The sequence below is a fragment of the Helianthus annuus genome, chromosome 15 (genome assembly GCF_002127325.2).
Source record: "Helianthus annuus cultivar XRQ/B chromosome 15, HanXRQr2.0-SUNRISE, whole genome shotgun sequence".
NCBI classification, from domain to species: Eukaryota; Viridiplantae; Streptophyta; class Magnoliopsida; order Asterales; family Asteraceae; genus Helianthus; species Helianthus annuus.
The window spans coordinates 162,574,448-162,718,626 of record NC_035447.2 but is presented as its reverse complement, the minus strand read 5'-3'; the positions used below and the strand labels follow the sequence as shown (position 1 = coordinate 162,718,626).

Below are 144,179 nucleotides of genomic sequence, written 5' to 3'. Positions count from 1 at the left end.
GAACTCAACAAGGTGACTGTGAAGAATCGTTATCCTCTACCGCGTATTGACGACTTGTTCGACCAGTTGCAGGGGTCGAGCTACTATTCAAAGATTGATCTGAGATCGGGATATCACCAGCTGAGAGTTAGGGAAAAGGATGTCTCTAAGACGGCCTTTAGGACTCGATATGGGCACTATGAGTTTCTGGTCATGCCGTTTGGGCTGACAAACGCACCGGCAGTTTTTATGGATTTGATGAATCGAGTGTGCAAGCCGTACCTGGACAAGTTTGTTATAGTCTTCATCGACGACATCCTGATCTATTCTAAGAGCAAGGAAGAGCATGAACAGCATCTACGACTTATTTTGGAACTCCTCCGGAAGGAACAGCTTTACGCAAAGTTCTCGAAGTGCGACTTCTGGCTTCGTGAAGTCCATTTCCTAGGGCATGTGGTGAACAAGGATGGGATTCACGTTGATCCATCCAAAGTGGAATCTATTAAGAACTGGCCTGCGCCCCGCACACCAAAGGAAATTCGCCAATTTATGGGATTGGCAGGTTACTACAGGAGATTCATTAAGGATTTTTCTAAGATTGCGCAGCCTCTGACCTTGTTAACACAGAAAGGCGTTGTTTATCATTGGGGAAATGCACAAGAGTTAGCTTTTCAGCATCTAAAGGATAGACTCTGTAGTGCACCTATCCTTTCACTGCCAGAGGGCACAGAGGATTTTGTGGTTTACTGTGATGCATCAATTCAAGGTCTTGGTTGCGTATTGATGCAACGAGATAAAGTCATAGCCTACGCCTCACGACAACTCAAAGTTCACGAGAAGAACTACACGACACATGATTTAGAGCTGGGAGCTGTTGTTTTCGCACTTAAGTTATGGCGGCATTACCTATACGGAACCAAGTGCGCCATCTACACTGACCACAGGAGTTTAGAGCACATATTCAAGCAGAAGGAACTGAATATGCGGCAGCGACGATGGGTCGAGCTGCTGAATGATTACGAGTGCTCTATCAGGTATCACCCGGGCAAGGCCAATGTAGTGGCGGACGCCCTCAGTCGGAAGGACACTACGCCTAAGCGCGTAAGAGCTTTACAACTCACGATCCATTCTAGTCTACCTTCGCAGATACGAGCTGCTCAGATAGAAGCACTGAAACCAGAGAACATTAGAGCCGAAGCTCTACGCGGGTCAAGACAACGCTTAGAACAGAAGGAAGACGGCGCTTATTATGTAACAGGACGCATTTGGGTCCCACACTATGGCGATTTACGAGAACTTGTGATGGATGAAGCGCACAAATCTCGCTACTCGGTACACCCTGGTTCGGACAAGATGTACCACGATATTAAAACCACGTATTGGTGGCCTAGCATGAAGGCCCACATAGCAACTTACGTCAGCAAGTGTTTGACTTGTGCGCGAGTCAAGACAGAATATCAGAAACCTTCAGGCCTACTTCAGCAACCAGAGATACCACAATGGAAATGGGAGCAAATTTCCATGGATTTTGTTACTGGCCTACCTAGATCACGGCGCGGAAACGATACTATATGGGTGATCGTAGATCGACTCACGAAATCCGCACACTTTTTGGCAATCAAGGAAACGGATAAGTTCTCCACTCTGGCGGAAATATACCTCAAGGAAGTTGTTTCGAGGCACGGGGTGCCCACCTCTATTATCTCTGATCGAGATGCACGTTTCACTTCAGAACTGTGGCAAGCAATGCACAAGTCTTTTGGCTCACGTCTAGATATGAGCACAGCATATCACCCACAGACGGACGGGCAGTCCGAGCGAACTATTCAGACCTTAGAAGACATGCTTCGCGCTTGTGTAATCGACTTTGGCAACAGCTGGGAAAGGCATCTGCCACTCGTAGAATTCTCGTACAATAACAGCTACCACACCAGCATTAAAGCTGCTCCGTTTGAGGCATTGTACGGACGTAAATGCCGGTCACCCCTCTGTTGGGCAGAGGTGGGGGATAGTCAGATCACTGGTCCAGAACATGTGGTAGATACTACTGAGCGGATTGCTCAAATACGACAACGCATGGCGGCCGCTCGTGACCGTCAGAAGGCCTACGCCGATAAGGGCAGGAAACCACTTGAGCTCCAGGTTGGGGAGCGGGTATTACTCAAAGTTTCACCCTGGAAGGGTGTGGTTCGTTTTGATAAACGCGGCAAACTCAACCCACGATACGTTGGACCTTTTGAAATCCTTGAGAAAATAGGCAAGGTGGCCTACAGACTGAAATTACCAGCAGAACTCGGTGCAGTTCACAACGTTTTCCATGTGTCAAATCTGAAGAAGTGTCTGTCAGATGAGACGCACGTAGTTCCTCTGAAGGAACTCACGATCGACGAACAGTTGAAATTCGTCGAAGAACCTGTCGAGATCACGGACCGGGATGTTAAGGTCCTCAAGAGCACTAGAATACCTCTTGTTCGAGTTCGTTGGAACTCACGTCGCGGCCCAGAGTTCACCTGGGAGCGCGAAGATCGGATGAAACAAAAGTATCCCCAACTGTTTGAGAACAGTACAAACGCTACTGAGGCTGAAGCTACGGAATTTCGGGACGAAATTCCAGATCAACGGGGGGTGGATGTGACACCCCAGGATAACCGGGAAAACCTTACAACTTGACTAGCTTCCTCAGTGAGTGCCATCAAATTTCGGGACGAAATTTCTTTCAACTTGGGGATGATGTGACAACTCGAAATTTAGAACCTTTCGTTGTAACTTACTTGTACGTTATGTGATTAGTTGAATGGTTAAACTTAATGATAACGTGAACCTTTTTATGTGATAAGTGCTTTGTTATGTGTGTATTGTATATATATGTGTACGTGTTTTATGTGAACCGAGAACCCGACACGAAACAACAAAGAACCCGACTCGAGACCATGAGGTCTCGAGTGGACTTGGGCCGAGAACCTTTGGCCGGTTGGGCCTTTGGGCCGTGAACCCCACTCGAAACCCACTAAGGGTGCACACACTTGGAACTTGGCTATAAATACACCACCCCTAGTTACTTGTTACCACTTTGTTGAACATTACAACACACACTCTCCTACTTCTCTCTCTCACCTAAACTCTAGAACACAAACACACTCCATCATTCTTGGATCTTTGGACTTGGATCGGCTCACACACACACCCGGTTGGAAGCTTTTCACACACCCTCGAAACCCATAACCGGTTAGTGTTCTTGATGTTTTGTTGAATGTTAGTGTGTTCATGTTATGTTTGTATGAGATTATGTGACAATATGTTAAGTTGTTGAGTTATACATAGAAATCGGTTCATGAATGTTCTTGTTATGTGTTGAAATTTGCATAAAGGCTTGATGTTGAAAATGGATTCATTGTATGTTAAAAAGGGTGAATGATGATATTGGTTGCACTTGGATTAGATCCGAAAAGTTTGGGTGTTTATACTATGAAAATCGGCTAATGAATATGTTTGTCAAGTAGGATGCATGCTAGTAAAATTGTATCTTGATAGTTGTTCATGATTTTGGGTGAATAAGTGGTTAATATGTTATGAACTTGTTGAATATATGTGTTTGAATATGTGAAGAACACTTTGAATGATAGTTAAGAATATGAAAACCCTTGTGATTTTGATCCATCTTTGACTAGTAACCTGATTAGGAAAACTGTTAGTGGAATGCTATTGGTAGTTTCCTGATTTGGGCCTGATTACATTGTACTAATGGGACTGATACACCTGCATCAACACGTGAACTTGAAAACGACAGCTTACCGACTCGCAATCACCCGTTGCGACTCGCAACCACAGCGTGATGACTCGAGACCACGCGGTTGCGACTCGCAACCATAACAGGACAAGCCGAAACCACAGGTTACGAGTCCCGTTGCGACTCGAGACCTTAGCATGATGAACCGAGACTACGGTTGCGACACCGGTTGCGACTCGCAACCATCCATGATCAACACACAGCATGACTCGAGACCATGCTTGCGAGTCCGGTTGCGACTCGAGACCACACTTTTGGGCCTTAGTTAATGGGCCAGACTGTTGGGCTTCTGTGTTAACTGCTTTTACGTGTTTGGGCCTAAGTAGTTGGGCTGAACATGTGAACCTTATGTGCTACTGTTGATACTGTTACTGTTAAACAATGTTTGCCATACGTGTTGAACATTTGTGCACTACTTGGTTCGAATCTGATTATAAGCGATATCCGTGATAGGACGTAACTGACTACTTGCGACTTGATTGACTTTCTGTGATTAACTGCCGAGCAAACCAAGGTGAGTTCACACCCTTTACAAAGCATGGGATTCCCTGGGTTGGGAACGGGGTTAAGGAACGTGGTTCCTCGTCTACCTTGGGTAAGACGTCAGTGGTTCAGGAATGTAATTCCTCGTCCGGATGGACGGATAAACGCACTAGACTAAAACTCTATCACGAAGTCCCTCCTTTTTGTATCGACTAATCGCCGGGCCAATGGCGAGCGGGTCATTAGTTAGATAGCGCTATTTAGGTCTGACAAGCCTCACACCGTGCCGCAGAGGACGGGCGTGAACTAATGGATCTGGGGCACGTCAATGATGATAGACATTGATGTTTTCAGGGCACATAAACATGACTACAGTCAGCAATCGATACGGTAACGAGTCTAGTATACACATGGGGTAGCCCCCACGGCCGAAATGCCTGATAACTACATGGGGTAGCCCCCACGGCCGGAGTGCCGGAGTAACTGGGAACGAACTGGTCACGTTTTTTTACAACTATGGGGTAACCCCCACGGCAGGATGCCAGATAAAGTAAACTGTTTTCGAAACAACTAAAACGAACGCCCACCCGTGAACTCACTCAACTAGTTTGTTGACTCGTTACTACATGCTTTGCAGGACTATAGGTACTCAGTGGGAGCTTGCATGGAGGAGGATCGTTGTGGGACACGGATTGCTACGTGTTATGTTAACTTGAAACTTTTGGACTTATGTTATAACTTTAAACCTATGCTTCCGCTTGCAACTTAAACTTTATTGTTTTGATACACCAATCGTATTAGTTAAACTTTTATAATCATTATATGCTTGTTCAGTATGATTGGTGGCTGGATCCTGGTCAGTCACGCCTCCAAGCGGTAGTACTCCGCAGGTGGGATTTTGGGGGTGTGACAACTTTGATTTTGAACAACAACTTTTGGTTTCCAAAACTGTTGGGGTTTTATCATATCAACTGTTGTTTTCCAACTCTGTGTTGTTCTGAATCTGGGTGTGTGAGAATTCCAGGTCTTTCTTGAATCAAACCTGTTCGGGTTTGATTTCCAATTTTGATTTGAAGCAAACTTGTTTGTATTGTACCTCCAAGTTTGTTTCGAATCAAATCTGGTTAACCTTTGTCTCACATTCTCAGATTTTTGTTTCTCAGCATCAATCTTCTTTTTGTCAACATCCACAAGTTTTAGATTTGGACACTTGCGTGCAAGATGTCCTTTTTGATTGCATTTGAAACATGTTCTCATGGACACATCTTTGACCTGTGGTTGTTGCTTTTTTCTTTTTAGCAAAGAACTCATCATTGGACTGTCTCATTTTGAGTTCTTTTTCTTCTGCTAAACTGTTTCCCTGAACAAAACTCATTTTTGCCTGATAATTTGGTGTTTCATTTTTGTTTCGATTCTGTTTCTTCTTATAACCCAACCCAGCCTTCATGTTCTTCTTTTTGAAACCAGGTTTGTTATACGAACCTTTACGACTCTTACCAACAAACTTTGAAATCTCAGACTTCTCAATCTCAACCATTTTGAAAACTTTGTCAACCTTTTCTGAAATCACATTCTGAATCGGGAATACAACATCTAAGAATAATTTGTCTGATCCAATCATGGTATAAACCAATCCCTTTGAATCATCATTCAAATTTTTCTCGGATTTTGTGTTTTTCAGATATCCATCATGAAGATTTCCTTCCTCTTCATCCTGTGATTCAGATTTACCTGTAACAATCGACTCTTCTTTCAACACACTTTCAACAACTTTACCTACCACCTCTGAATCATGAGAATCATCAGATTTGGAATAGGTTATGTCAATGTTGTCTGGCAATTGGTCTACCATGTTGAAAGCTTTTTCGACCTTTTCCTCATCATAAAATGCAAACTTTTCCGGTGGTAGAACTTGATGAAACTCTGAGCCAATCCCTTTCTTGTTTTGCTCAGACTCACCATCACCCGGTTTTATATTGAAAATTCGTTCAAGCACATATGACGACACGTGATAACTTTTTAACTTGTTATCCTGTTCTAGATTAGCAATCTGTCGCTTTAGCTTAGCAACATCCTCAATATAGGAATTAACAACATCTTGTTTTATAGCATACATTCGTTTAAGCTCTTTAGTTGTTTCAGAAAGATAATTCATTCTTGATTGAGCATATTTCATTTCATCTTTCACTTTCTCATATGACTCTTTTGTAATATGATATGCTAATTTCATAGAGTCATATTCCTTTTTCATTTCTTGACAAGCAATTTCTTTTTGAGAACACTCTTCTGTCATTTTAGAAACATTTTCTTTCAAAACTTCATTTTCTTTTTCTATCTTTTTACATTTTTCAGAAAATTTTTCATCATTTTCTTTAAAAACTTTTTCTATTTCTAGCATTTCTTTGAATTTTTCTTTGAAAATGTTTTCAATTTTAGTGAATTCAAGATCTCTTGTTCTGAATTGCTCATCTTTTTCAGTACAAGCTCTGCACGGTTCCATGTATTTCTTGCACTGTTCAATCAGTTTCAAGTTTTCAGAATCAGAATTTACCTCAGTGATTGGCACCTCGGTGTTTTCAGCAGCTTCTGTCTACTTCATCTCAGCATCATCTTGCTTCTTTTCAATACTGACTTCATTACCAGCATCAACAGCTTTCAAATTCTCATTCTTCTTTTCTTCTTCTTCTTTCTTCACCTCTTCTTCAGTCTGTTGTTCTTCAGTAACAACTTTCTTTACTTTTTCATTTCTGATTTCCTTCACAACCTCCACTTCAACAACTTCTGTGTTAACCTCTTCAGCAACCTTCTTCAGATCGTTCACCATCTCTTCAACATTTTTCTTCATTCTCTCTTCATACCTTTTTCTTAGACATGATGTCATTGCATACCTGATCTCCTTTTCATGCCTTTTAGCATATGTGTCATCTTTCATCACATGACTATAGTATTCGGCTCTCAAAGGAATTATGAGAAGAACATCATCAAAGATTATGTCTTTCTTTGGAACAACCGGTTCTCCTTCTCTGTTGTAGTAACACTCTCTCTTCTTATCCCATCTTCTGTTGCTGACAGCACTTTCATACTCTTCCTGCATGTCATCCATTCTGTTGTAAACAACATTTCTTTCTCTGTAAGTCTTCTCACTTAAAATCTCTTCTTGAGTTTTCTCTTTGACCTTCTCTTCATGGATTTCAGCAGTGTCTTTATCTTTGTTTTCATCTTGAATCTCAGCAACAAAAACAAACTTTCTTTCCTCTGTCATAGCTCTCCCATGAGCTGTTTTTCGAACATTCTCCAAATGATCTTCTTCTGGACAAATTTCGGACCAATCAAAACCTTCATCATCGTGAATTACAGCATAAGCTCTTGATTTTTCTCTTGGTTTATCTTCAATCAACTTTGGTTCTTCTCTGCTTCGGTGGTAGATCGCCTTTCGATAATAGTCATCGTTGAAAGGACGTTCATTTCCTTCAGCAACTTCAGAGTTTCTGCATTCTCTTTTGAAATGACCCTTTTGCTTGCATCTGAAGCAGGTCACTTTAGATTTGTCGAATCCAAGCTTCGTTGAAGCTCCTCCAAGAGATTGTTTCCCAGTAATTTCCATATACCTCTGTGCTCTTCGGATGCAACTAGCTAAACACCAATGAATGTCTATGAGCTCCATCTCTTCCAGATCAATCTGGTCATAGTCTTCTTTGGTCAATTCGGAGTTTCCAATTTTGCCAGCTACAAGACCTTCATATGATTCCAGAACAGCTGCAAGAAAACTCATTTGCTGCTTAGCTGCATTAATGCTCATTGCAGGAGAATTCTTCAGTTTGAGAGCAATGTTGCACAATATCTCCTCTGCATCTTCAGAACTAGCTTTTGAAGCCGATGAATGATAACCCGGATCATAACTTGATGAGCTCTTTTCAGGTTCTTTTGTTCTCTCACCACTGAATGCTGTCTTGGGTGAACCGACACCTTTCTCTGAAGGTAAATTTCCTTTGTAGTACAAGCCAACATTTTGTTGATGTGAAGAACTGCTCATCTTGTTCTGTTTCTGCAATTCAAACTCGTGAGTTTCAATCTTTTCAAACAATTTATCAAGAGAGATCGTATCATATAAAGCATCATTTTTCAAAATAAAAACAGACGTTTGCCACTATCAGCTCGTGGAAATGCTTCAATCACTTTGTCTATAAGTTCCTCTCTTGTTTTTACTATCTCAAATCTCTCAAGTTCAATTTTAAGATGACAGAATCTCTCAATCATTTGTCTCACTGTCTCTCCTTTTAGACTATCAAACAGATCAAATTCTTTTTTAAGTAAAGCAATTTTGTTCTTTCTAATCTGTTTACCCCCTTCAGCTTTAACTTGTAAAGCTTCCCAGACTGATTTTGACGACCCATCATGAGTAAGCAGGGCAAATATATCATTTCTGATTGTTGTCTGGATCAAAGCAATCATTCTCTGTTCAGCTGCGTACTCTGCTTTGTCATCTTTTGGTAACTTCTTGAATGGAAGTTCTTCGCCTTTATCATTTTTTGGTCGTTCGTAACCAAACTCTAAACAGAACCAGCTTTCATGGGCATACGCTTTCGCCCAGTTGATAAACCGTTCTTTCCACCATGTATAATCCTCAATGCTCTTCAGAGTTGGTGGCTTTGAGTGTGTTCCGTAAAAATTATCATGCTTGATGTTCTCATTGATCGCCTTCGTGATGGTCTTTGGTGTGACATTTGTAATCTCGGACGATTCAGATGTGAATGCTTGAAAAACGTGTTGTAGAATTCCTCAGCCATGATGTAAACCTGAACAGACAATCAAACAAACACAATCAGTATAGACAATATCAAATAAACTGAAACAGACCGAAACTCGGTGAACGTGAAATGATCTCGACACGAAATTTCACTTTTGGAGCGAAATTAGAAATTTGAGCAAAATCACTTTTGGAGCGAAATTAGTCTTTTGCAAATAGGAGCGAAATCAAACTTTGCTACTTGGAGCAAAATCAGGATTTGATTTACGAGCGAAATTAGAACTTGATGTTTAGGAGCGAAATCAGGTTAATTCTCGAGCGGAATCAGATGTCAATCCTTTGGAGCGAAATCAGATGATTGACAATTCGAGCGAAATCAGACATGTATTTCGAGCGAAATCACTGTTTCGAGCGGAATTAAAACCATGTTCGTTCGAGCGAAATCAGGTTTCTGTCCAATTTTTGTCAATTTTAGTCCTTATTTTGGTCCCAAACTTTCAAGGCTTTGTTATTACACTGTTATACACGTTCGGTGAAGGTTTCATTCCATTTTGACCGTAGGAACTTGTCCAGATTGAAAAAGAAGGTGTAGAAGTCAGAATAAAGATGCTATCAAGCTAAACTCTTCTTCCTGAGCTCTGATACCACTAGTAGGATCGTTGTTTGACCCGACTGAGTCGATCAGAAGAGCTTTATATCCGTATCAAAGGCGGAATCAGTGAAACGGACGTGGAAACAGCTTGATACTATAATATCTGTCACATATGTTGATTATAACACTGTTTACAACCTAAACAGATATTGGCAGCACTTCGTTACAGATCCGGAAGTTGTTACCAAATGAAATGAACAGTGCACTATATATAGGTTGGTGATTTCGCTCCAAATGACCCAAGGGACACTTTCGGGCGAAATCAGAACTTTCTGATTTTGCTCCAAATGAACCTAAGTCATTTCGGGCGGAATCAGGAGTTTCTGATTTCGCTCCAAATGGTCTTGGCCCATTTCATGCGGAATCAACTTCTTAAACTCTAAGCTTCGATTCTCGAACCTCGTGCACTGGAAATCCTATCCTATCCTATTACATGATACAAGACAAAGTCAATAGACGTGATGCACTAACATATACACTCCCGCCTGTAGCGCACGAAAATTTGGGATTTTCCCCAAGATACTAAGGGTTTATCCCCAGTACATTAAGGGTTTATCCCTAGTAAAACTAAAGTTTTTAACAAGATTGCAAAGATATGACAAGCTATGATTACACACGTTCTCTTGTGGATAAGAAGCTATGAAGTTTAATCACTAAGTGAAGAAATACTCAAGTATGTCATGCACTGATGCAATATCCTGCACAGACAGGGGACATCCATGCCGGGGACATTGCAAAGGATTCAAAGGTTGAGGATGGAAATTATTGCCTAAGTGTTTCTGGTATGATTTATTCCAATCTTGAAAACCTTATCTAAATGATCTAAGTTTTCTAAAAAGTCGTATTCAACCAAGCTTTGTCTAAGATTTTGATAACAAAAGTATTGAACATTACATCAGTATCCTGACCAGGATATTTGATCAGGATATTCAAAGCATACCTTTCAAAATAAAAACATAACAACAACAAATAAGGCTGAAAGGTTAGTTTATTATTATTGGTCCAAAAAGATTGTATTCTTGGTTTCATCTCAAAAAGAGACCCATCCACCAAGAACACAATTAAGTTTTTAAAGTATATTTACATAAACAGTTGAAGGCTTCGTCCTGAAAATACAGGATCCCTCCACCTTCAACTGTCAAACTATTCTACTTGCAGGAAATTAAAATTGTTCTAAGTGCAGGACGACTAGACGATTTGGACCCTACAAAATACAGGTATCAATAAAGACAAACTAACCAGGATACAGGTTCGGTATATGTGTACGGGATACAGGATCTGGATATTTACCTTATTAGGGAAGGAGGTCATGGGCTCGATAGATTCCATGAATCCAAGGTCATCATAAGAGAAACCTTCGGCAACAGCAACAGATGGCTCCTTTTTCACCAGGACAGGCTTGGGATAGCTGTCAAGCTTCTCAAGATCGAAGAAAACATATATCCTTACCAGACATGTTGGAATGACTAAAAAATATATCCGTTGGAATCATGATATCCAACAGTTATATTTTTGGGGACAATTGTTATGGGTGAAATTCTGAGCCCATATCCTGACCTTGTATCTTGATTTTTTATTAGTTGTATATGATCAAGATACCGGATCAGGATACCGGACCAGGATATTGGTAACATCCTGAGGCAGTATCCTGACTATTACTAACAATTTGCTTGTAAACGTTGGCTACAAGGGACTAACGTTCATGAAGACCAAGTCATCCTGAAGACCCGCTCAAATTGGTTAGGATAAGGACGTTGATGGCGGAAAAATAGCTCTTGTATCGGTCAGCATTGAAGATTGGTGTGTTTTATGGAAAGTTACGAAGATTGGTCAAAGATATTAATGTTGTAACGGTTATGGAAGCTTAAATCCCGGAGTTATAGTTAGTAAGCGCGTGGAAAACGAGTGGAAACAACCTGGCAACGTTCAGAAAGGAAATAATCTCAGTATCCCGGATTTTTAGCATAATATCCCGGATTTTTAGCATAGTTAGTTATTTCCTTTTACTATATAAAGGAATGCATGGATCATAGGAAGACACGACTTTCACACACACAATTTCTCGTACACTCTTGCTCTCTACCACCTGTAACCACTCACAAACACAAACACTTGTACTCGAATCGCATTGTAACAATTAGTTAATCCGTGTCATATCCTACATTGTATCCTGTTATTCAAGCAATAAGAAGAATAAGGCAGCCGGCGATTGTCAGCTCCCGAGGTTTTATACCGGAGATCTAGATTGATCAAGGGCTTTCCTCGTACATCACATGTCAACCTTTACATTTTTGCTCATTGTTTGATTATAGATACAGCTCGATATCCTAAGCCGTATCCTGAAACTGTTTTCGCAAACTATCAAACCAACATATTTTTTACAAAGTATTACTAGCACACTACCTCACAAAACTAATTTGATCACTTAATTGCTTAGGTAATTTTTGACCAAAACAACTTCAATATCGTTATTCCGCTTGAGATTTTCAAGCGAAATCAGTAATTTCGCTTGAAATAGCCTGATTCCGCTTGAAAAAGTTATTTCGCTTGGATAATTCCGCTTGAAATAGCCTGATTCCATTTCAAAGTTGTTATTCCGCTTGAAAATTCAAGCGAAATCAGTGATTCCGCTCCAAATTGTACTGATTTCGTTTCAAATTGGTGATTTCGCTTCAAGAGGGTATTCCGCTTGAAAAGGGATTTTGTTTGATAGTCTGATTCCGCTTGAATACGGTATTCCGCTTGAGTTGTATTTTAGTTTGAAAGTGTTTGTTTGTGAAACTTGTTACCGAATCATGGACGAGGAATTCTATAATGCGTTTGCTACATCTTCAACTACTCCGGCTGCCATTGCTCAAAACATGAACTTGGAAAATGAAACTGGAACTTTACAAAAACCCCCGAAGCTTATAGGAATTGAAGAGTATCATGGCTGGAAAAATCGTTTTGAGAACTGGGTTCAGGCAAACCATTTGAGAGCTTGGGAAAGCATTGAAACAAAGTATGTTAGACCACAGACTGCTTTGAGAGTTGATAAAATCATTTCAGAATTTACAGACCAAGAGAGAGACAGTTATAAAGGAGAGAAAATGATGATTAGTCTTCTACAACAAGCTGTCAAAGAAGACATCTTTATTTTGCTTCAGCATGATGGGAGTGCGTTTTCGATCTGGGAAGCACTTGAGAAGAAATTTGAAGGAAGTACAAAAATGCTCAAGAGTAAAGCATCTTTGCTGAAAAAGGAGTTTGAGTTGTTTACTAGTATGCCTGGTGAGACTACAAAGACTCTCATTGAAAGATACTGTCATCTTGTGCGTACCATGTCTCAGTTAAAGATTACTAAAACTCCAGCAGAATGGGTGGAAAAGTTAGCTGATGCTTTGCCACAGAAAGAATGGGGTACTTATCTCATGATCTTAAAGAATTCTGGAGAGTTTAGCAGATTGTCAATTGGACAGTTCATTGAAAAGCTTGAGGCATAGGATCTTGAACAAAAAAAGATTGCCAGAATGAACAGCTCAAGCAATCAACAAGACATCAAATTGTACTATAAAGGAAATGTTCAAACTGTTGAAGCAAGTCCAAAGATCCAAACTGCGTTCAGTGCAGGAAATTCATCTGGATCAGTCAGTCAAAGTTCAATCAACACTAGTGGTTTTTCAAATGTTAATCCTCCAAGTGTTCAAAGTTCAAATGTTGGTAATGGACATATGATTCAGTGCAATGTTGCATTGCATCTGCAAAATGGTCAGAATTTTTCTAATGAAGTGGTTAAAAATCATATGGCATTACTGGTTACTGCTTTGGAATCTTATGAAGGATTGATTCTTGGTAAAATTGGTAATCCTATGCTAACCAAGGAAGATTACGATCAGATCGATGCAGAGGAATTGGAACTCATGGATATAAAGTGGTGTTAGCTAGTGTCTTGAGAAGAGCTAAAAAGTTCAAAATGATTACAGGAAGAAATGATTTTTCGGATGCTCATCTTTCAGCTTTAGGTTTTGATAAATCTAAAGTTACTTGTTTTAAATGCAGTGAGAAATATCATTTCAAAAGAGAGTACAAAAATCAGGAGACTAGTGGAGCAAAGAATCCTTTTGGAAAAGATGATTACGATAGAAAGGCTATATATCAACAAATCACTAATCAACCGCATCAACAAAAGGATTCACAAACTGCACATGGAAATATGATCGAAGATGCAAATAAGAAAGCTTATTATGGCATTACTGATCAAGATGATGAGAAAGTGGTTGAAGGTTTTAGCTGGGACAAGTACATTCCAGCTGATACCAATCTTAAAGCTTTTATTGCTCAAATTGTTCAAAAACCAGATTTGATGAAAGAATGGATAGCAGTGTTATCTGATGAAGAGAAAAGAGAAGATGAAGAATCTGTTTCTTCAGAAAATAGTTCAACAGAAAGCAGTGATGATGATGAAGAAATTGAACAGATAAATGTTGGAAAAACTCATTTATCTTCTGACAGTTTTGAATTTTATTTTGCAGATAAACTGAAGAAACTCAAAGAGAGAAAAGTTGCAAAAGAAATGAAAGAAGTCAAGATTGTTGAGAAGATAGTTGAAGTTGAGAAGATTGTGGAGATTGAAAAGATTGTTGAAGTTACTAAACCTTGTCTTATTTGTTTGGAATCTTGCAAGCAATGTGAAGATAAAGATGAAAGGTTTATTGAGCTTGAAAAGTTGAAAGAAAAGTTGCCATTTGATGTCAAGAATTTGAAAGAGTCATACGATATATTGAACAAAACTGTAAATAGTTTGCAGAAAACAAATTCAGAGAGAGAAGATGCTTTGAATATGATGAATGCAACAATGATGTCGAAGCAGAAAGAGATAAATTTTTACATCGAAGAATGTGCAAAATGGAAGCAAGAGTTGGAAACTGAGAAAGCTGAAAATGAAAGAATCAGACGGTTACTAAGAAGTTATTCTAGTTCTAATTATTGGATTGACCGAATATATCCAACTGTTGCAGGTTTCGAAGCGTTTAAAGATGATCAAAAGAAGCCAAAGAAGAAAAAGGATACTGGTAAGAAACAGAGTGTTAATTATAACAAGTGTCCGCCTCCGATTTGGGAAGGGTATTCGCCTAGAAAACCAAATGAGGAACAAGTAAAAAAGGCAGTCAATATAAAGTTAGAGCCCGAGATAATTGATGAGTTGCCAGACAATATTGATATCACGTTCACAGCGTCCGACACAGATCATGAGTCCGAATTAATAAAAAGGGTGGTCGATCAGGTGTTGGATAAGGATGAGGAGTCAGAGTCAAAGTCCGAGTCCGAAAGTTCTTGTTTGTCAGTCGGGAGTTCGAGTTCGTCCAAAAAGAATTCAAAATTGTCGGGAAAACGGGTTTATAGTAAAGAAGTTTTGTTGTCAAAATCTAATTTGAATGACGAAACATTTGAAGTCGCATATACTTTGAATGATTCTCACAAATTATATTTTGATAAAGAGTTTCCAATAAGAGGTGTTAAAACCAAAATGATAAAAAAAGGTTTTCAAACTAATAGAAATTAATATTTCGGAAGTAAAAGATGAAATTCTTTCTGCAAAACCTAAATCTTACACCTCAAGAGTAAAACAAAGGATAAACAAGAAAATGGGTTACAATTATGGTTTAGAGTTTCGAAAGAAACCCAACCATAATGGTAATTTCAAAAAGAAAGGTCTCGGTTTTATTTCACCTGAAAATTATAAAAATGAGAAAATTTCTAAAAATACAAAATTTGTTTCAGGACTATCTGCTGAGGAAGAAAAGAAGAGCTCATTTTGGAGACAGTCAAATCAAGAATTTCTTGCTGAAAAGAAGAAAAATGAAGTTCATCAGAGAAAAGAGACAATAACTTGTTTTAGATGCAATGAAATTGGTCACATTGCATGGAATTGTCCATTGGCAACAAAGACAAAGCAGGGAGTCTCAGAAAAACTGAAAGATATTGTTATTGATAACACCGAACCACCAACTGAAAGGTTTAAAGTGTTTAAAAACTCAACATATGAAGTTGCTGAGTGTTCGAAAAGGTTTTACAGGAGAAGTGTGAAACTTGACAACCAAAAGTGGGTTGTTAAGAAATCTGAGGCAAAATCTGGCAAAGAATCTGATTCCACAAAATCAGAGGAGTCACATGTTGTTAAAAAGAGTGAAAACTCAGTTCATCCAATGGATGATGAGAACTTTCCACCATTGAGGACTGAGAATTTTAAACAAAAGATTGGGAAAGTTCATATCTCGAATCAATTTTATTCTGAAAAGAATAAATTTGATGTTGAGAAAACTTTTAATGGAAATGTGAAGAAATTTTTGGAAAGATGATTGATGGGAAGGTTAAAGGGGTAAAAGACTTTTATGCTACAAAGAAAGCAACCTACACTCCAACTAAAGAGGACTTGGTTATCACCCAAGGCTGGTCAGGCTTGGGTGGACATTTTCTTTCATTAAAAAACCGGACTTGCCGAAGCTCCCAAGTTGGTAATCGTGGAGCATGAATCGGCATCTTTATTGAAATATTTTTAAAATGGTTAAGTGTGACTTGCCGGAGTTCCCAGGTTGGTAAGAGTGGAAGAGGAATCGACATCATTCTTTGTATTTGGTTGATAAACTTTCAAGTGGTAAATCAAGGGCATTAAGTTGTACTTGATTTTTTGAAAAGTATTAATTTGAACTTGATGTAATCCTCATACAAGTGGTTGAAAAGCAAGATGATGAACCCCAAATCTACAAGTGGTTTTAACAAAACTAATTTTCCGGAAAAACCATTTTGATTAAAACAAACTTAGGTGTTTTGAAATCTTAATGGGAAAATAGTTTGTTGTAAGGGGGAGTTCTGATTGTTTATGCCAAGTGGATGGCGAATTGAAGTGATTCACACAGTTTTCATTTTACTTGTATAGTTTGTTTTCAAATTTTTCTTTAAATGTCTTTGCATTTTAGGGGGAGTAAATTTTCAGAAAATCCAAAAACATTAGAAAATTTGAAAAGCCAAAAACATGATAAAATGAAAAATGAGTTTTGTTGTGAACAAGAGGAAATGATAGTATATCAGTGAACTGTCACAGCATGCTAAAGAAATGGAAAATAAAAAATGTGATAAGCAATCTCACTGCGGATGAGCCATTAGGTTTTTGCACATTTAGTAGATTGTGACAAGATATAAATCTAAATTTCAAACTTGCTTATCTCGTGGGTAACATTTCTTGGATATATGGGTAACCCCCGAAATCTTGTTTGAAAGGTCCCTCTTTCTGAGATACTAGGTCTTTATACTCAGTGATATCTGGGGTATTATCCGGGACTTCTGATTTTGCGGAAGCAATGGCCTAGTCCCCGTATAATACTTTCTGCAAATGCTTGAAATATAGCGCCGCCCTCGGCATAAAAAAGGATGAAACATTGAAAAATGCTAATCATGTGCTGTTGAAGAAAAGATCCTCTAAAGGGGACACACCTTAAGTCGAACCGTCATCTCTCTGCTAAACGGAAGTTCTGACCTGAGCTCTCACGGTTTCGCATTTAACCTTTTTAAAGATATCATCTAGGTATACTCACCTGTAAGACTGAATATTGGGATCTGGATACAGGAGTATATTCAATACATGAATAAGTTTAAGTGCTTAAAACATTAATTTCGTATCTCGAAACAGTTGAACTTTGTGTGAAAATTTAAATGGACCAGAATACTGACAATCCAAGTGAATTGTTTAGAACTTTAAAATGTCTAAAGCTTAACGGTGTTGGTGATTTGTCTCATAACTGATATGATCCTCTTACACAAAACTCACAAAAATATTGTTTGTAAATTTTTGTTTACTGCATTTCGTTTTATTCAAAAACTCCAAAAAGATTTTGAGTGTGTTTTAGCATAAATTTTTGGAAAATTCAAAAAGATTTTCGACAACTGGTGTTGAAGAGCTGATTTTCAAAATTCCAAGTGCTAAACATGATGATCACTTCGTGAGATGGAGTTGGTTTATTTTGAGTAAAAGTTTTTGAAGGATTGTTTTCAACTGGTTCATCAGATTCTTTAATTGTATAATCTTTCTGATTGATTTTGAGGGAGAGTCTTGGTAGATAAATTTTGTTAAATTGTTAAATTTGTGAAATTTATTGTGTGGTAGAGGATGTGCAGAATAGTCTGGTTTCTGAAGCTGAGTGTTAGAGACACAGGTTCCGATACCTGAGGACTCTGAATCTAAGAATAGAGCCAGAGCATGATCCTGATCCTGTGAAAGCCAGGCTATGATCCCAGTTCATCGAAAGGGGGAGTCTGAAGACATTCAAGTAGAAGTTTTGTTCGAAGGGAGTGTGTTGATGCTGATAAAAGAATAGAGGATTTGAAAGAAGCCCAAAGACTGATAAAGATTAAAGACGTCAAAGACTCGACACTTAAGACTCGTCAACATTTGAGGGGGAGTCTGTTGGTGCATGCGTCTGTCGACTTCGTCTTGTATCGAGTCTTACATTAGAATTGTTAGATCAGGGCATGTAGTTCGAGATAGTAGATTTAAAGGTGATTTCGCTTGAAGGAAGTAATTCCGCTTATTTGTCACTTTCAAGCGAAATCAACAAACCTTATTCCGCTTGAAGTGGACAGTATCATGTTCAAGCGGAATCACTTCACCTATAAATATCATCTCAAGCGAAATCATTTGTAAGAATCTTTCCGGTTTTGTAACGAAGTGCTGCCGAAGTGTCGTCTCGCTGTAAATCATTGTGAAATCAATATAACGACAGTTTAAAGTGATACTCTTACTGAATTGACCTCAATACGTTTGTTTCCGCTTTTCGTATTGAGTAAAACTCTTCTGATCGACTCGTTCGGGTCTGAAAACGATTCTACAATCTTTCAGGGTATCTGACCATTTATGGGCCAAAACGTAAAATTCGCAATGATGAAAAACTGACGTTTTGGGGAATATTGTCATATTTTCGGCGTAGTCGAGTTTTTCACAGATAAAAGAGGACTAAATTGCTCAGTTTGAGGGGGAATTCAGTGATAGAGACGTCAGAATTTACAAAAATGAGGGGGAATAAAAATTTCAACGTCATATGATTGAAATTCAAGCATTCTTGAAATTCATGACACTGCAACAGTATTCGGGTAGTTTCGACTTCAGATTGTCAGGGGGAATGTAAATCTGATCATGGGTGTAAGCTTCTGAGATCAAGATGATCCGAGGTGTTGATATCTGATCGTGGACGAATGCTTCAGAGATCTGAGAGTGATCGTGGGTGAAAGCTTCCAAGATCTAGATTATCCGAGGAGATGAATCTGATTGTGGACGAATGCTTCGGAGATCAGATTACATTACCAAATGATTTGTTTTTCCGATGAAGATTTGTTGATTATGGAGAATACTGTTTACATGGATCTGTCATTCTTAGGGTGCGTTAACATGGATCACGGTAAACGGATATCAGATCTTCAGGGGGAATCACGGATTTGAAGTTAACTAGTGGGGTATTTGAAGTTTATATCAATTGTCGGTTGAGTTTTTGTACATTCTTAGATCGAGCAGGCGTAATGCGAGATCATGGTGCTTACAGGTCATATAAAAAACTGAGCTCGGATGCGCTTAAAGTTGAAATAGAGGATGCTGCATTGATTAGTTTCAAGTTAATGATTGTTCGTGAAGGTTGCAGTTTAGCAAATCAGAGGAGAGTCATGAACTGTGCAAAAGACCTGAAGATTCATTCCAGGGGGAATTAGTGCTCTATACTGACAAAAGCAAACACGAATCATCAATCGAGGGGGAATCTATTATAAGATTTCAAGATGCCTGATTGAAGTTGCAGAAAAGTTGAAGATTACAGAATATTCAAACACGGCTCAAGGTTCTCAAAGTGATAAAGACGATTCGACAGTGACAGCCGAGGGGGAATCTGTTGGTGCATATTTCGTACGTCTGTCACTGTGCGAATTGTAACGCCCTACGTCCCTAAACTTTAGGCTTTTGGCAAGTTTAGTCCCTATACTTTGTCTAAATGTCAGTTTTAGTCCCTAATCTATGTAATGTTGATACTTTTGATACTTTGAGTCTTAAATACTATGATCCATGATCCTTGATTCTTGAATCTTGATTCTTGATAGTTAATACTATGAGACTTGACACTTAAATCTAGATACTTGATACTTGGATTCTTGATACTTGATACTTGGGAAACTAGACTCTTGACTCTTGATACTTATTTGGTGCTTGACTCTTGAGACTCGTGAAATTTGATTCTTGGTTGAACGAGAGACTGGAGTCTTGTCACTGGCGGAGTCTATGAAACTTGGAAACTTTTGGTGTTTATAATGTAATCTAGTTATGTGATGTTTTTACCAAATAATACCCAACACAACACTTAATCTAACTCGCAAACGAATCAAAGGTGGGAACGCAGAAATGATAGGATTGACCAAGTGGCAATCCGATCGGACGACCATCCGATCGGATAACCATCCGATCGAATGACCACCCGATCGGATGGCCACTCGATCGACCCGCCATCCGATGCGAGTGCACACCGCCTTAATCTCCTCTCACACTATAAATAGGCCTATCACATCACCATTCTCATTGATTTGACAGTCTCACTCGAACCATACGCACGCTCTCCCTCTCTTTCGCACTTTTCTTCATTTCTCGGTGATTTCGGTACGTTTTACACTAGATTCTTGTACATTCTTGATCTACACTTCACTCTCTATGAGATTCTCCTTTGAAATCTCACTTTTCACCATGAAATCTCTAAGATTTGAGCTCTTGAAGGTGATGTCTTCATGATGGTTTGTACCAAACTGTTGTGTGATGTCATTCTAGACAAGATCTAGCACAGATCTAAGGAATTTCATGCGTTTTACACTAAATCTATGCTAGATCTAAACTTTTCAAACTAAAACTTGTGTTTATCTTCATCTTCTCTTGAACTTTTACATAAAACGGTGAGATCCGGACCTAAACGGACTGTAGACTTGGTTATTAGTCTGGAGTCGGCTTGGAAACGGGTTATTGCCGGAAAAGATGGCCGGAATGCGGTATCCGACATAAACTCGTTAGGAACAGACGACTGATCGGGCAGGGGTGATTCCCATCCGATCAGAACGGCTGTATGTTGATGAGTTTACCGTTGTCTCAATACGTACCGTGTCATCATCGCTAAACCAAAAACTTAGAAACTTTACAAAGTTATAAACGGGACAAGACCACTCGATCAGGTGACACCTGTCTCCTAATCTTTCAAACACTTACAAAATTTTTTTTCTGAGACTTGAAGCTTTGGAACCTTGGTTGAATGGCGACCCGATCGGATAGCCACCCGATCGAACAGCCATCCGATCAAGGCAACCAGGACACTTATCAACACTTGACACTTGGATCGAGTGGCAAACCGATCAGATAGCCATCCGATCGAGCAGCCACCCGTCCCACTCACACATTAGTCACCCGATCGAATGGCAATCCGATCGGATAGCCATCCGATCGGACAGCCATCCGATCAAGTGACTGATCTGACACTTGCCAATCTCGTTATTCTTCTCGACTCTTATCTGTTGTAATCTAATCAGGCTAATTCTAAAAGAGCTCCTTTTGATCCAATAACGGTCTTAACTGTTAAGCAATCACTGTGAGTATACTCGATCCCTTTTTGTTTTAAACTTTGGGATGTAACATGTATTCTATTAAACTACGATACTTGAGACTTTGCAAACTAAACTCTATCCTATGTGTACATGAAACTTGTGATTCTTGATTCTTGATTATTTATGCTATGTGACGTTTAATCCATGGTGTGTAGTTCCGCCTTAACAATAGTAGCGCTATAGGAGATGCACCTTCCCATTATTCTCGGGGGTATTGTTAGGAGGATTCTAGTTTACCTTGAGACTTGGTAAACACTAAAGCATCGGGATACTTGGGCTATCACTGGTTGGACTGCGACACTAGCACGACTGAAACTATTTTATTTCTTACATTGTGGATATGAGTTGTTTTAATCTATTATTCTATATACTCAAACTTGTATACTCGCCGGTACATTTTTGTACTGACCCTATTTTAATACATGTTGCAGGCTGATAGGATGCTAGATACTGAAATCAAGTTAGCATGATGCCTAGAAATGTCACTTAGCTAATCTAGAGTTTTTGAACAATATTTTAAGCGATTATGTAATCTTGATACTTGTGATTGATGTTTGACGTTTAGACAATTTATGATATGAAATCTAATTAATCTATATGGAAACAAATAGTGTTATGGAAATCTATTGAGCAATCTGAACGCTTAGTGCTCGCACCCCGATGTTTCCGCCATCGGTTGGGGTGTGACATATTGGTATCAGAGCCATAACTATAGTGAAATTAGGATAAGTAGGAATACTTGCCCTAGTCTATAGTTCTAGGAATCTTGACTCTTATTTGTTGTTTAAGACTTATGCATTCTACCGTACTTGCTTCCTAGCAGCATACTTCCTGTTAAACTTACATGCCTTTCCTAAGGCTGATACAATATACACTTGAAACTTTGAAAACACGAACCAGTGTTTGTATTTTGCATGAGATTTGCCCTCAAGTCAGGAGTGACGTCCGAACCTTGATGGAAAATCTCCACATTATTCTCGTTGGTCTTGTCTGTGGATAAGTACCAATGCTATTAGGGTATGATGTTGTCAAGTTAGAGGTGAAACTCAGACCTTGATAACTAGTCCCACTCTTTGATGATTTTTATGTCTCGCCAAAGTCTCGCAACTTCCATTCAATTAGGAACGTGAAATGACTAAAAGGACAAATATCGTAGGCCTAATATCGATAACGTATTTGTCTAAGTAAGTCAAGACACGTTATCTCAATTCGAAGGGGGTTCGAATCACTTTGGTTAGTCACCGTTCCTCTACACGGAACACTATGTTTTTATGAGTCTACCATTTATGCTATCTCGATTTTTCATATGGTTTTAAACTTGATTCTTCGTTATTCGTTTACTTTGAATCTTTTTTACACGAATCGCACGTTTGTCCGCAATCTAAAACATTAACTCTAATCTCAGGATCAAACTAAATTTATGAAGCTTTATTCAATCTATGTGGGAATCATGATCGACTGTGATACTATGTGAATCTACCTGATGAATCTATGCATTGTTATGGTTGTGAAACGCTAAATGTAACATGGCATGAAATACGAGACAAAAGTGACGTGTCTGAAACATGGTGGATACGCCGCTGGTACTTCCTATATATAAGTGTTTCTAGCATGTTACCAACTTTCGTACCAAGTGCCATGCGAAACTTAGTGTTTTGCAGACTGGTAATGAGATTGTTGAACTCTAAACTACTTGGATAATCTATGTGTAATCCATGAACGTGTTATTTTGAGTAACAAAATATGAAACGTAGCCTAGCGCTGAAGACGAGGAGGAAGTGGCATGTCTGAAACGTGGTGGATACGCCGCTGGTACTTCCTATATATAAGCGTTTCTGGCATGCTATCGAACCTTCGTTTCACGCGCTAAGTGAAGTTCATAGTTTTGTAGACTCGGGTTGAAGCTGTGGAAATCTATTTGGTGAAAGTTGTGGTGAAAACTAATGTTGTGGTTTACGAAGCATGACACCGACGACGAGGGAGGCGTGGCATGATTGAAGCATGGTGGATACGCCGCTGGTACTTCCTATATATAAGTGCTTTCGTCATGTTGCCGAACTTTCGTAGCACGTGCCATGTGGGATTTTGTTGTTTTAGACTAAGATGAGGTTGTTAACACTAAACTCTGCGAATCTATTGGGTAATCTATGTGAACTGGTTGGGATAATCTATGTTGCTGAATCTATTTGGTTAATCTAATGGTGTGGTTAGCAAATCATAACACCGACGACGAGGGGGAAGTGGCATGATTGAAGCATGGTGGATACGCCACTGGTACTTCCTATATATAAGTGCTTCCGTCATGTTGCCGAACTTTCGTAGCACGTGCCATGTGGGATTGCGTTGACGTTAACACTAATCTAAGTGAAACTATTGAATCTATGGAAATCTATTGAATCTATTGAATCTGTTGGAATCTATTGGAATCTATCGAATCTATTGGAATCTATGTGAATCTATGATGATGATGATGATGAGTGCATTTACAACATGTAACATGACACCGAGTACGAGGCAGAAACGATGTGTCCGAAGCGTGGTGGATACGCCGCTGGTACTTCCTATATATAAGCGTTTCTGACATGTGGACAAACTTCGTACAACGTGCCATGCGAAGGTCATGGGTTTCTATTGTTGGATCTATTAAAATCTATCGGGTCAATCTATGTGTGTGATATTATGAATGGAAATTGGGACATGTAACATGACACTGAGTACGGGGCAGAAGCGATGCGCCCGAAGCGTGGTGGATACGCCGCTGGTACTTCCTATATATAAGCACTTCTGACATGTTGCTAAACTTCGTACAACGTGCCATGCGAAGGTCGTAGGTTTGCAGTATCTATGTGAATCTTGTGAATCTTGTTGAGTCTTTAATCTATCATGTGTGAATCTATATTGTGAGACTTCGTGAATCTAGACTTATACAATCCTTTTGTTGGATCTTTAGGATATCTTCTCGAAAGCTATCTGACACTCTCAAGAGATCCAGGGAGAAGTCTCAGAAAAAGATGATGTCTTTCATGGCCGACCAGATCACTCGAGTCGTGCCAAAGATCGTCTCTGAGATCCAGGGATCAAACACTCCTCCATCCTCTGTAGACTCAAAGGCCGAGAAGAAAAAGTCTACTAAGTTCAGCTACAAACATTTCGTCTCTTGCAACCCTAAGCCTTTCACGGGCAGTGATGGGGTGACTGCTATGCTCGAGTGGTTCGACAGCATCGAAGTTACCTTCATTAACAGCGAGTGCCCAGATCATCTAAAGACTAGGAGTGCAACTGGAATGTTTCAAGGCAGAGCATTGGAGTGGTGGTCGAATGAGAGAAACATCCGTTCGAATGAAGAAGCCTATGCTCTTCCATGGACTGAGGTGCGTGAACTAATGATGCTTGAGTTCTGCCCTCCCCATGAACAATTGAAGCTTGAAGAAGAGTTTTAGCACTTGAAGCAGATGGGTGATGATAATCTCGCTTATACTACCCATTTTAAGCAGCTTAGTTTGATCGTTCCTCACTTGGTTTCTACTCCCAAGCGGATGATAACCAAGTACATTAATGGTCTACCTCCTGCCATGCGTGATTCTATTGAAGCAGCTCAACTTGACACTATTGAGGAAGTCTACCGTCTCGCAGCTAGTCTCAACAACAACCGTGTGCGTGATATGCAGTTTGCTAACTCCGCTCCAACTAAGTCTGCACATCAAGTTACCCAGCAGCCAAGTGGCAGCAAGAACAAGAGGCGAAAGTCTCAGGGTCCAGGATGCAATGCTATTGTTCCTTCTGCAAACCCTGCGGCTAAACCTGCTCCTACTGCTGCTGCTCCAATCACTGTTGCTGCCGAAGTTAAGAAACAGTACACTGGTTCTCACCCCAAGTGTGCGACTTGCAACTTTCATCATCTGCTAATTCTGCATGTCGTCTGTGCACCAACTGCAATCGCTATGGTCACACGACTCAGTATTGCCGTCAGACTAACCCGGCCCAGCAAGCTCAACAAGCCCCAGCTCAGGCAGCTTTACAAGCACCTCCAGCTCCCCTGCAGAATCCAAGGCCAATCAATGCTGTTCGTGCATGCTACAAGTGTGGAGATACTACTCACCTCCGTAACCAGTGTCCTCAGTTGAACCAGCACCAGAAGCCAGCAGCCAGCCGCTCGTGGACGAGCGTTCAACCTCAATGCTAATCAGGCTTGTAATGACAACGATGTTGTCAACGGTACGTTTCTTGTGAATAACCTTTACGCTTCGATCCTATTTGATACTGGTGCTGATAGAAGTTTTGTGTCCGTGGAATTTGAGTCTTTGATAAACTGTACACGCTCCAAGTTACCTGAGTCGTTCTCTGTTGAGGTCACTAACGGCAAGTCTTTTCTTGTTGATTCTATTTTACGTGATTGTTCCCTGACTCTTAACGATCACGTCTTTTCGATTGATCTAATACCCATGCAATTGGGTAGTTTTGATGTCATTATCGGTATGGATTGGTTGCGTAAGAATTATGCCGAGATTGCTTGTCATGAGAAGTTTGTTTGTTTACCTCTCCCATCCGGTGATATTTTGCACGTTTATGGAGACCGACCTTTGAAAGGACTAAGGATGATGTTATGCACTCAAGCGAATAGATGCCTACGTAAACAGAACTTTGCCTTCTTGGCCCACATAGTGGAACAAAAGGGTAAAGGGAAGAACATAAGCGATGTTCCAGTAGTGTGCGATTTCCCTGATGTCTTTCCTGAAGATCTACCCAGTCTTCCTCCTCCTAGATCCGTTGACTTTCGTATTGATCTTGTACCTGGTGCGACTCCTGTCGCCAGGGCTCCTTACTGTCTTGCACCTTCCGAGATGCAAGAATTATCCAGTCAACTTCAAGAATTGCTCGACAAGGGATTCATTCGTCCAAGTACCTCCCCGTGGGGTGCTCCTGTGTTGTTCGTCAAAAAGAAAGATGGTTCGTTTCGTATGTATATCGACTACCGTGAACTTAATAAGCTTACCGTTAAGAATCGTTACCCTTTACCTCATATTGATGATCTATTTGACCAACTACAAGGCGCGTCCTGCTTCTCTAAAATAGATCTTCGTTCTGGTTATCATCAGCTTCGTGTACTCGAAGATGATGTACCGAAAACCGCATTTCGTACTCGTTATGGACACTACGAGTTTGTAGTCATGCCTTTTGGACTGACCAACGCACCCACTGTGTTCATGGACCTTATGAATCGTGTGTGTAAACCCTATTTGGATCGTTTTGTGATAGTCTTTATCGATGATATTCTCATTTATTCTAAATCTAAGGCTGATCATGCCCGTCATTTACGTCTTATGCTTGAACTCTTACGTGGTGAACGTTTGTATGCTAAATTTTCTAAGTGTGAGTTTTGGATTGATGAAATGCAATTTCTTGGTCATGTCGTTAGTAAGCAAGGTATTCATGTTGACCCATCTAAAATCGAAGCTATGAAGAATTGGTGTCACGGCCCCCGAACCGGTTTGACCCGTTTCAGGAGCCGCGGGACAGAAATCCCGTGGTATTTAATTTAGGCGACAGCGGAAGTCTTTTAAAACAGGATCTTTCAATATTTAAAACTGACCGTTTACATAATTTAGGGATAAAACCCCGGTAATTTACAATCATTTGATTTCACTGGGAAATCTTTTATTTTACAAAACATGTTTCTTTATTTTATCCTGAGCCACTTTCTTAAGCTTGTAGTGCTTCACGGCACTTTTCCTGGATCATAATAGATCACCTGAAACATGTTTGAAAAAGGTTTTGTCAGCGGGAAATATTGAGTGAGTTCATTTAGGTTTTATAAAATGACCCTTAGTTATAAAATTACAGCATAAGAGCAATTACAATGGCTTATATCTTATTTTTTTTATCTGGCGCCGTGTCACAATGGTGACATGTCACAATGGTGACGATGGTCATACCACTATTAGGTCAATGAACCCAAATAGTGATGATTATCCCTAGTAGGTCAATGAACCTAACTGGGAGAAAATTAGTAATGTGCACAATACCCCACTAGCCAGTGATTCAAGATATCCACGACTTAGTCCCTGTAATTATAACTTTTGAAAATAATTTGGAGTATTGTAAAACAGTTGATAAAAACAGAATGACTCACATTGCAGATTTAACAAGCAGTGCATAAGCCTACTGATTTAGCCTTGGTTAACCTAATTTAAATAATAGTGCACACAAACTGGGTTAGTAACTAATACAGCAGTTACGACAATTCACGAGATTAAATCTTCACAACGATTAACAAAGTGCAATACTTAAATATTCAGCGAATTCACAACGAATAACAGAGCATAGTCCAGATGTGGATAATACTCAAATATTCAAGTTGAAATCATGATGAATGATAAGGTATAAACCCAATTTGGGCAGCACTTAAACAATCGTTGGATAGTTTCAATCGATCGGACGTTGAATCGTAATAGCGATCGAGTTATTACCCTGATTGCGGCAGCGATTTGTGAATCGTGTGTTAATTGTGGTAAACAGAAGTAACTCAGTGCCTAAAACAAATTTCTTCGTCGAACATACGCAGAATATCAAGTGCCAATGTCTGCTATTTATACACTGATTTTGACATGCTTATGGACCGTAAGACTTTTTTTCCTTACGGTCCGTAAAGGACACCTAATGGTCATAGGTGTCACACCCCCAAAACCCACCCGCGGAGTACCACCGCTTGGGAGCGTGACTGACCAGGATCAAGCCATCAATCATATTGAACATAGCATAATATAAATAAGATAGTTCGTAAAACCCAATTCAATATAATTGATGTTCTAAACCAAACATAGTATCAATAGCGGAAGCATAATAATGTGAACCCAAAGTAAATCATAAGTTCGAATATTCGAAACGTTAAACATAGTGTTCATGATCTGTGCTCCACAACGACCCGCTCCTCCTTGTGCAAGCTCCATATGATACCTAAGGTCCTGCAAGGCATGCAGCAGAGAGTCAACAACTAGTTGAGCGAGTTCACAGAAAATAAGTTCGTAATAGTAATGAGTATGTTCATCTAGTTGGGGGCTTCCCATGCATGTATGTACCAATGGTGGGGGTTTCTCATTGCCTTGTATATAAATATTACTAGTGGGGGATTCCCACGTTTATCTTTACTAATGGGGGTTTCCCATTATGGTACTTACTAGACTATTTGCAACCATGTGTTCTTCTTAAACCGAGAACAGGAATACGTACAAGGTCACGTAGGATTTACGTGAGTGCCCTTCCCCGAGGACAGTGGTACGCGTGGGGTTTACGTAGGATTTACGTAAGTGTCCTTCCGACCCGGAAGACAGTAGTGGGTATTAGGTTACGTAGGATTTACGTAAGTGTTCTCCCGACCCGGGAGACAATGGTAGATACTAGTTTACGTAGGTTTTACGTAAGTGTCCTGACTATCCTGAGGACGATGGTCTATAGTCTAGCAATAGCGTAAGTACGAGTAATCATCCATTCCAAATAATCTAACCCAATCCCCAACCCGGGAATCCCATGCCTTGGCTGTGTGAACTCACCTTGGTTTGCTCGGTATGCTAAGTATGTGCTCAAAGTAAATCAATCACGTCCTAGAGTATGCACGTACACAATCAGTTTGAATTCATACAGTTCACGTATAAGCATAATCAATGATCACCAACTAGTACTCATCACTAAGCAACATCACACAAGTCATGCATAGTGTTTAACATCAGTTAGTTAACTCAGTTAACTCTTAACAGAATTAAATCAGTTTACTATGCAGGTTATCCAAGTTGGCGAAACAGAAGTTGGCGAATCACATACTTGGCGAAACACATGTTTGACGAAACACTTGTGTTTCGTCAACTACCCTTTGGCGAAATAGGGGTTCTATTTCGTTAAAGACCTTTGGAGAAATACATTTTCTAATTCGTCGACATCCTTGGCGAAACACATTCTGTTTCGCCAAGACTTCCAATTCGTCAAACATTCACATTCGTTAAGCAGCAGTTACGTCAACATGTCAGTTACCGAAAATCATGCAGTCAATTACAGAACTTATCACAGAAACCCTAATCATGGTTAATAGCCGTCATCATCATCGTCATCATACAGTAAATCATATAACACAGAAATCATCATCAAATCAATACACGAATTCATTGATACTACTAAGGCTAATACATGCATCCAATTCAACTATTATCAGTTAAGTTAATCATCTACATTACTATCATCGGGATGGCAATATGATTCATCGATATCAACAAGATATACAATTTCATTCATGAAATCAAAGCAATCATGCAAAACCATACCTAGCATTAAAGAACATGAACTCAATTCGCAGACATCATCAACAAAGATTTTTGAACAATATACAAACATATATCGAGAAATCAACCAATCATGAAACCGATATAACAAACACGCACTAACCGAGATATAGCAAGGATGATTTGGGTCGTTCGAGAGAGCCTGGGAAATACAAATTGCCGTCACACAGGAGGGGTTTCTAGGGTTTACAGACTGATAAAAATGTGAAACTAAAACCGTTTCACGCAATAATACACAAAACAGTGCATTGGGCCCTAAGCGGGCTTCGGCGAATTTAGGCTTGGCGAAACACCTTGTTTCGTCAAGGTTGGGTTGACGAATTAAGCTCCCATTTCGTCAAGCTTTGGGTTGGCGAGATACATGTGATTCGTCGGGTCGTTCTTGGCGAATCACAACACTGATTCGGTAAAAGTCTAAGTGTTCTGTATTAATCTATGTTATAGGGTTTCAACAACAATAACTCACGTATATACATAATCATAACACATTTCATTAACACATAACATGCTTGGTTACAAGCCAAACAAATCAACAACTACCAGTCAAAGTCAATGGTCAAGGTCAACGTGCATTAAATACAAAGTGAAAATCAAAAGTTCGAGTTGTCACATTATCCCCAACTTGAAAGAAATTTCGTCCCGAAATTTGGTACGTGTACTTACTGAGGAAGCTAGATAGGTTGCATCGTTCACTGGTTTTCCTGGGGTGTCACATCCTCCCCCCGTTGATCTGGAATTTCGTCCCGAAATTCCGTGGTAGTAGCTTCAGCCTCAGTAGTGGTTGTATTGGTTCCGAATAACTGGGGGTATTTTTCTGTCATCTGGTCTTCGCGTTCCCAGGTGTACTCTGGGCCACGACGGGAGTTCCAACGAACTCGAACAAGAGGGATTCTCTTGTTTTTGAGGACCTTAACATCCCGGTCCGTGATTTAAACTGGCTCCTCGACGAACTGCAACCGCTCATCGATAGTGAGTTCCTTGAAAGGAACTATGAGGGTCTCATCTGACAGGCACTTCTTCAGATTCGACACGTGAAATACATTGTGAACTGCACCGAGTTCAGCTGGTAGGTTTAGCTTGTAGGCCACTTTGCCTATTTTCTCAATGATCTCGAACGGTCCGACATATCGCGGATTTAATTTGCCCCGTTTGCCAAAACGAACCACACCCTTCCAGGGTGAAACTTTAAGTAATACCCGGTCCCCAACCTGAAATTCCAAAGGCTTTCTACGCTTGTCCGCGTAGGCTTTCTGACGGTCGCGTGCTGCCGCCATGCGTTGTCGTATTTGCGCAATCTTTTCCGTGGCGTCCACTACAATCTCTGGACCCGTAATCTGACTATCCCCCACCTCTGCCCAACAGAGAGATGACCGGCATTTACGCCCGTACAATGCCTCGAATGGAGCGGCTTGTATGCTGGTGTGATAACTGTTATTGTATGAGAACTCCACCAAAGGGAGATGCTTTTCCCAGCCGTTGCCGAAATCAATAACACATGCCCGAAGCATGTCTTCAAGAGTTTGGATCGTTCGCTCAGACTGCCCATCCGTCTGAGGGTGATACGCTGTGCTCATGTCTAACCGTGAGCCGAAAGATTTGTGCATCGCTTGCCATAGCTCTGACGTGAATCGTGCATCCCGATCCGAAATGATGGATGTGGGCACCCCGTGCCTCGAAACAACTTCTTTAAGATAGACGTCTGCGAGAGTGGAGAACTTATCCGTTTCCTTTATAGCCAGAAAGTGTGCAGACTTGGTGAGTCGATCCACGATCACCATATGGTATCATTCCCCCGCTGGGATCTAGGTAAGCCCGTAACGAAATCCATGGAAATTTCTTCCCATTTCCATTGCGGTATCTTAGGTTGCTGAAGTAGGCCCGCTGGTTTCTGATACTCCACTTTGACCTTTGCACATGTCAAACACTTGCCGACGTAAGTAGCGATGTGGGCCTTCATACTAGGCCACCAGTATGTAGTTCTGATGTCGTGGTACATTTTATCCGACCCTAGGTGTACCGAGTAGCGAGACTTGTGTGCTTCATCCATTACAAGCTCTCGTAAACCGCCATAGAGTGGGACCCAAATACGCCCCGTTACATAGTAGGCGCCGTCTTCCTTTTGTTCCATTCGTTGCCTTGAGCCGCGTAAGGCTTCAGCCTTGACGTTTTCGGGTTTTAATGCTTCGATCTGAGCAGTTCGTATCTGTGCAGGAAGACTAGACTGAATCGTAAGCTGCAAAGCTCGTACACCCCTAGGTAAAGTGTCTTTCCGACTGAGGGCATCAGCCACAACATTGGCCTTGCCTGGATGGTACTTGATGGCGCATTCGTAATCGTTCAGAAGTTCAACCCATCTTCGTTGACGCATGTTCAAATCCTTTTGCTTAAGGATATGCTCGAGACACCTGTGATCGGTGTAAATCGTGCACCTGGTACCGTACAGGTAGTGTCGCCATATCTTAAGCGCGAAAACAACAGCTCCCAGCTCTAAATCGTGCGTCGTGTAGTTCCGTTCGTGAACCTTGAGTTGACGAGAAGCGTAGGCAATAACCTTATCCCGTTGCATCAATACACACCCAAGTCCCTGTATCGATGCGTCACAATAAACCACGAAGTCATCTGTGCCCTCTGGCAATGAGAGAATAGGCGCGCTGCAAAGCCTATCCTTTAGGTACTGAAAGGCGGTTTCCTGGGGCTCTCCCCAGCGATAGGTGACACCCTTCTGTGTCAGTAGCGTAAGCGGCTGTGCGATCTTGGAAAAGTCTTTTATGAATCGTCTGTAGTAACCCGCCAAACCCAAGAATTGGCGTATTTCTGTTGGTGTACGCGGTGCAGGCCAGTTCCTGATCGAATCTACCTTGGATGGATCGACATGAATCCCCTCCCTGTTCACCACATGGCCTAAGAAGTGGACTTCATGAAGCCAGAAGTCGCATTTGGAAAACTTGGCGTACAATTGTTCCTTTCGAAGAAGTTCCAAGATCAATCGCAGATGATGTTCGTGCTCCTCCTGACTCTTGGAGTAAATCAGTATGTCATCGATGAAGACAATCACAAACTTGTCTAAGTACGGCTTGCACACCCTGTTCATCAGGTCCATAATACGGCAGGCGCGTTCGTTAGCCCGAATGGCATGACTAGAAACTCGTAGTGACCGTAGCGAGTTCTGAAAGCGGTTTTGGAGACGTCCTCATCCCGGACTCTCAGCTGATGATACCCTGACCTCAAGTCTATCTTGGAGTAGTAACTCGACCCCTGCAACTGGTCGAATAAGTCGTCTATACGCGGAAGAGGATAACGGTTCTTCACCGTCACCTTGTTCAGTTCACGGTAGTCGATGCACATCCTGAAAGTGCCATCCTTCTTTTTCACGAAAAGTACTGGAGCTCCCCAAGGCGATGAGCTTGGACGAATAAAGCCCTTTTCCAAGAGCTCGTGTAGCTGCTTTGACAACTCTTCCAGTTCGGTTGGAGCTAAACGATACGGTGCGCGGGCTATAGGTGCAGCTCCAGGAGCTAACTCAATCTGGAACTCGACTTGGCGATGAGGCGGTAAACCGGGTAAATCCTCAGGAAACACCTGAGGGAAGTCACGTCCCAGGGTACAGGCACCCACCCTTCCAGTTTGCACGTGTTCACAGTATTTAGACCCAAACTTTGACGAGATTTTGAAAACTTTGAAGGTTCAAAACCTAGTAATCAATCATCCTAGAACAGATGATTGGTTTTCAAAGCGGAATCAAAATTTGTGTTCTCGTTGTGGTTGTCACCTAAGGATAAGTGACGGTATTGTTTTAAAACTAAACACAAGATAACTTGTGTTAGGATCCTAGGAAGATTATAGTCTAGGTCAAAGCATTACCAATAACCTAATTCCCTATAACCATTGGCTCTGATACCAACTTTTCTGTAACACCACGACCACGTAAAACAACAAATCGTGGCGGAAACGTCGGGGAGTGTCGTAACAGAATCATTGTTTCATAACCATGGATTAAATAATTTCATTTTATTGAATTATTGAACCCATTGTTTTATTACAAATCAGATAAATACAAATATTATATTTCAAGTTTTAAAGTCGCGAAGGCACGAGTCCATCCTATGTATAGCATGCATCAACAATCATCACTTAACAGCACCCGAAACATGTGTAAAAATAGGTACGTCAGCATAAAAATGCCTTTGAGATACACAGGTTTTATTATAATTAGGATTCATGACTTGTAAGTTTAGAGAAAAATATTTAATCAAAAATAGTCATGAACCTTAAAATATTTTCTTTTATAAATCATATAAAAAGTAATAAGAAAATCAGATGATATAAATAAATAATTAAGTAAAATGAGTTTGTATAAAATATATTGTTTGTAAACCAATATTTTGATAAAAAGGTTTACAGTATATATATAAAAATATACTTTGGTTTTTAGAAAGTCGAATAAGTAATATATTAAAATATATTTCAGTTCCAAAATCGTTAAACAAATAGTATATTAAATATACTTTAATCGTCAAAATAATAATTTTCAGTAGTATATCAAAAGTATACTTACTATGCTTTGGTTTTATAAATAACATATCAAACTATGTTTTAATAATTAACAAAATATATGTTGGTTTTGTACAATATCACCCATGAGAGCATATCAAGCTATACTTTTGGGAGTATAACAAAGTATACAACAAATATGTGATTTAAGAATTCAGCCAAACCTTAGTGCATCAAACTACACCAATTAAGACTATAGAAATACCACAAAGGCAATCTATATTTGGATAAAAATAACGGTTTCTGACATTCCATGACAATAGGAATGGGGTGTCTAATCCTATAGCGCTATATCATACTACCAACCGGTCTGATGAACATAAAATAAGTACTATCCAACAATTTAATTTTATAATATTTGGAAAAATTAGAGTTTAAACCATAAATAATCATTCAGTTTATTAAAAGATAAGTACTAAAATGTATAATCAATTATACTTTTGAACTCATGAACATAACAATTAAGTACACATGCTTCACCCCAAAACATTGAAAACAGTAAAAGAGGGGACTATGTACTCACTTGAGGATGCTTAGAAGTCTTGAATAACAACCAAGCAAAGCTAGAGGGATCACGGAATCAAACGGCGCCTAATATAGGTAACTATGTAAATAAACCAGACCTAAATCGGAAGATCGGATAGAATAGGTTTCGTAAACCAAATGAGTATTGGAACTCATATGACATGGTTTAACAAAGCCTACATACTAAATCGAAACCTAACCTAAGTGCTCACGGGCCATTACGACCCGTTTAGGTAGCTTATGCTACTTTAACGCGTCGTTCGCGTAAAACGCGTTCGGAACGCCTAAATAGTCCTATGATAAGTATTATATGCCTAAACATGTTTAATTATGTTGAATAATCAATTAAGTGACAAAAGGTTGGGTTACGTATGCTTAAATATCAATTATGCATAAAAAGGGCATTTTAGTCATTTACCTAAGGCATATAAACTACCTATCATACAACTACTTAAACGAAGTGACCATAAGATATAACCTCGGAAGGTTATTCCCTATACAACTATGGTCACTAAACATGTTTGGTCGGATCCTAATAATCGACCAAACGGGTCTAGTTCGAAAGTCTAAGCGGTTGTTTAGACCGCTTGACTTACGACTCTAAATAAGCACTAAACCTAAAAGTGACGAGCTAAACATGTTTAACAAGGTTTGAAAACAAGTTTGATATCAAGACAAAGGGTCTTGATACCCAAAAGTAGTTTGGTTACAAAATACGATTAAATACGCATTTTGGCCGACACTACGACTCGTCACTACACCTAATCAACATGGTAATCAGTAGGTATAGTCACTTGGGAATATTGTCACACCCCTCCAAAACCCCACCCCGCCTTGGAGGCGTGACATGCCCAGGATCATAGCCACCAATCACATTGAACAAGCATGTAATTTATTTATAAAATCCAACACAATACAATTGGTGTCAAAACATAGTTTAAGTTTACAGCGGAAGCAAAACATAAGTTTAATATAAGTTTTCCCACAACGACCACGCCTCCTTGTGCAACCTCCTTAAGCTGGGGACCTAACGACCTGCAAGGCATGTAACAACGAGTCAACAACAAAGTTGAGTGAATTCACAGTTAGTACACTGGCTTACAAGCCCGTATCGCGGTCTCCCAGACATGTGTGCGAAGGTTAGTATTCGTATCGCATCGTATCGTATCGTATCGTGTCGCGCTCTACAGGCATGTGTGCGAAGATTAGTGGAGTGGCATCCTACCTCTGGAGGATGGTTGTGCCTTGTAGAAAGTTTGTGAACTCACCTTTGCTTTTGCTTTGCTCGGTTTGCTTATCTTCTTTGATTGTAAGGGTATGGGATAGAGTTTAGCCTACTGATAAGCCTAATAATCTAACGCACACGAAATTAGGTAAGTAACCAATACAGCATTTACGACAATTCACGAGATTAAACCCTCACAATGATTAACAAATGCAATACTTAACAATTCAGCGGATTCACAACGAATAACAGAGCATAGTCCGAAATTGGATAATACTCAAATATTCAAGTCGAAATCACGACGAATAACAAAGTATAAACTCAATTTGAGTAGCACTTTAACAATCGTTGGATAGTTTCAATCGATCGGACGTTGAATCGTAATAGCGATCGAATTAATACCCTGAATCGTAGCAGCGTTTCGGGATTGGTGTGTGTTTGTAGTATTTTTGCTATAACTCAGCGTAGAATTGGAATTTCTACGTCGAACGAACAACAGAATGCAAGTGCCAGGCCCTTCTATTTATACACAAAAACTGCACCTCCTGCTAGTCGCGGAAGAATCCGTGTCTCGTGCCGCGTGTCGCCTGTGGTGACATTTTTAGGGTAGGGTAGGTACGTGTCCAACTAGCTCAGGTGAGTCGACAATTCGTTAAAATTCAATTTCCACGTAAATCTGTAAAGATAATATCAACTAGGTTTTACCCCCCGAGTTTTAGGGGCCCTAATCCTGATTCTGATTGTTCTGGAAATCTTAGGGTTTCTGCAGAATCACTTGGGTTTCTCAATTTGGGTTTCCTATTAGACTAATAATAAATAGGACTTTTAGTGAGAGTTGCTACATTCTCCCCTCCTTATAGAAATCTCGTCCTCGAGATTTACTCGAATAAGTAAGGATACTAGTACTAATCTTTTATGCTCGAGAAACTTAACCGTTCTGTCTTCTATCTAAAGTGATTTCTCAACAATTCTTTGAATTTTTCATTCACTTATATGTCTTGAAGAGGTACTACCAGCTATTCGTCAGATAGATATTTCTTAAAGTTGGATACATGAAATACTTAGGGAGGACTTAACCTTAGCCGTAACACTTAAAATAAATAACACAGTAAAGTATTGAGTCTTGCACTTTGGAGCGAAGCATCGTTGTGGATTACTGTACAGGTTATAGTCTGGTTTTATCAAAAACTTTTCCCTTTTTAAAACCAAGTTCACTATAACCAATGGCTCTGATACCACTCTGTCACACCCCTCCAAAACCCCACCCCGCCTTGGAGGCGTGACATGCCCAGGATCATAGCCACCAATCATATTGAACAAGCATGTAATTTATTTATAAAATCCAACACAATACAATTGGTGTCAAAACATAGTTTAAGTTTACAGCGGAAGCAAAACATAAGTTTAATATAAGTTTTCCCACAACGACCACGCCTCCTTGTGCAACCTCCTTAAGCTGGGGACCTAACGACCTGCAAGGCATGTAACAACGAGTCAACAACAAAGTTGAGTGAATTCACAGTTGGTTCACTGGCTTACTAGCCCGTATCGCGGTCTCCCAGACATGTGTGCGAAGGTTAGTATTCGTATCGCATCGTATCGTATCGTATCGTATCGTATCGTGTCGCGGCCCTACAGGCATGTGTGCGAAGATTAGTGGAGTGGCATCCTACCTCTGGAGGATGGTTGTGCCTTGTAGAAAGTTTGTGAACTCACCTTTGCTTTTGCTTTGCTCGATTTGCTTATCTTCTTTGATTGTAAGGGTATGGGATAGAGTTTAGCCTACTGATAAGCCTAATAATCTAACGCACACGAAATTAGGTAAGTAACCAATACAGCATTTACGACAATTCACGAGATTAAACCCTCACAACGATTAACAATTGCAATACTTAACAATTCAGCGGATTCACAACGAATAACAGAGCATAGTCCGAAATTGGATAATACTCAAATATTCAAGTCGAAATCACGACGAATAACAAAGTATAAACTCAATTTGAGTAGCACTTAAACAATCGTTGGATAGTTTCAATCGATCGGACGTTGAATCGTAATAGCGATCGAATTAATACCCTGAATCGTAGCAGCGTTTCGGGATTGGTGTGTGTTTGTAGTATTTTTGCTATAACTCAGCGTAGAATTGGAATTTCTACGTCGAACGAACAACAGAATGCAAGTGCCAGGCCCTTCTATTTATACACAAAAACTGCACCTCCTGCTAGTCGCGGAAGAATCCGTGTCTCGTGCCGCGTGTCGCCTGTGGTGACATTTTTAGGGTAGGGTAGGTATGTGTCCAACTAGCTCAGGTGATTCGACAATTCGTTAAAATTCAATTTCCACGTAAATCTGTAAAGATAATATCAACTAGGTTTTACCCCCCCTGAGTTTTAGGGGCCCTAATCCTGATTCTGATTGTTCTGGAAATCTTAGGGTTTCTGCAGAATCACTTGGGTTTCTCAATTTGGGTTTCCTATTAGACTAATAATAAATAGGAATTTTAGTGAGAGTTGCTACAAATATAACAATCGTGATTACGCTCACGTTGCGAAGTTCAAACGAACTTCGTGTTGACCATAAACTGGTCAATGCAGAAAGTCATACACCGTTTGACTTTCAAGCTTGAAAACGCATAAAAGAACGAAAGAATACTTACAACGGGTCCAAGAAATGGAGGAATGATCTATAAATTCTCAGGTATGAAGCATTTGATCTTCAACTTAGAGAATTATTCAGATCATGAGGGAACTAAAATGAAGTGGGGTGGGGTTTATATAGTTTTCATAGAACCATTAGGATCGTTTCTCGTTAACTGAGCTTGAATCATGGCCTTCCATGTGGGCACATGGTTTTTAAAACCATGGGAATGTTAAAAACCATCAAATAACAGCCCATAGCATCCAAAATCAGCCATTGAAACCCATCAAAACTTCAAATGGACCAGATTCAATGAATCTGAACTGAGTTTCCAGAAATGTCACTTTTGGTCCCTGCAATGCATAAACTCATTTTTCGGCACATTTAAGCCCCGTTAGCCCCATTTCAAGGCTCTAAAATGAATTTAAAGTATAGGAAACATGAAACATGCTCAAAAGTATCTCGGGTGTCTGTTCGTTTGGTCGTACGGTTGCGTTGTTCGGTTAATTACGACGAAACACGAACGGACGCGAAAAACGATCCAAATTACGCGACGAATGGAATTTTATCATGCCAAACACTAAAATAAAATATTTTAATGCTTACATAAATTTTTGGATGTCCGGATATATTCAGAATGTAAGATATGCGCGAAAATGCAAACTTATGCACTTTTTGACGCTTTTAGTCCCTATTGATCAATAAAGTTTATTTTAGCATACCGAACCCCTCAAAGCCTATTTCTAAGCTATGTAAAGGATATTTATGGTATGTTTAGCTTATGATCAAGTTCTGGAATGTTCGTTACCACACGAATCGGCATACTTTCGTAGTTTGACACAAATAGTCCCTGTGATCGAATAAACTTGATTTCAACACACCAAACCATCCAAAAATTATTTCTAAGTTATGTAAAGGTTATTTAAGGTATGTTAAGCCTATGTCACTATTCCAGAGTGTTTGTCCGTTAAACTGACTACGTTTACGCATCAGTTCGCGTATAACTTTCCAGAAAGCGATTTAGAGCTCGAAATCGAACAAGAATTGATATGTGTAAACGATACACATATTTATACAAATCCCAAGTATGAAATACAATATTTCATTGGTTTGGTATTTGTTTGATGGTTGAAGTGACACAGTATAACAACCCTCGGTAAAACCGACATCCTCATAATAATTCTGATGCCCTAATATATTAAAAATATCTAGGTGTCTTTATATGTACCCGTATGTGAAAACCGAGCCCCTGAACTAGATTATATTATATAAAATAAATAAAAAACAATAAAAGTTAAGTTGAGGCGGGCCGCATGGGCCTCACCTCAAACTTAACGCGGGCCGCGCGAGTAGTAACCAGAATTCACCAAAACCTTAAGCCCAAGCGGGCCGCGTACATGATGGGTTAAGTCAATGCGGGCCGCGAGTGTCCGGATTTGTGGCGTGACCCGGAGCGGCCACGTGTCCAAGTCGTGTCGAACCTATAGGATGACCCGGATCAGCTAAAGCCTAGGCCCTAGGCCAGGCGGGCCGCGTAGACCCAGGCCAAACTTCACGCGGGCCGCGTGAAAGTCCAATTTCAGCACTATAAAGAGGAGGCATCGGGCCTTCAGTCTGATCGTTCAATTTTCGTTCTTTCTCTCTCAATTTTAGTTAGTGGGCATTATACCCGAGTCCAATACCCCCTAAAATAGCGAGGTTCTGCTACGATGTAAGTATTATAACCCCTGGAGACGTATTAGATACGCTGCCCGATTGATCTAGGGTTCCGTAACGGCTGTCGTGGTTCTGCCCGACGTAGTCGTTGGAATGCCGTCTCGGGGAGAGTATTACTAATGTTAAAATGGGTTATTATACTAACACACGTGCATTTGTGTAATTTATAGATTATCTCCAGGAAACCCTTACGAAAAACCTAAAACAGCAATGTGAGTTGATCCTTCTTTTTATGAACTCATTTTAGTGAGTTGATCCACTTTTTGTTACTGTTTTTACAAAACCTTAAATACCTTTCCATGCGAATGACAGTTATTGAGTATTTGTAAAGAATACAATTATAGTGGGTATGTTGGGGTTTTGTATACAAAATTGGTTACTGGCGTGGTAACATCCCATAAGTTGAGTATGACCGTACCACTGATGTTAATTGTGATGTCTTGGATACAAATGTAATTGCGGATGTGCCCTCAATACTGCAAATTGGTTTTTACTCAAACTTGATTAAACTGGGATTCACTCACCAGTATTTTCCACTGACAAAATGTTTTTAAAACGCGTTTCAGGTAACAAAATGTGAAAGCCAAATAGAAGCCAGCTGGACAGCACTGAAGGCTTGGAAAAGTGGCAATAAAGTTACCTAAGAATAAAATGGATGTTTTTATAAATAGGATGTATTCCTATGAAACGTGTGTATTGAAAACTTGGGTTTTTACCCATATGTTTAATGTTATAAACATGGTGGTTTACTCTGATTAAAATATTTCCTAACTACGATCCTGATGAAAATTTCCGCTGCCAAATTGGATAAATAAATGTGATACCACCGAAACTGGCTCACGACCGCCCGTTCCCGGGAGATAGGGATCGGGGGTTGTGACAGGAGGTGGTATCAGAGCTATGCCACTGATTCAGCCACAGAAGTGTTCTGCTGACATCAAAATTCAAAGTGTTAGGAAATAAATTATGGAAATACGTGTATAAATTGTATTTCTTGCTATGTGTTATCTGACTATTTGTTAGTTTACAGTATGAGTGACCAAGGACCTTCTGACGCCTATCGTCAACTGTCTGGTTGCCTAGGAGCGAAGGCACCTCCTCTTCTCAGCCTGCCCTCTCAGGGTATTCTGCTGACACAGAAGAAGGGATCTTTGTGTTTAAGGCTCAGTCTGAAGAGCCATTTCCTCAGAAAAAGAGGGGATGGTTCAGTAGGGGAGCGCACGAGCGTAGAAAAAGAATGAAAAAGTTGCAGGAACAGCGAGTGTTAGCCGCAGCAAAAAGAGAAACTGATGCTTATAATCAGGATATGCTCAATAGGGGTATCGCTAATATCCATATTTTAGCAACCACTGCTGCTGACCCAAACCTGGAACAAATGCTAGCACCCCAACCCCAAAATCCTGATCAACCCATGGAAATAGAAAATCAGATAGAAATGCCTGATTTCAACCCGGAGGAAATACCTAGGGTACCTGCACCTGATCCTTTAGACCCAAACAATTACGACCCCTGGTGGGACGATGTTAGGGACTACGTGCAACAAAACCCAATTCAGGAAAATGTGCCAATGCCAAATCTAGGAGCTTACCCAGGGTTAGATCCACAGGATCCCTATAATATTACTGATGCTTATGTTAGGGAAATCCTAGAAAATCCATACCCTTACCAGTTCCCGTATCAAGCACCCGCACCACAAATTCCAAACCCAGTCCTAGAACCTGCACCCCCAATGAGTGCAGAAAATGTCCAGGAACTTAGGACTTTTGGGGAGGAAATTTTAGAAAGCAGTGATCGTATGCGACAGGTGGGAGAACGCCTCGTATGGAAATACGATGAGCGTAATATGGATTTTTGGATGAATCCATATCAGTGAAAGTGATGGTAGAACCAGTAATAATAATAATAATAAAATAATATATGTGTGTATGTGTTAGAAAAAAAAAAAAAAAAAAAAAAAACTACGGATGCATACTATTAGTATTGTAGCTTTACATTTCAGTCGGTACTGTAATTTTTATTTCTGTACTGGTGTGTATTGATGCATACTATATAAATAGAGTAAAAGTCGCAATGCTCGACGTTTTTGGGTAAACGTGCGTGTTATGTGATTGGATATATTCAAATATTAATTGTGATATTAATATTTGGTAAATGTTTAAAATTCAGATGGCCGACGCAGGAAATCAAGAAAATCTGAATAACGATAACCAGAGTAACATTAACGTGGTTAATGAGAATTCGGACAATAATAACAACGGAAACCAAATGGATAATAGTGCCGTTCAGCATATTGTGGCACAGGGAATTATAGATGCGATGCCATTTATTATTCAAACAGTTCAGGAAGCGAATAATAAAAGTAAGCATAGCAGTAAGCGACCAACTGAACCAGAAAACAGCGTGAACAATGGACCCATATTTCAAGCGCCCGTTCCCAAAAGAAGAAGAACCATGCCACATGGTTGTTCTTACAAGGAATTCTGGTCCTGCAAACCAATAGAATTCTCGGGCAATGAAGGACCCATTGCAGCTTTACGCTGGATAGAGAAAACTGAGGCAGTTCTGAAAATAAGCAAGTGTGCTGAAGAAGATAAAATACTGTTTGCTTCAAATCTGTTTAAAAATGCAGCCTTAGAATGGTGGAACACTATCCTCCAATCCAGAGGAAGTGATAGGATTTATAATATGGAATGGGAGGAATTTAGGAATATGGTAGAAAGGAAATTCTGCCCTCCCAATGAAAAAGAACAGATAGCAAATAAGTTTCTGAATCTTAGAATGACCGGGGTAGACAGTAAGGGTTACACTACCACATTCTTTGAATATGCTAGGATAGTACCTACCCTTGCATCACCTGAACCAGTGTTAATCTCCCGTTACATCTGGGGATTAATTGGAGAAATTAGACATGTAGTCAAGGCAGCTAGACCCCAAACTATAGAGGAAGCTGTAGAACTAGCTAATACCTTGACAGATGAGTTAATCCGTACTAGAGAAGAAGACCAGAGGAGAAACCTAACCCAAAGGCTTACTCAAGAATTCCGTTCTGGGAATTCCAATCGTAGGAATGTAGGTTCTACCTCTGCACCCTACTGCAAAGCCTGCAGAAAGAAGCATTCTGGAAGATGCTCTACTTACTGTAATTTTTGCAAGGCCCCAGGACACAAGGAAGAGAATTGCAAGAAGAAATCCAGTAATGGAATGTGTTTCAATTGTGGGGAAAAAGGTCACATTAGGACAAACTGTCCGAAATTGGCTCCAACTGCAACCAACAAAAATCCTAAGAATGCCAGAGCATTCGTGCTAACTACAGAGGAAGCCAGGATGATTCCAGACGTCATTGCTGGTACGTTTTTAGTTAATGATATTTTTGCTAAAGTATTATTTGACTCTGGTGCAAACCAAAGTTTTATTAATACTTCGTTTTGCAAACTCCTAAATCAATCATTAACTAAACTACCACAAGAATGTCTAGTGGAAACCGCAAATGGAGAAACTGTTAAAATTTCTGAAATCTTGCAGGGAGCAAGAATAGAAATTTTTAATCAACAATTTAGGGCAAATCTTTACCCAATGAATCTGGTAGGATTTGATGTAGTGTTAGGAATGGATTGGTTAATAGCCAATAAAGCCAGTATTTTATGTGATCAAAAGACAATTCAATTAAAATCACCAAGAGGTGAAAAGATCTCAATTAAAGGAGATAAACCTTTTAGATCCACTAAATTCATCTCTGTGATGAAAACTGCAAGTTGTATAAGAAAAGGATCTATAGTGTATTTGATTTCTATAATCACTAACACTAAAGGAAAAGAATCAAAAGATATCCCAGTGGTATCCCAATTTTCAGATGTCTTTCCAGAAGAATTGCCAGGACTACCGCCAGACAGGGAAGTGGAATTCAGAATTCATCTGTTACCCGGAACAGCACCGATTGCTAAAGCACCTTACCGTTTAGCACCCGCTGAAATGCAAGAACTGAAGAAACAACTAGACGAGTTGTTGGAAAAAGGATTTATACAGCCAAGTTCATCGCCATGGGGAGCACCGATATTATTTGTCAAAAAGAAGGACGGATCAATGCGTATGTGCATTGACTACCGTGAATTGAACAAAGTCACGATTAAGAATCGGTACCCATTACCAAGGATCGATGATTTGTTTGATCAACTTCAAGGAGCTCGATTTTTCTCTAAAATCGATTTAAGATCAGGATATCATCAATTAAAGGTACAGGAAGAGGATATTCCTAAAACCGCATTCAGAACAAGGTATGGTCATTATGAATTTACTGTCATGCCATTTGGTTTAACCAATGCCCCAGCCGCATTTATGGACATGATGAACCGAATATGTAAGCCATATTTGGATAAATTCATAATTGTCTTCATAGATGATATTCTCATTTACTCTAAAAGTAAAGAAGAGCATGCAAAGCACTTGCACTTACTTTTAAGCCTGTTAAGAAAAGAAAAGCTTTATGCTAAGTTTTCAAAGTGTGAATTTTGGTTAGAACAGGTACAATTTCTCGGACATTTAGTGAATCATGAAGGAATTCATGTAGATCCAACGAAAATCGAGGCAATTACTAAATGGAAAACCCCAGAATCACCAACTGAAGTTAGAAGTTTCTTAGGATTGGCCGGTTATTATAGAAGATTTATTCGAGATTTTTCTAGAATAGCCATTCCTTTGACTAAACTAACCTGTAAATCTGTTAAGTTCGAATGGGGACCAAAACAAGAAGAAGCCTTTAGAATTCTTAAGCAAAGATTAACCCATGCACCCATACTAGCATTACCAGAAGGAACTGAAGACTTTGTAGTCTTTTGTGACGCTTCTAAATTAGGTTATGGATGCGTATTGATGCAACGTCAAAAAGTTATAGCTTATGCATCCAGACAGCTTAAAAGTCATGAAGAAAATTATTCAACCCATGATTTGGAATTAGGAGCTATAATTTTTGCCCTTAAAATTTGGAGACATTATCTTTATGGTAGTAAGTTTACCATATTCACAGATCATAAAAGTTTAAGATATGTTTTCGGGCAAAAAGAGTTGAATATGAGACAGAGACGCTGGATGGAATTGCTTAGTGATTATGATTGTGATATCCAGTACCATGCAGGAAAAGCAAATGTGGTGGCTGATGCTTTAAGTCGAAAATATCACGAAAAACCAAAAAGGGTACGTTCTCTTAAATTAAATCTACAAGTAGATTTAAACAATCAAATTAGAAAAGCACAAGAAACAGTAATCAAGGAGGATACTGAAAAATTAAAAGGAATGATTAAGGAATTAGAAAAAGGAACAGATGGAATTTGGAGATTCCATAAAAAGAGAATGTGGATACCTAAATTAGGAAATTTACGTCACCGTATATTAGAAGAAGCCCATAAGTCTAAATATACGATGCACCCAGGAAGTGATAAAATGTACCAGGATTTAAGGAAAAATTTCTGGTGGATAGGAATGAAAAAGGATGTAGCAGCTTATGTTTCTAAATGTTTAACTTGCTCACAAGTTAAAGCTGAACATCAGAAACCCTCAGGTTTATTACAACAATTAGAAATACCAGTTTGGAAATGGGAATGGATAACAATGGATTTTGTTACCAAATTGCCTAAAACAAGGAAAGGTAATGATACAATCTGGGTGATTGTGGATAGATTAACCAAGTCAGCTCATTTCTTACCAATGAAAGAAACCTTTAGTATGGAACAATTAGCCAAGTTATATGTAAATAAAATCGTTTCATTACATGGCATTCCTTTATCAATTGTTTCCGATAGAGATAGCCGTTTTACTTCTCATTTTTGGTCAAGTTTCCAAAGAGCAATGGGAACCAGGGTAAACCTAAGCACCGCTTATCATCCTCAAACAGACGGACAAAGTGAAAGGACAATTCAGACGATGGAAGATATGCTTAGAGCTTGTGTAATTGACTTTGGAGGTAATTGGGACGAACACTTACCTTTGATAGAATTTTCTTATAATAATAGTTATCACACAAGTATCAATGCTGCACCATTCGAAGCACTTTATGGACGAAAGTGCAGAACCCCAGTCTGTTGGGCAGAAATTGGGGAAAAACAATTATCTGGACCTGAGATAGTACAAGAAACAACTGATAAAATCATTCAAGTCAAGGAACGACTGAAAACAGCACGTGATCGTCAAAAGAGTTATGCTGATAACAGACGCAAACCATTAGAATTTCAAGTGGGAGATAAAGTGTTACTGAAAGTCTCTCCCTGGAAAGGAGTGGTAAGATTCATCAAAAGAGGAAAGCTAAGCCCCGGGTATATTGGACCTTTTGAAATTATTAGAAGAATAGGACCTGTAGCTTATCAGCTACGACTGCCAGAGGAAATGGCAGGAATACATGATGTGTTTCATGTATCCAATCTTAAAAAGTGTCTAGCTGATGAATCACTCGTAGTACCTCTTAAGGATATAGAGGTTAATGAGCAACTCAAGTTTGTAGAAAAGCCACTGCAAATTGAAGATAGGAAAATTAAGAATCTCAAGCATAAAAGACTAGTTTTGGTCAAAGTGAGATGGGACTCCAAAAGAGGACCCGAGTATACATGGGAGCTTGAATCAGAAATGAAAAAGAAATATCCACACTTGTTCCAGTAGATCTCGAGGACGAGCTCTAAAACAAGGTGGGGAGGATATAACAACCCTCGGTAAAACCGACATCCTCATAATAATTCTGATGCCCTAATATATTAAAAATATCTAGGTGTCTTTATATGTACCCGTATGTGAAAACCGAGCCCCTGAACTAGATTATATTATATAAAATAAATAAAAAACAATAAAAGTTAAGTTGAGGCGGGCCGCATGGGCCTCACCTCAAACTTAACGCGGGCCGCGCGAGTAGTAACCAGAATTCACCAAAACCTTAAGCCCAAGCGGGCCGCGTACATGATGGGTTAAGTCAATGCGGGCCGCGAGTGTCCGGATTTGTGGCGTGACCCGGAGCGGCCACGTGTCCAAGTCGTGTCGAACCTATAGGATGACCCGGATCAGCTAAAGCCTAGGCCCTAGGCCAGGCGGGCCGCGTAGACCCAGGCCAAACTTCACGCGGGCCGCGTGAAAGTCCAATTTCAGCACTATAAAGAGGAGGCATCGGGCCTTCAGTCTGATCGTTCAATTTTCGTTCTTTCTCTCTCAATTTTAGTTAGTGGGCATTATACCCGAGTCCAATACCCCCTAAAATAGCGAGGTTCTGCTACGATGTAAGTATTATAACCCCTGGAGACGTATTAGATACGCTGCCCGATTGATCTAGGGTTCCGTAACGGCTGTCGTGGTTCTGCCCGACGTAGTCGTTGGAATGCCGTCTCGGGGAGAGTATTACTAATGTTAAAATGGGTTATTATACTAACACACGTGCATTTGTGTAATTTATAGATTATCTCCAGGAAACCCTTACGAAAAACCTAAAACAGCAATGTGAGTTGATCCTTCTTTTTATGAACTCATTTTAGTGAGTTGATCCACTTTTTGTTACTGTTTTTACAAAACCTTAAATACCTTTCCATGCGAATGACAGTTATTGAGTATTTGTAAAGAATACAATTATAGTGGGTATGTTGGGGTTTTGTATACAAAATTGGTTACTGGCGTGGTAACATCCCATAAGTTGAGTATGACCGTACCACTGATGTTAATTGTGATGTCTTGGATACAAATGTAATTGCGGATGTGCCCTCAATACTGCAAATTGGTTTTTACTCAAACTTGATTAAACTGGGATTCACTCACCAGTATTTTCCACTGACAAAATGTTTTTAAAACGCGTTTCAGGTAACAAAATGTGAAAGCCAAATAGAAGCCAGCTGGACAGCACTGAAGGCTTGGAAAAGTGGCAATAAAGTTACCTAAGAATAAAATGGATGTTTTTATAAATAGGATGTATTCCTATGAAACGTGTGTATTGAAAACTTGGGTTTTTACCCATATGTTTAATGTTATAAACATGGTGGTTTACTCTGATTAAAATATTTCCTAACTACGATCCTGATGAAAATTTCCGCTGCCAAATTGGATAAATAAATGTGATACCACCGAAACTGGCTCACGGCCGCCCGTTCCCGGGAGATAGGGATCGGGGGTTGTGACACACAGGTGTCACAGTCTCCCCTCCTTTAGGAATTTCGTCCCGAAATTTAATTTTAGAGGAAACTTGTGAAGACAACTGTGATAAAGTTAACCCAGTGGACTAAAATGGCACGGATGAAACATTTTTGGACCTACAGGCGAAAAATGAAACCTTTGGACTAAATTGACAAAATCGCCCAAACCAGAGGGACTAAAATGGCATTTAACTCTTATATATATGTGTGTGTGTGTGTGTGTGTGTGTGTGTGTGTGTGTGAAATTGACTTCACAAGGGAATCAGATTATAAAAAGACAAAATTGCACAAATCAACTTTTATGTTATACCTAAGCTGAACTTCATACCTTTCACAATGAAATCGGCCAAACCCAACCTTTAAGTTGATGTTTTGTTACGAGGGTCAACCTTTAACACTAACTCTTTTAATATCGTGGTTAAGTTACCTCACATACAAAGCATGTGACGGTATTATGGTCTTTTCTCAGGTCTTTTATTTAATATATGTTTTTAAAGCAAAGTGAACCCCTTTTAATATCGTGGTTAAGTTACCTCACATACAAAGCATGTGACAGTTGCATCACCATCTACGTCCAAAAAGGATCCCTTCGGTGGAGAGGATGGTGTACAGCGGTAGTTGCAGGCGGTTTATCGATGAGAGGTTGACAGTAATAGTGGTGTTCGGTGGTAGTGACCAGAGATGAGTGGTGGAGTATGATGAAGGACGGTGGACGATGACGGAGGTGAGTAGTGGGGTGACCGACGACAAGAGGGTTTAGCTTGCTACTAGCAATAATCATAATGGGTTGTTTTTATATTTCCCTTTCTTGTTCTCTGTACAATCTTGATGAAAACCTCAAGAAAAAGCAACAATTATTTATCTGAATCTTGAAAATTAAAGATTTTGTTTAAAAGGTTTTCTAGTATAATTCCAAGATGTTGGGATTCAAGTTTGAATCATGTGGAAGACTGAAGTATAAGGTATTTGACGGAACTGGTGTGTCGCTATGGTGGTCTAAAAGTGTTTGTGGTTTTATTTATAAAATATATATTAAATAAGGTTATAAAGGATAAGACCATAATACCCAAACATGTTTTGCATGTGAGGTAACTTAACCAAGAAATTAAGTAGAGTTAGTGTTAAAGGTTGACCCCCGTAAGAAAACATGAACATAAAGTTTGAGTTTGGCCAATTTCATAGTAAAAGGTATGAAGTGCAGTTTAACTCTAACATAAAAGTTAATTTGTGCAATTTTATCTTATAAAAAAGAGAGCCGATATAACTCATTAATGCTTATATTGCTTTAGTAAGATAACAAGATATTGCAAAAGAATTGTTAGTTTAGTCTTAAGTACCTAGCTCTTTAATAACTTTTTTCTTTATCAGTAAACAGTAGAATTGTAGGTGTCAAGAGGATTAAAATGATGGTCTCCATTTGGTAGTGTAGGATCTGAGTTTGTTATATTTGTGAGCTTAAACAATGGAGAAACAAACAATTTGTAAATTGTAAAGTAAATAAGATAAACACACAAGTTGGAAGTTATATCAAAATTGTTTTATATTGAATTTCAATGATTTCAATCGCAGTACAATGATTATACAAACTCCCCTCAGACTGATCACTCACTTTGTTGTTCGTACAAAAGGAATCTTTATAATCAAATAGATCTCTAACAAATGAGATCTATTTATACAAGTACAAAAACTCTGCTTGCAATCAGCCTACGTCACCCTGATAGTGACATCTAACATTTCAAACAAAAAAGATTCCACAGATGTTACCAAAGATCTATGGGAATCTAACATCTGATCTATTACATTAAACATTTGTTCTAAGTTAAGTATTGTTACATTGAATAAACCTCTGTTCTTCAAATTGTTGTTGGCTTGTATCAAAAATCTGTTTGGCCATAACAGATGTTTTGTCTTCATGATCAGTGTTTTGCTTAAACAGAGCTTTGGCCTTGAACAATGATTTATTTTTCTTCAATTGTGTTACCAAAGCTTCAAACTGATCTTTGAATGTCTTCAACAAATGTTCTGATTAGTGTTCAAGATTCACTATCTTTAGGAGGAGAATGCATCATCAACGATTTATTTCTTGATCAGGAGGTCATGTTTGGCTTTTGAATATCATCTGTTCTTTTGAAGGTCCAACAATCTCCCTCTAGAATAGATGATGCCAAAACAAATGTTTCTTAAATCAACCTTTACTTATCATCAAATTCTCTCTGATCTGACCCTTGAATTGGTACTCAAATTTCATTGAGAGATAGTTATCTGGATCCTTTTCAAGTTCAAGCCTTGAAGGACTTGTAGATCTTCATTCTTGAGCCCATAAGCCCTGTTCATAGAGATCTTTTCAACTTGTCAATTAGCTCTGACTATTGTCAATTCATGGCTTGTCCTATCAGATATCCATTTGAGAATTTTGGAGCTGGATAGATTTCTTGGGGCATATGTTATTTGATGAGTTGGGGGAATTGTTTTACCAGGACTTAACCAAGCAAATCTTCTGGTTTTTGTAGGATCGGATTCTGACCCGAACGAGTCAATCAGAGGAGTTTGATCAGATACAGGTGCGGAAAACAAGTACCTGACGTAGAAACAGCTAGATATACTCTTAATTCTCTTTTCTGATTAATTTGACAGCTTTTACATGCAATTCTCACACCGGCAGCACCTCGGTATGGAATTCTAGATGTTACAAATGAGGTCCTCTCTTATGGTATTTATAGGTGAGTAGGTCCTCTTTTATGGACGTGACGAATAAGGGGACCTACTATGTACGAATAAGTGGACCTACTTTGTACGAATAAGAGGACCTACTATGTTCGAATAAGAGGACCTCCTCGTACCTCGTAAAAAGCGCCCTAATCTATACATTATAATGAAAGACTCGATCTAAGACGAAATCAACAGATGTAGTGCACCAACAGACTCCCCCTCGGATGTTGATGGAGTCGACTATCGAGTCACAACAATGCTGTGTCTTCATATCTTCAGTCTTGATCAGTCTTTGGGCTTCTCTCTCTCTATCTTCTTCTCTTTCTCTTTTATCATCAACAGACTCCCTCACTTTGAAGTTTGACATCTTTTGAGTTTATCAAGTCCAACATGCGCTCCCCCTCAAATATTGACTTTTCCTGCATAAAACTCTACCACAAACATAAGATTTATGATAAACGTTTAAGCATAAGATCATCACTTTTTACAATCCAATCAATCAATCAGATACTGATGAACCACTTGGAATTTTGACGTTTTTCTTTATCAAAACAAACACAAACACCCCAAACCAATTGTTCATCATGTTTAGCACTTAAAATTTTGAAAATCAGCTTTTCAATACCAGTCGTCGAAAATCTTTTTGACTTTTCAAAACTTTATGCTAAAACACACCAAAAATCTTTTTGGATTTTTCTGAAAGAAAATAAAATGCAGAAATAAACTATTTACAGACAATATTTTTGTGAGTTTGTGCAAGAGGATCATATCAATATATGAAACATATCACTAACACCGTTAAGCTTTAAACATTCTCAGTTCTAAACAATTTACCTAGATTGTCAGTATGTTTGTCCACTTAAATTTTCACACAGACTTCAAATGATTCGAGATACAATATTAATGTTTTAGAGACTTAAACTTAATTGTGTATCACTCCACTTGAATATACTCCTGTATCCAGATCCCAAATATTCAGTCTTACAGGTGAGTATACCACAGATGATATCTGTAAAGGGGTTATGTGCGAGGGCCGTGAGAGCTCAGGTCGATACTTCCGTATATGCAGAGAGATGACGGCTTCGACTTTTGGTGGGTCCCCTTTAGAGGGTCTTTTTTACAACAGCAATGACTATCAATTTTATTGTTTCATCGATTTGCTGAGGGCGGCGCTATGTTTCAAGCATTTTGCGAAAAGCATTATCCGGGGACTAGGTCAGTACTTCCATACAGCAGAAGTCCCGGGATAATACCCCAGATATCACTGAGTATAAAGACCTAGTATCTCAGAATACAGGACCTTTCAAACAAGATTTCGGGGGTTACCCATATATCCAAGAATAGTTACCCACAAATCAAGCAAGTTTGATTTAGGTTTATATCTCGTTTCAATTTACTAAATGTGCGAAAATCTACTGACACATCCGCAGTAAGATTGTTTATCACTTTTAAACTTTCCAATTCTTTAGCGTGTCGTGATAGTCCACTGATGTACTATCATTTCCTCTTTTACACAACAAAACTCATTTTTGATTTTATCATGTTTTTGGCTTTTTCAAATTTTCTAATGTTTTTGGATTTTCTGAAATTTTCTTACTCCCCCTAAAATGCAAACACATTAACAAAAATATGAAAACAAACTGTACAGAAACATGACAACCGATATCAAATCACCTCAAATCGCCATTCACTAGGCATAAACAATCAGAACTCCCCCTATCAACAAACTATTTTCCCATTTAGATTTCAAAACACTTAAGTTTGTTTTAATCAAAATGGTTTTTCCGGAAAATAAGTTTGATTGATTTTACCACTTGTAGATTTATCAAACAAATGTTCGGGGATGAGGTTCATCATCTTGTCTTCCAACCAAAAGTAGGAAAATACAAGTACAACTTAATGTCCTTGATTTACCATATGCAATCAAATCATCTAACCACTTGTAATTATAATCAACAAACATAAACAAACTTCTTTACCGTTTGTATGATTGACGTTACCGAATTAAATTCAAGAAAGATGCCGATTCATGCTCCACGCTTACCAACCTGGGAGCTCCGGCAAGTCCTGAGACTTACTGTTCATAATATGTACCATCCCAGTCACAAACCAGGGATGGTTCAACCTTTTCTTTCGTTGTTTTCTTCTCATAAAATTCCTTAACCCCTTTGACTTTTCGATCAATCATCTTGCCAAAGATGTGTTTTACCTTAGAGTTAAAGACCTTCTCAGCATCAAATTCCTGTTCATCATGATAAAATTGGTTAGAAATTTCAATTTTACCAATTTTCTTTTTATAATTCTCAGCCCGAAGTAATGGAAACTCCTCATCATTAACAATCGGAACTGATTTTTCAACTTTTACATCAGCTTCACATTTTGAAACAACTTGTGGCTCAACTGACTTTGTGGAATCAGTTTCATCGCTCGAAGATAGCTCCTCTGATTTTGATCCATCAGAATCATCGCTAGAGCTTTCACCAACCTTCTTAACAACCCATTTCTGATTGTCAAATTTGGCTTTCTTCTTGTAAAACTTGTTCGAACTCTCACCAATTTCAAAAATAGAATCTTTAAACAGTTTTGTTCTATCAAGTGGTGATTCGAACGCAAACACTTTCTCTTTGATTTTACGAAATACTCCCTGTTTTGATTGTATTGCATTCGAACAATCTTTTGCAATGTGTCCAACAGTGTTGCATCGGTAACAGGTTCTTGTATCCCGTTTCTGTTCGTCTTGCTTCTTTGCAAGGAACTCTTTATTTGATTCTCTCCAGAAACTTGTCTTTTCTTCTTCATCAGTTGATGTGCCTGAAACAAATGACATTTTGGATTTAAAGTCACGAACATATTTTTCATTTTTCTGTTTTTCTGTAGGAATAAAGCCTAAACCTTTCTTTTTGAAATTACCGTTATGGTTTGATTTCTTATGGAAACCTGAACCAGAACTGTAATTCTTTTTCTTGTGTAATCTTTGTTGTACTCTTGAGGTGTATTTTTTAGGTTTTTCATTAAGACATAAGTCTTTTATTTCAGAAATATTGATTTCTGTGAGTTTGAAAACCTTGTTTATCAATTCAGTTTTGACACCTCTTATTGGAAATTCTTCATCAGAATATAATTTGTCAGAATCATTCAAAGTATAAGCAACTTTAAACAATCCATAATCCAAATTAGATTTTGACAATAGAAATTTTCTATCATAAACTAATTTGTCCTGTTTTTCTGTTTGATACTGTGTGCTTGACCCAGACTTTGACTCTTCAATATCATCACTCTCTAACACATGATCCATGACTTTCTTCATCAATTGAGACTGTTGATCAGTGTCAGATGATGTAAACACAACATCAATACTTTCTGGAAGATTGACTGATGACTCTGACTCCCACTGTAAATTTGTGGCCTTTTTGACTCTTTCATCGTTTGGATATCTTGCCAAATATCCATTTTCCAGCGGGGGTGGACACTTGTTATAACTGACACCTTGCTTCTTACCAGATGTTGTCTTTACAGTGTCTTTTTTCTTGTCATTCTTCTTCTTGTCAGCAATCTTTTCCTCAACACTAACTTCAGCTGCTTTCTCTTCATTTACCTCATCGTCTTCCCATACCTTCATGCTCTCAACCGTCGGATAAATCCTGTCAATAACATAGGAAGTACATGAGTAACTTTTTAATAAATGATTAACTATCTCCGTTTCAATTCTTTGCAGCTCAAGCTTTTGTTCTAAAGCAGCACACTTCTCAATGTAGTTGTTTACAACTTTCTGCTTCGTCATAAACGCTCCCTGAAGAGTCTTCATTGCTACAGCTTGTTCTTCACTCGTTTGATTGTACTGATTCATCGTCTTATTCAGCACATCATAAGACTCCTTCAAACTGTTCAAGTTGTAAATCAAAGTGCTGTTCTGCTTCTTTACAGCTTCACAGTTTTCACACTTCACCGGAATCTTTTTCGCATCAACTTCTTCCTCAACCTTGAATTTAGGCACTTCTTTCACCTTTTGTCTTCTCACCACCGGCACCTCTTCATCATCACTGCTCACCGGTGTCTTGATCTTTTTCTTTTTCTTCTTGGCTTTTTCAGCTTCACTATCACTTTCAGCAAGCAACTTCATATCTTCTTTGTATTTTCTTGCCCAATATTCCGTATCATCATCACTATCATCTACAATCTTTGCTGTAAAAGCAGTGTAAGCTGTAGTTTGATCAGGAATATAATCATCCCAAGTGAAATTTGCCCAGCTAAAACCCTCTGGTAATCTCTCATCATCTTGATCAATCAAACAAGCTTTTCCATTATCTGGAATGTATTTATCCCAGTTAAACGACTGCTTTTGATTTGGATTAACCACACATGCTCTCTTTCCAGTATCTTCAATCACATCTCTTCCATGCGTAGTCTGAGCTTGATGTTTTTGTTGTTGAGATGATTGACCAACTTGGTGATAGATGGCTTTGCGATAGTAATCGTTGTTGTTGTTGAACGGATTTTGAGCTCCACTTGCTTCTCGGTTAGTGCACTCCCTCTTGAAGTGTCCTTTTTCCCTGCACCGAAAACAAGTGACTTTAGATTTGTCGAAACCTAAAGTAGAAACATTCGCATCACGAAGATCATCTCTCCCCGTGATTTGTTTGAATTTCTCAGCTCTCCGTAACACGCTAGCCAGACACCACTTTATGTCCATCAGCTCCATTTCTTCAGCATCTATCTGGTCGTAATCTTCTTTGGTTAACATTGGATTCCCGATACGACCTGCAACAAAACAAGTGTAAGATTCCAAAACCATTCCTAACAATGACATTTGATTTTTAGCAACTTCCTCAGAATAATCTTGATCATTTTCAAGATTTAATACAATGTTGCACTGTAATTTTCTCCCGTTTTTAGTTGCAGAAATGTTTGGATCAAAAGATGAAAATGACGTGAAACTGGTTTTGCTGTTGGACCTAGATGATGGACTTCCAGATGAATTTTTGGCACTATAGGCAGTCTCAACCTTCGGAGATAGATTTGAAGATTTCTTCTCATTTACCCCAGCCTTATAATATAACCCTATGTCCTGTTCACCATCGAAATCTTTCATTCTGGATCACTTTCCGTTGTTCCATTTCTTGAGCCTCTATTTTTTCAATGAACTTACTGAGCGTCAGATTACTAAAACCCTTCTTGTTTCTTAGCATCATAAGGTATGTGCCCCAAGTCTCATAGGGCAACGCATCAGCAAGTTTCTCTATCAACTCATCAGTGCTCTTCTCAATACTCAACCTTTTCATGTTGGCAAGCAAATTACAGTATCGTTCAATGATCTCTCTAGTACTCTCATTTTTTAACCCACGGAACAGATCGAACTCTTTCTTTAAAAGCGACTTCTTACTCTTAACCATTTCTTCACTTCCCCTAAACTTCGACCGCAAAGCTTTCCAAATCGAATACGATGTTCCATTGTGTTGTAAAAGAACCATGATATCCTCTTTCACTGCCTGTTGAAGAAGACTTAGCATCATTTTCTCATCTTTGTACTTCTTCCTAGCATCAGCAGTAAGATCTTTTATCGGAACGAGTTCTTCATCATCATTCAAAGGTCTAACATACTTTGTCTCAACACATTCCCAAGCATCAAGATAGTTTGCTTGCACCCAATTCTCAAACCGACCTTCCCAACCTTTAAATTCTTCGATGTTCATTAGTTTGGGAGGCTTTTGCATCGTCCCTGTTTCGTTTTCGAGCATTGTGGTTTGAACAGCAGTGATTGGGGTACTCGGAGTAGCGAATGCGTTGTAAAAATCTTCGTCCATTTTTCTTCGAATTTTCAAATGAGCTTTATCACTTCTTAAAAATTCCTGATTATCTTGAATTTACCTGACGATCTTGAAATACCTGACGTAACACAAACAAACACAACACAATCAGTTTAAAAATTTGTCAAATAAATAACAGTATAATACTGATACTCGAACCGATGAATATTCTGTGCGGACCGAATGTTGACAAACTGTACAGACTGAAATTGATGCGAACTGAGATCTAACTTGTCAAAACACGCGAACAACTGTGACCCGGATTAAACTCAAACGACCAGATGTACTACGAACGAACTGATAGACTTTCAAATGAACTTGCCCGACTTCCAACTGAACTGATGAACTTTCAGACCTGACGAGATTCAAACGAACTGAGCCTTTGAATGATCAAACCGGGTGAATTGGTTTTTCGATTTAGTCACACTACACAAATTCTTGGACGATCCCTTTAGCTAGTTGACTTTTTGACCACAACTACTCAAAATTCTAGGCTGATTACTTTCTCAACTCAAGACCAAAAAAATGTTCCCAAAACATTTACAATATTGCCGTTAACTAAACAAATGATTTATCTTTTATTGGACCTCAATTTTTAGACACATGGGCCATTATCATTATGGGCGGCAAACATTACAACAACACTTAAACCTCACAAATTCATTGATTGGGCCAATAGTACCACTAAACCAAAACTTTTAAAAACCAACAACTATTATTTATTTTTTTACTAATATCCGATTGGCTCCTTCCACTTAACAATTTTTTTTATTGTATAATACCACAATCACATGGGTTGGCAATAATACCACAATCACACGGGTCGGCAATATGATTGTATAACGTAATCTGACAACATCAAATCACAATATACAATTTTTAATGAACTGACACAAGCAGAAATTAAAATGAACTGACATCCTTTTTAATGAACCGACCACTTTATTAACCTGGGATTGAACCGACATTCAATGAAACTAGCAGCTGTCACGTGAAATATTCTGTCATACACTAATAGTAGCAGCTGTCACTTTATTAACCTGGGATTGAACCTGGTGCAATTGTCACGTGATAGTTTTAATTGGTAGGGCACATGTAATTAAAAAATTTTCATTGGACCTACCATTCAATTTTCATTATACTAACAAGTGATTGGGCCAAAAATTTATAATGACTTGATATTCTAATGCTTATAATTGACTTTTGATTTTTATTTAATAGGGCCGCAACTACTTTCTAAAGTGGACGGATGTCACGTGATTGGGCCGACTTCGTTAGACACATGCAACCTTTTGTATGATTTGACCAAAAACTGTTAGACTTTATTTAAGTGGCCTTTTGAGCGGATCAATGATGTCATATAAGCGAGTCTTTGAGTCATAAAAGCGAAACATGTGTAAGTGAGTCATAAAAGCGAACCTATGTTGAACTTTGAGCGGACCTCACATGACAGAAAAGCGAACCATGTGTAAGTGAGTCATATGAGCGGACCTATGAATTTTTTCCCTATAAGCGAACCACACCAATGTTTATACGAGCGGACCTTAATATTGACTAATAAGCAGATCAAAAATGTGACAATTTGAGCGAACCACAATGTTATTTGGAGCGGACCTGTCAATAAGTGACCGAACAAGCGAACCAAGTGTCTAATTATTGAACTTTTGGAGCGAATCTACCAGAAACATGTCCTAAAAGCGAACCAAATCAACTTTTTTTTAGAGCGAACCTTGTTTATGCCGTAAAAGCGGACCTGTACGTTTGACGCGAAAACGAACCGAAAAACCTCGATTTCTCCTAAACGACTAGGAGTTTCGATCTGAAACTTGATAGGGTTGTAGATCAGGTATACACGCACAACATATCCAAAAATCAGCTAAAACGGACCGTGAAATCTCGGTCTGACGAAGAAAGAAGGTGTAGAAGAAAGAATACGTGACGAAATCCAGCAAATTTCAATAGAACTCCTCCTCCTGAAGCTCTGATACCACTTGTAGGATCGGATTCTGACCCGAACGAGTCAATCAGAGGAGTTTGATCAGATACAGGTGCGGAAAACAAGTACCTGACGTAGAAACAGCTAGATATACTCGTAATTCTCTTTTCTGATTAATTTGACAGCTTTTACATGCAATTCTCACACCGGCAGCACCTCGGTATGGAATTCTAGATGTTACAAATGAGGTCCTCTCTTATGGTATTTATAGGTGAGTAGGTCCTCTTTTATGGACGTGACGAATAAGGGGACCTACTATGTACGAATAAGTGGACCTACTTTGTACGAATAAGAGGACCTACTATGTTCGAATAAGAGGACCTCCTCGTACCTCGTAAAAAGCGCCCTAATCTATACATTATAATGAAAGACTCGATGTAAGACGAAATCAACAGATGTAGTGCACCAACAGTTTTGCAACTGGATGCCCATATATCAATTCATTCCTAATCCTTTCTTTTCTCAATTCATCTTCATATATCTTTATATCTTCTGCATATACCTTTTTTGCCTTTTGAGGTAGCTTTTCACAGCTGAAGAGATATTCTTTCCAGTAGGAAGTTCAGAGGGATCAACCAGTGATCTGATGGGAAAGTCTACTTCTTCATAGTTTGGCTTTCTTGTGACTGGGGGATCCTTTGCTCTTAAAGCTTCTAAGTTCTTGTATTCTTCTTGGGTTGTTGGCTCATCCTATCAAGCCATTGACTGCATGGAGCCAAATTTTGCAGCTACTATCTCCTCCTTCATTCTTTTCAATTGGAATGCCTTTTTGCCAACTGCCTTTTTGCCTGCTTTCCAGTTGGGAGAAGTAGATTTGATCTCAAGATTGAGCTTTAGCTTTTCAATCCTCATAATTTCATATAGAAGGGCTTCTGTAGACCATCCGGTGAATGGAGCTCTTGTTGCTTTGTAAGGCTTGTTCTTCATTATGTACTCCATGTAATCTTCTCTTAATGCTCTTTTGAGATCAGGTTCACTTACAGGGCCTTGTGAAGCATTTTTGCTAACATCTTTAGCAAAATCTTTTAATCTGTTCACTTTAGTGTACTCTTTAGAAAAAAAATTGTTGAAGAAAAACACAAGATTAAAGAATGTTTAAATAAGTTTTCTTCCAAAACAGAAAGTTGGGCCTCAATATGGTGATGTTCCACCTTGGTTTTCTATGGAAAACCTTGTGGAAACTATAACAACCCTCGGTAAAACCGACACCTATCATAATAATTCCGACACCTTAATATATATATATATATATATATATATATATATATATATCAATATGTCTTTATATGTACCCCGTATGTGAAAACCGAGCCCCAAACTAGATTATACTAGGTAAAACAAATAAAAACAATAAAAGTTAAGTTGAGGCGGGCCGCGTAGGGCCTCACCTCAAGCTTAAGCGGGCCGCGCGAGTATGTACCAGGAGATCGCCAAAACCATAAGCCCAAGCGGGCCGCGTACATGTTCGGTTTAGTTGATGCGGGCCGCGAGCGAGCAAGATAGTGGCGCAGCCCGGTGATGACACGTGTCGTCATCGTGGCGAGTCTAGGGGGTGAATCGGACAAGCTAGTCCGTTGACCAGGATCAACGCGGGCCGCGTAGACCCGGCCTATCTTTCACGCGGACCGCGAGGGGACTCAATTACAGCCCTATAAATGGAGGCCATCGGCCTTCAGTCCATTTCGTTCAATTTTCTTTCTGTCTCTCTACACTTTTAAATAGTGGGCATTATACCCGAGTCCAATACCCCCTAAAATAGCGAGGTTCTGCTACGATGTAAGTATTATAACCCCTGGAGACGTATTAGATACGCTGCCCGATTGATCTAGGGTTCCGTAACGGCTGTCGTGGTTCTGCCCGACGTAGTCGTTGGAATGCCGTCTCGGGGAGGGTATTACTAATGTTAAAATGGGTTATTATACTAACACACGTGCATTTGTGTAAATTATAGATATTCACCAAGAAATCATAAAGGAAAACCCTAAAATAGCAATGTGAGTAATCTCCTTTTTGTTAACAGTTTTTACAAAACCTTAACCTTTTTACAATGCAATTTAGCAGTGATTGAGTCTTTGTAATTCTACAATTACTGTCGGTATGTTGGGGTTTTGTATACAAAATGTGAGTAACGTTACCATTGGACGAAGAGTTAGCCAATGTGTAATATGACCCTCAGTCAGACTTGACACTACTGAATGAGTAATTGGGTAGATATAAACATTGTAATCGCCCTCAATACTGTTTAAAGTTAAATTAATAATTCTTGATTAAACTGAGATTATTCACCAGTATTTTCCACTGACAAAACCTTTTTAAAACGCGTTTCAGGTAACAAAATGTGAAGGCCAAATAGAAGCCAGCTGGACAGCACTGAAGGCTTGGAAAAGTGGCTATAAAAGTTACCTAAATAAAAGAAAGCGTTTTATTTCAATAAAGTGGGATTTATCCCTGTAATGCAGTTTGTAATAAAAACTTAGGTTTTACCCATTTGTTTAATATTATAAAACGAGGTGGTTTACTCTGATTTAAATATTTCCTAACTACGGTCCTGATGAAAAATTCCGCTGCCAAATAAATTAATAACGTGATACCACCGCATCTGGTCACGGCCGCCCGTTCCCGGGATCTAGGGATCGGGGGTTGTGACAGGAGGTGGTATCAGAGCTATGCCACTGATTCAGCCACAGAAGTGTTCTGCTGACATCAAAATTCAAAGTGTTAGGAAATAAATTATGGAAATACGTGTATAATTGTATTTCTTGCTATGTGTTATCTGACTATTTGTTAGTTTATAGTATGAGTGACCAAGGACCTTCTGACGCCTATCGTCAACTGTCTGGTTCGCCTAGGAGCGAAGGCACCTCCTCTTCTCAGCCTGCCCTCTCAGGGTATTCTGCTGACACAGAAGAAGGGATCTTTGTGTTTAAGGCTCAATCTGAAGAGCCATTTCCTCAGAAAAAGAGGGGATGGTTCAGTAGGGGAGCGCACGAGCGTAGAAAAAGAATGAAAAAGTTGCAGGAACAGCGAGTGTTAGCCGCAGCAAAAAGAGAAACTGATGCTTATAATCAGGATATGCTCAATAGGGGTATCGCTAATATCCATATTTTAGCAACCACTGCTGCTGACCCAAACCTGGAACAAATGCTAGCACCACAACCACAAAATCCTGATCAACCCATGGAAATAGAAGACCAGATAGAAATGCCTGATTACAACCCGGAAGAGATACCTAGGGTACCTGCACCTGATCCACTAGACCCAAACAATTACGACCCCTGGTGGGACAATGTTAGGGACTACGTGCAACAAAACCCAATACAGGAAAATGTGCCAATACCCAACTTAGGAGCTTATCCAGGGTTAGATCCTCAAGATCCCTACAACATTAGTGATGCATATGTTAGGGAAATTTTAGAGAATCCATACCCGTACCAGGCCCCTATGCCTCCGTATCAGGAACCCATACCTCAGTTTCCAAACCCAGTCCTAGAACCTGCACCCCCAATGAGTGCAGAAAACGTCCAGGAACTTAGGACTTTTGGGGAGGAAATTTTAGAAAGCAGTGATCGTATGCGACAGGTGGGAGAGCGTCTCGTCTGGAAGTATGACGAGCGCAATATGGATTTTTGGATGAATCCATATCAGTGAAGGTGATAGTAGAAACAGTAATAATAATAATAATAAAATAATATATGTGTGTGTATGTGTTAAAAAAAAAAACTACGGATGCATACTATTAGTATTGTAGCTTTACATTTCAGTCGGTACTGTAATTTTAATTTCTGTACTAGTGTGTGATGATGCATACTATATAAATAGAGTAAAAGTCGCAATGCTCGACGTTTTTGGTTAAACGTGTGTATCATGTGATTGGCTATATTCAAATATTAATTGTGATATTAATATTTGGTAAATGTTTAAAATTCAGATGGCCGACGAAGGAAATCAAGATAATCTGAATAACGATAACCAGAGTAACATTAACGTGGTTAACGAGAATCCGGACAACAATAACAATGGAAACCAAATGGATAATAGTGTCGTTCAACATATAGTGGCACAAGGAATTATAGATGCAATGCCATTTATTATTCAAACAGTTCAAGAAGCGAATAATAAAAGTAAGCATAGCAGTAAACGGCCCAGTGAACTGGAAAACAGCGTGAACAATGGACCCGTACTTCAAGCGCCCATTCCCAAAAGAAGAAGAACCATGCCATATGGTTGTTCTTACAAAGAATTCTGGTCCTGTAAACCAATAGAATTCTCGGGCAATGAAGGACCCATTGCGGCCCTACGCTGGATAGAGAAAACTGAGGCTGTTTTAAAAATAAGCAAATGTGCTGAAGAAGATAAAATAATGTTTGCTTCAAATCTGTTTAAAAATGCAGCCCTAGAATGGTGGAACACCATCCTCCAAACCAGAGGAAGTGATAGGGTTTATAACATGGAGTGGGAGGAATTTAAGAACATGGTAGAAAGGAAATTCTGCCCTCCCAATGAAAAGGAACAAATAGCAAATAAGTTTCTGAATCTAAGAATGACCGGGGTAGACAGTAAGGGTTACACTACCACATTCTTTTAATATGCTAGGATAGTACCTACCCTTGCATCACCTGAACCAATATTAATCTCCCGTTATATCTGGGGATTAATTGGAGAGATTAGACATGTAGTCAAGGCAGCTAGACCCCAAACCATAGAGGAAGCTGTAGAACTAGCCAATACCTTGACAGATGAGTTAATCCGTACTAGAGAAGAAGACCAGAGGAGAAACCTAACCCAAAGGCTTACTCAAGAATTCCGTTCTGGGAATTCCAATCGTAGGAATGTAGGTTCTACCTCTGCACCCTACTGCAAAGCCTGCAGAAAGAAGCATTCTGGAAGATGCTCTACTTACTGTAATTTTTGTAAGGCCCCAGGACACAAGGAAGAGAATTGCAAGAAGAAATCCAGTAATGGAATGTGTTTCAATTGTGGAGAAAAAGGTCACATTAGAACAAATTGTCCGAAATTGGCTCCAGCTGCAACCAACAAAAATCCTAAAAATGCTAGAGCATTCGTGCTAACTGCAGACGAAGCTAGACTAATTCCGGACGTCATTGCTGGTACGTTTTTAGTTAATGATATTTTTGCTAAAGTATTATTTGACTCTGGTGCAAACCAAAGTTTTATTAATACTTCATTTTGCAAACTCCTAAATCAATCATTACCTAAACTACCACAAGAATGTCTAGTAGAAACTGCAAATGGAGAAACTGTTAGGATTTCTGAAATCTTGCAGGGGGCAAGAATAGAAATTTTTAATCAAAAATTTATGGCAAACCTTTACCCAATGAATCTGGTAGGATTTGATGTCGTATTAGGAATGGATTGGTTAATAGCCAATAAAGCCAATATCCTATGTGATCAAAAGACAATTCAATTAAAATCACCAAGAGGTGAAAAGATCTCAATTAAAGGAGATAAACCCTTTAGATCCACTAAATTCATCTTTGTGATGAAAACTGCGAATTGTATAAGAAAAGGATCTATAGTGTATTTGATTTCGATAATCACTAACACTAAAGGAAAAGAATTAAAAGATATTCCAGTAGTATCCCAATTTTCAGATGTTTTTCCAGAAGAATTGCCAGGATTACCGCCAGACAGGGAAGTCGAATTTAGAATCCATCTGCTACCTGGAACAGCACCAATTGCTAAAGCACCTTACCGATTGGCACCCGCAGAAATGCAAGAACTGAAGAAACAATTAGACGAATTGTTGGAGAAAGGATTTATACAGCCAAGTTCATCGCCATGGGGAGCACCAATATTATTTGTCAAAAAGAAGGACGGATCAATGCGTATGTGCATTGACTACCGTGAATTGAACAAAGTCACAATTAAGAATCGGTACCCATTACCGAGGATCGATGATTTGTTTGATCAACTTCAAGGAGCTCGATTTTTCTCTAAAATCGATTTAAGATCAGGATATCATCAATTAAAGGTACAGGAAGAGGATATTCCTAAAACCGCATTCAGAACAAGGTATAGTCATTATGAATTTACTGTCATGCCATTTGGTTTAACCAATGCCCCAGCCGCATTTATGGACATGATGAACCGAATATGTAAGCCATATTTGGATAAATTCATAATTGTCTTCATAGATGATATTCTAATTTACTCTAAAAGTAAAGATGAGCATGCAAAGCACTTGCACTTACTTTTAAGTTTATTGAGAAAAGAGAAGCTTTATGCTAAGTTTTCAAAGTGTGAGTTTTGGTTAGAACAAGTGCAATTTCTCGGACATTTAGTGAACCATGAAGGAATTCATGTAGATCCAACAAAAATTGAGGCAATCACTAAATGGAAAACCCCTGAGTCACCAACCGAGGTTAGAAGTTTCTTAGGATTGGCCGGTTATTATAGAAGATTTATTCGAGATTTTTCTAGAATAGCCATTCCTTTGACTAAGTTAACCTGTAAATCTGTTAAGTTTGAATGGGGACCAAAACAAGAAGAAGCTTTTAGAATCCTTAAGCAAAGATTAACCCATGCACCCATATTAGCATTACCAGAAGGAAATGAAGACTTTGTAATTTACTGTGATGCTTCGAAATTAGGTTATGGATGCGTATTAATGCAACGTCAAAAGGTTATAGCTTACGCCTCTAGACAGCTTAAGAGTCATGAAGGAAATTATTCGACCCATGATTTGGAATTAGGAGCCATAATTTTTGCCCTTAAGATTTGGAGACATTATCTTTATGGTAGTAAGTTTACCATATTTACAGATCATAAGAGTTTAAGATATGTCTTCGAGCAAAAAGAATTGAATATGAGACAGAGACGCTGGATGGAATTACTTAGTGATTATGATTGTGATATCCAGTATCATGCAGGAAAAGCCAATGTGGTGGCTGATGCTTTAAGTCGAAAATATCACGAAAAGCCAAGAAGGGTACATTCTCTTAAATTAAATCTACAAGTAGATTTAAACAATCAAATTAGAAAAGTGCAAGAATCAGTAATCAAGGAGGATACTGAAAAATTAAAAGGAATGATTAAAGAATTAGAACAAGGAACAGATGGAATTTGGAGGTTCCATCAAAAGAGAATGTGGATACCTAAATTAGGAAATTTACGTCACCGTATATTAGAAGAAGCCCATAAGTCTAAATATACCATGCATCCAGGAAGTGATAAAATGTACCAGGATTTAAGGAAAAATTTCTGGTGGATAGGAATGAAAAAGGATGTAGCAGCCTATGTTTCTAAATGTCTAACTTGCTCACAAGTTAAAGCTGAACATCAGAAACCCTCAGGATTGTTACAACAATTAGAAATACCAGTTTGGAAATGGGAATTGATAACAATGGATTTTGTTACCAAATTGCCTAAAACAAGGAAAGGTAATGATACAATCTGGGTGATTGTAGATAGATTAACCAAGTCAGCTCATTTCTTACCAATGAAGGAAACCTTTAGTATGGAACAATTAGCCAAATTATATGTAAATGAAATTGTTTCATTACATGGCATTCCTTTATCAATTGTTTCTGATAGGGATAGCCGTTTTACTTCTCATTTTTGGTCAAGTTTCCAAAAAGCAATGGAACCAGGTTAAATCTAAGCACAGCTTATCATCCTCAAACGGACGGACAAAGTGAAAGGACAATTCAGACAATGGAGGACATGCTTAGAGCTTGTGTAATTGATTTTGGAGGTAATTGGGACGAACACTTACCTTTAATAGAATTTTCTTATAATAACAGTTATCACACAAGTATCAATGCTGCACCATTCGAAGCACTTTATGGACGAAAGTGCAGAACCCTAGTCTGTTGGGCAGAAATTGGGGAAAAACAATTATCTGGACCTGAAGTAGTACAAGAAACAACTGACAAAATCATTCAAGTCAAGGAACGACTAAAAGCAGCACGTGATCGACAAAAGAGTTATGCCGATAACAGACGCAAACCATTAGAATTTCAAGTAGGAGATAAAGTATTATTGAAAGTCTCTCCCTGGAAAGGAGTGGTAAGATTCATCAAGAGAGGAAAGCTAAGTCCTAGGTATATTGGACCTTTCAAAATTCTTAAAAGAATAGGACCTGTAGCCTATCAGCTACAACTGCCAGAGGAAATGGCAGGAATACATGATGTATTTCATGTATCTAATCTCAAAAAGTGTTTAGCTGATGAATCACTCGTAGTACCTCTCAAGGATATAGAGGTAAATGAGCAACTCAAGTTTGTGGAGAAGCCTCTACAGATTGAAGATAGAAAAATTAAAAATCTCAAGCATAAAAGATTAGTTCTGGTCAAAGTAAAATGGGACTCCAAAAGAGGACCTGAATACACGTGGGAACTAGAATCAGAAATGCAAAAGAAATATCCACACTTGTTCCAGTAGATCTCGAGGACGAGCTCTGAAACAAGGTGGGGAGGATATAACAACCCTCGGTAAAACCGACACCTATCATAATAATTCCGACACCTTAATATATATATATATATATCAATATGTCTTTATATGTACCCCGTATGTGAAAACCGAGCCCCAAACTAGATTATACTAGGTAAAACAAATAAAAACAATAAAAGTTAAGTTGAGGCGGGCCGCGTAGGGCCTCACCTCAAGCTTAAGCGGGCCGCGCGAGTATGTACCAGGAGATCGCCAAAACCATAAGCCCAAGCGGGCCGCGTACATGTTCGGTTTAGTTGATGCGGGCCGCGAGCGAGCAAGATAGTGGCACAGCCCGGTGATGACACGTGTCGTCATCGTGGCGAGTCTAGGTGTAACACCTGAGGAAAATCCGCAACAACCCTGACAACAATCTTGAATTGTCACTTCACTCTCTCGTACCTATTTGCTAAATTTCGGGACGAAATTTCTTTCAAGTTGGGGATGATGTGACAACCCGACTTCTTGAGGTTAGTATTATTCTATTTCCCGACTCCTTTGTTGTATTTACATATCCTAGACTTGTATGTTAGTGGGTATATGTTACAAACTTGTACTTGTTAATGAGTAACGTATTCGAATAATGGATTTTCACTAGGACATCTTTCAAGTTGGGATCCTTCGACCGTAAGGTCTAACCTTCGAAGGATCATTCAACCTTCAAAGGATCACGAAACATATCCTTCGACCTAGGAAGGATCCTTCGAGACAATAATCGATCCTTCGATCGATCCTTCGATGGGGGGGCCTTAACTTTCGGCCCAACTAGTCACCGGCCCAAAACCTTACCTATATTAACAGCAGTTACGTAGTATGACTGCACAGAATCATTCGAACATCCCAAATCCTAGAAACCTTTTTGGGCGACGGCAGAACTCAGGAAACTCCCTGTCGTGATCATCAACATCGTATCATCATCCATCATTCGGTTAGTATGATTCTTTGCATATTGTTTCTATGTGACACTCTCGATTACATGATCTTATTCGATGGAGAATTCATGCATAAACTAGGGTTCAACTGATAGGTGATTGATTGACGATTCTGTGTTATGATGTTGATTGGTGTTATTGTTTGATAAATAATTCATGCATAGAACTAGGGTTCAACCGATTAGGGTTAATGGATGAATGGTTTCGGGTTGGGGAATCGGACTAGGGTTAATCGGTTACATTCTAGTCAATCGGATAGGCTATTAATCATTGTTGTTCGATTATCATGATCTGTTTGAACGTTACAGCACCTATATGCATTCACTCACACACTTTCACAGACTGATTCCTGGTGAAAACACAAAACGTGATTGCTGATCGTATGATTAGGGTTTCTGTTTCTGTTGACCGAAAGATAGTGTGTTGACCGAAAGATAGTTGTGTTGACCGAAAGATAGTGTGTTGACCGAAAGATAGTTGTGTTGACCGAAACATAATCTGTGTGTCGAAAGATAACTATGTCGAAACATAGCTGATGTGTCGAAAGATAACCATGAATCGAAAGATGATAACTGTGTATCGAAAGATGTGTCGAAACATAATTGTGATAATTGTGATAATTGTTAGACCGAAAGATGAGCAATGTATCGAAGGATGTGTAATGTGAATCGAAAGATAGTTGATGATTAAATGTGAAAGAATATGTGGTGTGCTTGTATGCAAACTGACTGTTAAATGTGAATATCATAGGGCTTGGTAAATCACTGTGGTTAAACGAATAATTAATTCTACCGAGCAATCCCAGGTGAGTTCACTACATTCGAGCATGCGTCCCAGTGGTTGGGGACAGTCAGTGGGTATCCCATGGGAGGGGATGAGTCTTTGGGTAAAAACGGGTATATTGGTTAATGATCTCACCTATCATCTTTTGTAAGTCCCTCATCGGGTATTAGTTAGTAGCGCTACTTAGGTTTGGCACCCTCACCCCGTGCCTGTAGAGGACGGAGGTGAACTAATGACCCAGTCTGGCCCAGTACTAGATAGGAGTACGTGGGAAGGGCAGTCCGTGAGCCGTCCGTGTTTGGAAATGAGATATTAACAATATTACTGGCATTGGGTATTAAACTGTTTTACATACACCGGGTAACAAACGTTTTCTAAAACTGTGAACTCGCCAGCTTTGTCTGATACGTGTGTTACATGCTCGCAGGTCCTTAGGTGCGTTGAAAGCAGGAACTTGCTGGCTGGAGGGCGCGAGTGGTCATGGTTGCTTGATGGATTTATTATTAGACATTTATTTACTATGATTGATTGGATAACATTTATATTACGATACATTAACGCTTCCGCAAACTTATGGTTTTTGAATAACTTATGTTGGGATTTCAGTATCTTTAAATAATGAAGTTTTATTTCAAACTTGTGTTTCAATGTAATTGGTGGCTCATTGCTAGTCGTCACACGCCTAGCAGGGACACTCCCTAGGTGGTAATTTTGGGGGTGTGACACTAGGGGGTGAATCGGACAAGCTAGTCCGTTGACCAGGATCAACGCGGGCCGCGTAGACCCGGCCTATCTTTCACGCGGGCCGCGAGGGGACTCAATTACAGCCCTATAAATGGAGGCCATCGGCCTTCAGTCCATTTCGTTCAATTTTCTTTCTGTCTCTCTACACTTTTAAATAGTGGGCATTATACCCGAGTCCAATACCCCCTAAAATAGCGAGGTTCTGCTACGATGTAAGTATTATAACCCCTGGAGACGTATTAGATACGCTGCCCGATTGATCTAGGGTTCCGTAACGGCTGTCGTGGTTCTGCCCGACGTAGTCGTTGGAATGCCGTCTCGGGGAGGGTATTACTAATGTTAAAATGGGTTATTATACTAACACACGTGCATTTGTGTAAATTATAGATATTCACCAAGAAATCATAAAGGAAAACCCTAAAATAGCAATGTGAGTAATCTCCTTTTTGTTAACAGTTTTTACAAAACCTTAACCTTTTTACAATGCAATTTAGCAGTGATTGAGTCTTTGTAATTCTACAATTACTGCCGGTATGTTGGGGGTTTGTATACAAAATGTGAGTAACGTTACCATTGGACGAAGAGTTAGCCAATGTGTAATATGACCCTCAGTCAGACTTGACACTACTGAATGAGTAATTGGGTAGATATAAACATTGTAATCGCCCTCAATACTGTTTAAAGTTAAATTAATAATTCTTGATTAAACTGAGATTATTCACCAGTATTTTCCACTGACAAAACCTTTTTAAAACGCGTTTCAGGTAACAAAATGTGAAGGCCAAATAGAAGCCAGCTGGACAGCACTGAAGGCTTGGAAAAGTGGCTATAAAAGTTACCTAAATAAAAGAAAGCGTTTTATTTCAATAAAGTGGGATTTATCCCTGTAATGCAGTTTGTAATAAAAACTTGGGTTTTACCCATTTGTTTAATATTATAAAACGAGGTGGTTTACTCTGATTTAAATATTTCCTAACTACGGTCCTGATGAAAAATTCCGCTGCCAAATAAATTAATAACGTGATACCACCGCATCTGGTCACGGCCGCCCGTTCCCGGGATCTAGGGATCGGGGGTTGTGACAGAAACACTCCTAGAGGTGTTCCATACTTTGTTGAGGAAGAAGAAGTGAAGAAAGGTAGAAGAAAGGTGAGTTTTGACTCACTTTTGCAACTTAGATGCTTCTACCTTGATTCTGATTTCTCAGCTGATTTAGAGTGTTTAGAGAGTGAGATTGGTGTGTTTACAAAGTGGAAAAGTGTGGGAGTGAAGTGAGTTATATAGGAGAGGTTTAGGGTTAGGTTAGGTGGTACTAAATGTGTGACAACCCTCACTAAACCAGGTATCCGTACGTTTTAATTAATAATTAATTGCTGCTTAATTACTGTGCTTAACTGAAATTGCTGACGAACTGCTACTTGATTTCTAGTACTTGTATATTCCTGCATCATACTTTGATTTCCGTCACTACATTATTTACAAGTTGAACCTTAGTGACAAACATGATGCACTAAAGCACAGTAGCATTAGAACGGATAACCTATTGAACATGCTGATAAAGCCAGCATCAGGCAGACACTGCCTCTAAGGCCTGTATGAGCCAGAATTATTTTACTACACCCATAGTGAGTGTAGGGATACAAGGGTTGTATAACTGCGTCTCTAGGAATAAGATATAATGATTGGATGTGCCTAAAACGTACTCTAAGCACAAAACACAGCACTTTTATTAACATACCAGCTTCTAGCTAACTAATAAAGTGCCAAAACATGAGGAAATATTCCTGACACTTTGCAGAATAAATTGTGTCGCTAAAAATATTATTTACGACGCTTAAAAGATTACTTAAGCACTTTAACAGATTACTATCCAACCGAACAACCGGACTATACCCGGAACATGAAAATATTGCCATAAATATTGTTAGTCTTTTTCTGAGCCAGTTAGGGTCCCTGATTACCCTAACACCCGCAATATAACGCATCACACCACTAACCGAGTTAACCCCTAAAGTTAACCTACTTAACGTAACTAAGTCCTAACTACACATTTGAAATCGAACTGGATACCCCCCCCCCCCAATGAGATCGGCCAACTAAAGGGAACCAAGGGAGTACACTTTTGATTATTATATTAACATGTGCCTAATATCTAGGTGACATAAAATCCGTTGGACGATGAACATGATTTTGCCTATAAATACTACCCTTAAACACATAAGGTTATCACTTACCACAAATCACTCAACACAACTCTTTCTCTCTTGCTCTCCCCTCTCTCGGCCGAAACCCCCACCACCTACACACCCATTGTTCGATCTTGATCTCTCCATTCCTACATCATACAAGCTTCACGGGTCACGTATTAGGAAGCTTGGAGCAAACGGAAGCGGAAGGACCTCGTTACTTCGCTTTTATCCACCTCATTTTCGCCTAGATTCTTCCCTAGCCCCGAGCTAGAGGTATAATGTTTAAAACTCATTCTCGAACATATCTAAAGTGGTTAATATGATTTATAACGGTTAAAATGCGGAAACCCATCTTTTGAATCTTTAAAGTTTACTAAAACTTGAATTTTGTTGGATAAAAGATCATAACTTGTGTAAAAGTTGTAGTGTTTGAATATGTTGATTATTTAGGCCCGATCTACGATGTGGTGGCTCGGATCATCGTTTAACCCGACTTTGTTAAGATCATAGATCTTGACATAAGCTTGTTTATATCGGTACAAGGGTTAAAGGGTGAAACTCTACCACATCAAAAGACATGAACTTGTGTAAAAGTAATTTTACTAGTAAAATGGTGTTTAAAACTAGCGGATCTACGGATCTGCAAGTGGTATTTTCGTAAGACCAAGTGTCGAGAAAATCATGTTTTATAAAAGTCGTATGACACACTAACAAATATGATTTTTACAAACTACAAGTGTATAAACACTTGTGAAACGAAAGATCCGACAAAGTAACAATTTTTATAAAAGTTGTCGAGAAGTTGTAAAGAATGATTTGTTCTAAAAACAGGGTTTTTACAAGATTAAACTATCTTACACATAGATCCACCAAATATAAGGAGATCTACACTATAGTTTTCGGAAAAACTACAAGTTCATGTAATAATGCGATTTACATACTAGTCGGCAAGTTTGGTGTGTTGAAATTAGTTTGACGTGTCGGAAATTGATTGATTGATTAAAGAAGTGTTGAAATGTTTTTGTAAAAGAAAATGATACGCTTGAAAGCGTGGCCACCTCCAGTTACAGGGGAAACTCTGGCGAAATTTTTCTAAAAACCTAACACTTAGAATTATTTACAAGTGTTAGAATTATTTTGATATGTTTTCAAAATATATTTCGCCACGACTTTATTTACAAATATTCGGAGGTGGGATTTTCACAAAACTAAACGTGATAAATATATATTCGATAAATATATTTTTCACCACACTGTTTATGATTATTTTGTGAAAATATATAAATATTATTTTTAGAGTAAAAATAATATTTACAAACGTTGACGAACCCAAAATAATACAAACGCTTACACGACGAACATATAAGTTACAACGGTAATTACTATTACCACTTAATCGTTAAAACATAACTTACGCTTTATACGGAAATACACATAAACGCGTATTTTGTCAACATATTATTTTGAAAAGTATTAAGTGAAGAGAAAATATAATATTTTTGAGAAAAATATTTATATTTTGGAATAAGAAGTAAAAATATATTAAGTGGGACTTAATGAGATGATACGAATACACATGTATTAAATCCCCCATCCTTGGGAAGGAAATTAATTACCAAGTATATACAAGGAACGGTTGTCTAACTGTTTCCCAAAACTTAAACTATAAAGCTAAGGCACGGCCATCCGTCTAATAGAATTAGCACATGTAGGTCGTTGCACAGTTGCCTGACATTCGGAGTACTTGGTATAGCGACGCACTGACTGTGAGTTCATGTCCCCCTTTTCTCTTAACTGTTTTCAGTTTTCTAAACTGCGGGGGTGAAATACATGTTACAATGGTTATGATTACTTTATACATGGTATGGTTAGCGTAAGGAGGGTTACTTTTAGATCATGTGAATGGGTAGGCGGAAACTTGAGGTCATTAATCCTCAGGGTAGGACCGAGGGGCAGGAGCGGTAGATCTATTTGGGTGTAGCGAGCCCAGTCCCAGGTCCAGCATAACGGACCTTGGGATGACTTTGTTCCCGACGCATAAATTTGCTAGGTTTGAGCCTTCCTACTTGCATTTCACACATACCAATGGCCTTGCAAACCATTGGTGATCTCTTTTTTTCCTTATTTGCTACATACCAGGGTTTTTGATAAATACAAAGGTTTATTTACTCACTTTCGCATGAACTCGCTCAACATTATTGTTGATTTTTCAACTTACATGTATTTCAGGGAATTAAAGATCTGGCACGGTATGGCATGTTTTCCGCTGCATTAGTCACCGAGGTCATCCAGGGTTTGGGGAATGTGACTCTTTCCTGGACAAGTCACAGTCCTCGAATCATGTTATGTTATGTTATGTTTAGGGTTGTAATGTTTGTGGGACAAGTTTATGGTTGTTAGGGTGTTAACCCGTTAAGACAATGTTTTGATATTTTTATTTTTAATGGATGATCTTGCATATTTTTAATTCATATAGCTTGTTATGATTAAGCTATGGTATTAAGAAGTCACACCAAATTAACCACGCTTCCGCAAAGCCAGGGTGTGACAGCTTGGTATCAGAGCTCTGATCATAGCGAACTAGGATTCCTTCTTGAGTCTAGACTATGATCACTAGGGCTCTCACGAAAACATTTTTACTGCATACCACTTAAGTCCAGATTCAAAACCTTATTATAAACAAATGTTGAGCGCATTTTATTTATTATTTTTAGGCTCAGTCTGGGAGGCTGAGGCTCGGTCTGGGAGGCCGAGGCTCGGTCCAATGGATCGAGGTAGATGTCTAGTGGGACTAGGGAGTCAGTCTGGGAGGCTGGGAGAATTGACTAGTGGGACTAGGGAGTCAGTCTGGGAGGCTGGGAGAATTGACTAGTGGGACTAGGGAGTCAGTCTGGGAGGCTGGGAGAATTGACTAGTGGGACTAGGGAGTCAGTCTGAGAGACTGGGAGGCTAGTGGGACTAGGAAAAGCAGTCTGGGAGGCTGGGAGGCTAGTGGGACTAGGAGAATTATGTGATTATTATTTGGTAACTTATGTGATTACCTGATTTACTGATTATTTGTGCATATTTGTGTTGTGTTACAGACACATGGACTCACCAGGCACGGGTGATTCGGATACCACCGGACCTTTACCCATAGTATCTGACCACATTATATCCTCAGAGCACGAGGTGCATACCTCCGATTACACGAGCACTGATGACGATGACTTCCAGCCCTTCGCTCTGCCCGACGGCGCTGATGAGCCTATTGATGACCCTCCTGCTGAGTACTTACCCTTAGTTGTGATTCCGGCTCCTATTCCTTTAGCCGTCTATCCCGCATATGACTTGCTACTCGACGCCGAGGCTGACGGCGATATCGATTTGTTTGAGGACGAGCCTTTTGAGGATGAGATTCCGGATGCAGCCCTTCTTCCCGCTGGCGATCTTCTGATGATCGCTGACGCCCCTGCTGAGGACTCACCCGCACATTCACCGGTCCCAGACTCCTTTGAGTCTGTGGCATCCGCACCTTCTCACGAGGTGAGCGCACAGCACTTTGCACACGACTCGGATCCTGACCAGGCATCCTCAGCAGCACCTATTCCGAGCTTTGCATTTGAGCATGACGACATAGAGGATTCTGATCCCATTTTTCCTCCGGGATTCGACCCGGATCATGATATTGAGTTTATCCCGATGGACCAGCCCATGGAGGGTCCCGCTGATCCAGTTGATCCTATTGATCCCGATTTTGATTTCGAGATGGCTTTTGATGACCACGAGCCTGCCTTGGCTCCTGAGCAGGCAGCTGCTCTAGATCCTATGCCCGAGCATGACCCCGTATATGCTGGCATCCCAGTTGAGCCCGTTCTGGCTGACCCGCCCGTTGATGATCATCTGGAGGGTGATCATGTTGTTGCTATCGATCCTGTTGTTGATCCACTTTTTGTTGCTGATATACCGGTTGACCATCCTATTGCACCAGTTGACCCTGTCGTCGCTCCTCCATTTGATCCCATTCCACTCGAGCCTGAGCACGCACTATTTGCTGACCATATGGATCCACCCGATGAGGATGCTCAGCACGGTTGGATACCTGCTGACGAGGATGTTCCACCTTTGCCCCCTCAGATCCCTGTTACACGATCTGTTGATTTCACTTTTCAGGTTCCTCAGTTTGTACCTCCAGCGAGGCCTGGAGAGGGTTCTTCAGCCCATCCTTTTGGGCACGTACCGATGTCTATTCCCTTCATGCCCCAGATGTCATCTGTTCCACCCTCTACTTCACCATTTCATGTGGCACCATTTGACCCCACCAGTGAGCCCTTGCTTTGGCCGACGCCATCAGCCATGCCACATACTGATCCATACCATTCGTTTCATGTTGGACACACTATAGAGGACGTTTTGATGTCCTTCGTTCATCAGCATGAGTCGCACACGCAGCGTCTCCGGGAGCTCGAGAGAGCTCAGCTGCCACCATGTTCATGCCATGGTCAGATACACTCCCCTCTTCAGCCAGGACGATCATTACCCCCAGATTTTGCTGCTCGTCTCTTTACACTAGAGCAGCAGGTTGCTTCTGTTATTCGCACTCAGCAGGCTATGGAGGAGGATTGGCTTCTGTTACGCCGCTTGCTTTACCCTCACTTTCCCCCTCCTCCCCCGCCATCCGCTTAGAGCTCATCAGTGCTATATAGGTAGACGTTGGTGAGACGACAGCGATTGTGACTGCACAGCATTTTGGAGACCAGCTGATGATACTGACTTTTGTTGACACTTATTTGATGTACTTGATGTATTTGACACTGACATGATATAGTTTTTGGACAGGGGTGATGTAGCCCCTAATTGATTGATGATTGTATGACACAGTGATGTACTGATACACTTACTACATTGTGGTCTCGATATATATGGCAATCGCAGTATTCTCACCATATCTGATTCGCTTGATTGCTTATTTATATTTTTGGGACATGGGATGTTGGGACATGGGATGTTGTGTGTATAATAATCGTAACATGGGATGTTGTGTGTGTGATATATTGATAACATGAGATGTTATGTGCTATTACTATTACTATATACGTATGCTTACTATGGCCTGACCGACATATACATCTTTAGAAGATGCCGCCAAGACGTCAACCTCAGCCAATGCCTACTACCCAGGACGAACTACAGCAAGTCATTGCTGCTGCTATTGCTCAATATGCTGCCTCTCAAGGAGGAATGAGTGGAAGCAACTCTGGCAACACTGGCAACAACAACAACCCACCTCATGGGTGCACCTACAAACAGTTCTTGGACTGCAAGCCCGTAAACTTCAATGGCACAGGTGGTGCTGTTGCTTTCATCCGCTGGGCTGAGAAAACCGAGTCCGTACTTCGCATGAGCAAATGCGCGCTGGATCAACAAGTCACTTACATCTCAGGGCTATTTTTAGATGGAGCCCTATCATGGTGGAATCTACAAGTCCAAACACTTGGCGAAGCTGCTGCTTACGCACTGACTTGGACCGAGCTGAAAGAAATCATGCGCAAGAAGTACTGTTCTCGCGCTGAAATTCAGAGATTGGAGACCGAGTTCTGGCATCTAAAAATGGAAGGTCCTAAGATAGCTGAGTATGTTCAGAGGTTCCACGACTTGTCGCATGTGGTACCATACATGGTTACGCCTGAGTTCAAGAGGATTGAACGCTTCATTTGGGGATTGGCTCCTCAAATAATCAGCATGGTGACCTCCTCCAAACCTGCAACTATCACAGAAGCCATTGATTTGAGTGTGGCTCTCACCGAAGAGGCAATTCGGTTGAACAAGTTTGATGAAACTGAGCCCAAGAAAAAGGAGACTCATGTGGAGTCGTCAGGTGGGAATAAACGGAAGTTTTCAAATTTCAAGCAGGGCACCGGGATGGTGGTTAAGAAAGGAGAGCAGAGCGCGCCAGCTCAGGATACAACTGGTGGTAGGAAGAAAGGAAAGGGATATATGGGTGCACAACCCAAGTGCAACTCATGCCAACGACACCACTCTGGTCGTTGCAGGCTAAGAGTTTGTGAATCATGTGGGAAGACTGGTCATACAAAGGATTTTTGTTGGGCTAGTGCTGGCCGGGGAGGCCAAGGAGGATCTGGGAATAGGAATAATCGTGGTGGTAATGGGAACCGCCCCCAAGGAAACCATGGAGGTGATGGGAATCAGGTCAATCATGCAAACCAAGCGGGCGCCATGAATCGAAATCAGGGAAACAACCAAGCGGGAAACAATGGTGGGAACGGGCAGAGGCCCGGATGTTTTAACTGCGGTGATGTTGGGCATTACAAAAGGAATTGTCCAGAATTAAACCAAGCCCGCAGAAGGGTTTTCAACATAGAAGCAAGGGAAGCGCGCCAGGATCCCAATGTTGTCACTGGTACGTTCCCTGTAAACCAACGCTATGCATCCGTTTTGTTTGATACTGGTGCCGATTACAGCTTCGTATCGCTAGAATTTAAGAATATGCTTGGTTTAGCCGCTAGTAAATTAGATATTCCATACTCGATCGAATTAGCGAATGGGAAGTTAGTAGAGGCTAACGAGGTGATTCGAGGTTGCGTAATCGAATTGGGAGAGCGTGAGTTCGCTCTGGATCTACTACCAGTCCAGTTGGGAAGCTTCGACGTGGTAGTAGGGATGGATTGGTTATCGAGTAACAAGGCCGAGATAGTTTGTCACGAGAAGATTATTCGTATCCCGACCGATGATGGTGAGACCATTGTTGTTCATGGGGAGAAACGTGAGACGCCGTTAAGGATGATTAGCTGCCTGAAAGCGAGAAAGTGTTTGCAGAAAGGATGTGTTGCTTTTCTGGCACACATTGTAGATAATAAGGCTGCTGAGCCAAAGATCGAAGACATCCCTGTCGTAAGGGAATATCCAGAAGTCTTTCCTGAAGACTTGCCTGGATTGCCGCCTCAAAGGCAAGTGGAGTTTCGCATTGACTTGGTTCCAGGCGCCGCGCCTGTGGCTAAGGCACCCTACAGACTTGCTCCGTCTGAGATGCAAGAACTGTCGACACAACTTCAGGAGTTGCTCGATAAGGGGTTTATCCGACCAAGCTTCTCGCCTTGGGGAGCTCCAGTTTTGTTTGTGAAGAAGAAGGACGGTAGTTTCCGTATGTGCATTGATTACAGAGAGTTGAACAAGCTGACGATCAAGAATAGGTATCCCCTGCCAAGAATCGATGATCTATGCGACCAGCTTCAAGGTTCAAGCTTCTATTCAAAGATCGATCTTCGATCTGGGTACCATCAGCTAAGGATACAGGAGGAAAGTATCCCGAAGACAGCCTTCAGAACTCTCTATGGACACTACGAGTTCCTAGTTATGCCGTTTGGGTTGACAAACGCACCTGCCGTGTTCATGGATTTGATGAATCGAGTTTGCAAGCCGTACTTGGATAAGTTCGTGATCGTATTCATCGATGATATTTTGATTTATTCAAAGACGAAGGCTGAGCACGAGCAGCATTTAAGAGCCATTTTGGAGCTGCCAAAGAAAGAACAGTTGTACGCCAAATTCTCTAAGTGCGAGTTTTGGCTAAGAGAAGTGCAATTCCTTGGGCACGTGGTGAATGGAGATGGAATCCACGTGGATCCCACCAAGATCGAGGCGATCAAAGATTGGGAAACGCCAAAGACGCCAACCGAGATTCGGCAATTCTTGGGTTTGGCTGGCTATTATCGAAGGTTCATCGAGAACTTTTCAAAGATCGCTCAACCATTGACGCTCCTCACGCAGAAGGACAAGAAGTTTGATTGGGTAATCAAACAGGATGAAGCATTTCAGATATTGAAGGATAAGCTTTGTAACGCGCCAATCTTAGCTCTACCAGAAGGTACTGATGATTTTGTGGTATACTGCGACGCATCGCGTCAAGGTTTGGGCTGTGTGTTGATGCAACGTCAAAAGGTTATTGCCTACGCGTCACGCCACCTGAAGGTACACGAAAAGAACTATACCACTCACGATTTGGAGCTTGGCGCAGTGGTTTTCGCTTTGAAGATCTGGAGACACTACCTTTATGGTACGAAGTACACAATCTTCACAGATCACAAGAGCCTCCAGCACATATTCAACTAGAAGGAGTTGAATATGAGGCAAAGACGATGGGTAGAACTGTTGAATGACTACGACTGTGAGATAAAGTATCACCCAGGGAAGGCGAATGTGGTCGCCGATGCCCTAAGTCGTAAAGAGAGGATCAAGCCCATAAGGGATAGGGCTTTGGAAATGATCGTTCAGACCGATCTTTCCTCGCGCGTTCGTGCAGCGCAACAAGAAGCTCTCAAGGAAAGAAACCTTGAAGAAGAGTATCTCCGTGGGATGGAGAAGTTATTGGTACCAAACAAGGAAGGAACATTGTGTTTTGAGAACAGGATTTGGGTTCCTTTGTTTGGTGGTTTAAGGAAGGTTATTTTCGATGAAGCTCACAAATCGAAGTACTCTATCCACCCTGGAGCGGATAAGATGTACCAGGATCTTAAAGATTATTATTGGTGGCCTAGGATGAAAGGCGATGTTGCAGTTTATGTGAGCAAGTGTTTAACATGCGCCAAGGTTAAGGCAGAATACCAGAAGCCTTCGGGACTTCTGCAGCAACCAGAGATCCCCAAGTGGAAGTGGGAATAAATCTCTATGGATTTTGTTACGAAACTGCCAAGAACGCCAAGAGGCCATGACACTGTTTGGGTAATAGTGGACCGTTTAACGAAGTCAGCACACTTCCTGCCTATCCGAGAGAAGGATAATACGAGCAAACTGGCCAAAATTTACATGAGAGAGATTGTTACACGCCATGGAGTACCTCTCTCGATTATCTCTGATAGAGACGGAAGGTTCGTGTCAAGGATATGGCAATCCTTCCAGGAAGCTTTTGGCTCCAAATTGAATCTGAGCACAGCTTTTCACCCGCAGACCGACGGTCAAAGCGAGCGGACGATTCAGACGTTAGAAGACATGCTGAGAGCATGTGTGATGGATTTGGGCGGTAGCTGGGATAAGCATTTGCCTTTGGTTGAGTTTTCATACAACAACAGCTACCACACCAGTATTGGTGCCGCACCGTTTGAAGCCTTATATGGGCGCAAGTGCAGATCGCCGCTTTGTTGGGCTGACGCAGGTGATAGACAATTGGTTGGTCCTGAAGTGGTACAGGAAACCACAGATAAGATCGCGCAAATCCGAGACCGTATCAGCGCGGCTCGTGACAGGCAGAAAGCCTACGCGGATCGAAGCAGGAAACCTCTAGAGTTTGAGGTTGGTGAGATGGTTTTGTTGAAGGTATCACCCTGGAAAGGTGTGGCACGCTTTGGGAAACGTGGAAAGTTGAACCCGAGGTATATTAGACCGTTCAAGATCTTGGAGAGAATCGGGTTAGTAGCTTACAAGTTGGATTTACCTGCCGAACTGAATGGTGTTCACGATACATTCCATGTATCCAATCTGAAGAGAAGTCCAACTCAAGATACCGTTGCCATTCCTACCGACGAAATTCATGTTGACGACACGCTCCATTTCGTTGAAGAACCTGTCGAGGTCACGGATTGGAAAGTTAACAAGACCCGCCGGAGCAGTGTCAAGCTCGTCAAAGTTCGCTGGAATGCTAGACATGGTCCTGAATTCACCTGGGAGCGTGAGGACCGGATGAAAGAGAAGTACCCCCACTTATTTCCTAAGGACCCTGCTTCTACAAGCAGAGCTTAAAATTTCGGGACGAAATTTTTCTAACGGGGGGAGAATGTGACAACCCTCACTAAACCAGGTATCCGTACGATTTAATTAATAATTAATTGCTGCTTAATTACTGTGCTTAACTGAAATTGCTGACGAACTGCTACTTGATTTCTAGTACTTGTATATTCCTGCATCATACTTTGATTTCCGTCACTACATTATTTACAAGTTGAACCTTAGTGACAAACATGATGCACTAAAGCACAGTAGCATTAGAACGGATAACCTATTGAACATGCTGATAAAGCCAGCATCAGGCAGACACTGCCTCTAAGGCCTGTATGAGCCAGAATTATTTTACTACACCCATAGTGAGTGTAGGGATACAAGGGTTGTATAACTGCGTCTCTAGGAATAAGATATAATGATTGGATGTGCCTAAAACGTACTCTAAGCACAAAACACAGCACTTTTATTAACATACCAGCTTCTAGCTAACTAATAAAGTGCCAAAACATGAGGAAATATTCCTGACACTTTGCAGAATAAATTGTGTCGCTAAAAATATTATTTACGACGCTTAAAAGATTACTTAAGCACTTTAACGGATTACTATCCAACCGAACAACCGGACTATACCCGGAACATGAAAATATTGCCATAAATATTGTTAGTCTTTTCTGAGCCAGTTAGGGTCCCTGATTACCCTAACACCCGCAATATAACGCATCACACCACTAACCGAGTTAACCCCTAAAGTTAACCTACTTAACGTAACTAAGTCCTAACTACACATTTGAAATCGAACTGGATACCCCCCCCTAATGAGATCGGCCAACTAAAGGGAACCAAGGGAGTACACTTTTGATTATTATATTAACATGTGCCTAATATCTAGGTGACATAAAATCCGTTGGACGATGAACATGATTTTGCCTATAAATACTACCCTTAAACACATAAGGTTATCACTTACCACAAATCACTCAACACAACTCTTTCTCTCTTGCTCTCCCCTCTCTCGGCCGAAACCCCCACCACCTACACACCCATTGTTCGATCTTGATCTCTCCATTCCTACATCATACAAGCTTCACGGGTCACGTATTAGGAAGCTTGGAGCAAACGGAAGCGGAAGGACCTCGTTACTTCGCTTTTATCCACCTCATTTTCGCCTAGATTCTTCCCTAGCCCCGAGCTAGAGGTATAATGTTTAAAACTCATTCTCGAACATATCTAAAGTGGTTAATATGATTTATAACGGTTAAAATGCGGAAACCCATCTTTTGAATCTTTAAAGTTTACTAAAACTTGAATTTTGTTGGATAAAAGATCATAACTTGTGTAAAAGTTGTAGTGTTTGAATATGTTGATTATTTAGGCCCGATCTATGATGTGGTGGCTCGGATCATCGTTTAACCCGACTTTGTTAAGATCATAGATCTTGACATAAGCTTGTTTATATCGGTACAAGGGTTAAAGGGTGAAACTCTACCACATCAAAAGACATGAACTTGTGTAAAAGTAATTTTACTAGTAAAATGGTGTTTAAAACTAGCGGATCTACGGATCTGCAAGTGGTATTTTCGTAAGACCAAGTGTCGAGAAAATCATGTTTTATAAAAGTCGTATGACACACTAACAAATATGATTTTTACAAACTACAAGTGTATAAACACTTGTGAAACGAAAGATCCGACAAAGTAACAATTTTTATAAAAGTTGTCGGGAAGTTGTAAAGAATGATTTGTTCTAAAAACAGGGTTTTTACAAGATTAAACTATCTTACACATAGATCCACCAAATATAAGGAGATCTACACTATAGTTTTCGGAAAAACTACAAGTTCATGTAATAATGTGATTTACATACTAGTCGGCAAGTTTGGTGTGTTGAAATTAGTTTGACGTGTCGGAAATTGATTGATTGATTAAAGAAGTGTTGAAATGATTTTGTAAAAGAAAATGATACGCTTGAAAGCGTGGCCACCTCCAGTTACAGGGGAAACTCTGGCGAAATTTTTCTAAAAACCTAACACTTAGAATTATTTACAAGTGTTAGAATTATTTTGATATGTTTTCAAAATATATTTCGCCACGACTTTATTTACAAATATTCGGAGGTGGGATTTTCACAAAACTAAACGTGATAAATATATATTCGATAAATATATTTTTCACCACACTGTTTATGATTATTTTGTGAAAATATATAAATATTATTTTTAGAGTAAAAATAATATTTACAAACGTTGACGAACCCAAAATAATACAAACGCTTACACGACGAACATATAAGTTACAACGGTAATTACTATTACCACTTAATCGTTAAAACATAACTTACGCTTTATACGGAAATACACATAAACGCGTATTTTGTCAACATATTATTTTGAAAAGTATTAAGTGAAGAGAAAATATAATATTTTTGAGAAAAATATTTATATTTTGGAATAAGAAGTAAAAATATATTAAGTGGGACTTAATGAGATGATACGAATACACATGTATTAAATCCCCCATCCTTGGGAAGGAAATTAATTACCAAGTATATACAAGGAACGGTTGTCTAACTGTTTCCCAAAACTTAAACTATAAAGCTAAGGCACGGCCATCCGTCTAATAGAATTAGCACATGTAGGTCGTTGCACAGCTGCCTGACATTCGGAGTACTTGGTATAGCGACGCACTGACTGTGAGTTCATGTCCCCCTTTTCTCTTAACTGTTTTCAGTTTTCTAAACTGCGGGGTGAAATACATGTTACAATGGTTATGATTACTTTATACATGGTATGGTTAGCGTAAGGAGGGTTTCTTTTAGATCATGTGAATGGGTAGGCGGAAACTTGAGGTCATTAATCCTCATGGTAGGACCGAGGGGCAGGAGCGGTAGATCTATTTGGGTGTAGCGAGCCCAGTCCCAGGTCCAGCATAACGGACCTTGGGATGACTTTGTTCCCGACGCATAAATTTGCTAGGTTTGAGCCTTCCTACTTGCATTTCACACATACCAATGGCCTTGCAAACCATTGGTGATCTCTTTTTTTCCTTATTTGCTACATACCAGGGTTTTTGATAAATACAAAGGTTTATTTACTCACTTTCGCATGAACTCGCTCAACATTATTGTTGATTTTTCAACTTACATGTATTTCAGGGAATTAAAGATCTGGCACGGTATGGCATGTTTTCCGCTGCATTAGTCACCGAGGTCATCCAGGGTTTGGGGAATGTGACTCTTTCCTGGACAAGTCACAGTCCTCGAATCATGTTATGTTATGTTATGTTTAGGGTTGTAATGTTTGTGGGACAAGTTTATGGTTGTTAGGGTGTTAACCCGTTAAGACAATGTTTTGATATTTTTATTTTTAATGGATGATCTTGCATATTTTTAATTCATATAGCTTGTTATGATTAAGCTATGGTATTAAGAAGTCACACCAAATTAACCACGCTTCCACAAAGCCAGGGTGTGACAGCTTGGTATCAGAGCTCTGATCATAGCGAACTAGGATTCCTTCTTGAGTCTAGACTATGATCACTAGGGCTCTCACGAAAACATTTTTACTGCATACCACTTAAGTCCAGATTCAAAACCTTTTTATAAACAAATGTTGAGCGCATTTTATTTATTATTTTTAGGCTCAGTCTGGGAGGCTGAGGCTCGGTCTGGGAGGCCGAGGCTCGGTCCAATGGATCGAGGTAGATGTCTAGTGGGACTAGGGAGTCAGTCTGGGAGGCTGGGAGAATTGACTAGTGGGACTAGGGAGTCAGTCTGGGAGGCTGGGAGAATTGACTAGTGGGACTAGGGAGTCAGTCTGGGAGGCTGGGAGAATTGACTAGTGGGACTAGGGAGTCAGTCTGAGAGACTGGGAGGCTAGTGGGACTAGGAAAAGCAGTCTGGGAGGCTGGGAGGCTAGTGGGACTAGGAGAATTATGTGATTATTATTTGGTAACTTATGTGATTACCTGATTTACTGATTATTTGTGCATATTTGTGTTGTGTTACAGAGACATGGACTCACCAGGCACGGGTGATTCGGATACCACCGGACCTTTACCCATAGTATCTGACGACATTATATCCTCAGAGCACGAGGTGCATACCTCCGATTACACGAGCACTAATGACGATGACTTCCAGCCCTTCGCTCTGCCCGACGGCGCTGATAAGCCTATTGATGACCCTCCTGCTGAGTACTTACCCTTAGTTGTGATTCCGGCTCCTATTCCTTTAGCCGTCTATCCCGCATATGACTTGCTACTCGACGCCGAGGCTGACGGCGATATCGATTTGTTTGAGGACGAGCCTTTTGAGGATGATATTCCGGATGCAGCCCTTCTTCCCGCTGGCGATCTTCTGATGATCGCTGACGCCCCTGCTGAGGACTCACCCGCATATTCACCGGTCCCAGACTCCTTTGAGTCTGTGGCATCCGCACCTTCTCACGAGGTGAGCGCACAGCACTTTGCACACGACTCGGATCCTGACCAGGCATCCTCAGCAGCACCTATTCCGAGCTTTGCATTTGAGCATGACGACATAGAGGATTCTGATCCCATTTTTCCTCCGGGATTCGACCCGGATCATGATATTGAGTTTATCCCGATGGACCAGCCCATGGAGGGTCCCGCTGATCCAGTTGATCCTATTGATCCCGATTTTGATTTCGAGATGGCTTTTGATGACCACGAGCCTGCCTTGGCTCCTGAGCAGGCAGCTGCTCTAGATCCTATGCCCGAGCATGACCCCGTACATGCTGGCATCCCAGTTGAGCCCGTTCTGGCTGACCCGCCCGTTGATGATCATCTGGAGGGTGATCATGTTGTTGCTATCGATCCTGTTGTTGATCCACTTTTTGTTGCTGATATACCGGTTGACCATCCTATTGCACCAGTTGACCCTGTCGTCGCTCCTCCATTTGATCCCATTCCACTCGAGCCTGAGCACGCACTATTTGCTGACCATATGGATCCACCCGATGAGGATGCTCAGCACGGTTGGATACCTGCTGACGAGGATGTTCCACCTTTACCCCCTCAGATCCCTGTTACACGATCTGTTGATTTCACTTTTTAGGTTCCTCAGTTTGTACCTCCAGCGAGGCCTGGAGAGGGTTCTTCAGCCCATCCTTTTGGGCACGTACCAATGTCTATTCCCTTCATGCCCCAGATGTCATCTGTTCCACCCTCTACTTCACCATTTCATGTGGCACCATTTGACCCCACCAGTGAGCCCTTGCTTTGGCCGACGCCATCAGCCATGCCACCTACTGATCCATACCATTCGTTTCATGTTGGACACACTATAGAGGACGTTTTGATGTCCTTCGTTCATCAGCATGAGTCGCACACGCAGCGTCTCCGGGAGCTCGAGAGAGCTCAGCTGCCACCATGTTCATGCCATGGTCAGATACACTCCCCTCTTCAGCCAGGATGATCATTACCCCCAGATTTTGCTGCTCGTCTCTTTACACTAGAGCAACAGGTTGCTTCTGTTATTCGCACTCAGCAGGCTATGGAGGAGGATTGGCTTCTGTTTTGCCGCTTGCTTTACCCTCACTTTCCCCCTCCTCCCCCGCCATCCGCTTAGAGCTCATCAGTGCTATATAGGTAGACGTTGGTGAGACGACAGCGATTGTGACTGCACAGCATTTTGGAGACCAGCTGATGATACTGACTTTTGTTGACACTTTGTTCCCGAGGCATAAATTTGCTAGGTTTGAGCCTTCCTACTTGCATTTCACACATACCAATGGCCTTGCAAACCATTGGTGATCTCTTTTTTTCCTTATTTGCTACATACCAGGGTTTTTGATAAATACAAAGGTTTATTTACTCACTTTCGCATGAACTCGCTCAACATTATTGTTGATTTTTCAACTTACATGTATTTCAGGGAATTAAAGATCTGGCACGGTATGGCATGTTTTCCGCTGCATTAGTTACCGAGGTCATCCAGGGTTTGGGGAATGTGACTCTTTCCTGGACAAGTCACAGTCCTCGAATCATGTTATGTTATGTTATGTTTAGGGTTGTAATGTTTGTGGACAAGTTTATGGTTGTTAGGGTGTTAACCCGTTAAGACAATGTTTTGATATTTTTATTTTTAATGGATGATCTTGCATATTTTTAATTCATATAGCTTGTTATGATTAAGCTATGGTATTAAGAAGTCACACCAAATTAACCACGCTTCCGCAAAGCCAGGGTGTGACAAAATGAGAAAAAACACACTTAAACAAGCACAAATTCGGCCAATACACGAGCTGGCCACATCTTTCAGCGGATCGTGGTCTCTGGTGGGGCGCGAGAGGGAAGGGATGGGCCGGTCACGGGCCGCGAGCCACCTCCTCCGAGTTATTATTTTGATTTTTGTCATGTTTAGTCCCTGTAGTTTCATATATGTTGTGTTACGAGGTGTTTTAAGTATAAAAGGCATATTATAAGGGGGTTTTAAGTATCTTTAATACATAAACAAGTACATTATAAGTATATGAGTTGTGAATAAGCATCGTATACGTTCAGTCATGTATATATTTGCAAGTTTAGCATGTTTTAACACGAATTACGAATAAGGAATCGATATATAATGAATTTAAACGTATAAGCATGTATGGATAAGTAAAGTATAAATTCTAAGAAAAAAATGCATTTTATTATGATCCAAGTCTCGGAATTTACAACGACACAACGAGAAGACGATTACAAGGAAATACTAGTTTCCAAAAATAGAATTACAAGACAAGCTAATTAAGGAAAGTACAAAAAAGCAAGGCGTTACAGGTTCTCAATATGAGAAAACCCTAAAATCACACATAACAAAATCAAATACACACATAACAAAAATAGCGAAAAAATGGTGACAAAATCTTATTAACCCAACCCAAAGAATTTGCCCCCCGGAAACCCTAGATCTTACAAACTATAAGATCTACAAACGATACAAGATACAAAATGTCTCTTGATGATCATCAATGTAACAAGATCAGTCTCTCTGAAATACAGACGAGAGATTGTAACAACAATCTTAAACAACTTAAAACTATAACAAACTATACAGAGAAAAAGTATGAATATGAGAGAGAGTGTGAATGGCTGAATTCTCAGTCAACACTCCTATTATATGATCACCAAAATAAATTACATCCAGGACCTCCAAAAATGCTACAAAGTGATTGCAATCCTCGTAAAGATACACATAAACCCCTCATAGTTTATAACTTGTACACACTTAGTCCAACATTGAAATATAACATATATAAATGTTACTAAGCCCATAATCACATTGAGCCCACTAGCCCATAACAACCATATGAATGAATGTGAAGAATAAACCCATTATGAGACATTCTAACACTACATTTTCGGTTAATGGTTTAGAATTATTCCAACAGCGTATTGACGGGTAGTCTGTAGGACAACCCTTAAGTGGTATAAATGATAATAAAATCCTACATTTAATCAGGTAGTTGTCTATAATTAGACAACTACGGTTGTTTGTGTTTCAGGTACAAACGGGAGCTTAAAATGGAAGGAATACAGAGAATAAATGAAAAATCAATTATTGGAATTGAAGAATTAAGAAGATAGCATGATAGAGGACGAAATTACGAGAACGTAGGCGAAAACGGTGAAGAAACGGAGTTGAAACGGGAAAGTTATAAAGAAAATAAAAGAAGCAAAATCAGGCACAGTCGTAGCCTACGGCCAGGGCCGTAGGTTACGGTGCTTATTGGTCTTTATGTGCGCCGTATGGCAGTTTTGCTCCACCGTAGGCTTCTGATGGGCGTCGTAGCTTATGGCAGCGCCACAGGCTACGGCAGTGAGCTGCGAAAAAAGTGTAACCTCCGTATTTAAAGCAGTTTTATTATGTCCTTTCATAGACAATCATTGTTTTTCGTTTTGTAACTCAGGAGAGGCGAATTAGGGGTGTTCTAAGGTGATCTTGAGTGATCGAAACATGAAGACTTTGTTTTTTATTCCAATGGACAAAGATTTGATTGTGATGATGGTTCATAACACTATGAGCGGCTAGGTTTGCTTGGCGATCGTCTCGGATGTAAGGTTTTGTTTGTAACAATTATGTTTGTTCTTTAATTTCTGGAATATTAGACTGTGCATGTGGTGTTAGTTTATTATGGTGTTTGATTGGTTGTTTGTAAATTGTTGATGTATGTTTGATCATAGTTTTAAACCATACGTTCTTGGTGCCGTTGGCAATCAAGATATCATGGGAGGGATTAGGGTTGGATATATGTTGATTGGTCATTGGGTAACAACCTCGCATTCTAGGAATCCGAGTACTTAGTTCCCTTTCATCACAAACAATTGATCTTACATGAGCCATGCCTATGTGGTTATTTCTAGTTGAACATTAACGTTAGTTGTCACTTAAAACCTGAAACTCAGGATGATCAGTATCCTTTTATCTTGTTACAAAACTTAACTTTGATTTGTAATTTAATTTAGTTCAATTTAGACAATTAAAACCAAACAACCAAATCAGTGAATTTATATTTTTGCAATTTAGTTTAACTTAGTTAATTTAGACATACATTTAGATAACATACATTCCACAAACTCCCTGTGTTCGATACCCACTTACCGCTATCTAATGGTTGTATTTGGTTTAAATTTGATTGAGACTTCGACCTCACATCAAATTTTGGCGCCGTTGCCGGGGAGTAGTGCGCAACATGTGTTATCTTGTGTATTAGTGTTGAGTATTAGTTAAAAAAATTAATTAAAAACCCAAAAAGATTTTTTTTGTGTTCGTGATTTACACTTGGTAGTTGAGATGTGTTGTGCAGGATGACATAGCATTACACAAATTTCAGCTTTTCTACGTGTAGATTGTGAGGGGGTCCACGTCATTCGTGTATTGGTTGCCACGAGGCCCAATACAGGAGGGCACATGGAAAACCGGTGTCTTATGTTTCAGAGCTTCCACCTCCATCACAGTTTGATGATTATGAATCAGAAATGGAGGATGATTATTACTCGGATGGATATGATCGGGACGAGGATGCTTATTATGAGACAAGGACGGATGGACGATGTTTTCTATTGCGGTCGTCATCATACTTATGATTATGATGTGTGCACGGTGTATTTGGAAAATCCAAAGGTTTGGAATATAAAAATGATGGATGGTACATCTTAAGACCGTATCAAGGATATCGACAGTGTCATCCCGAGGAATATTCTGAGCCCGAGGGTGTCTATACTTATGAGACCGAGGAGGAGAAAGAGCTTGCTATGCTGGAAGTGACTTTGTCCAAACTCGAGTAGTATTTATCAACACCCAACCTTTCTGATGAAGATCGAATCAGCTGTTTAGTTTCTAAGTGTCAGAATTTAAAAATGAAGATAGAGATAGAACAATGCCTCTCACCATTACCTGATGATATTAGAGATTATTCTTGTCACACCCTGTCTTTTGCGGAAGCGTATGATGTGTGACTAGCTTGTTATCATTGCATTCAATCATAATAAACAACTACATGATTTAAAACGATGTTCATCCATTCGGAAAATTTTGAATATTACAAACACTTTTTATTTAAGTTTTAAAACACAACCTTCATCTAGGTTACAATTCAACAAAAGTGGATGACATCTAAACTTGTAGTCTACTTCTAGTTACGACACTTGCGCCCAAGATCCATCCTGTCACCTGAAATACATGTAATTTTGGAAAACATCAACATAAAGTTGAGCGAGTTCATGCGTTTTGCATACCGTGTATGAAAACATGGTATGTATCTTGTATAAATAAAGTATTCTTGTAAAAATCAAGTTTTCTTGTGTACACCACGTACTAATTGAATGTTTGTACAAGGACATTAAGGCATGTGAGGACATATGGAGCATTAGTGTTGGCTCCTTTAAGACATGTGAGAGCATATGGAGCATTAGTGTTGGCTCCTTTAAGGCATGTGAGAGCATATGGAGCATTAGTGTTGGCTCCTTTACTGTGTCGATTACCCTCGACTGTGTCGATTAACCTCGACTGTGTCGATTTCCCTCGACTGTGTCCATTACCCTCGACTGTGTCGATTACCCTCGACTGGGACTCCGAAGCACTACTAGGTACTAGTTTTGACCATAAGTGGGGTTCGGCCGTACCCGTTAGATCTAACCCTCGTCCCTAATTACTGAATGTTTTTAATGGCTTGGTACTAGTTTTCACCAAGACTTTATGGCATTTTTAGTATTAAGTCTATGCTCACATGATCTAGTATTTTCTAGGCATTTCTTAAAGCACAACATACTCGGCTCTCGTTCTCACCAAGTGTGCTTCTCGTATTTTTGTATTCTCAATTCGTATTGCACTCGGTACTCATTCTCACCAAGAGTACTTCTTGTATTTTTACCACTTGTAAAAATTGTAATATTTGTATCATGTATTGTCACACCCCAACCGATGGCGGAATCATCGGGGCGCGACACTAGGCGAATCAGATTGCTCAAGAGATTCCATAACAACTATATTGCGATAATATTTATTACATTCGTTATCCCATACTAACAAATAATACAATCACATAAGTCATCATGGATTTCTTGTCCTCTCGAACAATTCAAATCCGACAACCTAGATTTGTCACACCCCGACCACGTAGGACAACAAACCGTGGCGGAAACGTCGGGGAGTGTTGTAACAGAAGCTATCGTTTCATAACCATGGATACAAAAAGCGTTTCGTTTTATTGATAAAATTAAACATTTCATTGTCTTAACATAGAATAAACAAGTTTTACATCGTCTATCACTATTATTATGTCACTAAGGCCTCGTCCAGATCCTATGTGACGCATGCATCCTAGTAGTCATTCAAGCATCAACACCTGTGTCACGACCCCCGATCCTATCCTGGCCGGAATCGGAAGCCGCGAGCAGTCCAGTGGTACCAGTGATTATTTTGAAAAACATTGCAGCGGAAATTTCATCAGGACCGTGAGTTAGGAAAAATATCAGAATTTTGAAACACCGGATTTTATTTAAATGGATGGAATAAATTCCAAGTTTTACAAAGGTAGCTTTTAATAAAAACAATATTTCTTAATTTGATTTAATTAATAAAATAAGCCACTTCTTGAAGTCTTTTAGTGCTGAATCCAATCCTTACTCCAATCTACTGTAATTACCTGAAACGCGTTTTAAAAAGGTTTTGTCAGCGGGAAATACTGAGTGAATCATTCAGTTTACTAAAAACGACACATTTGTTATAATTCACAGTATTAAGGGTTTTTACATATGTTTATTATCAACCAACTTTCAAGAATAGGTATTTGTCACAGACCAGCTCTGTGACTGTGGTCATATCACCATTGGCTGTCCCAATGAGTGACGTGTGTCACCTTAGGCTCGCCCACCTAATGTGAAGGAAACAATAATAATAATACTGTGCACAATACCCCACATACCGGCTGTAATTTGGTGATTACATAAACTTAATCACTGTAATTATAACTTTTGGAAAATGATTTGGAGTATTGTAAAACAGTTAATAAAAAGAAGAATGACTCACAAATCAGCATGCAGGATTGAGTTAACAAACTTCTTGATTCTGTTTCTTCCGATAATTAAGCATGCACTTTATTATTCTGGATCTTCTGATGATTTAATAGTTTGTTTGATTGTAAGGGTGTAGTTGGGAGTATTCTTGGTAATTAAATATATAGTTTAACAGAATGGAATACGTATTGGTGTAAAACCCAAATCAAACCTTAACGGTAGTCATGAGATTCGAACCTTAACGAATTTCACAAAAACCGGGTTAATGATCAATACAGCTTTTACGATAACTCACGAGATCAAATTCTCACAACGAACGACAAAGTGCGATACTTAAACTCATTCATCGAATTAACGACGAACGACAAAGTATCACCCTAATATGGGCGGCACTTAAACATCCATTGGATATATTGATCGCTCGGAAAATGAATCGTAATAGCGATTGAGTGATTATTGATTAGAACACCAACGTATAGGGAGAAGAAGAAAAGAAATGAGCAAAGAAAAATGAATCCTAAGCTTCTTATTTATAGCAAGCAGGCAAGCACCTCAAATCATACTTCTGGTCGATGTGGGATAAGTTGACGTGCCTACCTACCTGCTTGACATGCTAGCTAGCTTGCTTATATATATTAATTCAGTTGCTTCACTCGTTTTTCTTGCATAACTTTTAAAATATAACGTTTTATAAAACGACGAATATGTTTTTAGAACGAGCATATTTTTATCTACGTTTTAACCTAAGTTTCATTAAAAACGGAGTAAGGAAAAAAAAATAATATATTTTATTATTAATATTAAACGTTCTTATATGACCCCATATATATCTATTTTTAATAAACCTTACTTAGCTTAATTAATCTTGTTAGCTTAATTAATATTGATTAACTGATTTAATTAATCATACTAAACTTAATTAGGGTTTCGTTATTGCATAATTATCATACTAAATATTAATTTTAGTGAGGGTTGTTACATCCTCCCCACCTTAATAAAAATCTCGTCCTCGAGATTTGGACTATGATATTTTCTTTATGTTTCTTCTTTTAATTTAAGAGAAATAATGTATCGTGGAATGGAATCAAAAGATATTTCGAGGGGTACGAATTTTGAAAAATAAAAAAAACGATTTATAGAAACAATTGGATTCAATATTTGAAATGAACTTACTTTGGTCAACTGAGGGAGATTCCGAATTGATAAATATCTATTTGTGAATGGAAGTATGGAAAATGATTTGTTAATGGTTATCTGAAAATCAACATCGTTTACTTAAATGGTACTGGACAACAGGATTTAGTGTATCGTAATCTGAGTACATAATTGTACCAAGAATATGACAAATTAAACGAATGACTCATGAATAGGGTTTAACACAGGCTACAACTCTATTCGGATGCTACAAAGCGTTTGTAATGATTGAAAGAATTCAATAATGATGACCGAATAAATTCACCGTTTTCGAAATTGAGAGTGTCAAGGAAGCGAATCTAGATATTTCAAAAGATGAAATGTTTAAACGAATGAGATGAAATGATATAGTTTTTTCAAGGTGATTGGGTTCAAGCCAAAAGATATATGATCTATAGAAAAATGAATGTGAAGAACTTTTTGGAATTAGTAAAATTCTTTGTCAGAAGAAAACTTACCTTGATTGGTACCTAAGGAAGACTTAAGAATGACCGGTTCAAAATGAAATGAAAACATGAAAATGATTCGTCAAATATTGAATTATGATATGAGAAAATCAATGTGCTGCGATGGGTGATTTGTAAAAATACATGAAAAGACAATAAAGTTAGAGTATTTTTGTTTTAATACACAATTGTATTCAGATGATTTTAATCAAAATGTTTGATTAAAGATAGGTGATACTTTGATTTATTAAATTCCTTTTCCTTTTATGTTATCATAAAGTAGAATAATACATAAATATAGATAGGTTTAAAATATCAAAACCCGTAGTAGTTTTGATAAAATCATGATATATGTTTTATAAATAGGTTTACCCAATATTCTAGAATTCATGATTATCATTTTTAAAATCAAGTATGTTTAACTATAAGATTTTATAATAGGGTATTTTAAATCATAAAAGTAAAATAATAAATGTTTATTCTAATATCAAGCATACTTAAATATTGGGTTGCGTAAATGACATTTGATATTTTAATATGTATATATTATAAAAGAATATTTCTATAAGTACTTAATAGTTGTGAAATATTAACCAAGGTAAAATTTATTTATAACATGTCTTGTTTATGAATATTTAGACGCTTATTTAGATAATTTATTCGTCCCTTTATTTGTTTTATGAAAATATGTTTTCTCTTTACAGTACGAAGTATATATATATATTTCTATATATAGAAAATATTTTTACATATAATTGAAATTTATTAAATAAGTATGATGACTTAATTTATATATATTAAATAGTTATTATCATGGTTGGATATTGGTTAGTGCTGCCTTGTTTAAGCATAGGTGGCTAGTCCATGCCTAACTAAGGCTAGGCTATTCAATACATGCCCCTGATAATAACTCTAGTATTTAAAAATAATACTAACACTATTACTATTAATATATTATTACTAATAATAAAACTAATATTAATTACCAATAATAAATGCATAAACTTAAATGAGAATATACTTTAAACAAATTTTTATAATTTCTTTACCTTAATGGTTTTAACAAAAATTTTAATTACAGAAATACTATATTGTAAGTTTCTATATATAATCAATTAAGTTTATACAATGTTTTTCGATTAATGAAAGGTAAGAAATATCACGAAAGGCTCGATTGGTTGTAAGGACTACGGAATTTAGGACATGAAATGGTGGATCATTATCTTAGCAGATAATTGTGTTAAGATTGCTTTTATAAAATAAATCAATAAAGCGGATTCAATATAAATAAATAAATAATTAAATCTTAGATTAGCACAATCTTCAATTTTGTGAAGATGTCATTTACAAAGTGATCGTGATTAAAGAAATAATTCAGTGAAGTCGAAGGCCAAGAAAGCATGTTATGGTTCAAGAGAATCGAAGTGCTTGTTGGGATTATTTCGAATTTGAATATGATGGCTTAAAATATCATACGGGACTTTGAATTGAATACGAAATGTGAGCAAGTTAACTGGGTTTGGATAAAAACGAGTTTTAATAAGGAAGTTCGGACATGATCACAACAGAAATCATGTGTACTTTTCAAAAGAAAATCGAGTTTTTTAAGAAATTCATTGACTCGATATCAAAGAGTAATCATTTTGCAAAAAGCGGTTTACAATGCAAAGATCAAGTATAGCGAAATGATATTTGAGGTTGGATAAAATAATAATTTGGAATGAAGCCTTCTTATGGTCTTCATAACTCTAAGGAACCACATGTACAACAAACAGTGCATGTGTACCGTGTAGATTTACCAAGAAATAATATAGATCAATATTCGCCATTATGAAAGAAATTCTCATTGTATGATGATCATTAGGGGAAGTAGCAAAAGTTTATTCATAGAGGTCAGAATTGCAACGAAGGAACTTCTTATCTGGAATTTCGTGTGATAACTATTTGTTAAATGACATTATCAGAGAATGTCAAATGAAGTGAAATGAAATAGGGGATTTGCAAAAATATATGACTTCTTTTGTAGTGCTAATAATTATGACTCAGGTTAGTCTATGCACCGATGTTTGTGAAATATTGTTCCAATGTACCTTAACGAGATTTTGATCGTTTGTAAGATCATGTGGCAAAATACCGCTTTTTGATTAGTAGTACTTTTACCGACTGAATTAATATTGGTGTCATCGTGCCTAATTTATATTTTTCAAAGGTCTTGCCTTGGAAGTTGTGTGTGATAAACTTTGACGTCTGTGGACGTATAATTTTAAGTTTCATGTGTTTTCTTGTGCATTAGCACAACTTTACATGCTTCTTACTTGCGTTCATAATTTATGGCGTTAATAATTTATGGTAACGTATTGGTAATTCTTATATTTTTGATGGTGTCCCAACTTAATGGGTTTCCATTTATTATTGTTGCTCGAGTTACGAGGTAGATGATCAAACAAAATAATGTTTGATATCGATATAGGTAAGAGATTCTTGATAAAGGAATCTAGATTTATTATTGACACATATACTTGTGCTTTATCCTTAATTATCAATTGTTATAGCTTTTGAAATTTCTTATAGATATACATATCTATATAATCATATATTTCACATGCTGTAATATACATACCCTTTATAAGGTTAATGTATTTAACAGATTCTTATTTTCAAAAACAAGTCTGATATCAGGCCATGATACTTATTTTAGGGAAATCTTGTCACTTGTTTGACATTTTATATACCCCATCTTACCCGGTTCGTGCCGGAGAGGTAACCTCAGTATATCCGGACAAGCTGGAGAGTCTGCTACTCTATACCCAGTTTTGCCGGAGAAAATTTTCTATTTCCCATAAATAGTATCTTTTCAAGATTTTAAAAGTGTCTCTTTTATTAGGACTTTTATCCAGAATCAAGGAAATTTGTATTCCCATAACATATCTTATTCTAGACCAAATAATATCAATAAGCAAGAATAAATAGCAATTAAGTGCTATTGCCTGCTAACCGTCATTCTTATGACATACCAGTATCCATTACATTATACTTATATAAGTAATTTACCTTAAAGTTTATTTTAAGGCAAAATTCTTAAGTTCATGTCTAAATATCATTCGAAGTGCTATCAGATAACATTAAGTTTCTAATTCTCCGTTTCACTTAGGTATTATTATAACACCTAATTGCGTAAACCAGTGGATTAGCTTATACTAAGGCATCTTTTCTTATGTTCAAGTCTAACTGTTATCAGCTGTGCTACCATTTAATAGTAATCTCCTAACTCTTTTATTTAAGCGTAAGTATTATTATCACAACACTTATAAGCTTAAAGCAGTGGCTTTGCTCTGATACCACCTTTTGTCACGACCCCCGATCCCATCCTGGCCGGAATCGGAAGCCGCGAGCAGTCCAATGGTACCGGTGATTATTTTGAAAAACATTGCAGCGGAAATTTCATCAGGACCGTGAGTTAGGAAAAATATCAGAGTTTTGAAACACCGGATTTTATTTAAATGGATGGAATAAATTCCAAGTTTTACAAAGGTAGCTTTTAATAAAAACAATATTTCTTAATTTGATTTAATTAATAAAATAAGCCACTTCTTGAAGTCTTTTAGTGCTGAATCCAATCCTTACTCCAATCTACTGTAATTACCTGAAACGCGTTTTAAAAAGGTTTTGTCAGCGGGAAATACTGAGTGAATCATTCAGTTTACTAAAAACGACACATTTGTTATAATTCACAGTATTAAGGGTTTTTACATATGTTTATTATCAACCAACTTTCAAGAATAGGTATTTGTCACAGACCAGCTCTGTGACTGTGGTCATATCACCATTGGCTGTCCCAATGAGTGACGTATGTCACCTTAGGCTCGCCCACCTAATGTGAAGGAAACAATAATATAATACTGTGCACAATACCCCACATACCGGCTGTAATTTGGTGATTACATAAACTTAATCACTGTAATTATAACTTTTGGAAAATGATTTGGAGTATTGTAAAACGGTTAATAAAAAGAAGAATGACTCACAAATCAGCATGCAGGATTGAGTTAACAAACTTCTTGATTCTATTTCTTCCGATAATTAAGCATGCACTTTATTATTCTGGATCTTCTGATGATTTAATAGTTTGTTTGATTGTAAGGGTGTAGTTGGGAGTATTCTTGGTAATTAAATATATAGTTTAACAGAATGGAATACATATTGGTGTAAAACCCAAATCAAACCTTAACGGTAGTCATGAGATTCGAACCTTAACGAATTTCACAAAAACCGGGTTAATGATCAATACAGCTTTTACGATAACTCACGAGATCAAATTCTCACAACGAACGACAAAGTGCGATACTTAAACTCATTCATCGAATTAACGACGAACGACAAAGTATCACCCTAATATGGGCGGCACTTAAACATCCATTGGATATATTGATCGCTCGGAAAATGAATCGTAATAGCGATTGAGTGATTATTGGTTAGAACACCAACGTATAGAGAGAAGAAGAAAAGAAATGAGCAAAGAAAAATGAATCCTAAGCTTCTTATTTATAGCAAGCAGGCAAGCACCTCAAATCATACTTCTGGTCGATGTGGGATAAGTTGACGTGCCTACCTACCTGCTTGACATGCTAGCTAGCTTGCTTATATATATTAATTCAGCTGCTTCACTCGTTTTTCTTGCATAACTTTTAAAATATAACGTTTTATAAAACGACGAATATGTCTTTAGAACGAGCATATTTTTATCTACGTTTTAACCTAAGTTTCATTAAAAACGGAGTAAGGAAAAAAAAATAATATATTTTATTATTAATATTAAACGTTCTTATATGACCCCATATATATCTATTTTTAATAAACCTTACTTAGCTTAATTAATCTTGTTAGCTTAATTAATATTGATTAACTGATTAATTAATCATACTAAACTTAATTAGGGTTTCCTTATTGCATAATTATCATACTAAATATTAATTTTAGTGAGGGTTGTTACAACCTGAAACATATGTAAACACTTAGTCAGCAAAGAAACGCTGGCGAGTACATAGGTTTTATAGGAGTGTCGAATTCATGGCTAGTTTAAGTGTTGCAATACTTTATTAAAAACTTTGTGTTGAAAAGAGTATAATATTGCAACTTAATTAACCAACTTAAATCTAGCGGGTTATTGTTTATAAAACCTCGTAGCCATGATTCTTAACCCAAAAACATTTGCTTTAGAAGACCAACTTGTAAAAATCTTGTAAAAACTCGTTAAAAACTCATATAGTTTATATCTCTTAGAAAAACATCGTTGTGTGACATCGTTTCAAAATCGTTTACCCAAGTGAACTAAATAACGTCACGATATGTAATATGATGAAAACACTTATATATAAGAAGTACCAACGGCGTATCTACCATGTTTTCACCATATTACACCCGTCTCGTTATCTAAACACTTAACCAAAAACCAATCGTTTATCGAAATCGTTTAACATCATTTCCAAATCGCTCCCAAATCGTTTACTCGTTCCCAAATCGTTTCCAATCGTTCCCAATCGTTTACTCGTTTCCAAATCGTTTAAATCGTCATCGTTTTAATTGTGAAAACTTATATATGGTCGTCTCGTTAACAACATTCAAACCTTTGTGACTCGTCCATCGTTCAACTCGTTCTCGTATTAACAAACCACCAAAGGGTAAGTTAATAAACATCAGATTCAGTCGCTACCCACAACCCCCACACATAACCATGGGTGTAGTAAAGTAACGGGATTTGTCAGATCCTATGGTACCATAACCTAATACTGGTCGGCTTGATCAATGCTAGTGAATGTCATTCGTTATGTAACTACAACCAACAAGTTCGTTCACTTTATCGAAATCGTTCTTAGTTTAGTAAAAATTGTTTTAATCGTTTTTGAAATCCTCGTTTAAACTTTGAAAACATTTCGTACATATGAATCACCCCAAAACAAAAAAAAAACAGTAAAATAGGGGAACTATGTACTCACATGAAGTGCAAAGTATCCTCAATCAATAGAACTTCAAACAACCTCAAGCAAACCAAAGGAATCAAGTAGCACCTAGTAATCGAACCACTAGTCAAACAATAGACGCCTAAATCGGAAGATCGGACAGAATGAGGTCTTGCAAACCAAATGAGTGTTAGAACTCATGTGATATGGTTTAACAAAGCCTACATTCTAAATCGGAACCTAACCTAAGTGCTTTCGACCCATCGTGACCCATCAAGGTAGCTTACGCTACTTTAACGCGTCGTGCACGCAACAACGCGTTCGAGACGTCTAACTAGTCCTATGACAAGTATTATATGCCCATACATGTTTAATTATGTTACATAATTAGTTACGTGTCAAAAGTTTAGGTTACATATGCTTAATTACCAATTATGTATGAAAAGGGTATTTTGGTAATTTACCAAAGGCATATAACTACCTATCAAGCGACTAATTAAACCTAAGTGACCATAAGGTATAACCTTGAAAGGTTATTCCCTATGCTACTATGGTCACTAAACATGTTTGGTCGGATCCTAATGATCGACCAAACGGGTCGTGTTCGAAAGTCTAAGCGGGTGTTTAGTCCGCTTGACTTACGACTCTACCCAAGCATTAAACTAACAAGTGACGAGCTAAACATGTCGAAACATGTTTAGTTAAGTTAGAAAACAGGTTTTGATATCAAAACAAACGGTTTTGACATCCTAGAGTAGTTTGGTTACAAAATACGCGAGAAAACGCATTTTGGCCGAAACTACGACTCGCCACTGAGCCTAGATAACGTGGTAATCAGTAGGTATAGTCACTAGGGACTATAACCATCGTGATTACGCTCACGTTATGAAGTTCAAACGAACTTCGCGTTGACCATAAACTGGTCAAAGCAGAAAGTCAAACACAGTTTGACTTTAACGATAGAAACGAACGAAAAGAACGAAGGAATACTTACAAACGGTCCCCGTAAGCTTTGACCCGATTCACTCTCAGGTAGGAAGCAATTACTTCCACTTAGAGAGTAAGAATCAGATCAAATGTGAGGAAACCAAGTGAAAGTAAGTGGGTATTTATAGATTTTCAAGAGCCGTTAGGATCGTTTCTCGAAAATTGAGCTTTGATCTTATCCGTACAAGTGGGCACATGGTATTAGGATACCATGGGCTCTCAAAAACCATCAAAATTGGCCCATAGAATGATCAAAACCATGTCCAAAAACCCTGCAAACCAGCTGCTGTTTCAAAAACTGGTTTTCTGTTACTAGGCAACTCACGCGGCCCGCGTCAGCATACAGACAAAACTCAGGCGGGCCGCCTGGCCTTTTCTGATCTGCACAACTTTCAGAAATGGCAGTTTTAGTCCCTGAACTTGCAAAACATGCATTTCGGCCCATTTTTGACACGTTTAAGCCCCGTTAACCCCATTTCAAGGCTCCAAAATGAAGTTAAAGTATAGGGAACTCAAAACATGCTCAAAAATATCTCGGATGTCGGTTCGTTTGGTCGTACGGTTGCGTTATTCGCTTAATTACGACGAAAGTCATAACGAACGCAAAAACGATCCAAATTAAGCGACGAATGGAATTTTATCATGCCAAACGCTAAAATAGAATATTTTAATGCTTACATAAATTTTTGGATGTCCGGATATATTCAGAACGTAAGATATGCGCGAAAATGCAAACTTGTGCACTTTTTGACGCTTTTAGTCCCTATTGATCAATAAAGTTTATTTTAGCATACCGAACCCCTCAAAGCCTATTTTCTAAGCTATGTAAAGGTTATTTAGGGTATGTTTAACTTATGATCAAGTTCCGGAGTGTTCGTTACTATTCAAATCGGTATAGTTTCGCAGTTTGACACAAATAGTCCCTGCGATCGAACAAGGTTGATTTTAACACACCGAACCATCCAAACTTATTTCTAAGTTATGTGGAGGTTATTTAAGGTATGTTAATCTTATTTCACTATTCCGAAGTGTTTGTTGCATTAAACTGGTTATATTTACGCATCAGAGCGCGTATAACCTTCCAGAAAGCGATTTAAAGCTTGAAATTGGATTCGAATCGAATTGTAAAATTACCAAAGACAAATATACACACAATAACACCAAAACACATATAATAACACCAAAGCACATTGTTTTATTAATAATCAACATTGTTTTACATCGTACATCGATTACAGAGCATAGTTGTCACAGTCTCCCCTACTTTAGGAAATTTCGTCCCGAAATTTTAACTAGAGGAAGCTTGTGAAAAAAAATGTGGATATTTGGTCATCATCTGGTCCTTAGGTTCCCAAGTAAATTCTGGGCCACATTTGGACTCCCAACGAACTTTAACCAAATGAATCCGTTTGTTTTTCAACTGCTTGAAAGTATGGTCCACTATCTCCACGGGTTTCTCGACAAAGTGCATCGTTTCATCGATTTGGATCTCGTCGAGAGGTATGTGAAGATCAGCGTCAGCTAAACACTTTCGCAAATTGGACACGTGAAAAGTCGGATGAATATTTCCAAGCTCTGGAGGCAGCTCTAGTCGATAGGCACCCTTCCCAATTCTTTCCACAATCTTGAATGGTCCCACATATCGAGGTGCAAGTTGTCCTTTCCTTCCAAATCTCACGACTCCTTTCCAAGGTGAAACCTTGAGTAGGACACGATCTCCGACTTGAAATTCTAAGGGCTTGCGTCGCATATCCGCATAACTCTTTTGACGGCTTCGAGTTGTCACAAGATTATCGCGGATTTTCTTGATTTTATCTGTTGTTTCCAGAACGAGCTCAGGTCCAGTAAGCTGAGCTTCACCGGTCTCGTTCCAACAGACAGGTGAACGACATTTTCGACCGTAGAGAGCTTCGAATGGTGCCATTTTGATGCTAGCATGATAACTATTGTTGTAAGAGAACTCGATCATTGGCAGATGAGAATACCAATTTCCACCAAAGTCTATCACGCATGCTCTAAGCATATCCTCCAAAGTTTGAATCGTCCTTTCAGATTGACCATCTGTTTGGGGATGATAAGCAGTGCTTAGATTTAGTTGGGTTCCCATAGCAGATTGCATGGTCTTCCAAAAATGAGATGAAAATCGAGCATCACGATCGGAAATGATATCCAAAGGAACTCCATGTCGTGAAACAATCTCATCAACATAAATCTTTGCAAGTTTATCAGCAGATAGGTCCTCGCGAATTGGGAGAAAATAAGCTGACTTCGTTAATCGATCGATAACAACCCAAATAGCATCGTGACCTTTAGATGTACGCGGTAACTTAGTGATAAGATCCATCGCAAGGCTCTCCCACTTCCAAACCGGTATCTCTGGTTGTACAAGCAAACCAGAAGGTCGTTGATGTTCATCCTTGACTTTAAGACAAGTTAGGCATTTCGATACATACAAGGCAACATCTTTCTTCATACCAGGCCACCAGAACTTAGTATGAAGATCCTTGTACATCTTATCAGCACCAGGATGGATAGAATATCGAGACTTGTGAGATTCATCCATCACTAGGGCGCGAAGATCTCCTTGTTTCGGAATCCACAAACGATCCTTGAAATAAAGCAAACCATCGCCTTTTGCTTCGAGTTTAAGCTCAAGCTGATGTGGTAATTCCATACCCATCAAATTTTGTGAGACACAAGATTGCTGAGCTTGAAGAACACGAGTTTGAATATCGGATAGTGTTTGAACAGAATGAAGTTTGACTCGCTCTTTTCGACTAAGCGCATCGGCCACGACATTCGCCTTACCAGGATGGTAGCGAATCTCGCAATCGTAATCGTTCAAGAGTTCAACCCAACGTCGTTGCCTCATGTTCAGCTCTTTCTGATTAAGAATATGCTGGAGACTTTTGTGGTCTGTGAAAACCACACACTTCGTGCCATAGAGGTAATGTCTCCAGATTTGAAGTGCGAAAACCACAGCTCCTAACTCAAGATCATGAGTCGTATAGTTCTTCTCGTGGATTTTCAGCTGTCTAGATGCATATGCAATAACTTTACCTCGTTGCATGAGGACGCAACCAAGGCCTAAGTTGGATGCATCGCAATAGACAACGAAATCATCGTTTCCCTCGGGCAGAGATAGAACAGGAGCATTACATAACTTCCGCTTCAGTGTTTGGAACGCTTCTTCTTGCTTGGGTCCCCACTCAAAAGGCTTATTCTTTTGAGTCAAAGCAGTGAGTGGTACCGCAATCTTTGAGAAGTTAGAAATGAATCGACGATGGTAACCAGCAAGACCAAGAAAAGATCGAATCTATGTAGGTGTCGTTGGCGTACTCCAATCCTTAATAGCAACAATCTTGGATGGATCCACATGAATACCCTACCCGTTGACTATATGACCCAGAAACTGAACTTCTTTAAGCCAGAATTCACACTTGGAGAATTTAGCGAAAAGTTGTTCCTTCTTAAGGAGTTCCAACGTTAAGCGAAGGTGTTGCTCGTGATCGGCTCGAGTCTTCGAATAAATGAGAATATCGTCGATGAACACAATAATGAACTTGTCTAAATAAGGTTTACAGACCCTATTCATTAAGTCCATAAAGATAGCTGGAGCATTTGTCAAGCCAAAAGGCATGACTGTGAACTCGTAATGCCCATATCTCGTGCGGAAAGCAGTTTTGGGAATATCTTCTTCGAAAACACGAAGTTGATGATACCCAGAACGCAGATCGATCTTAGAAAAACATGAAGCACCTTGCAGCTGGTCAAAGAGATCATCAATTCGAGGTAGGAGATATCGATTCTTGATGGTAAGCTTGTTAAGCTCACGATAGTTGATGCGTGTTAGTGTGTATATATTTTTGATATATATTTAAGCCCTTTTTACACTTTTAGCCAAGTTTTAAATTTATAAAACACGATATTTACTAACACTAAACACACATATGGGCAAGTGCACCCATCGTGGACGTAGTATAGTGTTGGCAAGATACCGAGGTCGTCCAAGGACACAAGAGCTTTTAATACCGGTTTATCCTCAACGTCTAATCAAATCAAAAAGTTAGAAAAATGTTTTAAACTAAGAAAAATAAAAACTAACTAAATGCTGAAAATAAAAATAAAATAAAAACAGATAGACAAGATGAATCACTTGGATCCGACACGTGTATTAGTATAACCTTTGATTATTTTCGCACTTTTGCACTTGTTTAAGAGATTATCTTAGTTATTGTAGTAGGCCCCTCTTTTGAAGGCGACGTTACCCTCAACCCAGTAGTTTGAGTCAGCAAGGATACAATCCTAAAGGGTCGGATTATTGAAAGATAATGAATTAAGTTATTAATGCAAATTATAGTAGGCCCCGCTTCTGGCGGTGACGTTACCCTCGGCTAAGTAGTCTGAGTCAGCAGGGATACAGTCCTAAATAACCGGGTTATAGTATTAATAGTAGTTAACTTATGAGGGGGTCAAAGAGTTTGGATCCCCGCCATCCAATACCTATGGGCATTGAAGGAGATCCTACTAAATTTGACCCAGGTCCCAAGCAGGACCTCTAAACGCTGAACAAGGGCAAGACCCTTACCAAACCGTTCCCTTAACCCCCGACCAGGTAGCCAACATACCTCCATATAGACCGTGGAGATATGAATGGTGAAAATCTTTTATTTTATATAGACAGTAAAATAACGCCAAGACACCACGGACAAACGATAAGGAAAGATCACCTTCAACATAAGTAACTAGTTATTAAAGTCATTAATACAAAACCAAATAAAAAGTGCAAAAGATTAAAAATAAAAAGTATTATACTAAACACTTGTCTTCACCAAGTGATGTAAGAGACTTAGGCAAACATGGCCTTGATTGTCAAGAACTCTTACGATCAATCTTGGATCCCGAGACGACTCACACACTCTACGATGGACAATGGATGATGGTGGTGGATGATGGTGTTATGGTGGTGGTGGGTGGTGGATGAGGTGTGAGAGAGGTGGTGTGCCAAGGGATGAGAGAGAATGAAGCCAAGCTCCTCTATTTATAGGCTGAACAGAAGGCTGGACACGGCCCCGTGTCCGCTGGACACGGCCCCGTGCCCGCCTGACACTCTCTCTCCTCATTAATTGTAATTGCGAATTACATTTAATGCGCCTGCTGTACTTTCACCACGCCCCCGTGCTCGCTGGACACGGCCCCGTGGTGGGCAATGGAAGCTTCTACTGGTTTGTCTTTTCTGCTGCTTCCTGGGCACGCCCCCGTGTTCGCTGGACAAGGGGCGTGTTCAGATTCTGTTTCTTCCTTTTTGCTTTGGGAGGTGCCGTTGAGGGTCCGGGCAATCTACTTTTGTTCCTTTTCTTGTATTTATGGTAGAATTAGTGGTCTTTTTGCTTCTTTTGTGATTTTGAGCTCATTTCATCCTGAAAATACAAAAGGAAGACAAAAACACTCTTTTTCCAACATTAGTACTAAAAAAGGGTTAGTTTTATGCCTTAATTGATGTGTTTTATATGTTGCATTTTACACACATCAAATACCCCCACACTTGAACTTTTGCTTGTCCTCAAGCAAAACTCTTTAAATGTGGCTTACATTCCCAAATGGAATAGGTAGAAGAGAAATTTTTTAGCTTGTCCTAGAGTGTCTGGAATCCAAGGTTTTTATAGGCTTTATTTTTATTTATTTACAATCCTATTCGTTATGACTTATTTTGAACTTTTCATAAGATAAATTACTTATTTGGGCATAGCATGCCTTATTAAAATTCCATTTATATACAAGTTCACATACCTCACGGGAGATCACTCAACACTCGGCCGAAGGTGCATATTTTAGCGAATCACTCGAGAGCGGCACGGAACTTACGTCTTTCCATAGGCTTGCCAAGCAATCAATCCTCCTCCTTTTTAACTTTTTACCTTTGTAAATATCAAGAGGACTTTTTGGGGTGAAGGCTTGGGTTTAAAGGTGGGTGGTTGGTTAGTGGTTAGTAAAAGGGCGAAAATCGTAGCAAGTGTCGGTTTTCGTAAAATACCTTGTTTTTAGTGACCTATTATTTTTGAAGTATTTCTCCAAACAAGCTTTTGTAGCCTTTGTTTGTTTTTGACTTCATCATTTTTTTTTTTGTCACATGAAAGGGCAAGTTGACGAAAAACCGAGCTTGTTACTAAAATAAAGGGTGAAAAAAAAATGAAAAAGGTTTTTGGTGGGTAAAAATGGTTTTTGGGGTAATGAAATGAAAGGTTTAGGCTCAAAGGGGTTTTCTAGGGGGATTTTGGGTAGGTAAAAAAAATGAAAAATAATGGTTTTGAAAGAAAAATAGTTAGTCCTAATGCCTCCATCATTTACTTACTTGGGTTTAAGTTGGTAAGGACCGGGAATGTATCGTCGTGGCAAGTTCTAGATTTGTAAGGACCGAGCGGCTATTCACACAAGAAACGAAAAATGAGCATTTAATCTAAGTATGTGTATTTTTATGCTCAATAAAGGCTCAAAACTCACTTTTGTGGGAATGGGTTTTTTAATGTGACCAAGCATATATAATCGAATTTTAAACTAGACTTGTTATGCCGTTTCATAATTTTCTTATGTTGGTTCCTTTTTTATCACGACGCTATCGGTTGTAAACTTGTAAAAATATAACCTTTTTAGAACTTGTTATTCCCAACTTAAACTAAGACAAGTAAATGAAAAAAAATGAAAAAGTTTTTGAAAAAATTTGGGGTGTTTAGCGGTTCTAATAGAGTTTTATGTAAGGCTTGTGTTTAGGATTTTGCAAAATTTCAAGGTTTTAGCATCCCCCCCACACTTAAATTACACATTGTCCTCAATGTGTCCAAAAATAAAGTTTTTGGTTGATTAGAATGTATAAAAGTGTGTTAAAAACAAAGGGTTGTGTTACTGGCAGTCTGGACACGGCCCCGTGTCCGTTGGACACGGCCCCGTGGTGAACTGCCAGTAACGAAAACTTATAGAAGTTGAACACGGGGGCGTGTTGGGTGAACACGGCCACGTGTCCGGCAAAGAATTGCATGTCAGTAGCCAAACAGCAGAACTGGGAGATGGACACGGGGGCGTGTCGACTGGACACGTCCCCGTGTGGACAGTCTGTTAGCCTGAAAAATAAGGTTTTCTCCCGGTTTTCTCCATCCTAGGGCTGCAAGTGCTAATGTTTAGCACTCGAACCCTTGCATTGCACCTGTTTAATCATTCAATACCAACCAACCAAGCACAAACCATCCTAATTTACCATTGTCAAGCATTATCCAAACATAAACTAAAAACAAAATAAAGATAAAAAGTAGTTCGGGAAAGTAAATTGTTCGACAAATGGCACGCAGGCCATGAATTGTTTGATAGATAAGAAGGGCATTCAAACCTGTGGGCTCATCACCAGCCAGCCCCTTGTTCCTCCCAGCCTCCTACTCCATGTCTTCATCACTACCATCACCTCCGCCCCCTTGCCTCGCCATGTACTCCCGGATGCTACCGATATCATCTTGTATATCGTTGACGCTGCGCTCGATAGCTCCAACCCGGTGGTATGTGTTGTTGGTGAGGTTGTAGGTGTTCCTGGTGCACATAAGGTTTTCCTGCAAAAGATCATGTAAACTTTGAAAATTAGGAAAACCGCCTCCTTGAGAGGAGGATTGACCCGGATCGCCTTGGGGTGGGTATTGAAAATGTGGAGGTGGTGCATGAAGAACTAGAGCCTCCTGCGGGTTCCATGCGTAGCCTTGCGTCCTCTGAAAGCTCACTGTCCCGTCCTCCGCTTCATAAAGCAAGTTCATGGCTCGGCAAATATGATAATCGACCCGTCCCGACCATGGACTCCTTTCGAAGGACCTTGGGATATTCGTGAAGTGCTTGAAAAGACGGTACACCCATCCCCCGAAGAAGATTGGTGTAGGAGCAGAGGCAAGGCGGTTCAAGTGCATGTTTCGCAGTAGGAAGTAAGGAACATCGAGGGGCTTTTGGTTGTGGATGCAGTGAAGGACAACCAAATCTTTCAACCCAACAACGCCACTACTGTCATGGCGTTGGTTCAGCGAGTACGTGAGGAGCCTGTGGATGTAGCGGTATAACGGGTCCCTCAGTTTGGTGCTTTTGGTGCTGCTTGGGTTGTAGATTCCTTCACCTATTTGAGCCCATGCGGCTTGGCGTTCAGTCGCATCCAAGTCTCGCAATCCCCCGGTATTCTCTTCATTCCCCGCTTCTTCATCTTTGTATAGCCCAATGATGGCTCCAAACTGCGCCATGGAGGTTCTATAGGTGGTCCCTCCACATCGAAATTCAACCGCCTCGTGATCAAACGGTTCGCATCTCGAGTTGAAAATGAAGGTGCTATAAAACTCCATCGTACATTGATGGACCGACCGAAGTCGGGCAGTCAATGCGACGTGCAGTGGACCCCTCACAATGTTGTTGAAGCGGTCCAGTTGGTTCACCAAGGTTAGCAAATCAGTACATGCTCGCCTTGGGTACTCTTCCGGTCTTGTTTGTAAGACCTCGTAGCGTGCCCTAGCGTCCAGTTCGTTTGCGTTAAACCGTGTGAATTTAGACATCTGAAAAGAACACACCAAAAGTTAGTACGAAACAGGGAAAATCGGAGTGAAACTGCAAACAGTGGGCTGGACACGGCCCCGTGTTCAGTGGACACGGCCCCGTGTCCAGGCGTCTGTAACCCAAAAATTCCATTTTTCGTCCTGGTTTCGAAAACCTGGAAATTTTTAGCCCAATAGTAGCGGTTTCCCCCGAAAATGAAACCCTAAGTGTTATTTTTTTCAAAACAAACCGTTTACCCTTTCAATTTCGTGTTTTTCGGTTCAAGAACAAGGGTTTGGGGTTTTATTTGGAAATCAGACAAATCTATCAACAATACTTGCCTAGTTACTTTCTACTACACTAATCTAAACTACTACTAACAAATTTCATCAAAAATTTTGAGTTCGATCCGGATGAACATGAAGAACCCTAGATTTTTCCCAAATTTTTGATGTTTTAACTACATGCAAGTAACTAATCTAACTACTAATGAAGATAGAATCATACCTTGACGTTGTTAGATTCGGTGGTGACGTAGAAAAACTGCAGAAAATCGCCTTGAACCAGAGAGTTTTCGGCTAAACGGGGTGTGTGGAATGGTGTAACTGATAGGAAAAGAGGGTTTTATCCCGACAGTCGCCTCGACACGGCCCCGTGTCCAGCGGACACGGTGTCACACCCCCAAAATCCACCTGCGGAGTATCACCGCTTGGGAGCGTGACTGACCAGGATCAAGCCACCAATCATATTGAACATGTAATCAATGTCAAGTATAATAAATGTAAACAAATCATTCAATACGATTGATGTTCCAATTAAAACATAGTTTAAGTTGCGGAAGCGTAACAATGAGTATCCAATGTATGTAAATAGTTCAGGTGTTGTAAATATAGTATAACATCCACGATCCAATCTCCACAACGACCTGCTCCTCCCTGTGCAAGCTCCATATGTACCTAATATCCTGCAAGGCATGCAGCAGAGAGTCAACAACTAGTTGAGCGAGTTCACAGTTAACAGTTCAGTAATAGTATAGTGTGAGTAGTAGTATGTTCGTTCGTTATGTCGTGTATCGTAATAGTTTCCATCGCGGCCTCCCAGGCAGGTATGCGAAGATATTAGGGGGATGATCATCCCGTATATTCTAGACTAGGTTTACTTGTATCGCGGCCTACCAGGCTGGTGTGCGAAGAATAGTAAATTACAGTTCGCGGCCTTCCAAAGGCAGGTGTGCGAAGTCAGTCATAATATCGCGGCCAACCCTTGGCAGGTGTGCGAAGATCAGTTCAATAAGTGTTACTAGTCTAGTCGTAGTTCAATCAGCTGAGTATGTACCATGGTTCATCAATTCACATCACTACGTTCCAGTATAAACAAGTACCAATAAGTAATCAATCCCATTCCCACCCTGGGAACCCCATGCCTTGGCTGTGTGAACTCACCTTGGTTTGCTCTGTATGTTATTGCTTCTAGTGTTTATAAATCTCTAAGTCCGTTACTCACGACCTAGGATATATTGCACATGATTCATTCCATTAGGGTTCACAATCTTCGATATTGAAACAACTGTGTTTTTGTGTGCTTATTGTGTACAGGATGATATCACATAGACTGTTCGTACATGTAGGATCATACAGTTACATTCAGCATCATACGATCATAAACAGAATCATACATCACGTAAGCAGTTAATTGTATTCACGTAATTCATACGTCACACTTCTGCATTTCACAATTCAGTCTAACATGGTGATTAACAAGTTTGTCACTATTAACATACTTCGCATACTCGACAGCGTTGATAAACTTAACAAGTTTAACTGAGTCAATGACTTAAGAAAACGACATATACACCTTATCCGATTCAATCATTTTATAATACACATTCATGGTCTCAAATTAAACGTACACAGAGTCAGACAGGGCCTTGCCCTTCTCAATAGCTCAGACAAGTGTGGGGGGGGGGGTTTCCCCTGTTTAAAACTCAGATAAGAAAATGGTGAGGGCTTTAAAGGTCGGGCAAGATATCAAGTCACAAAATTCAGAACCCCCTTACATGCATAAGGCTCGGACAAGTGTTTGGGCCACAAACTCGGACCTATGGGGAGTGGGATCAAACTCGGACCACATTAAGTATGTTAAACTCAGACAACCTTCAACTATTTAACTCGGTCATAATGTTTATTCAAATAAAGTCGGACTAGGGGAGAGTTCCTTAAACTCGGACAAGATGCTCAACAAAGTCGGACCTCTCTTGCATTCCAAACATAAAAATTCGGACATGATCAGCCTTTTAAACTCGGACCCCTCTCTAATTAATTAAACTCGGACCTTGTGAACATAATAAACTCGGTCCATGTGTTACTTAATAAACTCGGTCATCAAACCATTACAAAACTCGGGACTCATTTCTATTCATTAAATTCGGACCCCACTTGATGGATTAAACTCAGACTATACCTGATTAAATAAACTCGGGTAACAATCAACAAGCAAGGTCGGACCTAAAAGACATGAACATACTCGGACATATAGTGATTAACAAACTCAGCTCACTTTGATTTATTTAAACTCAGACATTTGTGTTTTACTAATAAACTCGGGCAACAAAACAAGCAATTAACTCGGATCCATTGTACCTCAATAACTCGGACATAACAACTACATAAACTCAGACTTACGCATCAATTAACACCCAGAACTGATTGAACAGTTACGAATACATCAAGACGTCAGTTACGTTTATTCATAATCCAGAAAACCCTAATTCGAGCCATCGCATAGCAGGATTCCAACTAACAGTTTGCATTTCTTCACATACCATGCATCCAAATCATTAAGCAATTGATTATATGACTAATTAACATTCTTATCACCATAATCAGAATTCAAACAATTATCACAGAACATCATGTAAAGAGCTAGGGTTTGCAAGGATTACAAGAATCAAGAATTTATGTAAATCAAACAATCAATTAAGGTTTTCATGAACACATAATCAATAAACAATTACCTTGAGATGATTCTAGAGAAATAGAGAAATCGAAAGTGATGAATGCCTTGTGCCAATGATGGTGGTGATGATGATTGCTAGAGAAATGAATTGTACGTGCTTTGTTTTCTTGTGTGTGATTTAGTGAAGAATTAGGGTTAAGTATCATATAAGTTCCACTAATTACTCTACACACCCTTAATTGTTACATTTTACACAAGCACACCATCTCACAACAATTTCACAATTTCACCACCAATTTTATGCACTAGACAAGTCTTTTCACAATTAACACGTAACCGAACACATTCACATAATATACTTCGTTGTATCAAAACGTTAGCGTTCCATAACGAATTAAGTGTGCAAATAACTACTAAACAAACAACGAATGTGCAATAAATGCGAAATAGAAATCTTGGAAATTCGAGTTGTCACATTATCCCCAACTTGAAAGAAATTTCGTCCCGAAATTTGGTACGCACTCACTGAGGAAGCTAAGTAAGTTATATCGTTCACTGGTTTTCCTGGGGTGTCACATCATCCCCCCGTTGATTTGGAATTTCGTCCCGAAATTCAGTAGTAGTAGCTTCAGCCTCAGTAGTGGTTGCATTGGTTTCGAATAACTGGGGTACTTTTCTGTCATCTGATCTTCGCGTTCCCAGGTGTACTCTGGGCCACGTCGGGAGTTCCAACGAACTCGAACAAGAGGGATTCTCTTGTGTTTGAGGACCTTACATCCCGGTCCGTGATTTCAACTGGTTCCTCGACGAACTGCAACCGCTCGTCGATAGTGAGTTCCTTAAAAGGAACTATGAGGGTCTCATCTGACAGACACTTCTTCAGATTTGACACGTGAAATACATTGTGAACTGCACCGAGTTCAGCTGTTAGGTTCAGTCTGTAGGCTACTGGGCCTATTTCTTTCAGTGATTTCGAACGGTCCAACATACCGTGGGTTGAGTTTGCCTCGTTTGCCTAAACGAACCACACCCTTCCAGGGTGAGACTTTTAATAAAACCCGGTCCCCGACCTGAAATTCCAAGGCTTGCTACGCTTGCCCGCGTAGGCTTTCTGACGGTCGCGTGCTGCCGCCATGCGTTGTCGTATCTGTGCAATCTTTTCTGTGGCGTCCACTAAAATCTCTGGACCCGTAATCTGACTATCCCCCACCTCTACCCAACCGAGAGGTGGCCGGCATTTACGTCCGTACAATGCCTCGAATGGAGAGGTTTGAATGCTGGTATGGTAGCTGTTATAGCTCTGTCGTGAGTCGTGCATCCCGATCGGAGGATATGGAGATGGGCACCCCGTGCCTAGAAACAACTTCTTTAAGATGGATGTCTGCGGGAGTGGAGAACTTATCCGTTTCCTTTACAGCCAGGAAATGTGCAGACTTGGTGAGTCGATCCACGATCACCCATATAGTATCATTCCCACGCTGGGATTTAGGTAAGCCCGTAACCAAAATCCATGGAAATCTCTTCCCATTTCCACTGTGGTATCCTGGGTTGCTGGAGTAAGTCTGAGGGTTTATGGTACTCTGTCTTGACTCTCGCACAAGCCAATCATTTGTAATGTGGGCCTTCATGCTAGGCCACCAATATGTAGTTCTAATGTCGTGGTACATTTTGTCTGACTCTGGAGGTACCGAGTAGCGAGACTTGTGTGCTTCGCCCATCACAAGTTCTCGTAAACCGCCATAAAGTGGGACCCAAATACGTCCCGTTACAAAGTAGGCGTCGTCTTCCTTTTGTTCCAATCGTTGCCTTGAGCCGCGTAAGGCTTCAGCCATGACGTTTTCGGGTTTCAATGCCTCTATCCGAGTAGCTCGTATCTGAGAAGGAAGGCTAGACTGGATAGTAAGCTGTAGCGCTCGCACGCGCTTCGGTAGAGTGTCTTTCCGACTGAGGGCGTCAGCCACAACATTGGCCTTGCCTGGATGGTACTTGATGGCGCATTCGTAATCGTTCAGTAGTTCAACCCATCTTCGTTGACGCATGTTTAAATCCTTCTGCTTAAGGATATGCTCGAGACTCCTGTGATCGGTGTAAATCGTGCACCTGGTACCGTACAGGTAGTGTCGCCATATCTTAAGCGCGAAAACAACAGCTCCCAGCTCTAAATCGTGCGTCGTGTAGTTTCGTTCATGAACTTTGAGTTGCCGCGAAGCGTAGGCGATAACTTTATCCCGTAGCGAGTTCTGAATGCGGTTTTGGAGACGTCCTCATCCCGGACTCTCAGCTGATGGTATCCTGACCTCAGATCAATCTTGGAGTATTAACTCGACCTTTGCAACTGGTCGAATAAGTCGTCAATGCGTGGAAGAGGATAACGGTTCTTCACTTTGACCTTGATCAGTTCGCGATAGTCTATACACATCCTGTAAGTGCCACCCTTCTTTTTCACGAATAGTACTGGAGCTCCCCAAGGCGAAGAGCTTGGACGAATGAAGCCCTTATCCAAGAGCTCTTGTAGTTGCTTCGATAGTTCTTCCAGTTCGGTTGGAGCTAATCGATACGGTGCGCGTGCTATAGGTGCTGCTCCTGGAGCTAGCTCGACTTGAAACTCGACTTGACGATGAGGCGGTAAACCGGGTAAATCTTCAGGAAACACCTGAGGAAAGTCACGTACAACTGGAATATCCTCCAGCTTCTTTTCCTTTGCTGATGCGTCAGTGACAAGAGCCAAAATAGTTGTGTGTCCTTTTCGTAAACATTTCTGCGCCTTTAAGTAAGAGATGATGCCAACCACAGCACCACTCTTGTCACCTTGTACTTCGAGAGGTTCTTGACTGGAGCGAGGAATACGAATAACTTTTTCTTTGCACAAGATCTCCGCATGATGTTGGGATAACCAATCCATACCGATGACGACGTCGAAACTACCCAAAACTATGGGTATGAGATCAATCGGGAACGTCTGACCCGCTAGAACAATACTACAACCCTTGACTACATGTGCGGCTTCTACACTTTTACCATTGGCTAGTTCTACGACGTGTTTGGTGTCTAGAGGTGTTGGTGTACGTTTTAATAATTTACTCATTTTCAAGGACATATAACTTGTATCAGCACCCGAATCAAACAAGACAGTAACATAAATATCGTCGAGAAGAAACTTACCCATAACCACATTGGGATCATTCACTGCATCTCCTCGACCCAACACAAAAGCACGACCACGAGCTTCATTGCCGTTGTTGTTGTTGTTTCCCCCGTTGTTGTTGTTACCATTACCCTGATTGTTGTTATGGTTGTTGTTGTTCTGGTTTCTGTTCAGCTGAGGGCAATGCCTTTTGAAGTGACCCTCTGCACCGCAATGAAAACACCCTTTGTTACCCTGCTGCTGATTCTGCTGTGCTTGAGGTTGCTGCTGATTCTGGTTTGCAGGTTGAGGGCTTCTACAATCTTTGGCCTCATGACCCGCCTTGAGGCATCTTTGACAACGAACCTGGTTACACTGGCCACGATGATGCTTGTTGCAGGTGTTACACTTTGGAAGATTTCCTCGATACCTTCCCTGTCTGTGGCTGCCTGAGGAGTGCTGACTGGGACTCTGGTAACTGTCTGTCTTTCGCTGTTGAGCTTGCGACTGCACTGAAGCTGATCCCTTGCTAGAATCCCCATCCCATTTTCTCTTACTTTCACTGGGAGTAGCGGGAGTAGCAGAAGTGGTAGCGGTAGTAGTAGCGCTGATACAACTAGGCAGCCTATTCTGTTCCACTGCCTGATCCATGAGGCGATGAGCAAGACACTGAATGTCTCGGATATTGTCGAGGTTAGCCGATGTAGCAGGGCTCTGAATCTCTGAGGCTAGACCCTTGAGGTACAATTCAATACGCTTGCTTGGAGGGTCCACCATGGTTGGACACAAGATGGCCAGTTCGTTCGACCGTTTCGTATAAGCATCAATTTCTGACCCCGTCATTTTCAAATGGTAAAGCTCCACTTCCAACCTGTGGATGTCATCACGCGTGCAGTATTCCCTTTTAATGCGTTCTTTGAATTCGTTCCAGGGGTGGCGTGAACAGCTGCGAGCCCTAATATCTGAACTTACACGTTCCACCAGGTTAGCGCGATTTCTTTCAACGTGCCAGTGGCGTACTTGACCCTGCGTGCCTCAGGGCATTCTCACATCTCGAATACTGACTCGAACTTCCCAACCCAATGGAGTAGTCCCACTTCTCCTTCTGTGCCACTGAATGTGCTTGGACGATGGTCCATGAAGTCCTTGAATGTGCAGACAGGTTGATGTGCACTCTGACCCGTTGCGCGAGAAAGATAGGTCAAGGTTAAGCGCGAGAGTTGGGTCACGAGAGTAGGATCTAACATCCTAGAATAGGTTTGGAATAGCAGGTTATACCTCCTGCTTGTGCGGCTGCAAGCGCCGCAGAAACTTGTTCGTTAATGAGAGCCGTCAACCGGGCTTGAGTCATGTTAACACGTCCAGACATGATCGAGCGGTAAGGGTAGCATAAGTATGAATGGTTCGCGGGTAGTGCGATGACAGAAAAGTGTAGGCACATAGGTGTTCTTAAGCAGTAACAAGTAGTGAGCAAAGTAATGTAAGCATACTACGAGCAATGTTCTATGCAAATTCTAGCAAGCAGGTAATAAACATAAACCTTATTACCTAGGATGTCGAGTCTTGCACGTGGAGCGAAGCGTCGTTGTGGATCGTTGAGAGCACTGTTCTGGTTATAGTCTGGTTTTAATAAAAACGTTTTCCCCATATTAAAACCAAGTTCTCTATAACCAATGGCTCTGATACCAATCTTTCACACCCCCAAAATCCACCTGCGGAGTATCACCGCTTGGGAGCGTGACTGACCAGGATCAAGCCACCAATCATATTGAACATGTAATCAATGTCAAGTATAATAAATGTAAACAAATCATTCAATACGATTGATGTTCCAATTAAAACATAGTTTAAGTTGCGGAAGCGTAACAATGAGTATCCAATGTATGTAAATAGTTCAGGTGTTGTAAATATAGTATAACATCCACGATCCAATCTCCACAACGACCTGCTCCTCCCTGTGCAAGCTCCATATGTACCTAATATCCTGCAAGGCATGCAGCAGAGAGTCAACAACTAGTTGAGCGAGTTCACAGTTAACAGTTCAGTAATAGTATAGTGTGAGTAGTAGTATGTTCGTTCGTTATGTCGTGTATCGTAATAGTTTCCATCGCGGCCTCCCAGGCAGGTATGCGAAGATATTAGGGGGATGATCATCCCGTATATTCTAGACTAGGTTTACTTGTATCGCGGCCTACCAGGCTGGTGTGCGAAGAATAGTAAATTACAGTTCGCGGCCTTCCAAAGGCAGGTGTGCGAAGTCAGTCATAATATCGCGGCCAACCCTTGGCAGGTGTGCGAAGATCAGTTCAATAAGTGTTACTAGTCTAGTCGTAGTTCAATCAGCTGAGTATGTACCATGGTTCATCAATTCACATCACTACGTTCCAGTATAAACAAGTACCAATAAGTAATCAATCCCATTCCCACCCTGGGAACCCCATGCCTTGGCTGTGTGAACTCACCTTGGTTTGCTCTGTATGTTATTGCTTCTAGTGTTTATAAATCTCTAAGTCCGTTACTCACGACCTAGGATATATTGCACATGATTCATTCCATTAGGGTTCACAATCTTCGATATTGAAACAACTGTGTTTTTGTGTGCTTATTGTGTACAGGATGATATCACATAGACTGTTCGTACATGTAGGATCATACAGTTACATTCAGCATCATACGATCATAAACAGAATCATACATCACGTAAGCAGTTAATTGTATTCACGTAATTCATACGTCACACTTCTGCATTTCACAATTCAGTCTAACATGGTGATTAACAAGTTTGTCACTATTAACATACTTCGCATACTCGACAGCGTTGATAAACTTAACAAGTTTAACTGAGTCAATGACTTAAGAAAACGACATATACACCTTATCCGATTCAATCATTTTATAATACACATTCATGGTCTCAAATTAAACGTACACAGAGTCAGACAGGGCCTTGCCCTTCTCAATAGCTCAGACAAGTGTGGGGGGGGGGGGGTTTCCCCTGTTTAAAACTCAGATAAGAAAATGGTGAGGGCTTTAAAGGTCGGGCAAGATATCAAGTCACAAAATTCAGAACCCCCTTACATGCATAAGGCTCGGACAAGTGTTTGGGCCACAAACTCGGACCTATGGGGAGTGGGATCAAACTCGGACCACATTAAGTATGTTAAACTCAGACAACCTTCAACTATTTAACTCGGTCATAATGTTTATTCAAATAAAGTCGGACTAGGGGAGAGTTCCTTAAACTCGGACAAGATGCTCAACAAAGTCGGACCTCTCTTGCATTCCAAACATAAAAATTCGGACATGATCAGCCTTTTAAACTCGGACCCCTCTCTAATTAATTAAACTCGGACCTTGTGAACATAATAAACTCGGTCCATGTGTTACTTAATAAACTCGGTCATCAAACCATTACAAAACTCGGGACTCATTTCTATTCATTAAATTCGGACCCCACTTGATGGATTAAACTCAGACTATACCTGATTAAATAAACTCGGGTAACAATCAACAAGCAAGGTCGGACCTAAAAGACATGAACATACTCGGACATATAGTGATTAACAAACTCAGCTCACTTTGATTTATTTAAACTCAGACATTTGTGTTTTACTAATAAACTCGGGCAACAAAACAAGCAATTAACTCGGATCCATTGTACCTCAATAACTCGGACATAACAACTACATAAACTCAGACTTACGCATCAATTAACACCCAGAACTGATTGAACAGTTACGAATACATCAAGACGTCAGTTACGTTTATTCATAATCCAGAAAACCCTAATTCGAGCCATCGCATAGCAGGATTCCAACTAACAGTTTGCATTTCTTCACATACCATGCATCCAAATCATTAAGCAATTGATTATATGACTAATTAACATTCTTATCACCATAATCAGAATTCAAACAATTATCACAGAACATCATGTAAAGAGCTAGGGTTTGCAAGGATTACAAGAATCAAGAATTTATGTAAATCAAACAATCAATTAAGGTTTTCATGAACACATAATCAATAAACAATTACCTTGAGATGATTCTAGAGAAATAGAGAAATCGAAAGTGATGAATGCCTTGTGCCAATGATGGTGGTGATGATGATTGCTAGAGAAATGAATTGTACGTGCTTTGTTTTCTTGTGTGTGATTTAGTGAAGAATTAGGGTTAAGTATCATATAAGTTCCACTAATTACTCTACACACCCTTAATTGTTACATTTTACACAAGCACACCATCTCACAACAATTTCACAATTTCACCACCAATTTTATGCACTAGACAAGTCTTTTCACAATTAACACGTAACCGAACACATTCACATAATATACTTCGTTGTATCAAAACGTTAGCGTTCCATAACGAATTAAGTGTGCAAATAACTACTAAACAAACAACGAATGTGCAATAAATGCGAAATAGAAATCTTGGAAATTCGAGTTGTCACACACGGCCCCGTGCCGGGCGAAGTTTTTGAAATTTTTTTTTTATGTGCTCGTGTGCATGCCCCTTATTTCCGAAAAATGATTTACTGGTTTTTAAACGTACACTTACCTGTAACATGTCGGGTACGAGTTTATTCGTTAACCGTTTGAAGTGAGATCTCCTCTTCCTCATCCTCAATGGATCCTCGGTAGAGTTTCAGCCGTTGGCCATTGACTTTAAATGGTGTCCCATTTCGAGTTTTAATTTCTACTGCACCGTGTGGAAAAACATGGGTGACGGAAAAAGGTCCTGACCACCTAGATTTTAACTTACCAGGAAATAATCGAAGTCGTGAATTAAACAATAGAACTTGGTCTCCAACCCGAAATTCATTAGATTTAATATATTTATCATGCAAATTTTTCATTCTTTCCTTATAAATTTCGGAATTAGAATATGCATAATTCCTAAGTTCGTCTAATTCGTTTATTTGACAAAATCGATTTTTACCGGCATTTTCCAAATCTAAGTTTACGTTTTTTATTGCCCAGTAGGCTTTGTGAGCTATTTCTACTGGCAAGTGACAACTTTTTCCATAGACGAGTTTATATGGGGTTGTGCCTATAGTGGTTTTATAAGCAGTTCGAAAAGCCCATAAAGCGTCGTCTAATTTATCGGCCCATTCTTTTTTATTTATTCCTACGGTTTTTTCAAGTATTCGTTTTAAACCTCGATTAGTCACTTCGGCTTGTCCATTTGTTTGAGGATGATATGCCGTTGAGACCCGGTGATAGACCCCATACCTTGTTAATATTTTTTCGAGTTGATGATTGCAAAAATGGGTACCTCTATCACTTATCAAAGCCTTTGGTGTCCCGAAACGAGAGAACAGCTTTTTCAGAAATTTTACCACTATTCTTCCATCATTTGTTGGAAGAGCCTCGGCCTCTGCCCATTTAGACAAATAATCGACTGCCACAAGTATATATTTGTTTCCCTTTGAAGGTGGGAAGGGTCCCATGAAATCGAGTCCCCACACATCAAAGATTTCACAGACGAGAATGCCATTTTGAGGCATTTCGTTTTTGGAAGAAATATTACCTGATCTTTGGCATGCATCACATGTCTTTACAAGGTTTTGAGCATCCTTGTAAATGGTCGGCCAGTAAAATCCTGAATCAAATACCTTTCGTGCGGTACTTGCGGCACCATGATGTCCTCTGTATGGACCTTCATGACAATGATGGAGAATTCTTCGTGCTTCATTACCATAGACACACCTTCGGATGAGCTGGTCAGCACACATTTTGAAAAGATAGGGGTCTTCCCAAAAGTAATGCTTTACATCAGCAAAGAATTTCTTTCTTTGATGATGTGGCCATCCTTTGGTGACTACACCGCTAGCTAAGAAATTAGCGTAGTCGGCATACCATGGTTCTTGTCTACTCTCTATCATTTCCAAGGATTCCGTGGGAAATTTTTCGTTGATTTGCTCGTCCCTGGTTGTCTCCAAAGCTGGGTCTTCTAAGCGTGAGAGATGATCTGCAGCAGTGTTTTCTGCTCCTCTTTTGTCCTTGATTTCAATGTCGAATTCTTGGAGGAGTAGAATCCATCTTATCAAACGGGGTTTTGCGTCTTGCTTCTTGAAGAGGTACCTGATGGCTGCATGGTCTGTATAAACTACTGTTTTAGAAAGAACAAGATAAGAACGAAATTTATCAAAAGCAAATACCACCGCTAGTAATTCTTTTTCTGTAGTTGTATAATTTTCTTGCGCATCATTAAGAGTTTTACTAGCATAATAGATTGGGTGGAAATGTTTTTCTTTTCTTTGTCCCAAGACTGCTCCAACAGCGAAGTCACTTGCATCGCACATGATCTCGAAAGGAAATTTCCAATCTGGCGCTATCATGATAGGTGCATTGACTAGCATTTCCTTGAGGGTTAGAAATGCTTGATTGCATTCCTTGTCAAAGATGAAGGGTGCATCTTTTTCAAGTAATTTTGTTAGAGGCCTTGAAATTTTTGAAAAGTCTTTGATAAACCTTCTATAAAATCCGGCATGTCCTAGGAAACTTCGGATTGCTCGCACGGAGGATGGAGGGGGTAATCGAGAAATAGTCTCTATTTTTGCTCGATCAACTTCCATTCCTTCGCTTGAGATTTTGTGACCGAGTACTATTCCCTCTGTTACCATGAAATGACATTTTTCCCAGTTAAGGGCGAGGTTAGTTTCCTCACATCGGGATAGCATTCGTTCAAGATTATCGAGGCATTGGTCATATGAGTCTCCAAAGATGGAAAAGTCATCCATGAAGACTTCCATTGTCTTTTCGATCATATCATGGAAAATGGCGACCATACAACGTTGGAATGTTGCAGGCGCATTACATAGACCGAATGGCATGCGTCGATATGCAAAAGTTCCGTAGGGACATGTGAAAGTTGTTTTCTCTTGGTCTTCCGGTGCTATCGGTATTTGAAAGTAACCTGAAAAACCATCTAAGAAACAATAAAATTTATGACCGGATAATCTTTCTAACATTTGATCAATGAAGGGTAAAGGAAAGTGGTCTTTCCTAGTTGCTTCATCTAATCGCCTATAATCTATACAGACTCTCCATCCTGTGACGGTTCTTGTTGGTATTAATTCATTTTTCTCGTTAGTTATTACCGTCATACCTCCTTTCTTTGGAACTACTTGAACTGGACTTACCCACGGGCTATCGGAGATAGGGTAGATTAGTCCGGCGTCGAGTAGTTTGATGACTTCATTCTTAACCACTTCTTGAACATTGGGGTTCACTCTTCGTTGTGGTTGAATTACCGTCTTGTAGTCATCATTCATTAAAATTTTGTGCGTGCACATGGAAGGGCTTATTCCTTTAATATCTACAAGCTTCCAAGCGATCGCATTTTTGTGTTTTTTAAGTAAGTTAACTAATTTTTCTTTTTCTATATTACTTAATTTAGATGAAATAATTACGGGTAAACTACCTTCTTTGCCTAGAAAAGCATATTCCAAACCTTTAGGAAGTTCCTTGAGCTCAATGGGTGGGTCTTTAGAAGACACCTTATTTTGTGGCTCATCTAGATCAAGAACCTTAAAAGTTTGTTCTATGGCTATCTCTTCTTCGACAAAGTGGTCCTCTTCGTTGGTTGTATCGGGTGGTTCAGCTTCATCTTCAATTAGGGGGTCATTGTTACCAAAAGGATATTTCATTGAGCGCTCAAGATCTATGCTCCTTTTGAATGCCCCTAATTGAAGAGGTAGATTGTTGAATTTCCGGTTTTTCAAAGCTCTATGAGTTTGTACAAAAGGTTTTCCCAAGACTAGGGGGGCATCATCTAGGATGACGAAGTCGGTTGGGATTACCATTTGATTTGTTTGAACCAAAACATCTTCAACTACACCGATTGATTTTATTACTTTCCGATTGGATAGAAAAATGGGTATTTGAAGTGGAGTAAAATCACTAACACTTAATTTTTCAAAAATATAGTTAGGCATTATGTTAACGCAAAGATCCTTATCGATGGTGATATTACTAATAAATGAATTTTGAAAGAAACATGGAACCGGTGTAATGTTAATTTCAAAAGGGTCTTCTTTTATTAGCGAGGTTTGATCATTAGTTAACTTAACGCTTACTAAGTCTTTGATTTTAGCACTAGTGTTTAACTCTTTTAAAAACTTAGCATGAGGGGTTCTTAAACAATGGTTTTCGAAAGTAGGTGATAAGAGGTTAATTTCTTCAAAATTAGACTCTTCTTGAATTTTAACATTATCGGACTCACCATTTTCGTTGTTTAACTCATGTGTCGGTTTTTCACTTTCTTGTTCTTCCATTTTTACACTTTCAACTATCTCTACGTTATTATTATTTTTTACTTCTTCTCTTGCGCGGGATTCCTCTTCCCTTGCGCGAGATTCTTTTATGCAACGTTCGATAGTTTTAATGTGTTCTAATATCCTATTGGTCACTTCGGTGAGATTGAAAGAATTTGGATCCTCAAAGCTTGAATCCGGTTGTTCGATCCTTGGCTCCTCATAGTACTCATATGAAGTAGATGGTTCAAACCATTGTTCTTCATTGTAAGTATATGATGGATAAGGGTCGAAACTTTGTTCTTCATAGTACTCATATGAGGTGGGTTGTTGTTGGTCCCTGGTTGATCGGGATCTTCCTGTTAATGAGAATGTCACACTTATGATTGCTGTGCGGAATCCAGCAAATCATATACAGATACAGAAAGACATATGATTTCCATGTTCAACAGTCTGCAATTCAATTGAAATATATGACAAGATACAAGTTCCAGTTGATCACAGACTTCAGCTCTCTGGGTTACAAACAGATTCAAAAGTCCTAAATGAGCTGACAGAACTTCTATTTATAGGCAAGTCAGAATAAGCTAAGTGCTGTCCGATCGGTTAGGCTAACCGATCGGTTGGGCCACCCGATCGAACAGCTGTTCGATCGGTTAGGCTGTTCGATCGGCTAGGCCAGCCGATCGGCTTACAAAGCAGCACTTTTACAAAACAAACCCTGTATTCTGACGCCTTATACATTAAACTATACAACTTTAACAAAATAAAGACTTTAAGCTGACGGAAGCTACAGACGTTTATGTACTAACAGACTCCCCCTCGGATGAAGCTGTAGTCCCTTCCAGCAAAGTCTTGATTACCTCCTGTTGCGTCTTCTATCTCGTGCCTTTTGTTTTCTCTTCTCTTCTCGATCAGCTAACATTTGTCTTCTCTTATGTCTTCCCTCTGTTATCCACCAATTTCTGTACACTGGATCTCCATCTCTTTTTCTGTCCCACTTAGGGATCTTGTTCTCTTCAGACTCTATGGGTGTCTGATCAGTAGGAGGTACAAATCCAAGATTTCGTCTTCCTCTTTCAACAGCTTTTCTCTGAATTTCCTTGGATCTTAAACTTCTCTTGTACACCTTTAGAAATTCATCAACCTCTAGTTCTCTCCATGAGGTTTTCCAGTTCTTACCAGAGTTGATTTCTTTAGCAAAACAGACATCAACTACACTCTGGTACTGCTGAGCAATGGCTTTGTCTTTCTTGTCATAGATTATCTTGTTGACAAACAAGCAATCTATGTCTTTCTTTGAGCAATTTACCAGCCACATCGGGTCTAGAATACAAATTTTCCTAGCTTCACCAGTGTCTTTATCGTACAAAGAGATCACAGCTTCAGCAGTAGAAGGATTATAGAGCCATGCTTGAAATAAATCATAGAAATCCTGCTCAATAGCCCTTAAAGGCATGCTCTTCAAACATTTTGGCGGTTTGACATCAAGAGTAACGTCCTTCTCACCTTTAGCTGTATACTTCACAATTCTTTTAGGAAACTGTGGTTTCCAATCTGGATAATTGATCGTTGCTTGATACTTGATGTAATTCCACAGCTTCTGGTCTCTCTGTTTTACTTCAGGACCGTAGTAGAGTTGTTTAATATTCTTTGTAACCACCAATTCATCTACGTCCCACCAAGGTAAGGTAGCAAGATCAGAAATGCACCTGAAGTATTGAACACCTTGCTCTCTTCGAATTGCATAAACATTCAAGTCTTCCAGATACCCCCAAGAAAGAATATCACCCCAAGATAAGTCTTTATCATGAGTAAAATACTGTAGGGCTCTAAGAGGCTTTCTTTCCTTTGGCATTGATCTGAACCATTTCTTTCTCTCTTCAGCAGAAATTTCTCTTGGAACTGGTTCAGGCATATCAGCAGATGCAACTCTTTCTTCAATTTTTCTTTTCAATAATTCTGCATTCATGTCTTCAAATAACTCTGTGAATGTAGGAAATGCCATGTCTTCACCTTCATAGTGAAAATCTATTCTATCTTCTTCCGAATCTGAATCAGTCTCTATGGTCACATTATCATAAAATTCTGCTTCAAGTGGAAATTGTGGTTCAAAGTTTTTAATCGGAGACTCTGGGATTTCATCTTCGATATCAAATTTAAACTTCCCATCTTCTAACCCCAACTCCTCAAGCATTTCAGCTCTTGTTCTGATAATATCTACTTCTCCTTGATGATATTCAGAAAGAGAAATAAAAGTAGATGTGAGTTGATGTACCTGATCACCGGATTGGTTTCCAGAAGATGACCCTTCACACTCTGCATCATCATTCTGTTCATTCACTTCATCATTCATGAGTTCATTTACTTTATCTTGAACAGATGGATCATTGATTAGCAAACCCGACGTGCCTTGATCATCATCATCATCATCAGGCTTATCAACATCATCGTATTTATCGTCTGCTTTATCATCTTTATCATCATCTTCATCTTCTTCCTCCCAAAAATCACTATCAGATTCTTCTTCCACTTCTCCTCTAGCTATCTTCCCTTGATCCTTTAATTCAAAAAATCTTAACAGCTTGGCAGATTCTTCTTCACTATAGGGCACTCTATAGGCTTTTCCAACTAATACAAACTTGTCGGTAGAGTACTCCAGTAGTAATACTTCTTTAGCCTTTTTCTTTTTTTGTATGATTTGAACGTCTCTCAAAACATTCTCCGGAATAATAGGCTCTACAGATTCACCAACCATAATAAACTCTGGTTCATGAACTGCTTCATTTTCTGCTTCCACCATTTCTTCATCATTTACTGTAACATCTTGAGCATCCACCATTTCAATTTCTGGTTGAGAAGATGATCCACCTACCTCAAGTTGATTTTGTGAAGATCCAACAACTTCAACTTCTTCTGCTATGCCTTTATTTTTCAGGTTAGCTTCTTCAGCAAGCTGTCTTTCTCTTTCTTTCCTTCTTTCATTTGCCTTGATAATGTCAACTTGATCAAAAGCCGCGTGGATGTTCACCTTCAGATGTGCTTCAATCACAGCCGTAATCATTTCTAGTTGCTTATCTTTCATCACCTTATCTGCTCTCATAGCTTCCATCAATAGCTTCATTGCCTTCATTTCATTTGTCGAAGCTTCATTCATCTCATTTAAGAGTTGATTCAAAGTCTGATTGATATTCTGCAAGTCTTTGACTTTGGCGTTCAATGCAGCAATTTCATCAGTAAGTGCGCTAATAAGTTCTGCATTATCTTTTATATCTTCCTTCATTTCATTCAATTTTTCATCTTTTGTAAACACTGCATCCATTACGTCTTCGTGCCGTTTCTCCAACTCATCAATCATTTCCTTCAACTTTATTTGTACAGCTTCGTTTTCTTCCTTTTCCTTTTCCAAGGCTTTAACTTTTTCTTCCAATTCTTTCATCTTTTTATCATGAAATAGGTCTCCCTCACTCTCTGGCATATCTTTAAAGAAATCTCCAGTAGCACCACCCAAGCTATCAAAATCTAAGTTGAAATAATCTGTCTTTCGTTGTGATGATTCTGGAATATCATGACGATCAGATGTTTGTTTAGCAGATTTGACTCCGGTGATCTCCACATAATCATCATAAGAAGTTTGTGTTTCTATTGGAATTTCTGTTAAAGGAACTTCTTTTGGTATCTCAACTACAGGACTAGTTTCAGCAGTGTCCTGTTTCTTCTTTCCTTCCTTCTCTTTTTGTGATTTAGCATTCTGTTTCTTTGCTCTAACCACTCTTGGAATATCACCGGTGCGAGTAGCTTTTCTTTTCTTTCTGTTTTTCTGGGAATCCTCAGGATTGTACAGTGAATCTTCATCTTCAGAATTCTTTCTTTTCTTTAAAGGTCTTTTCTTCAGTTGTACCTTTCCTTTTCCCACTGTCTCTTTGACCAGTTCAGATTCAGATAAAGTTTCTTCTGAATCTTCATTACTGGAGTTCTTTTGAGCTTCCTCTTCTTGACTAACTTTCTTTTGAGCTTGTGCTTGTTCAGCCTCTTCATGCTTTTTAAAATAGCTTTCCAAAGTCTCTTCTAAACCAACACCTTTATCAACCACCTCCCTCGGTTCTATGACAGGTTCATCAATTTGCTTTCTTTGAGGTTCTTCAGAAGACCCTGCAAAAACAATTATTTAAAGCAAAATTAGTAACAATTTTCATAACATACTCTAAGAATCATATAGCTCCCCCTATCACTGTACCCTTTGCTGTTTCTTTAATTACAACCACAGGGGTCGACTTTGGTGTTCTCTTTCTCTTTCCATCTTTGATACACCACCATCTGGTTTTCTTTTCAATCATTTCACTCATCTTATTGTCTTCATTGTCTGAATCACTATTATCATGTCTCCATTTATCATTTTCAGGAGCTACGTATGATTCATCCTTTAATGCACAGATCAACTCTTTTGTTTTAGCATCCTTCTCCTTTGTGATTCTCAGAATAGCAGTCTTATTCACTTCAGCCATTGCCATAATATCATCATTATTCTTTGGCAAATCCTTAACTTTGTCATCCAAGATCATCATAATGAATCTTGGGTACATAATGTATTTGTCTTTCCCGGCTAAGCAATTTTCTTTTAAAAATTCAAAAATCACTTGTGAAATATTGTATTTCCTGTTCAGCACAATACTTACAACAATGTTCATTATGTAGTCAGACACCTCATCATAGGCTCCCTTTCTGTGAGATAGGGAATGCACTAAGCAATGCATTAAGTATCTGTATTGTTTCGAGAAACTCCTTTTGAACATTTTTCCGTTGATGTGTGAAGAAAATCCTAATCTACACCATAGCCCTTTAGCAAGACGTTCTGACATGATCGTTGGATCATTGTCAGAATCTTGTAAATCAAGAACCCTTCTTATGTCCTCTACTCCAAACAGTACTTCAACATCAATATCCTTGTTGTTTTCATCTTTCTTCTTGACTACTGCATGAATTTTATTATCCTTTTCTTCAAACCTTGCAGTGTCCCAGAATCTTCTAACATGAGATTCATAAACTATTGTTGTATCAGACAATGCCTTAGCAATTCTGCTTTTTCTTAAGCACTCAGCCATTTTTTCTGCTTCTGTTCCTTTTGTAGAGACCTCATCAATTGCACTTGGAACATTGTGTCCTTTGTTAGTGTCTTTTCCTCGTCCCTGTGAAAAATTTAAACATTAGATATAGAGACTTGAAACACTTGAAACATTTAGAGTGATAGAACAGTGAATCGAATGGATTGTTCAATCGAACAGTATTTGCTGTTCGATCGAATAGGAATGATGTGTTGAAAGAACCTTTGCTGTTCGATCGGCTGGTCTGATCGATCGAGTGGTCTACTCGATCGGCTAGCAAAATACTGTTCGATCGATTAGCAAAAGACTATGCAAGATATCTATGGTCATCAAACAATGCTACTTGAACGGCTAGAACAATGCTATTCGATTGGTTAGCAAGTTGCTATTCGATCGACTAACAAATCTCTGTTCGATCGGTTAGCAATGAGATATGCAAATGGTTAGCAAAATGCTGTTCGATCGACTAGCATAAAGCTGTTCGATCGGCTAGTAAAATACTGTTCGATCGGCTAGTAAAATACTGTTCGATCGGCTAGCAGAATGCTGTTCTAACGACTAGCATTTTACTACTCGAAAGATTAACCAAGATAGTCATGCATATATGAGATAATGCAATGCTGTTCGATCGGCTAGCATTTGCTGTTCGATCGGCTAGACTAACCGATCGGCTAGCAAATGACTAAACAAGAACAACATACATCAGATTCACTCTAACACTTTAACTAATGACAAAATATATCATGGCACACATTTCAAAGCAGAAAAACAAAAGATTTAAACATTATTCATAAATGAAAACATGATGCTGTTCGTTCGGCTGGTCTAGCCGATCGGCTAGCAACATCTTCATCATGAAGAACATTCAAATAATCATGAAGAACAACCTAACAGATATCTCAAAATTGAACACAGATTATTATTCTTCCTGATATCGACATCAAAACCCTGTTTTTATTTTCTCTAAAAACAACCTAAAACCTGTTCAAATCTTCATCTAAAGTTCCGACTGACGTCACTTTCATTCTTAGATCTATCAAGCTTAATTAAGATTTTGCAAAAATTAAACCGGTAATCTTGTAGATCAAGCAATTCCGATCAAAACCCTATTCTCAGAATCATCTAACTCTTTCTTAATCTTTCCTAATCTTGATTTTTCAATGAAGAACATCAAATAGTTAAGAACATGAATGAAATCACTGATTCAAAGATTGAATGACATACCTTTACCATTTGTGATGATGAGTGAGCCAACAACACAAATTTGAAATGAAAAAGGAATCAAGAATCTTCAAGAACAATGAATCGAGTAGCAGTCTGTTCGATCGGAAATGAAAAGGTTTTCTAGAAGCCTTGACTGCCTATTTATAGGTATGACCTGATCGATTGGCCTAACCGATCGGCTAGCCTAGCCGATCGGCTAGCTGTTCGAACCAAAGATCATGACCTCTTTACTCGAATAACTTTTGACCCTTTTTCTGATTTTGAACCTTTTCATATTTTATCAGTGAATGAGAAATCCATTTAAGCATCTAGGTCCAAGTTAATGACCCTAGAAACTTAATTCGTCTACCAAGTTCAACTTAATGACCTTGGTTGACCTGAAGCAAAAACACACTGATTGTTTTTCAAAGATTTTTCTTGAAAATTTACAAGTTACAAATTAATGAACTTGTATTTTGATATTTCAAAACTCTCTGTTTGTGATTAGCTCCCAACTCGCCTTTTCAGTACAGGATCAACTTTCTGCATTTGCATCAGACTGTGAATCTGATGATACGCTTTCTACCTTGGTTTGTCAAAAATAAAGTAGAAATGTAAAATATATTTTTGTATTTTCAATGCATGAAATAGATCAAAAGAAGACTGAAATATTAACAGGAATGAAAGTAAATCTTATTTACAAACCTCTTTGTGAGTTTGTGTAAGAGGATCATATCAGTTCATGAGACAAATCACTAGCACCGTTAAGCTTTTAATCGTTTTAAGTTCTAAACGATTCACCTCGATTGACGATATAGTTGTCCTCTTAAATTTTCACACAATTTTCAATCTATTCAGGATACGATTTAGATGTTTTAGGAACTTAGCTCAATTCATGTGTCCCACCTCTTGAATATACTCCCGTATCCAGAATCTCAATATTCAGTCTTACAGGCAAGAATATTACAATGATGTCTGTACATAATTTAGGGGTTAAATGCGAGAACTGAGGGATCTCAGGTCAGAACTTCCGTTCAGCAGAGAGATATCAGCTTCGACTTAGCAGTGTGTCCCCTTTAGAGGATCTTTTTAGCTACAACAGATGATTATCAATTTTATTGTCTAATCACTGAGGGCTAGAATGCTATGTTTCAAGCATTTACTGCAAAGCATTATCCAGGGACTAGGTCAGAACTACCGTTCAGCAGAAGTCCCGGAATAATACCCCAGACATCATAGAGTATTAACACCTAGTATATCAGAATACGAGACCTTTCAAACGAGATTTCAGGGGTTACCTATATATCCAAGTAGTGTTCCCCACAAATTTCGCAAGTTTGAAATTTTATGTTTATATCCCGAATAAATCTACTAAATGTACGAAAACCTATCGTCACATCATTAGTGAGACCGTTTATCACATTTGACATTACATTTCTTTAGCATGCTGTGATAGTCCACTGATGTACTATCATTTCCTCTTTTATCAACAAAACTCATTTTTGCTTTTTCAATGTTTTTGGTATTTTGAAAATTTTATCATGTTTTTGGCTTTTTGAATTTTTACTGTTTTTGTCTTTTCTAAAACTATATATTTACAATATTTACAAATATTTCTATCTCCCCCTAAAGATCAAAACATGTAAAAAGACGACAAACCATTGCAGATTGTTTATCATCATCATCCACAGTGGTTTCTGCATCAACGCTAACAATTCCATCAACCACTGAAAAGAGCATCATACCATTTAGTTTTAAAAGATATTTAAAACGATTTCTGTCAAAAGCTTTGGTATGCAGATCAGCTTTTTGCTCATCAGTGTGGATTTTCTCAATTCGTATCAACTTTTTCTCGAAGCAGTCGCGAATAAAGTGATGACGAATTTCTATATGTTTTGTTTTAGCGTGATGTACCGGATTTTTAGTTATGTTAATTGCAGCCTCGTTATCAACAAAAATAGGAGTGTTAAGAAACTGCAAACCGTAATCGCGCATTTGTTGCTGTATCCACAGGATTTGAGAACAGCAGCTGCTTGCAGATACGTATTCTGCTTCACATGTGGATAGCGCAACAGATGTTTGTTTCTTGCACTGCCAGGTGACCAAGCGAGGTCCAAAGAACTGGCATCCTGCAGTTGTTGATTTCGCATTTTGTTTGCAGCATCCGAAATCCGAGTCGGAATACCCCTCGAGTGTGAAATCGCCTTTTCTAGGATACCATAACCCCAATGATGGAGTTCCTTTCAGGTAGCGTAGTATCCTTTTCACAATGATTAAGTGCGATGCTCTAGGGTTAGATTGAAATCTTGCTGCGAGGCATGTTGGGTACATAATGTCGGGCCGAGAAGCAGTTAGATACATCAAGGAACCAATCATGGATCGATATAGTCGTTCGTCTGCCCTGTCTCCGGTGAGATCTGGGTGAATCCCATGATTTGTTGCTAATGGGGTTGCAGCAGATGAAGAGTCTGACATTCCGAATTTCTCTAGAATATCATGGACGTACTTCGTCTGGTGTATGAAAATTCCTTCAGGAAGCTGATCAACTTGTAATCCTAAAAAGAATTTCATTTCCCCCATTGACGACATTTCGAATTTCTGCTTCATCACTTGCTCAAAATCTTTGCACAAGTTTTCGTTGGTTGACCCGAAAATTATGTCATCCACATAAATCTGAACTATCAGCAAGTGACCATCAACAATCTTTGTGAAAAGAGTAGCATCAATTGTTCCCCGGATGAAGTTATTGGCTAGCAAGTGCTGAGACAAAGTCTCATACCAGGCTCTCGGGGCCTGGTGCAAGCCATATAAAGCTTTATCCAAAAGATACACTTTGTTTGAGTGATGTGGATCGACAAACCCCGGCGGCTGTCCCACATATACTTCCTCTTTCACTTTGCCATATAGAAAGGCCGACTTTACATCAAGCTGATACACTTTGAAATTCTTCCATGATGCAAATGCTAGAAAGATCCTGATGGCTTCGAGTCTTGCTACAGGAGCGTATACCTCTGTAAAATCAATTCCCTCCTGTTGACTGAAACCTTGAACGACGAGCCGAGCTTTGTTTCTGACTACTACTCCTCTGTCGTCCCTTTTACACTTAAACACCCATTTGGTATTTATTTTCCGATGACCTTCAGGTAGATCCACCAGCTTCCAAACTTTCAACTTTTCAAATTGATTCAATTCTTCCTGCATCGCGTTGACCCAGGAATCCTCAGTAAGTGCCTCTTTGTATGTGCGAGGTTCTATCTGCGAAATAAAACAACACAGTGAGAATTCATCTTGTAAAGACTTTACTGAAGAATAAAAACTTGAAAGGCCCTGTTCAAGTTGACGTCTGGTGCGAACTCCTGATTGCAAATCTCCTATAATCTGTTCCTCTGGATGATACGAAAGAGTTCGAGGCATCACTTCGTCTGGAACATCTACATTTCCTTCTAGATTTGTAACATTCTGTTCAGCATCTTGCTCACTAACTTGGTTTGTTTGACTTAATACCTGGATTTGCTCCCCCTCAAGGTCTGAATCACTATCATCAAACACTGGCATATTTTCAGCTTCTTGATTATCATTTACCACTGACTGATTACCAGGAGCAACTTCATCCTCATGATCACCAGTATTGCTAGGACCTGCTTCATTGTCATTTGATGTTTCACTAGATCTTCTCGTATATTCTGCTGGAAATCTGAGCGATGATTCATATTCTCGAAAAACATCCAGCTCATCAAAGAAATCTTCTTCCTCTTCAGATTCTTTTCTCATGTCAAACGATCCCCAAAGTCTATCATAGTTATAACGCCATGAATCACCAGGATTTTGAGGTGGCATAGTATACCCCTGACATTCAACATTTGCTGCTTCAATAATACGCTTTTCACTTGGAACAAAGACACGCCGTGTAGGACCTGAGTAACCAACAAAGATTCCTTCAAAGCTCTTTGTACCAAACTTCCCATTAGGCTCTATAACCGTGCATGGTGACCCAAACGGCTCAAGATACTTCAGATTTGGTTTGCGTTTATTAATCAGCTCAAAACACGTCTTGTTGAACTTCTTCACAGTAAGAACTCTGTTGAGAGTATAGCATGCAGCAGAAACAGCTTCAGCCCAGAAATTGATTGGTAACTTGGAATCTGCAAGCATTGTTCTGGCTGTCTCGATTAGCGTCCGGTTCTTGCGTTCTGCAACTCCATTTTGCTGAGGAGTATACGGAGCACTAAACTCATGCAGTATACCTCTTTCATCACAGTATTCCTCCATCTTACTGTTTTTGAACTCAGTACCATTGTCACTTCGAATTCTACAAATCGGTCTCTGGTACAGATTCTCAATTTTCTTAAACAAAACTACCAAACTATCAAAGGTTTCGTCTTTCGTTTTCAAGAACATGACTCACGAAAATCTGGAGTAGTCATCAGTCACGACCAAACAGTAAGAATCTCCTGTTATACTTTTAACATTCACTGGACCGAACAAATCCATGTGAAGTCTTTCCAAAGGTCTCGATACTGAATTGACTTGTTTTGTAGGGTGTGACTTTTTCTTCTGTTTACCTCTGACACAGCTTATGCACTCCCCTTCCAGATGAAAACCTTTAATATTCACTCCGGTGACCAAGTCGTTATGCACTAAGTGATTCATTTTCCTTACGTGAATATGCCCCATCTTTCTGTGCCATAACCTTGACTCCTTTTCCGTTGCTCTGGACACAAAACAATGAGCCTGACCCGTGGTTGTAGTAGCAACGCTCATGTCCAACACGTACAGATCGTTGACTCTTGGTGCCCTCATGATGATCCACTCTTCAGGTATCACAAATCCCGGTTTCAAGATTAAACATTCTTTGTCGGTGAAATAGGTAGTATACATCCTGTCACAGATCTGGGAGATACTCAGCAGGTTGTTCTCCAGCTCAGCGATGTAGTTAACTCTCTCAAACGTGATAATACCATTTGATAATGTTCCTTCACCTATGATCCTGCCTCCTTGATTACCCGCAAAACCCACATAGCCACCATTAATGTCATTCACATCATACAGCAATGCGGTCTTCCCTGTCATATGCCTTGAAGCTCCACTATCCATTATCCACCTGGATACAAGTTTTGGAAGATCCTGCACATAACAAATCATCATTTAAACAACTTTCAAGAAAGATGCCGATTCATGCTTCGCAATCCAGGAAGCTCCGGCAATTCAAATTGTTTAGTCAAACATGGAGTCCACCCAGGCCTTATCAGCCTTAGGGACAACCGTGACTTTTGCAACTTGAATTTTGAAATTCTTTGAATTAAGAGGTGGAAAATTTGCATCATAATCAATTTTCATTGATTCTTCAGCATTTTTCACCTCAGGAATTGAGACCTTCTTCTCAATTTTTGTTACAACCTTTGGTTTCCACACTTGTTGAGTTTCAGCACCCCGCTTATAAAATTTACCTTGTTTAGGTACCAACTTCTTCACGTGTTTAGATTTTTCTTTCAAGTTGTTAGTTTGAACAATTTTCTTCTCAACATACATCGGTGCTTTTCCCTTTTTGTCATTTTTTCTTTGTTGAACCTTCACAATTTCAGTCTTAGGTTTTTCAACAGTACACTTTCGTGCAATATGACCCATTTGATTACATTTGAAGCAAGTACGCGTATCAACTACTTGACTTGTGCCTTCAGACTGAATTTGTGAAGCTTTCTTCTCAAAAAATTCTTTGTTAGATTTTGAAAAAATTTTCTGTTCTTCCTCAGCAAGTGAACTTGAGCTGTTCACAAATGTTTTCTTTTTGACATATCTTTTATTTTGATCAAATCTTTTCTGATATGATTTACCCCCCTGATAACCACCTGACCAATTTCTGTTGTTATTATTATAACCACGTGATGAATAGGCAGTTTTCCTGTTATGAACCTTTTCGACCTTTTGAGTGTTTACTGTTGACAACTCGACTTCAATCAATTTAAAAACTTTGGCCAATTTGTTCAGATTCACATTCTCTAATGGAAACTCGGAATCCGAAAACAACTTATCCGATCCTGACATCTTGTACATGACAAGATCAGATTCATCATGTAAGCTGCTTTTGGATTTCTGTTTCGGAATGTATTTGTCTAGAAAACAACCATCCTCCTCAGAAGTGTCACAATCTGGTTTAAGCACATTATCCACCACACTTTTCACCACATCATTTTGGACACCCTCGTCATTGGAAGACGTGAACGTGACATCAATACTCTCAGGGAATGTAACATCATTTTCTTCTTCAATTTCCACCAAACTAGACTGCTTTTTCGTGTAGTTGTCTAAGATTGGCGGTGGAACTCTGTGAAACCCTACACCTTTTCCATCCGAAAACACATCCTCACCAGCTTTGTTTTTCCCTATGGGTTTAGGAACTATGTGCTGCAAAACAAAGCTAGCTGAGCTATAGCTGTTTAATTTTAACTGGATTCTTTCATTTTCAATTTCACTTTCTTGAACCTTCAGTTTTAATTTTGCTATCTCATCCAGTTGTTTGTTGATTGTTTCCTCTTTTATTATCAAAACAGCTCTTAAATGCTCGTTTTCCTTACTTGTTTTTCCATTTCTATCATCACTCTCTTTAACGACATTTTTCAATTTTTCAAATTTTTCAACAACATTTCTGCTTTCAAGAAGAATTTTGTCATGATCAGCTTTAATTTTCAGGTTTTCAGTTTTTAATTCTTTTATTTGTTCAGCTGATTCTTTTGACTCTTTGTCACAATCAAGAATTTGACTTTCAAGTTTTCTAACATTATTTGTCAGATTCTTGATTTTCTCCCCATTGAGGTATGTGACTGTTGTACAAAAGTTGCATTGTTTATTACAACTTTTGCAATCAGCATTGCAATTGTTTTTGTTACCTGACACAGTTGATGACTTAGTTTGACTGACCTGTTTCTTTGACTCAGAATTAGGAGTAGAATCTACCTCAAGTGCTTTGACAGCAAGCACTTTATCAGCCATTTCTCTCAAGTTTTCAGCTGTCATCTCCTGTGCAGTGTTGATCATCCCGGTGTCAATTTTCACAGGTTCTTCTATCTTCTCCTTTTCTCTTCTTTCTTTCTCTCTTTCCTCCTCGATCATTTTCGATGTTGGTGTACCCCACCATTTGTGTTGCCAGTACTCATCCTCTTCTTTGTATTCTTGGATAATGGCTTCAATGTCTATCTTCTTGTAGTCGACAGCAATGTTACCATATTCATCCAAATAACACTCTCTATCTGGATCCCATCGGTTTGCACGTTTTGCTTCCTCATAAACACCTGAGAGTCGGATGATCTTTGCTTCAGCAACCATTTTTCGATATTCGTACTTTTGTTGTTCTGTACGATTATCCTTCCATTGAATTGGTTCATTATGACTCGCCATAAAAGCATAACCAATAGCATCATCTTCAGGTAATACTTCCTTACTCCAATCATATCCTTCATCATCGTAAATCACTGCCAAAGCTCTAGATTTTCCTTTGTTGTCTTCAGATTGCTTTATTCTTGGCGGTTCGGACTTATTCTGATGATAGATAGCTTTCTTGTAGTAGTCATCCTTGAATGGATTCTCAGATTCTTCAACATATGCATTTCGGCATTCTCGTTTGAAGTGGCCTTTCTGTTTGCACTTGAAACACTTCACCTTTGATTTATCAAATCCCAGCTTTGTTGAAGGACCACCGATTGTTTTTCTTCCCGTTATCTCCATAAAGCGTTGTGCACGTCGCACTGCACTCGCCATTGCCCATTGGATATCAATTAACTCCATCTCTTCGGGATCTATCTGATCATAGTCTTCTTTTGTCAGATTAGTATTCCCAATTTTTCCAGCAATCAGCCCCTCATATGATTCTAGCACAGATGCTAGAAACACCATCTGTTGCTTCACAGATTCTTCATCAAAGTTTTGTGCATTCTTCAGATCAACAGCAATATTACATGAGAACTTTGAATCAGAACGATTTGTCGAGGCAGTAGAAATAGAAGTAGACCCACTATGATATCCACTGTGACTTTCTTTGTTTGAGTTGCTTTGATTTTCTTTAGGAGCTGGAGATATGTTTTCGGCAGAAAATGCAGTTTTCGGTGATGAGGCTTTGGGCATCAAACTTTTGGGATAGTATAGTTCTGGATTTTGTTGATATGAATGATTGACTTTGTACGTTTTCTTCAATTCTAGCTCATGGCTTTCCAGTCGTTCAATCACTACATCTGGTTTTAGTTCTTCTGGCGGAATGGTGTTTTTCAACATCAAAGCATAGTACCTCCAGTCCATTTCATCTGGTAAAGAATCGAACAGTTTATCAACTATCTCCTCATCAGGATATTTGATATCATGACGTGCAAGTTCCAATTTAAGATGACCAAAACGTTCGATCATCTTGCAGACTGACTCATTTTTGAAACAACTGAACATATCAAACTCCTTTTTTAGTAGTTTAGTTTTGTTCTTTAAGATTTCTTTACTTCCCAGACATTTCTTTCCCAGTTTATCCCACAAATCTTTGGCGTTGGTGTAGCTGATTAGTGAAATAATATCTTCCCTGACAGATTGAAATAGTAGTGCTACACATTTCTGTTCAGCAACGAATAGATCAATCTCTTCATTACTTCTCAATACTTCACCATTGTTTTTACCCGCAGCATACCCATTTTTCATGCTTTTCCAGCTGGGGAAAGCAAACGCCATCAGCCATTCTTCAAATTTTATTGCCCATCTTGTATAATCTTCAATAGCCATTAACTTTGGAGGACGATTAAAAGTTCCAAACGCGCTTTCTGATTCCCATGCTTCCTTCCTTTTCTCTTTGATTTGATTTGTGTTGGTATTGTTTGATGTAGAATCATCATTTTCTGGATTTCCTGATCCTCCTGAGCTTACAGTGAAACCATACATATCACTAAAAGGGTTTGTGAATATGTCATCCATTTTGAATGTTCCTGTAAAATCAGACAAACACTTAGAAAAATTTTGACTTCTTAAAAACGCTTAACACTAACACTTGAATCGAACAGGGTATTCGATCGAGTAATGTGTTCGATCGAGTAGCTTAGCCGATCGGTTAGACAAATGCTGTTCGATCGATCAGCTGTTCGATCGAATAGGAATCTAGTAAACTTCAAACTTCCTTTTAACAACAATGCAGTCCGATCGATCAGCTGTTCGATCAGATTACTAAGATGATGTCAGCAATAACTTCCAAAATATCTTTGAACGGTTATCTCTTTCAAATTGATGACATCAGCAAACGAATGAATATGCTAATCGATTTGACCAGCTGACATCAGCAAGTTCATGCAGTTTTTCATTGAAATTGTTCAATTTTAACACGAATTTGTTTGAATCTGATTATGAAACTTAGTAGGATTGTAAAATTTGAGATTCCGAACCGATTGATAGTAATTTTATCAAGTTTTATCCATTGAATCTGTTTTAATTTTGAGTTTTTCAAGTTTTATGATGAAAAAGATGAAGAACGGAGAGAAATATGAGAAAGATATAGTAGATCTGCAAGTTTTCCGGTGAAAACTATATCAGAAACAAATTTCCGATGAAATTTGTTCTTCACAATGCAATCTTCGCTTGAATTCAGTTGAATCTCTCTTCAAATCTACAAGAATTTGACTGAAATCGATGAACTATGTCTTCTGGTATCTTCAATCAACATCCATAGCTCTGATACCACTTGTTGGTCCCTGGTTGATCGGGATCTTCCTGTTAATGAGAATGTCACACTTATGATTGCTGTGCGGAATCCAGCAAATCATATACAGATACAGAAAGACATATGATTTCCATGTTCAACAGTCTGCAATTCAATTGAAATATATGACAAGATACAAGTTCCAGTTGATCACAGACTTCAGCTCTCTGGGTTACAAACAGATTCAAAAGTCCTAAATGAGCTGACAGAACTTCTATTTATAGGCAAGTCAGAATAAGCTAAGTGCTGTCCGATCGGTTAGGCTAACCGATCGGTTAGGCTGTTCGATCGGCTAGGCCAGCCGATCGGCTTACAAAGCAGCACTTTTACAAAACAAACCCTGTATTCTGACGCCTTATACATTAAACTATACAACTTTAACAAAATAAAGACTTTAAGCTGACGGAAGCTACAGACGTTTATGTACTAACAGTTGTTCACGCCATGGTTCCTCATAATAAGAGTATGAAGGTGGTGGCTCATATGTTGAATCTTCAAAGTATGAGTATGAAGGCTCATACCTTGGTTCATCAAAATATGAGTATGAGGGAGGAGGTTCATACCTTTGGTCTTCATAGGATGTGTATGAAGTTGATGGCTCGTACCTGGGCTCCTCATAATGGTTGTATGAATTGGATGGTTGATATGAAGTATTATATTGAACCGAGCGTGTGTTACGACAATTAGTGCAATAATTACCCCTATAATCATCCTCATCATAGGTGTAGTTGTAACCTCTTGAGTATTGATCCATAAGAATCACTCAACAGATCACAACTGAGTCTCGGGACCAGAAAACAAAAATAAGACGGAAACAGAAGCTGGACACGGCCCCGTGTTGAGTGAACACGGCCCCGTGTTCAGGGACTGTATCTGGGCGTTTTAATTAAAGTTACTGGTCACGTTGAGCACGGGGGCGTGTTCAGTGAGCACGGCCCCGTGTTCAGACTCTGTATCTGGGTATCTACTCTAAAAGTATGCAGCACGGGGGCGTGTTCAGCGAGCACGACCCCGTGTTCAGGCTACTGTAAATGCAAAAAACTAAACTAAAATGCAGAAAAATGCGCGCGTTTTGAAAAGGTTTTGAAAAACTGATTAGGCCGTCGATTTTAAGCTTTCTTAAAATCCTTGTGTCCCCGGCAGCGGCGCCAAAAACTTGATGCGTGTTAGTGTGTATATATTTTTGATATATATTTAAGCCCTTTTTACACTTTTAGCCAAGTTTTAAATTTATAAAACACGATATTTACTAACACTAAACACACATATGGGCAAGTGCACCCATCGTGGACGTAGTATAGTGTTGGCAAGATACCGAGGTCGTCCAAGGACACAAGAGCTTTTAATACCGGTTTATCCTCAACGTCTAATCAAATCAAAAAGTTAGAAAAATGTTTTAAACTAAGAAAAATAAAAACTAACTAAATGCTGAAAATAAAAATAAAATAAAAACAGATAGACAAGATGAATCACTTGGATCCGACACGTGTATTAGTATAACCTTTGATTATTTTCGCACTTTTGCACTTGTTTAAGAGATTATCTTAGTTATTGTAGTAGGCCCCTCTTTTGAAGGCGACGTTACCCTCAACCCAGTAGTTTGAGTCAGCAAGGATACAATCCTAAAGGGTCGGATTATTGAAAGATAATGAATTAAGTTATTAATGCAAATTATAGTAGGCCCCGCTTCTGGCGGTGACGTTACCCTCGGCTAAGTAGTCTGAGTCAGCAGGGATACAGTCCTAAATAACCGGGTTATAGTATTAATAGTAGTTAACTTATGAGGGGGTCAAAGAGTTTGGATCCCCGCCATCCAATACCTATGGGCATTGAAGGAGATCCTACTAAATTTGACCCAGGTCCCAAGCAGGACCTCTAAACGCTGAACAAGGGCAAGACCCTTACCAAACCGTTCCCTTAACCCCCGACCAGGTAGCCAACATACCTCCATATAGACCGTGGAGATATGAATGGTGAAAATCTTTTATTTTATATAGACAGTAAAATAACGCCAAGACACCACGGACAAACGATAAGGAAAGATCACCTTCAACATAAGTAACTAGTTATTAAAGTCATTAATACAAAACCAAATAAAAAGTGCAAAAGATTAAAAATAAAAAGTATTATACTAAACACTTGTCTTCACCAAGTGATGTAAGAGACTTAGGCAAACATGGCCTTGATTGTCAAGAACTCTTACGATCAATCTTGGATCCCGAGACGACTCACACACTCTACGATGGACAATGGATGATGGTGGTGGATGATGGTGTTATGGTGGTGGTGGGTGGTGGATGAGGTGTGAGAGAGGTGGTGTGCCAAGGGATGAGAGAGAATGAAGCCAAGCTCCTCTATTTATAGGCTGAACAGAAGGCTGGACACGGCCCCGTGTCCGCTGGACACGGCCCCGTGCCCGCCTGACACTCTCTCTCCTCATTAATTGTAATTGCGAATTACAATTAATGCGCCTGCTGTACTTTCACCACGCCCCCGTGCTCGCTGGACACGGCCCCGTGGTGGGCAATGGAAGCTTCTACTGGTTTGTCTTTTCTGCTGCTTCCTGGGCACGCCCCCGTGTTCGCTGGACAAGGGGCGTGTTCAGATTCTGTTTCTTCCTTTTTGCTTTGGGAGGTGCCGTTGAGGGTCCGGGCAATCTACTTTTGTTCCTTTTCTTGTATTTATGGTAGAATTAGTGGTCTTTTTGCTTCTTTTGTGATTTTGAGCTCATTTCATCCTGAAAATACAAAAGGAAGACAAAAACACTCTTTTTCCAACATTAGTACTAAAAAAGGGTTAGTTTTATGCCTTAATTGATGTGTTTTATATGTTGCATTTTACACACATCAATAGTCGATACACATTCGAAAAGACCCATCTTTCTTTTTCACGAAGAGGACAGGAGCTCCCCAAGGTGAAAAGCTCGGACGAATGAATCCTTTATCAGATAACTCTTGAAGTTGTTTCGATAACTCTTGCATCTCTGAAGGTGCAAGACGATAAGGTGCTTTCGCAATCGGGTTGGCATTGGGTACAAGGTTGATATGAAACTCAACTTGACGAACCGGAGGCAAACTGTCACACCCCCAAAAATCCACACGCGGAGTACCACCGCTTGGAGGCGTGACATGACCAGGATCAAGCCACCAATCATATTGAACATAGCATTTAAATATTAAAAGTAATCATTACAGCCCATCACAATATAACTGGTGTTCAATAAAACATAATTTGAGTAGCGGAAGCATAAGTATGTAAGCCCAATGTAAATCATAAGTTCAAATGTTATAAAGTTTAACATAACATTCACGATCCATGCTCCACAACGACCTGCTCCTCCCTGTGCAAGCTCCATATGTACCTAAGGTCCTGCAAGGCATGCAGCAGAGAGTCAACAACTAGTTGAGCGAGTTCACAGTTAATAGTTCAG

General features: G+C 39.4%; 1 protein-coding gene across 1 annotated transcript; it reads right to left on the bottom strand.

Annotated features, from left to right (window-relative positions):
• Positions 1-59,627: 59,627 nt before the first annotated feature.
• On the bottom strand, positions 59,628-139,974 carry LOC118487558 (putative leucine-rich repeat-containing protein DDB_G0290503). Its single transcript, XM_035984499.1, has 7 exons — positions 138,688-139,974; positions 137,505-138,600; positions 132,694-132,761; positions 129,402-129,915; positions 128,967-129,344; positions 125,593-128,881; positions 59,628-59,964 (listed from the first exon to the last, which is right to left on the bottom strand). The coding sequence occupies exons 1-7, from the start codon at positions 139,972-139,974 to the stop codon at positions 59,628-59,630; spliced, it is 6,969 nt and encodes a 2,322-aa protein (XP_035840392.1).
• Positions 139,975-144,179: the final 4,205 nt, after the last annotated feature.

Coding starts and splice junctions, on each gene's coding strand:
- LOC118487558 (XM_035984499.1), bottom strand. CDS start 139,974: ATGGATGACATATTCACAAACCCTTTTAGTGATATGTATGGTTTCACT. Junction 128,882..128,966: donor AATTAAAGAAACAGCAAAGG/GTACAGTGATAG, acceptor TTGTTTTTGCAG/GGTCTTCTGAAGAACCTCAA. Junction 59,965..125,592: donor GATAGAAGACGCAACAGGAG/GTAATCAAGACT, acceptor TAAAGTGAACAG/ATTAAAAGATTTTGCTAAAG.